The sequence below is a fragment of the Phyllobates terribilis genome, unplaced genomic scaffold (genome assembly GCF_046119375.1).
Source record: "Phyllobates terribilis strain yellow unplaced genomic scaffold, ASM4611937v1 Scaffold_12__6_contigs__length_324123572, whole genome shotgun sequence".
Taxonomy (NCBI): domain Eukaryota; kingdom Metazoa; phylum Chordata; class Amphibia; order Anura; family Dendrobatidae; genus Phyllobates; species Phyllobates terribilis.
This window is the reverse complement of record NW_027362772.1, coordinates 67085392-67229570: the sequence shown is the minus strand read 5'-3', so window position 1 is coordinate 67229570 and position 144179 is coordinate 67085392. Positions and strand designations below refer to the sequence as shown.

The following is a 144179-nucleotide window of genomic DNA, read 5'->3' as shown; positions in this document are numbered from 1 at the left end:
GAGGGTGGAGGTTATACACCATGGACAATGGGGCTGAATGAGAAACTTAATTTCAATGATTAAGACGTATATACAGTGTATAACATGTTATTACCATCAGAATACAGAAAAAAGTTGCACATTTTTGCAAAAAGTCAGATAGCTTAATAAATCTCCCCATTTTGTTTAATGCCAGATCAAAAGAAGACCAAAGTTTCTCCGAGAAGCAGCGCCACCCTTGTCCATGGGCCGAGTCTGGTATTGCAGCCTAGCTTCATTCAATTGACTATGACTGAGCTGCAATACCAGACGCATGTCTAGATTCAATGAGTTCATATTCTCATTTGATTCCCAAGAAGAACCAGTCAGATTTGCAGCAATCTGGGAATCTGACATATTGATGATACATCTCTATATAGCAATCAGGATTTTTTAACAGATGTATTTCGAGCAATGACATCTCATACCAAGTGCATGTGTAGTAGACGGGGTGATAGGCAGTGTTTCCTGTTCCCTGCTTCTCCGCATGCTGTTCTCTCGGCTCAGCAGGAGCTCCATCTGTGTCAGAGAATTGCAGTCTGCCTTGTCACCTTGGTTCTGCTAAATCTTACAGCCCCGAGGCAGAGTAAACCATAGATCTGACTCACACATACTGACAAAATGCATATTATTCTTCATGCTCTCTGCACAGTCTATGAGGTTTTCATATGAGCAGTGTGCAAGAAATGTGGTCTTTGTTGGTGGAAGAATTTGTATCATTACACATCTTAAAGACATTGTCCCATCTGGATCTTATTGATTGGCTATTTTCAGAGATCCACAGAAAAAAATGAAGAGAGCTGCACATATGTGATCACCACTCTGGGGCTGACCGCTCATGCCCGTCACTGTTTTCCAGATAGGTGCAAGCAGGTTCGGACTGGCCATCAGGAGAACAGGAGAATCCTCTGGTAGGCGCCCCTGTGAAGGAGTCCTAAGGAGTAGTGCTGTTACACCTAATTCGCAATTTGCAGGAAAAGGTATCATCTAATAATTCATTAAATAAGATAGCCAAATTAATATTATATAGAAGCAAAAATAAATTTGTGTACTAGGATCAGGTTATTTTTGCATGTGGCTGAATAGTGGGCCCCAAGTATCAATGTTACTGGTGGGCCTTTGCCAACCCAGTCCGTCGCTGGGTGCAGGTCCCACAATTGGGACTCACATCTATCCGACATTTATTGACTATTTTACTGATGAGCTATAAATATCCTAAATGGAATTACTCCTATAAATGTCAGCTAAATATATTGTTCTCTTCTCTGGTATTGATCCTTGTGTCCAATATGACTAGCAATGTACAGAAGTTTTGAAGGCACACATACAGAGTTGGTAAAGAGTAATGTCCCCTGAAAAAAAAAAGCTAAATCGCTCCCCTCCAGTAAAAAAAAATTGTCTCTCGAGAGCCAACTATAAGTCAATACCCAGAATGCCGGGAAAAAATTGGAGTACTCCATATGGGGAGAACATGCAAAAATATTCAAGATATTACTCTGTTGTGTTGACTTAAGTTGTCTGTTCTCAAAAAGCATAAAGCGGTGCTTGAAAATTTGAGAACCGTTCAGAATTTCTGCATAAATTTAACCTTAGGCAACATCAGTCCTAAAAAAAGATTAAAAGCCAAATAAAACAAATGGATGAAAAATATTAGACTTTGTCATTTTTTTTTCTGTATTGAGGAAAATGATCCAATATCATATGATTGAGTGGCAAAGGTATGTAAACCTAGAGTATCAGCAGATAATGTAAAGGAGAAATGAGAGTCTGGTATTTTCAATCAATAGGATGACAATCAGAGTGAGTGGATGACCTGTTTTATTTGAAGAAAGTCTCAGTGCAGAGTAACTGTTCAAAGCACAGGTGCGCAGTGCACCCGTATAGTGGCCAATCAGTTAAGTGCACCTTCCTACTTTTATGATAGAGTAGTAACTCACTCGGGAAAATAGGTATCAAACTAAAAACTGCAACTTATCCTGCCGGTTCCTGTACAGATTGGAGATCTTGACCCCACAGTCTCTAGTGGTTCCTACTTGAGCACAGATAGCCCTAAACACAGACTAGAAGATGGCAGCTCGGACCTATGCTGCTTGAAAGGCTGTAGAGCGCTTCATGTTCCTCCTAAAGAACCGGAGGGCAGAGCAGAATGCAAATTACCTACAAAAGGGAAAGTGTGCTGAAAAAAGGAAAGATCCCAGAGTGAGTAAAGTCGACCATGAAATACAAAATAAAGTATACTTCCAAAAAAGAAACAGAAGGTAGGTGCAGAGTAAAGAATAGAAACAGCAGGGAGATAAACCCTAGCTAGAATTTCACTGACTGGCTTTAAGCTTCAGCAAAATGGCTGAACATCCACAAGAAACTATCACCAGGAGGAAATGCCAGCAAGGGGACAGAATATAAAGCCACACCTGAAAGGTGATAAGGCAGACAAATGAAAAAAACTTTGTTTTGCTAAACAGACTGTAGCCAGAATAACAGAACCGAAACACCAAGAGAAAAGGTGTGTCTGCTGTGGCTCGGAGGACAGAGAAGCCGACCACAAAACACAGGTTTAAAAGAGTTCGAACTCCGGAGCATGACACCTGCCTACATGTTTTCCACCTATATCCAACTTTCTCCATCGCTGTAAAGCCAGAGCTGTCAATCAAAAAATGAGGAGGACGTGGAGACAGGGAGGTGAGAAGGTGCATGTAAATGTTTGGCCGCACCAAGGGTGCACTGAGCTCCTGTACTTGGTTTGAATGGTTTTTCAGACTTTCTTTGAAGAACAGGGATCTTTCAAAGTCTGATCTTAACAACACACTTGTTTATCATGGAATGAAACAAACAGATTTCTGAGGATCTCAGTACAAGAGTTGTTGCTGCTCTGCGATCCAACTTCATCTTCGAAATTTGCAGGTTAGGTTATAGGTTGGTCTCGATGGACTTGTGTCTTCTTTCGACCTCCAAAACTATGAGTAAATTAGTAAAGCCTGCAAAATAATTTCTTTAACAGTTGCTTACAAGACATTTTATTTTTGGTTGCCTGAAGCTTCATGACTTTGGGCGAGTGGAATAATTATTTCTATGGCAGTCGGCCAAATATGTGCGCGACAAGGTCTCATGTGGAAATTTTCCCTGTTATTACACTAAAGTCACAAGGAAGTGGCAACATGTAATTATGGAGACTCATTAAAAAAATCATAAATCTCTAACATGTAGCCTTAGGTTCCATAGTCTGTAACATGCAGCCTTGCAAATATTTTGTTCTGATATTTCATCCATATTTTAATTTTTTATCATCTGCATATCAAAGTTGCAGCACAAAACAACAAACACAAAAAAAGTATTACAATTTCTCCCCAATCCAACACATCACCCCTCGATTCCAAACCACCCAGACTTGTCTGTAGGTGAAGAAGACCCCAGATTTCCTCCCAAAAAAAGCAATATTTCTAGAACTAGTAAATTGAAAATAAAAATTCTGTTCTGCTACATTTATCCACCCTGAGCTCCAATCTATTGGTAAGGCAAACCAGCCTCTGTAACCCTCAATGCTACTATTCCTATAAAATGCAAAACCTCACACAGAAAAATAATTTATAAAAATATGGTGCCACAAACCAAAGTTTTATTTTTTTTAACTTTTTTATAAATTGTTCCCCTTTCTCTAACAATTATTGTTATATATAGGACACATTTTTTCCCAAATTTGGACGGGGCTAATAACAGCTATTTGGATTGACTATGGCTTTTTTTTATATTTTCCCTGAATTTTATTTATTTTATTTTTGAATATTTCACATACTGTGCTAAATATATCAATACTTTTTTTATCTGATTTCCCCTGTTACTGGGACTGGTATATTAGCCCAAGTTACAGTGGAAATGTAGCCTCCTTCCTGCATAGCAAAGCTGATTTGCTCTCCATCAGTATCAGATCGGTGGGGTCTGACATGTGGCATGTAAACCTTTAACTGAACTCAATGTTGCACTGCGTAGCTTTGGTCAATGTCCACTACCCCTTGTTAATTACTCCATGATGCTGCATGAATTAAAATAAAAATCTATAGTTACCTCCTAGACTAGCTCCACTCTCAGCACTGTGTCCCCCTCATCGGTCTAACAATGTCACATGATGGCCAATCAGTGGCCGCTGATCTGGTGCAACCTTCACAATTCTATCCGAGTGGAAAACCGGTGTTTCTTCTGCTCAAATGATGTTTCAAAGAATTTATTGGAAATCAGAAATGGGCTGAGGCTTAAAGATTGTCTGATCACTTTGCGGAACCCGGTCAGTGTTCTCTGGTTGTAGACAGGAGCTGTGCAAATTCCCTGATCTTCAGGGTTCCCCGGCACAGCATTTGATTTGACATCATCTGCGTGGCACATCAATGACATCTCACCAGCTTGGCTAACCATACGCTGAGCCGGAGTTTAAGGAACTGTGTGCTGCTCTTGTCCACGGCCAGAGAACACTCACCTGAACCATGGACCAGGGTTGCGAGAAGCAATCTGGTCATCTCTACTGAGTCTACACTCACACATCCGTGAGACACGTCCTAGTGCTGTCCTTTTTTTTCTCGGACATCATACACATCAATTTTAAAAACGAATCCATTGTCTCGGGTCAGTGAGACTCTGAGCAGGTCCTATTATTATCTGTCTTACAGATCAGACTCAATCATTAAAGTTTATGGGAATCCATGTAAAACGGATGAAACATTGAAAGCATATTTTGTCATTCAGAGTTCCATCAAATTTTTTTTACCTTTACACAGCCGGTCCGAATTCTGTCCGTGGAAAAACTGACAGCACTCGGACAAATGTTATTCAATAATGCTTTTCAGGTGACCATTTTTTTTTTTACTCGAACCAAATGTCAGACTGTAAAATGAAGATTATCGCAGCATGCGCTATTCTCCTCTGTAAGTCTATGGCTGTGCAAAAGGAAATTTGGGTTCCATACGGATCATCCATATATAGTCTAATTTTTACAGCTATATTGGCATTATTAACTTGGGAAACTGTTTTTCATTTTGAAAATGTAATTTACTGCTGGTTAGTGTTGATCGAGCACTGAAATGCTTGAGAGCTCAGTACCCTATTCAAGCGCGTCGGATGCTGGGACATGCTCGACTCGAGTAGCGAGCATAATGCAAGTGAAAGGCAAACTCAAGCATTTTTCCGGAGGATGGAAAAAATTCTCTCTCTCTCCCTCTCCCTCCAATTCTCCCTTTGGCTCCCCTTTTCCCTTTCTCTCTCTCTCTCTCTCCCTGTCCCTCCCCTTCTCCCCATCCCTCTCTCTCTCCCTATTTCTTCCTTTCTTCCTATCCCTCTCTCTTTCCCTCCCCTCCTCCCTATCCCTCTCTCTTCCCTATCCCACCCCTTCTCCATAGCCCTCTCTCCCTATTCCTCCCCTTCTCCCTATCCCTCTCTCTCTGTCTATCCTTCCCCTTCTCCCTATCCCTCTCTCCCTCCCCTTCTCCCTATCCCTCTCTCTCCCTCCCCTTCTCCCTATCCCTTCCCTTCTCTCTCTCCCTCTCTCTCCCTTTCTCCCTTTCTCTCCCTCTCTCTCCCGCCTTCTCCATATCCCTCTCTCCCTCCCCTTCTCCCTATCCCTCTCTCTCCCTCTCCCTCCCCTTCTCCCTATCCCTCTCTCCCTCCCCTTCTCTCTATCCCCTCTTTCCCTCCCCTTCTCCCTATCCCTCCCCTTCTCCCTATCCCTCTCTCTCCTTTCCTTTCTCCCTATCTTTCCCCTTCTCCCTATTCCTCTCTCCCTCTACCTCCCCTTCTCCCTATCTTTCTCCTTCTCCCTATCCTTCTCTCTCCTTATCCCTCCCCTTCTCCCTATCCCTCTTTCTCCCTCTCCCTTCCCTTCTCCCTAACTCTCTTCTTTTACCTCCCCTTCTCCCTCTCCCTTCCCTTCTCCCTATCTCTCTTCCTTTACCCCCCCATTCTCCCTCTCCCTTCCCTTCTCCCTATCCCTCTCCCTCTCTCTGTGGCTCAGGTAATTTACTTATGGGGATCTGAGCACTGCACGATACTCGGCACTGCTCATTACTCGGTTGAGTATCAAGCAGTGCCGAGCACACTCGCCTATCACTACTGCTGATGTATAAAAATGGTTGCAATATGGAAGGAATTTCCGATGGAAAATTGCTCTTTTTTATACGATCATGTGAACTTAGAATTTAATTGATACTTTGTTAACAGTCATTGGTTGAAAAAAGGGCAGATATTCTACCTGCTTAAGTGAAAAAAAACCCTAAAAATAACACAGAAGCAAGTAGTACAGCACCTCAGAAAAAAATTGGTCCATTTTTCTTGGATAGTAACACTCACATGGATGTGTGAACGTAGCCTTACAGAAATAAAATATAACACTTTAATGAAGTTGTCTACCGAAAGAGTGATCTTTATTCGTAAAAATTTCTATACTTCTTGAGCAGTAATTGTCAACGTTAGAGCTCTCGGTCGGTACTACAGATTTACAGGATATTTGCAAAACTGTTTGTATGCTTTGTAAGTTATTAAATTAAGTTTTGAACACATTCAAAGAAAATTTTTGTCATCTGCAAACAGTGACATCTTGCTATATGGCCTAAATACCTTTAAAATCCCTTCATCCTATCATCCTATTTAATTAGCCCAAAAAAGGGGTTCTACCATTAGGAGACAGCTGGCAACCTTGCGTTATGCCTCTTGTAAATTCTAAACCACTGGTTACAAACGTAGTTGATTATTTTGCCAAAGTAGTCCATATTCATGCAATCAATGATTAAAACCCCTTCACGCCGCGGCCAATTTTTCTTTTTTCGTTTCCCTTTTTTCCTCCCCTTCTTCTAAGAGCCAAAACTTTTTAATTTTTCCATCCACATAATCGTATTAAGGTTTTTTTTTTGCCAGACGAATTTTACTTTTGAATAACACCATTGATTTTATCGTGCGATGCACTCGAAAACGGGGAACAAAAAAATTTGAAATGTGTAAAAAAAGTGCAATTGTGTTTTTTGGATTTTTTTATTTACCATTTTAAATATATGGTAAAACTGACCTGGAAATATGATTCTCCAGGTCAGTACGAGTACAAAGATTCTAAACATGTATAATTTTTTCTTAATTTAAGTGGTGATAACATTTTTGTAAATTTGTAAAAAATTAAATTTTTCTATCGTCGCCATTTTTCGAGATCTGCAACGTTTTCATTTTTCGGGATCTGGGACTGGGTGAGGTTATTTTTTGCGCCCTGAGCTGAAGTCTTTACTGATAGCATTATGACCTCTTATGGCATTTTATTGCACTGTTGCAGTGGCCAAAAAAAACGTAATTCTGGTGTGTTTTTTTCGTTTTTTACTTTTGCGAACACAGTGACACTGAATATGTGTATTTTTTTAATTGTTTTATTTATAATGGGGATTTGAACTTTTGTATTTATTCATATATTTAAAAACTTATTTTCACTTTTAACTGTATCTGTTAGTCCCCTTAGGCGACTTCATTACCTCATAGACGGCGCGTTTCGATGCCAGACACTTGTAAAGGCATGTAAAATGTAACAGAATTTTATATAAATAATGACTACATAGGTGTCTACTTCCTGGGTTTATTGTGACTAAAGGTTTTCTGAGGTAGCCGTGTTGTAAGGCTGGAGAGTTCTTCTTCCTGCATGCTAAGAAAATGAATATAGAGGAAGCAAAGCTGAATCCAATATGTACATATCAATCTATATCTATCTGTAAACTCCCCCTCCATGTGTGTATGGAGTTTGTGCACTGGGCACAGTCATGGGGAACAGAAGAGGGTCTTCCCCAAACTGTTCCCACAAAGCTGGAAGCTACAAGTATTAAGATTTCCCTTCACTGGAACTAAGGTCCCACGGCCGACCCCTGATAACAGCCCATAGCATTGTACAATGGTCACAATGCAGTCAGGGAGTCAGGGAATAACGTCCTCCTGCAATCACCAAACCCAGACTCCTCCATCAGACGCAGATAGAGAAGTGTGATCCGTCACTGCACAGAACACGTCTCCTCCAGAGTCCAGTGGTGGCGGCGGCTTTACACCACTCCATTCGACACTCAGCATTGTGCTTGGTGATGTACGGCTGCATGCAGCTGCTCGGCCATGAAACTCTCAGCGGGGGCGCAGTGTTTGTGCTGATGTTATACAAGAGGACGTCTGGACTCTGCAGTTCTGGAGTTAGCAGAGCGGTGGTGACTTTTCTGCCCTCTGCTCCTCAGCACTCGCCCCCCCCCTGCTCTGTAACGTTACGGGGTCTCCACTTCGTGGCTGAGTTGCTGCTTTTCCTTCCACTTCTCAATAATATCACTCACAAGTGATGGCGGAAGATCCAGGAGGAAGAAATGTCATGGACGGACTTGTTACACTGGGGGCTCCTATTACAGGATCGCGTTGGTATCAGTGAGCACTGCATCACTGGCCGTTCTCTCTTGTTCTTTCTTTCTTTATTTCTTTCTTTCTTCCTCTCTTTAACTCCCTCTGTCTCTTTCGTTGTCTTTTTCTCTTTCTCTCTCTTTAACTCTCTTTCTTACTTTTTCTCTTTCTCTTTTCATCTTTCTCTCTCTTCCTTTTTTACTCTCTCATTCCCTCTATCTTTCTTTCATTCTTTATCTTTCTTTCTCTCTCTTTCTATCTGTCTCTTTCTCTGTCTTTTTCATTTTTTTTCATTCTTCCTTTCTCTTTCTTTTTGTCTTTCTCCCTCTTTTTGTCTCTCTTTCTCTCTATCGATTTAACTGAATGGTTAAACCTGCTGTTAACCACATAGGTTACGGTCACTTGTGTGACTACAGAACAGAACAGAACAGAACCGCTGTCTGGACCTTACATAACCAGCACAATTTAAACAGAGTTTTAAAAGCATCTTTGAGAATTGACGAAACATCATCACAATTTTTTCATTTTTTTACGCCCGTATGTCTATTAGCTTATACACATGTGTTTATACATTTTAATTGACATTGTTCCCATTTATTTTATTTCAAAAGAATGTTGCTTTTCGCTAACTTTAGAGAATTCATATCAGGGTTTTTCTGTGAAGTGAAAAGCATCAGGTAACATTTTTCGGACATAATCCTTACTCATTTCTATAGGACCTTTCGTGCTAGTCGTGTTGTAAGACTGGAGACTAGTGATGAGTGAGCATGCTCGCTACTGCTCGGTGCTCGCCCAAGCATCTCACTGCTCGAGATGCTCAGCCCTCGCCGAGTATTTCCTGGTTGCTCGGGCGGGAACTCGGGTCCCTTCCCTGCATATTTGGCGCTCTTTAGAGAGCAAATGAACATGCTGGGATTGCCTGCCATGCATTGTAATGCCGTAGCCATGTTGGTTGTGGCATTACAGTGATTGGCTGGCTGCACAGCGTCATCAGGTCTATATCAGACCTGGCGCCGCCATGCTCGTCACAGTCACTCCGGATCAGATAGGGAGAGGTGCTGCTGCTTTGTCAGGGAGAGATTTGATTGTGTATTAGGTAGTGTAGGGAGAAAAACCGTACATTACACATATCCATCTTAACAAACAGTCCTTCTGAGGACTAATCCATCTGTAGAGATATCAGGCTGGCAGGGTGTATAGGCAGGCGGGGTATATAGCACAAGAGGCTCCATTCCAATTCTGTCTGCTGCTGCTTTTAGATATTTCTTTACAAAGGCCCAGGTCTCAGGGGCCAGGAATGCTTTTCTTTGGATCTTAATCCTCATTATTTGCTTAAAAAGCAATCCAGAGAAAACCATTTTTTCTGCGCCATTTGCTTGTTGGCACTGCAGAATACTGCCAGGTCCTTTCCATATTACAGTGCTAAAAATCCAGCTATTTAAAACTGTGTTTTCTCCATCAAACGGATCACATATACGTTGTCAGAAAATACTGCCATTTCTGGCCTCCATTAAAAATTTCTTTCAGTGTGTCAGTGAAGCAATTCACAGCAGTTTGCTGTTCAAACTACTTACCTACAGGCCAGGTATTTAAAACTCTGGTTTCTCTATTACACGGATCACATATAAGTTCGCTCAAAACTCAGTCATTTGTAGTGAGCGTGGAAGATACTGTCCTCCATTTAAAATGGGCAAGGCACGTGGCAAGGGACGGGGAACTGGACGTGATGGTGATGGTGCATGCAGAGGCCGAGGACAAGGCCGTGGGCAAGCCGAAATTGTGCCACAACAAACACCCACATCTTCACACCTGACCTTCCTGTCCCAATTTCTAGGGGACCGCAGCACACCACTATTGAACCCAGAGCAGTGTCAAAAGGTTGTTGATTGGATAGCGGATAATGCTTCCAGTCACTTAGCCACAACCACCACCACCACCCTGTCTTCCACACGGTCAAGTCTCAGTAGCCGTGAGTCTGGACTGCATATTCCTCACCCTGATCCTCCTTCCTCCCACCATGCCGAGTACCCAGAGACAACTGATCCCACATTTGGACACTCTGAAGAGCTGTTCACTTTTCCATTTACCGTCCCTCGGTACTCGGTCCCCAGCCACCAGTATTTCTCCCGGTGTGCCGTCCCCGCATTACACAAGCACGTGTCCCAAAGCATTAGCCATGCTCTCAACAACGCAGTTACCGGTAAAGTCCAACTAACCACGGACACGTGGACAAGTGCTTGTGGGCAGGGACGGTACATCTCGCTGACGGCACAGTAACTTAACATAGTGGAAGCCGGGACCCAGTCGGACCTGGGGACGGAACACGTCCTCTCGATGCCAAGGATTGCGGGCCCTAGGTCAATCAGGGTTGCCCCCACGGTCTACAGCTCCTGAACCTCATCCTCCTCGGCCTCCTCCTCCTCTTCAGCTTCCATCTCCGAAATGACCACATCAGTCACAAGCTGGAAGCACTGCAGCACTGCCTCGGCCAAGCGGCAACAGGCTGTGCTGAAACTAATATGCTTAGGTGAAAAACCGCACAATGCTGAAGAGTTGTTGACAGCTCTGAAAGAGCAGGCAGATCTGTGGCTCACACCACTGAATCTACAGCCAGGCATGGTCGTGTGTGACAATGGCCGGAACCTGATGGTGGCTCTGAGGTGAGGCGACCTCACACAAGTACCATGCCTGGCCCATGTACTTAACCTCGTGGTTCAGCGGTTTCTCAAATCCTACCCAGAGCTGCCAGATCTGCTTGTTAAAGTGCGCCGCCTGTGTGCCCATTTTAGAAAGTCAGCTACAGCTTCCGCCGCCCTTGCCGTTCTTCAGCAGTGTTTGCAGCTTCCGGCTCACAGACTGGTGTGTGATGTCCCCACGCATTGAAACTCTACACTGCAGATGTTGGGGAAGGATTTGTGAGCAGAAGAGGGCAGTTGTTGAGTACCAGCATCAACAAGGCTGTCGGTATTCAGTTCAGACTCCACACATAAGACCTCAGGAGTGGACGTGGATGTCAGACATATGTACCATCCTCCAAAACTTTGAGGACTCCACCAAGATGGTGAGTGGCGATGACGCCATAATTAGCGTCACCATCCCGCTTCTCTGTCTTCTGAAATGCTCTCTGCTCACAATCAAAGAGGATGCATTGCAGGCGGAGCACGATGAGATGGAGCAAGGAACCATACAGGGTGATTACACACAGCCAAGCCTCATCTCATCCCAACGTGGATTGGGTGACAATGAGGAAGAGGAGGAGGAGGAGGAAGGACAGGAGCTAGTTTCATGCACTATAGACGGTACTACCTGCACAGCTGTCATACAGTCTGTTCAGCGTGGCTGGCCAGAGGACAGAGAGGAGGAGGAGGAGGAGAGCATGGTCAGTCATCCTCTTGGTGAGGACACGGAAGTCTTGCCTGTTAGTAGTCTGGCACACATGGCTGACTTTATGTTACGCTGCCTTTCCCATGACCCCGGCGTTCTCAAACTTTTGGGTGACAGTCATTACTGGTTGGTGACACTTCTAGACCCACGCTACAAGGAGAACTTTATATCTCTTATTCCTGAGGCGGACAGGTCTACAAAAATGGGGCTATACCAGAAGACCCGTGTTGCGGAACTATTAAAAAAATTCCCATCTGAAAACGCTGGCGGCAGAGTGCACACTTCCTTGGACAACCAAGGAGTACAGGCGAGAGAGACACAACTTCAATCCAGCAGAGGCAGGGGAACACTGTCAAAGTTCTGGGAGAGTTTTTTCAGACCCTCCCATCGCACAGGCCCTGAGTCACGGGGTACTCTCACAAGGAGTGCAAAGTTTGGGAAGATGCTGAGGGAGTACCTTGCCGACCGTACCAACGTCCTCCGTGATTCTGCTGTGCCTTATAATTATTGGGTATCCAAGCTGGATACGTGGAATGAACTGGCTCTCTATGCCTTGAAGGTCCTGGCCTGCCCTGCCGCCAGCATTTTATCAGAGCGGGTTTTTAGTGCCGCTGGTGGAATTATAACTGATAAGCGCATCCGCCTGTCACCTGAAAATGCTGACAGGCTGATTCTTATAAAAATGAACAAGGGCTGGATTGGGCCAGACTTCTCAACACCACTGAATAATAGCAGCGTAACATAAACTCAAATCCAGTGTCTTTTCCTGGGAGGGGTATTCCCATGCACCTTTTCACACCCACACATGGGTATACCCTTCCTGATTTTGTCTATTTGCTCTTGTGCTCTTTCTTCTCCTCATCCTCTACCACCATATCACCAGGGTTACCGTGGTCCGTGATGCAACACCCACATAATTTTTTTAAAGGGTGTTTATGATGCCGTAAAAAAAATTTTTTTTACACTATGTTCATGTATACCCCCAGGGGTAAATGTTTGTCAGCCAATACACTTAGTGCATGGGCATTACAAGTATAGGAGGCCTGCTCCTTTCTAATGGGAACATTTTTTTATGAGGCCCTCCTCCACGTCTCTTCCAAGGGGCATTGAAGTGCCTCCAAATTTTTGTCAGCCCTTGCATTCACTGCATAGGACAACACTATGGGAGACTCTCTCCTTTCTAATGGGAATTTGTCATTACTGTGGCCCTGCTCTTTGTGTCTTTAAATTCTTAGTGGGGTTTTTCCTAAAATTGGTCAGCCGTTGGACTCACTGCATACCCTATAACTGTATAGCAGACTTTCTAACGGGAACATGTACCTTGTTACTGTGGCCCTGCTCCGTGCGTCTTTAAATTCTTAGGGGGGTTTTCCTAAAATTGGTCAGCCGTTGGACTCACTGCATACCCTATAACTGTATAGCAGACTCTCTCCTTTCTAATGGGAACATGTCGTACCTTGTTACTGTGGCCCTGCTCCATGTGTCTTTAAATTCTTAGTGGGGTTTTTCCTAAAATTGGTCAGCCGTTGGACTCACTGCATACCCTATAACTGTATAGCAGACCCTCTCCTTTCTAATGGGAACATGTCGTACCTTGTTACTGTGGCCCTGCTTCATGTGTCTTTAAATTCTTAGTGGGGTTTTTCCTAAAATTGGTCAGCCGTTGGACTCACTGCATACTCTATAACTGTATAGCAGACCCTCTCCTTTCTAATGGGAACATGTCGTACCTTGTTACTGTGGCCCTGCTCCATGTGTCTTTAAATTCTTAAAGGGGTTTTTCCCAAATTTTGGCAGCCCTTGCAGTCACAGCATGGGCATTACAACTATAGGAGACCTGCTCCCTTTATGGGAACATTTTTTTTACTGAGATCCTCCTCTATGTCTCTTCAAAGGGGTATAGGGTTGCGTCCAAATTTTTGGCAGCCCTTGCAGTCACTGGATACGCAATAACAGTATAGGAGACCCACTTGTTAATAATGGGAACAACAAAGCATAGCTGGCTGATGGCTCTCTAACAATAGCAAGGACCAACTGCTGGCCTTTTAAGAATAGTAAGGGCCATCTGATGTCCCTATAAAAATAGGCTTTATGACTTTCAGAGTCCCTCCATCATAAATAAAAAAGGATGTGTCTGATGATGTGTCACACACCACATTGCCAAATATGGTTGTAAAATGTTAAAATGACATTTCCTGGTGAATGCATTTGTCTTAAAAAATAATGTAAAAAAAACAAAACAATAGGATCTTTCTTTAGTATAAAAAACAGCGTCACCAATTTAACCTCAATGTAATCACATTGTTCAGCTCATGCACCTCCTCCTCCATCTCCGAAATGACCACGTCAGTCACAAGCTGACTGCACTGTAGCACTGCCTTGGCAAAGCGGCAACAGGCTGTGCTGAAGACAACATGCTTAATGCTTAATTGATAAACCACCCAGCGCTGTAGAGTTGTTAACAGCTGTAACACAGCAGCCTGATTTGTGTCTCTCAGCGCTGAACACACAGCCAGGCATGGTCGTGTGTAACAATGGGTGGAACCTGGTGACGTAGAAATGACCGCAGGGGTAGATACGGTTTCCCTCTATGTCAGTCCTTTCACCGAGCAAATGAATATGGCTGTGGTGAAATACAACTCCCACTGAGAAGCTGTTTCAGATTGAAAAACATTGTGCCCACCAGAGGATTTGATTCTTAGGGCTAACCTTTCTCACCCACTCAAGAGCCCCATAGCAGCTGCAAAGTTAGCGCTATCATGAACTCTCCTGAGGTAGAAGCCAAGGCACACCAGAAGATTCTCTGGTGGGACAGTCCAACCCTGCCGAGAAGCAGTCCTGGCTAAGAAAAGTGTGTGGGAAGGTTCCCGGACACTCTATGGCTGCTTTTTTACTGAGGAGGAAACACACGCAAACACGGGGAGAACATACAAAGTCCTTGCAGATGTTGTTGTGGGCACCCCAGGGGTCTGGTTGCCACAGTGGCATTGCCTCCCTCACAAGAGGTGATTCCATGCCTGGAAGCAAGCAGGGGTCCCCTAGTCAGGTATACTAGCATGCAACACTTTCCTGGCTCCAGACCAGCAAGGGGAGCTCCTCCCCTTAGCAATTGGAATCTGGAGGCGGGGTTAGTGAGTTGTCAGTTGAGGGGAGTTGAAGTCAGGGCGTCGACGAGGAAAGACCTAGGGAGTGAAGCTTCACGGCAGTTCACCCCAAAGGAGAGAAGCGCAGAAGAACCGGACACCGGAGTCCGAGGTTGTGGGGCACTGAAGGCCCAGCAGCAGAAACTGGAGGGCAGGAGACTGCAGGTCTCCTTGCCCCATCAGACGCCCGGAGGCTCCACAGCACATAGGGCCCAACACCGCCACGTGGGAGCGACACTCCAGGAAGGTCCGAGCTGCCTGCTATACGGGTGAGCACAAAGACATTTTACTCAACGACGAGGGCCACAGCATAGCTACAAGAAGCAGGGCCAAAGAGATTAGCGCAAAGGGAAGGTCTACAACTTCACCTAGCGAGGTGGATTCCCAACTTGCTTCCAGGCCGCCCGGACCTCTACTACCAGCTAGTACCCATGTCCCGGTTTGCCTAACCACCGCAAGTAAAGATAAGAGCAAAGCGCCATTAAGTTGTGGACTGATTATTAACTGCGCCATCCTCTGCACTACACCGCACAGCAACATCTATAAAATCACTACTTCCTGCCCCGGAGCTAAGCTCTGCCTGTGGAAAGCTGAACCAACTCTGCTGCGTCATCATCAGCTCCAGAGGTTCTGCACCGCAGCGGCGGCTCCATATAGCCGCATACCACAGGTGGCGTCACGAACATTATATACAAACTATAATCCCCTTTCCCAAATTCCCCTTTTATTGACCGCCCTGGGTCACGGACCGGGTCACCGCCACTGTGACATCTCCCCTAGCAATGACCGGCCCGGCTACCGAGTACCCCACGGCCCAGGGGGCGCGTCATTGTCCGTGCTGGGATTTGAACCCAGAATCCCAGCGCTGCAAGGCTTCAGTGCTAACCACTGATCCAATGTGCTGCCGGTGATTGTTGCAAGTTTGCAACAACAGGTGCATGGCGGAGGCATCTTTGCATGCGCCAAGGATCACTTATGATGGGCACACTTTTAGGCAGTGACCTGGGAGTCAGACATGCTTCCAGAGGTCTTCCCCATGCTGTTCCCATGTCTTTTCAGCACTGTATGCATGTGTCTGATGATGTGTCACACACCACATGGCCAGATAAGGTTGTAAAATGTTAAAATGACATTTCCTGGTGAATGCATTTGTCTTGGTTGAAAGCAATGCAAAAGTGCAAAAACGCATCAAAAACGCTACGTGTGAACATAGCCCAAGGTGTGGGGGAGTATTTTTGTTTATTTATTTTGCCTTATATACAAGTCATTACCCTGGATAGGATGTTCCTTAACATATTTCCCAGGAAAATCCATTTTAATTTCGTTTTTGTATGTTTTATTGTGAGTCCGTAAAAGTGGCGTAATACCTCTGACCACGTTGTTGACAGGAGTGATCTGGGAGTCGGAGATGCTTCCAGGGGTCTTCCCCATGTTGTCCCCATGTCATTTGAGCACTGTTCCCATCGATTTTCAATTTGGGCAATTTTTAGGCCCTCTGCAGACTGCCGGGGGGAGCCGCCTGAAAAATGCTTGAGTTTCCCATAGACTTACATTGGGCTCGTTGCTCGGGTCGAGCACCCGAGTATTCCAATTTGCTCAACCCGAGCAACGAGTACCCGAGCATTTTAGTGCTTGCTCATCACTACTGGAGAGTTCTTCTTCCTGCATGCCAGGAAAATGAATATAGAGGAAGCAAAGCTGAATCCAACATGTACCTATCTATCTATATCTATCTGTAAACTACCCCTCCATGTCTGTATGGAGTTTGTGCACTGGGCACAGTCATGGGGAACAGAAGAGGGTCTTCTCCAAACTGTTCCCACAAAGCTGAAGCTGCAAGGATTAATATTTCCCTTCACTGGAACTAAGGGCCCAGTGCCGACCCCTGATAACAGCCCATAGCATTATCCTCCTTCACCATCTGTACAGCGGGCACAATGCAGACAAGCGGGTAATGTTCTCCTGGCATACACCACTTCATGTGAAGCTTGACATTGTGCTTAGTGATGTACAGCTGCATGTTGCTGCTCGGCCATGAAGATCTCGGCGGGAGCGCAGTGTTTGTGCTCTGTAACGTTACGGGGTCTCCACTTCTTGGCTGAGTTGCTGCGGCTCCTTCCACTTCTCAGTAATATCACTCACAGGCTGGGCCGGCATCAGCTATGGTGCTGGTGAGTCAGGAGAGCCCGGTGCCAGCACCTCTCCTTGATCCTCCTCATCTCCTGTGTCTTCCGCGTCTTCTAACTCTGTGACTTGTTAGGGCAGAGGGTGCGATGACATCACTACAGCACTGATTCTGTGCTGAGCAGTCACAGTGCAGATAGCGGGAAGTCGCTGAGGAGGAGTCCTGACCTGCCACAGCAAGAAGATGTGAGTATTTGATTTTTTTTATGTATGGAGAATTATATGGGGCCCATACTGTATGGAGAAATATCTGGGACCCATACTGTATGGAACAATATATGGGACCCATACAGAATAGAGGTATATCTGGGGCTCATACTATATGGAGCTATATATGGGGCCCATACTGTATGGAGCTATATGTGAGGCACATACTGTATGGAGCAATATATGGGGTCCATTATTCTGTATGGTGCATTATGTGGGGAACATTATTCTGTATGGAGTATTATATGGGGTCCATTATTCTTTAAGGAGCATTATATGGGGTTCATTATCCTGTATGGAGCATTATATAGGGCACATTATTCTTTATGGAGGACTATGTGGGGCCCATTATTCTGTATGGAAGACTATGTGGGGCCATTATACTGTATGAAGGACTTTGTGAGGCCCATTATACTGTATGAAGGACTATGTGAGGCCCCTTATTCTGTATGAAGGACTATGTGGTGCCCCATATTCTGTATGGAGAACTATACGAGGCCTATAATACTGTATGGAGGACTATGTGGGGCTCATAATACTGTATGGAGGACTGTGTGGTGCCCATAATACTGTATGGAGTACTGTGTGGAGCCCATAATACTGTATGGAGGACTATGTGGTGCCCATAATACTGTATGGAGAACAGTGTGGTGCCCATAATACTGTATGGAGGACTATGTGGTACCCATAATACTGTATGGAGGACTTGTTAGAACTCTCCTGTTAGGTTTTTTCTATCTTGCTGGTCACATGACCTTTTTTGCCTATTTAATCCTGCTCCACCCTCCTGGCCTTGCTGGACTTCATTGTAATTTCTACTCTTAAGTTAGCCTGATGCTTAGTTACCTTTCTCAGTCAGTTTAGCTAGGTCTTCGGACCTTTATGTTCTATGTTGTGTGTTTGTCTTTTACTGCTACAATTTCTGCTAGGAAGTGTCCAACTTTATCCCAGTCCCTAGTTCTTGTAGGGATCCCTCCCTTGCATCTATAGGTCTTCGTACAGACTAGCCGAGGACTTTAGCGGGTCTGATCGCAGGATCAGGTTCCCCTTACATCGTAGGGATCAAGCTTAGTTCTATTGTAGGGACAGATCTCCTTTCTTTCCTTAGTGCTTGTAGCAGATCATAACAGTAAGTCCAGCCCAAAAATACCTCTAAGGAAAGACTTCCAGTTTCCGTCATGGTGTCGGTTCAGGATTTGGCTCAACGCCTGCAGGGACTCTCTCTGGAGGTGGCCGAGCTCCAACAACACGTGAGTAGCTGTTCTGGAGCACATTTTGTGGAGCCAAAGGTACGTTTGCCTGATTTATTTTTTGGTGATCAAGAAGAATTTTTTTCCTTTAAAAATGCTTGTTTGTTGTATTTTCGTTTGAGACCCAGATCCTCTGGTGATGAATCACAGCGCATAGGGTTCATAATGTCACTTTTGCGCAAAGAACCTCAGGGATGGGCCTTTTCTCTCCAACCTAGTGATCCATGCTTTAGATCAGTGGATAGTTTTTTTTCTGCTTTGGGTTTGTTGTATGATGATCCTGATCGTGTCTCATCAGCTGAGACTGAATTGAGATGTTTGAGGCAGGGATCAGGTAATGTGGAAAAATATTGTTCTCACTTCCGTCGGTGGTCTGCCCAGGTGGGGTGGAACGATTCAGCTTTGAAAAGTTTGTTTCTTGCGGGGCTAGGTGAAAGGGTTAAGGATTTGCTGATTGCTTATCCCACACCTGGAAACTTGCAGGAGGCAATGCAATTAGCTATACGGGTGGACAGGAGACTGCGTGCAAGGGTTAATGAGAGTAAATCCTCTGCCATGTCAGCTCCGAGTCTTGAGAGGGTCTGTACTGACATTGGAGAGCCGATGGAGATTGGGGCAAAGGCACCCTGCTCTCAGGAAAAAGACTGCAGATCTTCTGAAGGTTTGTGCTTTTATTGCGGGAAATCTGACCATTTTATTAAGAACTGTGTGCTTCGTATGAACAAAGAAAAAAAAAGGTCAGTTACGCCCGTATTGCCTGTTTAAATACTAAGGGGGTATTTCTTTCTGCTACTACTGCTGCTCAGGAAGAATTAATTGAATTTCGGATATTTGTGGATTGTGGTTCTACTCTGAATGTGATTGATGGGGGATTCTTGGAAAAACTTAAATTAAAACCCAAACCTTTGTCATCCCCTATTGCCGTGGTTTCTGTCGATGGCTCCCCCTTGAAGAGTGTTACTCACAAGGTCTGTGAATTTCCCCTCACTATTAATGGTATTCACCAAGAAAATTAGGATTTGGTGGTATTAAATAATTTGCCTTCTCCAGTAATTTTGGGGTTACCCTGGTTAAAATTGCACAATCCTGTACTGGATTGGTCTACCAATGAAATTAAGTCCTGGAGCCCTAAGTGTTATGACAAGTGTTGTAACGGACTTATTGCTGCAGTGGAAAAAGGGGAATTACCTGTACCTATTCAGGATTTTTGGAGAGTTTTTTCTGAGGAGGAGTCACAAATTTTGCCTCCCCATAGAGACTATGATTGTACCATTGAATTTGTCCCTGGAGCGACTCTTCCTAAAAGTCGTTTATTTAATCTTACTATTCCTGAGAGAAAGGCTTTGGAGGAATACATACAGACAAGCTTGGCCCCCGGTCACATTAGGCCTTCCAAGTCTCCTGTGGCTGTTGGATTTTTTTTTGTTAAAAAAAAGGACGGCGGTTTACGTCCTTGTCTGGATTTTCGTGAGATTAATAAAATTACCGTACGCAATCCCTACCCACTGCCATTAATTCCTGACTTGTTCAACCAGTTAGTGGGGGCCAAGTGGTTCTCTAAAATTGATCTCCTCGGGGGCATACAATTTGTTGCACATGAAGGAGGGTGATGAATGGAAGACTGCTTTTAACACTCCTGTGGGTCATTTTGAGAACCTGGTTATGCCTTTTGGTCTTACCAATGCTCCAGCATTTTTTCAGAATCTTATTAATGACATCCTTAGACCTTTTATCGGCAAAAATGTGGTTGTGTTTGGATGACATTTTGATTTATTCACCGGATCTGGAGTCTCATTGGCGGAGCGTACGTGAGGTATTACAGTTATTAATTGACAATTCGCTTTTTGCTAAGCTGGAGAAATGTGAGTTCGCTGTACAGAGAATTCGTTTTTTGGGCTACATTATCTCCAGCGAGGGCTTTGAGATGGACCCTGTGAAGGTTCAGGCGGTTCAGGAATGGGCTAGGCCTATTGGTTTGAAATCGATACAGAGGTTTTTGGGTTTCGCCAATTATTACAGAAAATTCATTAAAAAATTTTCTATTATTGTCAAACCACTGACCGATCTCACCAGGAAAGGTGCTAATGCGGTTCAGTGGACTACTGAGGCCATTGAAGCTTTTGTGTTTCTAAAGGAGAGGTTCAGCTCTGCTCCCATCTTTATGCAGCCTGATGTGACTAAGCCGTTTTTGGTTGAGGTTGATGCTTCTTCGGTGGGGGTCAGTGCGGTGTTGTCTCAGAAAAACAAGGATGGAGTACATCCCTGTGCTTTTTTTTCAAAAAATTTTTCTGAGACTGAACTTAATTACGATATTGGTAATCGGGAATTGCTGGCTATTAAACTCGCATTTTAACACTGGCGTCATCTCTTGGAAGGTGCTGAATTTCCCATTCAGGTTTTCACTGATCATAAAAATCTGATCTATCTTGATGCTGCCAAGCGCTTGAATGCCCGTCAGGCTAGGTGGGCACTTTTTTTCTCGCGGTTTAATTTTTCCGTTACTTACATCCCGGGTACCAAGAATGTTAAAGCTGATGCTTTGTCTCGCAGCTTTTCTCCCATGGTCGGTGCTGAGGAGGAGGGGAGCATTTTACAAGAAGGTGTTGTGATTGCTGCATTGGACTCCGTTTTGGATGATGAGATTCTTAAAGCTCAGGAGAATGCCCCATCTAACACTCTTCATGGGAGGTTGTTTGTGCCTAGGACCTTTAGGAGAGATTTGTTTGTTGAGTGTCATGAGTCTCGGTTGGCAGGTCATCCAGGAATTTCTGAGACCAAGAGACTTGTGGGTCGCAGTTTTTGGTGGCCTGGATGGCAGAAGGAAGTCATTAAGTGGGTGCATCAATGTACGGTGTGTGCTAGATCTAAGTCTTCACATACTCCTGCAGCGGGGTTGCTTTGCCCTCTGGAGGTTCCTAGTGCACCTTGGACACATCTGGCTATGGACTTTATTACTGACCTTCCCCCCTCTGAGGGTTTCACAGTCATCTGGGTGGTCGTGGACCGTTTTAGCAAGATGTGTCACTTGGTTCCTTTCATCAAACTGCCCTGCGCTAAGACACTCGCTAAGGCTTTTGTCAAGGAAATTGTCAGACTACATGGCGTTCTTACTAACATTGTTTCGGATAGGGGACCTCAGTTTGTGGCTCGTTTTTGGCGTGCTTTTTGTGACAGGTTGGGAGTTCATTTGTCGTTTTCACCCGGATATCATCCTGAGTCTAATGGCCAGACAGAAAGGAAGAATCAGGATGTTGAGCAGTTCTTGCGTTGTTTTGTGGCAGACAATCAGGAGGGGTGGTCTGAGTTTCTGCCACTTGCTGAGTTTGCTTTTAACAACCATACATCCTCTTCTGCTGGTTGTTCACCTTTTTTTTGTTGTTCTGGGAGACATCCGTCTTTTGGGTCATTCTCCAAATTGGTATCGGCTGTGCCTGAGGAGGAGAGTTTTTCCGGTGATTTGGAGAGAGTTTGGACGGATGTGCGTGGTAATCTTCAGGAGGCTAACAAAAAATCTAAGAGGTACTTTGATAGGAAACGGCAAGAGGTTTTGTTTGCTATTGGTGACATGGTTTGGTTGTCCTCTAAGAATCTGCGGTTGAGGATTCCTTCTAAAAAATTGGGTCCCAAGTTTGTAGGGCCCTTTAAGGTGCTTCAGGTAGTTAACCAATCTGCTGTTAGGTTGGAGGTTCTTACCTCCTGGAAGATTAATCCGGTGTTTCATGTTTCTCTGTTGAAAAGAGCTTATGTGTCGGATGGAGACGCCTCTGCCACTGTTCCTCCGGTGGTGGAGGACGGGGAATACGAAATTTCCCGCATCCTAAATTCTAGACGGTATAGAGGGAGTTTGCAGTATCTCATCGCTTGGAAGGGTTTCGGACCCGAGGATAACTCATGGGTGAGGGCGGATGATGTTTCTGCTTCCAGACTTGTCAGAGCGTTTCACAAGAGGTTTCCTGATATGCCTGGGCCTAGGGGATCCGGAGGATCCTCATAGAAGATGGGGTACTGTTAGAACTCTCCTGTTAGGTTTTTTCTATCTTGCTGGTCACATGACCTTGTTTGCCTATTTAATCCAGCTCCGCCCTCCTGGCCTTGCTGGACTTCATTGTAATTTCTACTCTTAAGTTAGCCTGGTGCTTAGTTACCTTTCTCAGTCAGTTTAGCTAGGTCTTCGGACCTTTATGTTCTATGTTGTGTGTTTGTCTTTTACTGCTACAATTTCTGCTAGGAGGTATCCAACTTTATCCCAGTCCCTAGTTCTTGTAGGGATCCCTCCCTTGCATCTATAGGTCTTCGTACAGACTAGCCGAGGACTTTAGCGGGTCTGATCGCAGGATCAGGTTCCCCGTTACATCGTACGGATCTAGCTTAGTTCTATTGTAGGGACAGATCTCCTTTCTTTCCTTAGTGCTTGTAGCAGATCATAACAGGACTGTGTGATACCCATAATACTGTATGGAGCATTATACTGTATGGGGTCCATTATTCTGTATGGAGCAGTATATGGAGCCCATTATTCTGTATGGAGGATTATGTGGAGCCCATTATTCTGTATGGAGGACTATGTGGAGCCCATTATTCTGTATGGAGGGCTATATGGGGCCCATTATACTGTATGGGGGACTATGTGTGGCCATTATACTGTATGAAGAACTATGTGGTGCCCATAATACTGTATGAAGGACTATGTGGGGCCCATTATTCTGTATGGAGGATTATGTGAGGCCCATTATATTGTATGCAGGACTATGTGGGGCCCATTATTCTGTATGGAGGATTATGTGAGGCCCATTATACTATATGCAGGACTATGTGGGGCCCATTATTCTGTATGGAGGACTAAGTGGGGCCCATTATTCTGTATGGAGGACTATGTGGGGCCCATTATTCTGTATGGAGGACTATGTGGGGCCCATTATTCTGCATGGAGGACTATGTGGGGCCATTATTCTGTATGGAGGACTATTTGGTGCCCATAATACTGTCTGGAGGAATATGTGGGGCCCATAATACTGTATGAATGACTATGTGGGGCCCATTATTCTGTATGGAGAACTATGTGGGGCCCATTATTCTGTATGGAGAACTATGCGGTGCCCATAATACTGCATGCAGGACTATATGGGCCCATTATACTGTATGGAAGATTATGTGGGGCCCATTATACTGTATGGAGGACTAGGTGGTGCACATTAAACTGTATGGAGGACTACGTGGTACCCATAATACTGTATGGAGGACTATGTGGTGGCCAGTATACTGTGTGGAGGACTACGTGGGGCCCATTATTCTGTATGGAGGACTATGTGGTGGCCATTCTACTGTACGGAAGACTATGTGGGGCCCATTATTCTGCATGAGGGACTATGTGGTGGCCATTATACTGTATGGAGGACTATGTGGTGCCCGTAATACTGTATGGAGGACTATGTGGGCCCATTATACTGTATGGAGGACTATGTGGTGCCCATAGTACTGTATGGAGGACTATGTGGTGCCCATTATTCTGTATGGAGGACTATGTGGTGCACGTTATACTGCATGGAGGACTACGTGGGCCCATTATTCTGTATGGAGGACTATGAGAGGCCCATTATTCCGTATGGAGAACTATGTGGGCCCCATTATTCTGTATGGAGGACCATGTGGCGCCCATTATACTGTATGGAGGACTATGTAGGGCCCATTATTCTGTATGGAGGACTATGTGGGGCCCATTATTCTGTAAGGAGGACTATGTGGGGCCCATTATTCTGTATGGAGGATTATGTGAGGCCCATTGTATTGTATGCAGGACTATGTGGGGCCCATTATTCTGTATGGAGGATTATGTGAGGCCCATTATACTATATGAAGGACTATGTAGGGCCCATTATTCTGTATGGAGGACTATGTGGGCCCATTATTCTGAATGGAGGACTATGTGGGGCCCATTTTTCTATATGGAGGACTATGTGGGGCCATTATTCTGCATGGAGGACTATGTGGGGCCATTATTATGTATAGAGGACTATTTGGTGCCCATAATACTGTCTGGAGGAATATGTGGGGCCCATTATTCTGTATGGAGGACTATGTGGGGCCCATTATTCTGTATGGATAACTATGCGTTGCTCATAATACTGCATGCAGGACTATATGGGCCCATTATACTGTATGGAGGATTATGTGGGGCCCATTATACTGTATGGAGGACTAGGTGGTGCACATTAAACTGTATGGAGGACTATGTGGTACCCATAATACTGTATGGAGGACTATGTGGTGGCCAGTATACTGTGTGGAGGACTACGTGGGGCCCATTATTCTGTAGGGAGGACTATGTGGTAGCCATTATACTGTACGGAGGACTATGTGGGGCCCATTATTCTGTATGGGGGACTATGTGGTGGCCATTATACTGTATGGAGGACTATGTGGTGCCCATAATACTCTATGGAGGACTATGTGGGCCCATTATACTGTATGGAAGACTATGTGGTGTCCATAATACTGTATGGAGGACCATGTTGTGGCCATTATACTGTATGGAGGACTATGCGATGGCCATTATACTGTATGGAGGTACTATGTAGGGCCCATTATACTGCATGGAGGACTATGTGGTGGCCGTAATACTGTATGGAGGACTATGTGGGCCCATTATACTGTATGGAGGACTATGTGGTGCCCATAATACTGTAAGGAGGACTATGTGGTGCCCATTATTCTGTATGGAGGACTATGTGGTGGACGTTATACTGCATGGACGACTATGTGGGCCCATTATTCTGTATGGAGGACTATGAGGGGCCCATTATTCCGTATGGAGAACTATGTGGGGCCCATTATTCTGTATGGAGGACCATGTGGCGCCCATTATACTGTATGGAGGACTATGTAGGGCCCATTATTCTGTATGGAGGACTATGCGGGGCCCATTATTCTGTAAGGAGGACTATGTGGGGCCCATTATTCTGTATGGAGGATTATGTGAGACCCATTATATTGTATGCAGGACTATGTGGGGCCCATTATTCTGTATGGAGGATTATGTGAGGCCCATTATACTATATGCAGGACTATGTAGGGCCCATTATTCTGTATGGAGGACTAAGTGGGGCCCATTTTTCTATATGGAGGACTATGTGGGGCCATTATTCTGTATGGAGGACTATGTGAGGCCCATTATTCTGTATGGTGCATTATGTGGGGAACATTATTCTGTATGGAGTATTATATTGGATCCATTATTCTTTATGGAGCATTATATGGGGTTCATTATTCTGTATGGAGCATTATATAGGGCACATTATTCTTTATGGAGGACTATGTGGGGCCCATTATTCTGTATGGAAGACTATGTGGGGCCATTATACTGTATGAAGGACTATGTGAGGCCCATTATACTGTATGAAGGACTATGTGAGGCCCATTATTCTGTATGAAGGACTATGTGGTGCCCCATATTCTGTATGGAGGACTATGCGGGGCCTATAATACTGTATGGAGGACTATGTGGGGCTCATAATACTGTATGGAGGACTGTGTGGGGCCCATAATACTGTATGGAGTACTGTGTGGAGCCCATAATACTGTATGGAGGACTATGTGGTGCCCATAATACTGTATGGAGGACAGTATGGTGCCCATAATAATGTATGGAGGACTATGTGGTACCCATAATACTGTATGGAGGACTGTGTGATACCCATAATACTGTATGGAGCATTATATGGGGTCCATTATTCCGTATGGAGCAGTATATGGGGCCCATTATTCTTTATGGAGGATTATGTGGAGCCCATTATTCTGTATGGAGGACTTTATGGAGCCCATTATTCTGTATGGAGGGCTCTGTGGGGCCCATTATACTGTATGGGGGACTATGGGTGGCCATTATACTGTATTAAGGATTATGTAAGGCCCATTATACTGTATGAAGGACTATGTGAGGCCCATTATTCTGTATAAAGGACTATGTGGTGCCCAATATTCTGTATGTAGGACTTGTGGTGCAAATTATACTGTATGGAGGACTATATGGTGCCCATAATACTGTATGGAGGACAATGTGGGGCCCATAATACTATATGGAGGACTGTGTGGTGCCCATAATACTGTATGGAGGACTGTGTGGAGCCCATAATACTGTAAGGAGGATTATGTGGTGCCCATAATACTGTATGGAGGACTATGTGGGGCCCATTATACTGCATGGAGGACTATGTGGTGGCCATTATACTGTATGGAGGACTATGTGGGGCACATTATTCTGTATGGAGGACTATGTGGGGTCCATTATTCTGTACGGAGGACTATGTGGGGCCATTATTCTGTATGGAGTACTATGTGAGGCCATTATTTTGTATGAAGGACTTTGTGGAGCCCATTATTCTATATGGAGTAGTATGTAAGGCCATTACTCTGTATGGAGAACTATGTGGGGCCCTTTATTCTGTATGGAGGACTATGTGGGGCCCATTATTCTGTATGGAGGACTTTGTGGGGCCCATTATTCTGTATGGAGGACTATGTGGGGCACATTATTCTGTATGGAGGACTATGTGGGGCCCATAATACTGTATGAAGGACTATGTGGGGCCCATTATTCTGTATGGAGGATTATGTGAGGCCCATTATATTGTATGCAGGACTATGTGGGGCCCATTATTCTGTATGGAGGATTATGTGAGGCCCATTATACTATATGCAGGACTATGTGGGGCCCATTAATCTGCATGGAGGACTATGTGGGGCCATTATTCTGTATGGAGGACTATTTGGTGCCCATAATACTGTCTGGAGGAATATGTGGGGCCCATAACACTGTATGACGGACTATGTGGGGCCCATTATTCTGTATGGAGGACTATGTGGGGCCCATTATTCTGAATGGAGAACTATGCGGTGCCCATAATACTGCTTGCAGGACTATATGAGCCCATTATACTGTATGGAGGATTATGTGGGGCCCATTATACTGTATGGAGGACTAGGTGGTGCACATTAAACTGTATGGAGGACTACGTGGTACCCATAATACTGTATGGAGGACTATGTGGTGGCCAGTATACTGTGTGGAGGACTATGTGGGGCCCATTATTCTGTATGGGGGACTATGTGGTGGCCATTATACTGTATGGAGGACTATGTGGTGCCCATAATACTGTATGGAGGACTATGTGGGCCCATTATACTGTATGGAGGACTATGTGGTGTTCATAATACTGTATGGAGGACCATGTTGTGGCCATTATACTGTATGGAGGACTATGCGGTGGACATTATACTGTATGGAGGACTATGTAGGGCCCATTATACTGCATGGAGGACTATGTGGTGGCCATTATACTGTATGGAGGACTATGTGGTGCCCTTAATACTGTATGGAGTACTATGTGGGCCCATTATACTGTATGGAGGACTATGTGGTGCCCATAATACTGTATGGAGGACTATGTTGTGCCCAGTATTCTGTATGGAGGACTATGTGGTGCACGTTATACTGCATGGAGGACTATGTGGGCCCATTATTCTGTATGGAGGACTATGAGGGGCCCATTATTCCGTATGGAGAACTATGTGGGGCCCATTATTCTGTATGGAGGACCATGTGGCGCCCATTATACTGTATGGAGGACTATGTAGGGCCCATTATTCTGTATGGAGGACTAGGTGGGGCCCATTATTCTGTAAGGAGGACTATGTGGGGCCCATTATTCTGTATGGAGGATTATGTGAGGCCCATTATATTGTATGCAGGACTATGTGGGGCCCATTATTCTGTATGGAGGATTATGTGAGGCCCATTATACTATATGCAGGACTACGTAGGGCCCATTATTCTGTATGGAGTACTATGTGGGGCCCATTATTCTGAATGGAGGACTATGTGGGGCCCATTTTTCTATATGGAGGACTAAGTGGGGCCATTTTTCTGCATGGAGGACTATGTGGGGCCATTATTCTGTATGGAGGACTATTTGGTGCCCATAATACTGTCTGGAGGAATATGTGGGGCCCATTATTCTATATGGAGGACTATGTGGGGCCCATTATTCTGTATGGAGAACTATGCGGTGCCCATAATACTGCATGCAGGACTATATGGGCCCATTATACTGTATGGAGGGTTATGTGGTGCACATTAAACTGTATGGAGGACTACGTGGTACCCATAATACTGTATGGAGGACTATGTGATGGCCAGTATACTGTGTGGAGGACTGCGTGGGGCCCATTATTCTGTATGGAGGACTATGTGGTAGCCATTATACTGTACAGAGGACTACGTGGGGTCCATTATTCTGCATGGGGGACCATGTGGTGGCCATTATACTGTATGGAAGACTATGTGGTGCCCATAATACTGTATGGAGGACTATGTGGGCCCAATATACTGTATGGAGGACTATGTGGTGTCCATAATACTGTATGGAGGACCATGTTGTGGCCATTATACTGTATGGAGGACTATGCGATGGCCATTATACTGTATGGAGGACTATGTAGGGCCCATTATACTGCATGGAGGAGTATGTGTTGGCCGTAATACTGTATGGAGGACTATGTGGGCCCATTATACTGTATGGAGGACTATGTGGTGCCCATAATACTGTATGGAGGACTATGCTGTGCCCATTATTCTGTATGGAGGACTATGTGGTGCACGTTATACTGCATGGACGACTATGTGGGCCCATTTTTCTGTATGGAGGACTATGTGGGGCCCATTATTCTGTAAGGAGGACTATGTGGGGCCCATTATTCTGTATGGAGGATTATGTGAGGCCCATTGTATTGTATGCAGGACTATGTGGGGCCCATTATTCTGTATGGAGGACTATGTGGGGCCCATTATTCTGTATGGAGGACTATGTGGGGCCCATTATTCTGTATGGAGGATTATGTGAGACAAATTATATTGTATGCAGGGCTATGTGGGGCCCATTATTCTGTATGGAGGATTATGTGAGGCCCATTATACTATATGCAGGACTATGTAGGGCCCATTATTCTGTACAGAGGACTATGTGGGGCCCATTATTCTGAATGGAGGACTATGTGGGGCCCATTTTTCTATATGGAGGACTATGTGGGGCCATTATGCTGTATGGAGGACAATGTGAGGCCCATTATTCTGTATGGTGCATTATGTGGGGAACATTATTCTGTATGGAGTATTATATTGGGTCCATTATTCTTTATGGAGCATTATATGGGGTTCATTATTCTGTATGGAGCATTATATAGGGCACATTATTCTTTATGGAGGACTATGTGGTGCCCATTATTCTGTATGGAGGACTATGCGGGGCCTATAATACTGTATGGAGGACTATGTGGGGCTCATAATACTGTGTGGAGGACTGTGTGGGGCCCATAATACTGTATGGAGTACTGTGTGGAGCCCATAATACTGTATGGAGGACTATGTAGTGCCCATAATACTGTATGGAGGACAGTGTGGTGCCCATAATAATGTATGGAGGACTATGTGGTACCCATAATACTGTATGGAGGACTGTGTGATACCCATAATACTGTATGGAGCATTATATGGGGTCCATTATTCTGTATGGAGCAGTATATGGGGCCCATTATTCTTTATGGAGGATTATGTGGAGCCCATTATTCTGTATGGAGGACTTTGTGGAGCCCATTATACGCTATGGGGGACTATGTGTGGCCATTATACTGTATGAAGGACTATGTGAGGCCCATTATACTGTATTAAGGACTATGTGAGGCCCATTATTCTGTATAAAGGACTATGTGATGCCCAGTATCCTGTATGTAGGACTTGTGGTGCAAATTATACTGTATGGAGGACTATATGGTGCCCATAATACTGTATGGAGGACAATGTGGGGCCCAATATTCTGTATGGAGGACTATGTGGTGCCAATAATACTGTATGTAGGACTAAGTGGTGTCCATAATACTGTATGGAGGACTATATCGGTTTCATAATACTGTATGGAAGACTATGTGGTGCCCATAATACTGTATGGAGGACTATGTGCGTCCCATAATACTGTTCGGAGGACTGTGTGGTGCCCATAATACTGGATGGAGGACTGTGTGGAGCCCATTATACTGTATGGAGGGCTATGTGGTGGCCATTATACTGTATGGAGGACTATGTGGTCCCATTATACTGTATGGAAGACTATGTGGTAGCCATTATACTGTATGGAGTACTATGTGGTGCCCATAATACTGTATGGAGGACTATGTGGACCCATTATACTGTATGGAGGACTATGTGGGGCCCATAATACTATATGGAGGACTCTGTGGTGCCCATAATACTGTATGGAGGACTGTGTGAAGCCCATAATACTGTATGGAGGACTATGTGGTGCCGATAATGCTGTATGGAGGACTGTGTTGTGCCCATAATACTGTATGGAGGACTATGTGGGGCCCATTATACTGCATGGAGGACTATGTGGTGGCCATTATACTGTATGGAGGACTATGTGGGGCACATTATTCTGTATGGAGGACTATGTGGGGTCCATTATTCTGTACGGAGGACTATGTGGGGCCATTATTCTGTATGGAGTACTATGTGAGGCCATTATTTTGTATGGAGGACTTTGTGGAGCCCATTATTCTGTATGGAGTACTAGGTAAGGCCATTATTCTGTATGGAGAACTATGTGGTGCCCTTTATTCTATTTGGAGGACTATGTGGGGCCCATTATTCTGTATGGAGGACTTTGTGGGGCCCATTATTCTGTATGGAGGACTATGTGGGGCACATTATTCTGTATGGAGGACTATGTGGGGCCCATAATACTGTATGAAGGACTATGTGGGGCCCATTATTCTGTATGGAGGATTATGTGAGGCCCATTATATTGTATGCAGGACTAAGTGGGGCCCATTATTCTGTATGGAGGATTATGTGAGGCCCATTATACTATATGCAGGACTATGTGGGGCCCATTATTCTGTATGGAGGACTATGTGGGGCCCATTTTTCTGTATGGAGGACTATGTGGGGCCCATTATTCTGTATGGAGGACTATGTGGGGCCCATAATACTGTATGGAGGACTGTGTGGTGCCCATAATACTAGATGGAGGACTTTGTGGAGCCCATTATACTGTATGGAGGACTATGTGGTGGCCATTATACTGTATGGAGTACTATGTGGTCCCATTATACTGTATGGAAGACTACGTGGTAGCCATTATACTGTATGGAGGACTATGTGGTGCCCATAATACTGTATGGAGGACTATGTGGGCCCATTATACTGTATGGAGGACTATGTGGGTCCCATAATACTATATGGAGGACTGTGTGGTGCCCATAATACTGTATGGAGGACTGTGTGGAGCCCATAATACTGTATGGAGGACTATGTGGTGCCGATAATACTGTATGGAGTACTGTGTTGTGCCCATAATACTGTATGGAGGACTATGTGGGGCCCATTATACTGCATGGAGGACTATGTGGTGGCCATTATACTGTATGGAGGGCTATGTGGGGCACATTATTCTGTATGGAGGACTATGTGGGGTCCATTATTCTGTATGGAGGACTATGTGGGGCCATTATTCTGTATGGAGTACTATGTGAGGCCATTATTTTGGATGGAGGACTTTGTGGAGCCCATTATTCTGTATGGAGGACTATGTGGTGGCCATTATTCTGTATGGAGGGCTAAGTGGGGCACATTATTCTGTATGGAGAACTATGTGGGGCCCTTTATTCTGTATGGAGGTCTATGTGGGGCCCATTATTCTGTATGGAGGACTTTGTGGGGCCCATTATTCTGTATGGAGGACTATGTGGGGCACATTATTCTGTATGGAGGACTATGTGGGGCCCATAATACTGTATGAAGGACTATGTGGGGCCCATTATTCTGTATGGAGGATTATGTGAGGCCCATTATATTGTATGCAGGACTAAGTGGGGCCGATTATTCTGTATGGAGGATTATGTGAGGCCCATTATTCTGTATGGAGGACTATGTTGGGCCCATTAATCTGCATGGAGGACTATGTGGGGCCATTTTTCTGTATGGAGGACTATTTGGTGCCCATAATACTGCATGCAGGACTATATGGGCCCATTATACTGTATGGAGGATTATGTGGGGCCCATTATACTGTATGGAGGACTAGGTGGTGCACATTAAACTGTATGGAGGACTTACTTGTACCCAAAATACTGTAAGGAGGACTATGTGGTGGCCAGTATACTGTGTGGAGGACTACGTGGGGCCATTATTCTGTATGGAGGACTTTGTGGTGGCCATTATACTGTATGGAGGACTATGTGGGGCCCATTATTCTGTATGGGGGACTATGTGGTGGCCATTATACTGTATGGAGGACTATGTGGTGCCCATAATACAGTATGGAGGACTATGTGGGCACATTATACTGTATGGAGGACTATGTGGTGTCCATAATACTGTATGGAGGACCATGTTGTGGCCATTATACTGTATGGAGGACTATGCGGTGGCCATTATACTGTATGGAGGACTATGTGGGGCCCATTATACTGCATGGAGGACTATGTGGTGGCCATTATACTGTATGGAGGACTATGTGGGGCCCATTATACTGCATGGAGGACTATGTGGTGGCCATTATACTGTATGGAGGACTGTGTGGTGCCCATAATACTGTATGGAGGACTATGTGGGGCCCATTATACTGCATGGAGGACTATGTGGTGGCCATTATACTGTATGGAGGGCTATGTGGGGCACATTATTCTGTATGGAGGACTATGTGGGGTCTATTATTCCGTACGGAGGACTATGTGGGGCCATTATTCTGTATGGAGTACTATGTGAGGCCATTATTTTGGATGGAGGACTTTGTGGAGCCCATTATTCTGTATGGAGTACTATGTAAGGCCATTATTCTGTATGGAGAACTATGTGGGGCCCTTTATTCTGTATGGAGGACTTTGTGGGGCCCATTATTCTGTATGGAGGACTATGTGGGGCACATTATTCTGTATGGAGGACTATGTGGGGCCCATAATACTGTATGAAGGACTATATGGGGCCCATTATTCTATATGGAGGATTATGTGAGGCCCATTATATTGTATGCAGGACTAAGTGGGGCCCATTATTCTGTATGGAAGATTATGTGAGGCCCATTATACTATATCCAGGACTATGTGGGGCCCATTATTCTGTATGGAGGACTATGTGGGGCCCATTTTTCTGTATGGAGGACTATGTGGGGCCCATTATTCTGTATGGAGGACTATGTTGGGCCCATTAATCTGCATGGAGGACTATGTGGGGCAATTTTTCTGTATGGAGGACTATTTGGTGCCCATAATACTGTCTGGAGGAATATGTGGGGCCCATAATACTGTATGAAGGACTATGTGAGGCCCATTATTCTGTATGGAGGACTATGTGGGGCCCATTATTCTGTATGGAGAACTATGGGGTGCCCATAATACTGCATGCAGGACTATATGGGCCCATTATACTGTATGGAGGATTATGTGGGGCCCATTATACTGTATGGATGACTAGGTGGTGCACATTAAACTGTATGGAGGACTTACTGGTACCCAAAATACTGTAAGGAGGACTATGTGGAGACCAGTATACTGTGTGGAGGACTACGTGGGGCCATTATTCTGTATGGAGGACTATGTGGTGGCCATTAAACTGTATGGAGGACTACGTGGGGCCCATTATTCTGTATGGGGGACTGTGTGGTGGCCAGTATACTGTGTGGAGGACTATGTGGTGCCCATAATACTGTATGGAGGACTATGTGGGCACATTATACTGTATGGAGGACTATGTGGTGTCCATAATACTGTATGGAGGACCATGTTGTGGCCATTATACTGTATGGAGGACTATGCGGTGGCCATTATACTGTATGGAGGACTATGTGGGGCCCATTATACTGCATGGAGGACTATGTGGTGGCCATTATACTGTATGGAGGACTATGTGGTGCCCGTAATACTGTATGGAGGACTATGTGGGCCCATTATACTGTATGGAGGACTATGTGGTGCCCATAATACTGTATGGAGGACTATGTGGGCCCATTATTCTGTATGGAGGACTATGAGGGGCCTATTATTCTGTATGGAGAACTATGTGGGGCCCATTATTCTGTATGGAGGACCATGTGGCGCCCATTATACTGTATGGAGGACTATGCAGGGCCCATTATTCTGTATGGAGGACTATGTGGGGCCCATTATTCTGTAAGGAGGACTATGTGGGGCCCATTACTCTGTATGGAGGATTATGTTAGGCCCATTATATTGTATGCAGGACTATGTGGGGCCCATTATTCTGTATGGAGGATTATGTGAAGCCCATTATACTATATGCAGGACTATGTAGGGCCCATTATTCTGTATGGAGGACTATGTGGGGCCCATTATTCTGAATGGAGGACTATGTGGGGCCCATTTTTCTATATGGAGGACTATGTGGGGCCATTATTCTGCATGGAGGACTATGTGGGGCCATTATTCTGTATGGAGGACTACTTGGTGCCCATAATACTGTCTGGAGGAATATGTGGGGCCAATTATTCTGTATGGAGGACTATGTGAGGCCCATTATTCTGTATGGAGAACTATGCGGTGCCCATAATCCTGCATGCAGGACTCTATGGGCCCATTATACTGTATGGAGGATTATGTGGGGCCCATTATACTGTATGGAGGACTAGGTGGTGCACATTAAACTGTATGGAGGACTACGTGGTACCCATAATACTGTATGGAGGACTGTGTGGTGGCCAGTATACTGTGTGGAGGACTTCGTGGGGCCCATTATTCTGTATGGTGGACTATATGGGCCCATTATACTGTATGGAGGACTATGTGGTGTCCATAATACTGTATGGAGGACCATGTTGTGGCCATTATACTGTATGGAGGACTATGCGATGGCCATTATACTGTATGGAGGACTATGTAGGGCCCATTATACTGCATGGAGGAATATGTGGTTGCCGTAATACTGTATGGAGGACTATGTGGGCCCATTATACTGTATGGAGGACTATGCGGTGCCCATAATACTGTATGGAGTACTGTGTGGAGCCCATAATACTGTATGGAGGACTATGTGGGGCCCATTATTCTGTATGGAGGACTACGTGGTACCCATAATACTGTATGGAGGACTATGTGGTGGCCAGTATACTGTGTGGAGGACTACGTGGGGCCCATTATTCTGTATGGAGGACTATGTGGGCCCATTATACTGTATGGAGGACTATGTGGTGTCCATAATACTGTATGGAGGACCATGTTGTGGCCATTATACTGCATGGAGGACTATGCGATGGCCATTATACTGAATGGAGGACTATGTAGGGCCCATTATACTGCATGGAGGACTATGTGGTGGCTGTAATACTGTATGGAGGACTATGTGGGCCCATTATACTGTATGGAGGACTATGTGGTGCCCATAATACTGTATGGAGGACTATGTGGTGCCCATTATTCTGTATGGAGGACTATGTGGTGCACGTTATACTTCATGGACGACTATGTGGGCCCATTATTCTGTATGGAGGACTATGAGGGGCCCATTATTCCGTATGGAGAACTATGTGGGGCCCATTATTCTGTATGGAGGACCATGTGGCGCCCATTATACTGTATGGAGGACTATGTAGGGCCCATTATTCTGTATGGAGGACTATGTGGGGCCCATTATTCTGTATGGAGGATTATGTGAGACCCATTATATTGTATGCAGGACTATGTGGGGCCCATTCTATATGGAGGATTATGTGAGGCCCATTATACTATATGCAGGACTATGTAGGGCCCATTATTCTATATGGAGGACTATGTGGGGCCCATTATTCTGTATGGAGGACTATGTGGGGCCCATTTTTCTGTATGGAGGACTATGTGGGGCCCATTATTCTGTATGGAGGACTATGTGGGGCCCATAATACTGTATGGAGGACTGTGTGGTGCCCATAATACTGGATGGAGGACTTTGTGGAGCCCATTATACTGTATGGAGGACTATGTGGTGGCCATTATACTGTATGGAGTACTATGTGGTCCCATTATTCTGTATGGAAGACTATGTGGTAGCCATTATACTGTATGGAGGACTATGTGGTGCCCATAATACTGTATGGAGGACTATGTGGGCCCATTATACTGTATGGAGGACTATGTGGGGCCCATAATACTATATGGAGGACTGTGTGGTGCCCATAATACTGTATGGAGGACTGTGTGGAGCCCATAATACTGTATGGAGGACTATATGGTGCCGATAATACTGTATGGAGGACTGTGTTGTGCCCATAATACTGTATGGAGGACTATGTGGGGCCCGTTATACTGCATGGAGGACTATGTGGTGGCCATTATACTGTATGGAGGGCTATGTGGGGCACATTATTCTGTATGGAGGACTATGTGGGGTCCATTATTCTGTACGGAGGACTATGTGGGGCCATTATTCTGTATGGAGTACTATGTGAGGCCATTATTTTGGATGGAGGACTTTGTGGAGCCCATTATTCTGTATGGAGTACTATGTAAGGCCATTATTCTGTATGGAGAACTATGTGGGGCCCTTTATTCTGTATGGAGGTCTATGTGGGGCCCATTATTCTGTATGGAGGACTTTGTGGGGCCCATTAATCTGTATGGAGGACTATGTGGGGCACATTTTTCTGTATGGAGGACTATGTGGGGCCCATAATACTGTATGAAGGACTATGTGGGGCCCATTATTCTGTATGGAGGATTATGTGAGGACCATTATACTATATGCAGGACTATTTGGGGCCCATTATTCTGTATGGAGGACTATGTGTGGCCCATTTTTCTGTATGGAGGACTATGTGGGGCCCATTATTCTGTATGGAGGACTATGTGGGGCCCATTAATCTGCATGGAGGACTATGTGGGGCCATTTTTCTGTATGGAGGACTATTTGTTGCCCATAATACTGTCTGGAGGAATATGTGGGGCCCATAATACTGTACGAAGGACTATGTGGGGCCCATTATTCTGTATGGAGGACTATGTGGGGCCCATTATTCTGTATGGAGAACTATGGGGTGCCCATAATACTGCATGCAGGACTATATGGGCCCATTATACTGCATGGAGGATTATGTGTGGCCCATTATACTGTATGGAGGACTAGGTGGTGCACATTAAACTGTATGGAGGACTTACTGGTACCCAAAATACTGTAAGGAGGACTATGTGGTGGCCAGTATACTGTGTGGAGGACTACGTGGGGCCATTATTCTGTATGGAGGACTATGTGGTGGCCATTATACTGTACGGAGGACTATGTGGGGCCCATTATTCTGTATGGGGGACTATGTGGTGGCCATTATACTGTATGGAGGACTATGTGGTGCCCATAATACTGTATGGAAGACTATGTGGGCACATTATACTGTATGGAGGACTATGTGGTGTCCATAATACTGTATGTAGGACCATGTTGTGGCCATTATACTGTATGGAGGACTATGCGGTGGCCATTATACTGTATGGAGGACTATGTGGGGCCCATTATACTGCATGGAGGACTATGTGGTGGCCATTATACTGTATGGAGGACTATGTGGTGCCCGTAATACTGTATGGAGGACTATGTGGGCCCATTATACTGTATGGAGGACTATGTGGTGCCAATAATACTGTATGGAGGACTATGTGGTGCCCATTATTCTGTATGGAGGACTAGGAGGGACCCATTATTCTGTATGGAGAACTATTTGGTGCCCATTATTCTGTATGGAGTACCATGTGGCGCCCATTATACTGTATGGAGGACTAAGAAGGGCCCATTATTCTGTATGGAGGACTATGTGGGGCCCATTATTCTGTAAGGAGGACTATGTGGGGCCCATTATTCTGTATGGAGGATTATGTGAGGCCCATTATATTGTATGCAGGACTATGTGGGGCCCATTATTCTGTATGGAGGATTATGTGAAGCCCATTATACTATATGCAGGACTATGTAGGGCCCATTATTCTGTATGGAGGACTATGTTGGGCCCATTATTCTGAATGGAGGACTATGTGGGGCCATTATTCTGCATGGAGGACTATGTGGGGCCATTATTCTGTATGGAGGACTTTTTGGTGCCCATAATACTGTCTGGAGGAATATGTGGGGCCCATTATTCTGTATGGAGGACTATGTGAGGCCCATTATTCTGTATGGAGAACTATGCGGTGCCCATAATACTGCATGCAGGACTCTATGGGCCCATTATACTGTATGGAGGATTATGTGGGGCCCATTATACTGTATGGAGGACTAGGTGGTGCACATTAAACTGTATGGAGGACTACGTTGTACCCATAATACTGTATGGAGGACTGTGTGGTGGCCAGTATACTGTGTGGAGGACTACGTGGGGCCCATTATTCTGTATGGTGGACTATGTGGGCCCATTATACTGTATGGAGGACTATGTGGTGTCCATAATACTGTATGGAGGACCATGTTGTGGCCATTATACTGTATGGAGGACTATGCGATGGACATTATACTGTATGGAGGACTATGTAGGGCCCATTATACTGCATGGAGGAATATGTGTTTGCCGTAATACTGTATGGAGAACTATGTGGGCCCATTATACTCTATGGAGGACTATGTGGTGCCCATAATACTGTATGGAGGACTATGTGGTGCCCATTATTCTGTATGGAGGAGTACGTGGTGCACGTTATACTTCATGGACGACTATGTGGGCCCATTATTCTGTATGGAGGACTATGAGGGGCCCATTATTCCGTATGGAGGACTATGTGGGGCCATTATTCTGCATGGAGGACTACGTGGGGCCATTATTCTCTATGGAGGACTATTTGTTGCCCACAATACTGTATGGAGGAATATGTGGGGCCCATTATTCTGTATGGAGGACTATATGGGGCCCATTATTCTGTATGGAGAACTATGCGGTGCCCATAATACTGCATGCAGGACTATATGGGCCCATTATACTGTATGGAGGGTTATGTGGGGCCCATTATACTGTATGGAGGACTAGGTGGTGCACATTAAACTGTATGGAGGAGTACGTGGTACCCATAATACTGTATGGAGGACTATGTGGTGGCCAGTATACTGTGTGGAGGACTACGTGGGGCCCATTATTCTATATGGAGGACTATGTGGTAGCCATTATACTGTACGGAGGACTATGTGGGGCCCATTATTCTGTATGGGGGACTATGTGGTGGCCATCATACTGCATGGATGACTATGTGGTGCCCATAATACTGTATGGAGGACTATGTGGGCCCACAATACTGTATGGAGGACTATGTGGGCCCATTATACTGTATGGAGGACTATGTGGTGTCCATAATACTGTATGGAGGACCATGTTGTGGCCATTATACTGTATGGAGGACTATGCGATGGCCATTATACTGTATGGAGGACTATGTAGGGCCCATTATACTGCATGGAGGAATATGTGGTTGCCGTAATGCTGTATGGAGGACTATGTGGGCCCATTATACTGTATGGAGGACTATGTGGTGCCCATAATACTGTATGGAGGACTATGTGGTCCCCATTATTCTGTATGGAGGAGTATGTGGTGCACGTTATACTTCATGGACGACTATGTGGGCCCATTATTCTGTATGGAGGACTATGAGGGGCCCATTATTCCGTATGGAGGACTATGTGGGGCCATTATTCTGCATGGAGGACTATGTGGGGCCATTATTCTCTATGGAGGACTATTTGTTGCCCATAATACTGTCTGGAGGAATATGTGGGGCCCATTATTCTGTATGGAGGACTATGTGGGGCCCATTATTCTGTATGGAGAACTATGCGGTGCCCATAATACTGCATGCAGGACTATATGGGCCCATTATACTGTATGGAGGGTTATGTGGGGCCCATTATACTGTATGGAGGACTAGGTGGTGCACATTAAACTGTATGGAGGAGTACGTGGTACCCATAATACTGTATGGAGGACTATGTGGTGGCCAGTATACTGTGTGGAGGACTACGTGGGGCCCATTATTCTATATGGAGGACTATGTGGTAGCCATTATACTGTATGGAGGACTATGTGGGGCCCGTTATTCTGTATGGGGGACTATGTGGTGGCCATTATACTGCATGGATGACTATGTGGTGCCCATAATACTGTATGGAGGACTATGTGGGCCCACAATACTGTATGGAGGACTATGTGGGCCCATTATACTGTATGGAGGACTATGTGGTGTCCATAATACTGTATGCAGGACCATGTTGTGGCCATTATACTGTATGGAGGACTATGCGATGGCCATTATACTGTATGGAGGACTATGTAGGGCCCATTATACTGCATGGAGGACTATGTGGTGGCCGTAATACTGTATGGAGGACTATGTGGGCCCATTATACTGTCTGGAGGACTATGTGGTGCCCATAATACTGTATGGAGGACTATGTGGTGCCCATTATTCTGTATGGAGGACTATGTGGTGCACGTTATACTTCATGGACGACTATGTGGGCCCATTATTCTGTATGGAGGACTATGAGGGGCCCATTATTCCGTATGGAGAACTATGTGGGGCCCATTATTCTGTATGGAAGACCATGTGGCGCCCATTATACTGTATGGAGGACTATGTAGGGCCCATTATTCTGTATGGAGGACTATGTGGGGCCCATTATTCTGTAAGGAGGACTATGTGGGGCCCATTATTCTGTATGGAGGATTATGTGAGACCCATTATATTGTATGCAGGACTATGTGGGGCCCATTATTCTGTATGGAGGATTATGTGAGGCCCATTATACTATACGCAGGACTATGTAGGGCCCATTATTCTGTATGGATGACTATTTGGGGCCCATTATTCTGAATGGAGGACTATGTGGGGCCCATTTTTCTATATGGAGGGCTATGTGGGGCCATTATGCTGTATGGAGGACTATGTGATGCCCATTATTCTGTATGGTGCATTATGTGGGGAACATTATTCTGTATGGAGTATTATATTGGGTCCATTATTCTTTATGGAGCATTATATGGGGTTCATTATTCTGTATGGAGCATTATATAGGGCACATTATTCTTTATGGAGGACTATGTGGGGCCCATTATTCTGTATGGAAGACTATGTGGGGCCATTATACTGTATGAAGGACTATGTGAGGCCCATTATTCTGTATGGAGGACTATGTGGTGCACGTTATACTGCATGGAGGACTATGTGGGCCCATTATTCTATATGGAGGACTATGAGGGGCCCATTATTCTGTATGGAGAACTATGTGGGGCCCATTATTCTGTATGGAGGACCATGTGGCGCCCATTATACTGTATAGAGGATTATGTAGGGCCCATTATTCTGTATGGAGGACTATGTGGGGCCCATTATTCTGTAAGGAGGACTATGTGGGGCCCATTATTCTGTATGGAGGATTATGTGAGGCCCCTTATATTGTAAGCAGGACTATGTGGGGCCCATTATTCTGTATGGAGGATTATGTGAGGCCCATTATACTATATGCAGGACTATGTAGGGCCCATTATTCTGTATGGAGAACTATGTGGGGCCCATTATTCTGAATGGAGGACTATGTGGGGTCCATTTTTCTATATGGAAGACTATGTGGGGCCATTATTCTGCATGGAGGACTATGTGGGGCCATTATTCTGTATGGAGGACTATTTGGTGCCCATAATACTGTCTGGAGGAATATGTGGGGCCCATTATTCTGTATGGAGGACTATGTGGGGCCCATTATTCTGTATGGAGAACTATGCGGTGCCCATAATACTGCATGCAGGACTATATGGGCCCATTATACTGTATGGAGGATTATGTGGGGCCCATTATACTGTATGGAGGACTAGGTGGTGCACATTAAACTGTATGGAGGACTACGTGGTACCCATAATACTGTATGGAGGACTATGTGGTGGCCAGTATACTGTGTGGAGGACTACGTGGGGCCCATTATTCTGTATGGAGGACTATGTGGGCCCATTATACTGTATGGAGGACTATGTGGTGTCCATAATACTGTATGGAGGACCATATTGTGGCCATTATGCTGTATGGAGGACTATGCGATGGCCATTATACTGTATGGAGGACTATGTAGGGCCCATTATACTGCATGGAGGACTATGTGGTGGCCGTAATACTGTATGGAGGACTATGTTGGCCCATTATACTGTATGGAGGACTATGTGGTGCCCATAATACTGTATGGAGGACTATGTGGTGCCCATTATTCTGTATGGAGGACTATGTGGTGCACGTTATACGTCATGGACGACTATGTGGGCCCATTATTCTGTATGGAGGACTATGAGGGGCCCATTATTCCGTATGGAGAACTATGTGGGGCCCATTATTCTGTATGGAGGACCATGTGGCGCCCATTATACTGTATGGAGGACTATGTAGGGCCCATTATTCTGTATGGAGGACTATGTGGGGCCCATTATTCTGTAAGGAGGACTATGTGGGGCCCATTATTCTGTATGGAGGATTATGTGAGACCCATTATATTGTATGCAGGACTATGTGGGGCCCATTCTATATGGAGGATTATGTGAGGCCCATTATACTATATGCAGGACCATGTAGGGCCCATTATTCTATACGGAGGACTATGTGGGGCCCATTATTCTGAATGGAGGACTATGTGGGGCCCATTTTTCTATATGGAGGACTATGTGGGGCCATTATTCTGTATGGAGGACTATGTGAGGCCCATTATTCTGTATGGTGCATTCTGTGGGGAACATTATTCTGTATGGAGTGTTATATTGGGTCCATTATTCTTAATGGAGCATTATATGGGGTTCATTATTCTATATGGAGCATTATATAGGGCACATTATTCTTTATGGAGGACTATGTGGGGCCCATTATTCTGTATGGAAGACTATGTGGGGCCATTTTACTGTATTAAGGACTATGTGAGGCCCATTATACTGTATGAAGGACTATGTGAGGCCCATTATTCTGTATGAAGGACTATGTGGTGCCCCATATTCTGTATGGAGGACTATGCGGGGCCTATAATACTGTATGGAGGACTATGTGGGGCTCATAATACTGTATGGAGGACTGTGTGGGGCCCATAATACTGTATGGAGTACTGTGTGGAGCCCATAATACTGTGTGGAGGACTATGTGGTGCCCATAATACTGTATGGAGGACAGTGTGGTGCCCATAATAATGTATGGAGGACTATGTGGTACCCATAATACTATATGGAGGACTGTATATGGGGCCCATTATTCTTTATGGAGGATTATGTGGAGCCCATTATTCTGTATGGAGGACTTTGTGGAGCCCATTATTCTGTATGGAGGGCTCTGTGGGGCCCATTATACTGTATGGGGGACTATGTGTGGCCATTATACTGTACGAAGGACTATGTGAGGCCCATTATACTGTATGAAGGACTATGTGAGGCCCATTATTCTGTATAAAGGACTATGTGGTGCCCAATATTCTGTATGTAGGACTTGTGGTGCAAATTATACTGTATGGAGGACTATATGGTGCCCATAATACTGTATGGAGGACAATGTGGGGCTCAATATTCTGTATGGAGGACTCTGTGGTGCCAATAATACTGTATGTAGGACTATGTGGTGTCCATAATACTTTATGGAGGACTATATGGGTTTCATAATACTGTATGGAAGACTATGTGGTGCCCATAATACTGTATGGAGGACTATGTGGGTCCCATAATACTGTATGGAGGACTGTGGTGCCCATAATACTGGATGGAGGACTGTGTGGAGCCCATTATACTGTATGGAGGACTATGTGGTGGCCATTATACTGTATGGAGGACTATGTGGTCCCATTATACTGTATGGAAGACTATGTGGTAGCCATTATACTGTATGGAGGACTATGTGGTGCCCATAATACTGTATGGAGGACTATGTGGGCCCATTATACTGTATGGAGTACTATGTGGGGCCCATAATACTATATGGAGGACTGTATGGTGCCCATAATACTGTATGGAGGACTGTGTGGAGCCCATAATACTGTATGGAGGACTATGTGGTGCCCATAATACTGTATGGAGGACTGTGTGGTGCCCATAATACTGCATGGAGGACTATGTGGGCCCATTATACTGTATGGAGGACTATGTGGTGCCCATAATACTATATGGAGGACTATGTGGTGCCCATTTTTCTGTACGGAGGACTATGTGGTGCACGTTATACTGCATGTAGGAATATGTGTGTTAGAACTCTCCTGTTAGGTTTTTTCTATCTTGCTGGTCACATGACCTTGTTTGCCTATTTAATCCTGCTCCGCCCCCTGGCCTTGCTGGACTTCATTGTAATTTCTACTCTTAAGTTAGCCTGGTGCTTAGTTACCTTTCTCAGTCAGTTTAGCTTGGTCTTCGGACCTTTATGTTCTATGTTTTGTGTTTGTCTTTCACTGCTACAATTTCTGCTAGGAGGTGCCCAACTTTATCCCAGTCCCTAGTTCTTGTAGGGATCCCTCCCTTGCATCTATAGGTCTTCGTACAGACTAGCCGAGTACTTTAGCGGGTCTGATCGCAGGATCAGGTTCCCCGTTACATCGTAGGGATCTAGCTTAGTTCTATTGTAGGGACAGATCTCCTTTCTTTCCTTAGTGCTTGTAGCAGATCATAACAATGTGGGCCCATTATTCTGTATGGAGGGCTATGAGGGGCCCATTATTCCGTATTGAGAACTATGTGGGGCCCATTATTCTGTATGGAGGACCGTGTGGCGCCCATTATACTGTATGGAGGACTATGTAGGGCCCATTATTCTGTATGGAGGACTATGTGGGGCCCATTATTCTGTAAGGAGGACTATGTGGGGCCCATTATTCTGTATGGAGGATTATGTGAGGCTCATTATATTGTATGCAGGACTATGTGGGGCCCTTTATTCTGTATGGAGGATTATGTGAGGCCCATTATACTATATGCAGGACTATGTAGGGCCCATTATTCTGTATGGAGGACTATGTGGGGCCCATTATTCTGAATGGAGGACTATGTGGGGCCCATTTTTCTGTATGGAGGACTATGTAGGGCCATTATTCTGTATGGAGGACTATGTGAGGCCCATTATTCTGTATGGAGGACTATGCGAGGCCCACTGTTCTGTATGGAGGACTATGTGGTGCCCCTTATTCTGTATAGTGGACTATGTGGTGCACATTATATTGTATGGAGGAGTTTGTGGTGCCCATAATACTGTAAGCAGGACTTTGTGGGGCCCATTTTCCTATAAGGAGCACTATGTGGGACCCATTATTCTGTATGGAGGACTATGTGGGGCCCCTTATTCTGTATGGAGGGCTATGTGGTGCCCATTATACTGTATGGAGGACTGTATGGGCCCACAATACAGTATGGAGGATTATGTTGGGCCTATTATACTGTATGGATGACAATGTGGTGCACATTATACTGTATGGAGGACTGTGTGGTGTCCATAATACTGTATGGAGGACTACGTGGTGGCCATTATACTGTATGGAGGAATTATGTGTTGGCCATTATACTGTATGGAGGACTATGTGGTGGCCATTATTCTGTATGGAGGACTATGTCGGGCCCATAATACTGTATGGAGGACTATGTGGGGCCCATTATACTGTATGGAGGACTATGTGATACCCATAATACTGGATGGAGGACTATGTAGTGGCCATTTTACTGTATGGAGCACTATGTGGGGCCCATAATACTGTATGGAGAACAATATGGGGCCCATTAGACTGCATTGAGGACTATGTGGGACCCATTATACTGTATGGAGGACTATGTGATACCCATAATACTGGATGGAGGACTATGTAGTGGCCATTTTACTGTATGGAGCACTATGTGGGGCCCATAATACTGTATGGAGAACAATATGGGGCCCATTATACTGTATGGAGGACTATGTGGGACCCGTTATACTGTATGGAGGACTACGTGGGTCCATTATTTTGTATGGAGAACTATGTGGGCCCATTATTCTGTATGGAGGATTACGTAGAGCCCATTATTCTGTATGGAGGACTATGTGGAGCCCATTATTCTGTATGAAGGGCTATGTGGGGCCCATTATACTGTATGGGGGACTATGTGTGGCCATTATACTGTATGAAGGACTATGTGAGGCCCATTATACTGTATGAAGGACTATGTGAGGCCCATTATTCTGTATAAAGGACTATGTGGTGCCCAATATTCTGTATGTAGGACTTGTGGTGCCACTAATACTGTATGGAGGACTATGGGGTGCCCATAATATTGTATGGAGGACAATGTGGGGCCCAATATTCTGTATGGAGGACTATGTGGTGCCAATAATACTGTATGTAGGACTATGTGGTGTCCATAATACAGTATGGAGGAATATGTTGGGCCCATAATACTGTATGAAGGACTATGTGGTGCCCATAATGCTGTATGGAGGACTATATGGGTCCCATAATACTGTATGGAGGACTGTGTGGTGCCCATAATACTGGATGGAGGACTGTGTGGAGCCCATTATACTGTATGGAGTACTATGTGGGGCCCATAATACTATATGGAGGACTGTATGGTGCCCATAATACTGTATGTAGGACTGTGTGGAGCCCATAATACTGTATGGAGGACTATGTGGTGCCCATAATACTGTATGGAGGACTGTGTGGTGCCCATAATACTGCATGGAGGACTATGTGGGCCCATTATACTGTATGGAGGACTATGTGGTGCCCATAATACTATATGGAGGACTATGTGGTGCCCATTTTTCTGTATGGAGGACTATGTGGTGCACGTTATACTGCATGTAGGAATATGTGTGTTAGAACTCTCCTGTTAGGTTTTTTCTATCTTGCTTTTCACATGACCTTGTTTGCCTATTTAATCCTGCTCCGCCCCCTGGCCTTGCTGGACTTCATTGTAATTTCTACTCTTAAGTTAGCCTGGTGCTTAGTTACCTTTCTCAGTCAGTTTAGCTTGGTCTTCGGACCTTTATGTTCTATGTTTTGTGTTTGTCTTTCACTGCTACAATTTCTGCTAGGAGGTGCCCAACTTTATCCCAGTCCCTAGTTCTTGTAGGGATCCCTCCCTTGCATCTATAGGTCTTCGTACAGACTAGCCGAGTACTTTAGCGGGTCTGATCGCAGGATCAGGTTCCCCGTTACATCGTAGGGATCTAGCTTAGTTCTATTGTAGGGACAGATCTCCTTTCTTTCCTTAGTGCTTGTAGCAGATCATAACAATGTGGGCCCATTATTCTGTATGGAGGGCTATGAGGGGCCCATTATTCCGTATTGAGAACTATGTGGGGCCCATTATTCTGTATGGAGGACCGTGTGGCGCCCATTATACTGTATGGAGGACTATGTAGGGCCCATTATTCTGTATGGAGGACTATGTGGGGCCCATTATTCTGTAAGGAGGACTATGTGGGGCCCATTATTCTGTATGGAGGATTATGTGAGGCTCATTATATTGTATGCAGGACTATGTGGGGCCCTTTATTCTGTATGGAGGATTATGTGAGGCCCATTATACTATATGCAGGACTATGTAGGGCCCATTATTCTGTATGGAGGACTATGTGGGGCCCATTATTCTGAATGGAGGACTATGTGGGGCCCATTTTTCTGTATGGAGGACTATGTAGGGCCATTATTCTGTATGGAGGACTATGTGAGGCCCATTATTCTGTATGGAGGACTATGCGAGGCCCACTGTTCTGTATGGAGGACTATGTGGTGCCCCTTATTCTGTATAGTGGACTATGTGGTGCACATTATATTGTATGGAGGAGTTTGTGGTGCCCATAATACTGTAAGCAGGACTTTATGGGGCCCATTTTCCTATAAGGAGCACTATGTGGGACCCATTATTCTGTATGGAGGACTATGTGGGGCCCCTTATTCTGTATGGAGGGCTATGTGGTGCCCATTATACTGTATGGAGGACTGTATGGGCCCACAATACAGTATGGAGGATTATGTGGGGCCTATTATACTGTATGGATGACAATGTGGTGCACATTATACTGTATGGAGGACTGTGTGGTGTCCATAATACTGTATGGAGGACTACGTGGTGGCCATTATACTGTATGGAGGAATTATGTGTTGGCCATTATACTGTATGGAGGACTATGTGGTGGCCATTATTCTGTATGGAGGACTATGTCGGGCCCATAATACTGTATGGAGGACTATGTGGGGCCCATTATACTGTATGGAGGACTATGTGATACCCATAATACTGGATGGAGGACTATGTAGTGGCCATTTTACTGTATGGAGCACTATGTGGGGCCCATAATACTGTATGGAGAACAATATGGGGCCCATTAGACTGTATTGAGGACTATGTGGGACCCATTATACTGTATGGAGGACTATGTGATACCCATAATACTGGATGGAGGACTATGTAGTGGCCATTTTACTGTATGGAGCACTATGTGGGGCCCATAATACTGTATGGAGAACAATATGGGGCCCATTATACTGTATGGAGGACTATGTGGGACCCGTTATACTGTATGGAGGACTACGTGGGTCCATTATTTTGTATGGAGAACTATGTGGGCCCATTATTCTGTATGGAGGATTACGTAGAGCCCATTATTCTGTATGGAGGACTATGTGGAGCCCATTATTCTGTATGAAGGGCTATGTGGGGCCCATTATACTGTATGGGGGACTATGTGTGGCCATTATACTGTATGAAGGACTATGTGAGGCCCATTATACTGTATGAAGGACTATGTGAGGCCCATTATTCTGTATAAAGGACTATGTGGTGCCCAATATTCTGTATGTAGGACTTGTGGTGCCACTAATACTGTATGGAGGACTATGGGGTGCCCATAATATTGTATGGAGGACAATGTGGGGCCCAATATTCTGTATGGAGGACTATGTGGTGCCAATAATACTGTATGTAGGACTATGTGGTGTCCATAATACAGTATGGAGGAATATGTTGGGCCCATAATACTGTATGAAGGACTATGTGGTGCCCATAATGCTGTATGGAGGACTATATGGGTCCCATAATACTGTATGGAGGACTGTGTGGTGCCCATAATACTGGATGGAGGACTGTGTGGAGCCCATTATACTGTATGGAGTACTATGTGGGGCCCATAATACTATATGGAGGACTGTATGGTGCCCATAATACTGTATGGAGGACTGTGTGGAGCCCATAATACTGTATAGAGGACTATGTGGTGCCCATAATACTGTATGGAGGACTGTGTGGTGCCCATAATACTGCATGGAGGACTATGTGGGCCCATTATACTGTATGGAGGACTATGTGGTGCCCATAATACTATATGGAGGACTATGTGGTGCCCATTTTTCTGTATGGAGGACTATTTGGTGCACGTTATACTGCATGTAGGAATATGTGTGTTAGAACTCTCCTGTTAGGTTTTTTCTATCTTGCTGGTCACATGACCTTGTTTGCCTATTTAATCCTGCTCCGCCCCCTGGCCTTGCTGGACTTCATTGTAATTTCTACTCTTAAGTTAGCCTGGTGCTTAGTTACCTTTCTCAGTCAGTTTAGCTTGGTCTTCGGACCTTTATGTTCTATGTTTTGTGTTTGTCTTTCACTGCTACAATTTCTGCTAGGAGGTGCCCAACTTTATCCCAGTCCCTAGTTCTTGTAGGGATCCCTCCCTTGCATCTATAGGTCTTCGTACAGACTAGCCGAGTACTTTAGCAGGTCTGATCGCAGGATCAGGTTCCCCGTTACATCGTAGGGATCTAGCTTAGTTCTATTGTAGGGACAGATCTCCTTTCTTTCCTTAGTGCTTGTAGCAGATCATAACAATGTGGGCCCATTATTCTGTATGGAGGGCTATGAGGGGCCCATTATTCCGTATTGAGAACTATGTGGGGCCCATTATTCTGTATGGAGGACCGTGTGGCGCCCATTATACTGTATGGAGGACTATGTAGGGCCCATTATTCTGTATGGAGGACTATGTGGGGCCCATTATTCTGTAAGGAGGACTATGTGGGGCCCATTATTCTGTATGGAGGATTATGTGAGGCTCATTATATTGTATGCAGGACTATGTGGGGCCCTTTATTCTGTATGGAGGATTATGTGAGGCCCATTATACTATATGCAGGACTATGTAGGGCCCATTATTCTGTATGGAGGACTATGTGGGGCCCATTATTCTGAATGGAGGACTATGTGGGGCCCATTTTTCTGTATGGAGGACTATGTAGGGCCATTATTCTGTATGGAGGACTATGTGAGGCCCATTATTCTGTATGGAGGACTATGCGAGGCCCACTGTTCTGTATGGAGGACTATGTGGTGCCCCTTATTCTGTATAGTGGACTATGTGGTGCACATTATATTGTATGGAGGAGTTTGTGGTGCCCATAATACTGTAAGCAGGACTTTATGGGGCCCATTTTCCTATAAGGAGCACTATGTGGGACCCATTATTCTGTATGGAGGACTATGTGGGGCCCCTTATTCTGTATGGAGGGCTATGTGGTGCCCATTATACTGTATGGAGGACTGTATGGGCCCACAATACAGTATGGAGGATTATGTGGGGCCTATTATACTGTATGGATGACAATGTGGTGCACATTATACTGTATGGAGGACTGTGTGGTGTCCATAATACTGTATGGAGGACTACGTGGTGGCCATTATACTGTATGGAGGAATTATGTGCTGGCCATTATACTGTATGGAGGACTATGTGGTGGCCATTATTCTGTATGGAGGACTATGTCGGGCCCATAATACTGTATGGAGGACTATGTGGGGCCCATTATACTGTATGGAGGACTATGTGATACCCATAATACTGGATGGAGGACTATGTAGTGGCCATTTTACTGTATGGAGCACTATGTGGGGCCCATAATACTGTATGGAGAACAATATGGGGCCCATTAGACTGTATTGAGGACTATGTGGGGCCCATTATACTGTATGGAGGACTATGTGATACCCATAATACTGGATGGAGGACTATGTAGTGGCCATTTTACTGTATGGAGCACTATGTGGGGCCCATAATACTGTATGGAGAACAATATGGGGCCCATTATACTGTATGGAGGACTATGTGGGACCCGTTATACTGTATGTAGGACTACGTGGGTCCATTATTTTGTATGGAGAACTATGTGGGCCCATTATTCTGTATGGAGGATTACGTAGAGCCCATTATTCTGTATGGAGGACTATGTGGAGCCCATTATTCTGTATGAAGGGCTATGTGGGGCCCATTATACTGTATGGGGGACTATGTGTGGCCATTATACTGTATGAAGGACTATGTGAGGCCCATTATACTGTATGAAGGACTATGTGAGGCCCATTATTCTGTATAAAGGACTATGTGGTGCCCAATATTCTGTATGTAGGACTTGTGGTGCCACTAATACTGTATGGAGGACTATGGGGTGCCCATAATATTGTATGGAGGACAATGTGGGGCCCAATATTCTGTATGGAGGACTATGTGGTGCCAATAATACTGTATGTAGGACTATGTGGTGTCCATAATACAGTATGGAGGAATATGTTGGGCCCATAATACTGTATGAAGGACTATGTGGTGCCCATAATGCTGTATGGAGGACTATATGGGTCCCATAATACTGTATGGAGGACTGTGTGGTGCCTATAATACTGGATGGAGGACTGTGTGGAGCCCATTATACTGTATGGAGTACTATGTGGGGCCCATAATACTATATGGAGGACTGTATGGTGCCCATAATACTGTATGGAGGACTGTGTGGAGCCCATAATACTGTATGGAGGACTATGTGGTGCCCATAATACTGTATGGAGGACTGTGTGGTGCCCATAATACTGCATGGAGGACTATGTGGGCCCATTATACTGTATGGAGGACTATGTGGTGCCCATAATACTATATGGAGGACTATGTGGTGCCCATTTTTCTGTATGGAGGACTATGTGGTGCACGTTATACTGCATGTAGGAATATGTGTGTTAGAACTCTCCTGTTAGGTTTTTTCTATCTTGCTGGTCACATGACCTTGTTTGCCTATTTAATCCTGCTCCGCCCCCTGGCCTTGCTGGACTTCATTGTAATTTCTACTCTTAAGTTAGCCTGGTGCTTAGTTACCTTTCTCAGTCAGTTTAGCTTGGTCTTCGGACCTTTATGTTCTATGTTTTGTGTTTGTCTTTCACTGCTACAATTTCTGCTAGGAGGTGCCCAACTTTATCCCAGTCCCTAGTTCTTGTAGGGATCCCTCCCTTGCATCTATAGGTCTTCGTACAGACTAGCCGAGTACTTTAGCAGGTCTGATCGCAGGATCAGGTTCCCCGTTACATCGTAGGGATCTAGCTTAGTTCTATTGTAGGGACAGATCTCCTTTCTTTCCTTAGTGCTTGTAGCAGATCATAACAATGTGGGCCCATTATTCTGTATGGAGGGCTATGAGGGGCCCATTATTCCGTATTGAGAACTATGTGGGGCCCATTATTCTGTATGGAGGACCGTGTGGCGCCCATTATACTGTATGGAGGACTATGTAGGGCCCATTATTCTGTATGGAGGACTATGTGGGGCCCATTATTCTGTAAGGAGGACTATGTGGGGCCCATTATTCTGTATGGAGGATTATGTGAGGCTCATTATATTGTATGCAGGACTATGTGGGGCCCTTTATTCTGTATGGAGGATTATGTGAGGCCCATTATACTATATGCAGGACTATGTAGGGCCCATTATTCTGTATGGAGGACTATGTGGGGCCCATTATTCTGAATGGAGGACTATGTGGGGCCCATTTTTCTGTATGGAGGACTATGTAGGGCCATTATTCTGTATGGAGGACTATGTGAGGCCCATTATTCTGTATGGAGGACTATGCGAGGCCCACTGTTCTGTATGGAGGACTATGTGGTGCCCCTTATTCTGTATAGTGGACTATGTGGTGCACATTATATTGTATGGAGGAGTTTGTGGTGCCCATAATACTGTATGCAGGACTTTGTGGGGCCCATTTTCCTATAAGGAGCACTATGTGGGACCCATTATTCTGTATGGAGGACTATGTGGGGCCCCTTATTCTGTATGGAGGGCTATGTGGTGCCCATTATACTGTATGGAGGACTGTATGGGCCCACAATACAGTATGGAGGATTATGTGGGGCCTATTATACTGTATGGATGACAATGTGGTGCACATTATACTGTATGGAGGACTGTGTGGTGTCCATAATACTGTATGGAGGACTATGTGGTGGCCATTATACTGTATGGAGGAATTATGTGTTGGCCATTATACTGTATGGAGGACTATGTGGTGGCCATTATTCTGTATGGAGGACTATGTCGGGCCCATAATACTGTATGGAGGACTATGTGGGGCCCATTATACTGTATGGAGGACTATGTGATACCCATAATACTGGATGGAGGACTATGTAGTGGCCATTTTACTGTATGGAGCACTATGTGGGGCCCATAATACTGTATGGAGAACAATATGGGGCCCATTAGACTGTATTGAGGACTATGTGGGACCCATTATACTGTATGGAGGACTATGTGATACCCATAATACTGGATGGAGGACTATGTAGTGGCCATTTTACTGTATGGAGCACTATGTGGGGCCCATAATACTGTATGGAGAACAATATGGGGCCCATTATACTGTATGGAGGACTATGTGGGACCCGTTATACTGTATGGAGGACTACGTGGGTCCATTATTTTGTATGGAGAACTATGTGGGCCCATTATTCTGTATGGAGGATTACGTAGAGCCCATTATTCTGTATGGAGGACTATGTGGAGCCCATTATTCTGTATGAAGGGCTATGTGGGGCCCATTATACTGTATGGGGGACTATGTGTGGCCATTATACTGTATGAAGGACTATGTGAGGCCCATTATACTGTATGAAGGACTATGTGAGGCCCATTATTCTGTATAAAGGACTATGTGGTGCCCAATATTCTGTATGTAGGACTTGTGGTGCCACTAATACTGTATGGAGGACTATGGGGTGCCCATAATATTGTATGGAGGACAATGTGGGGCCCAATATTCTGTATGGAGGACTATGTGGTGCCAATAATACTGTATGTAGGACTATGTGGTGTCCATAATACAGTATGGAGGAATATGTTGGGCCCATAATACTGTATGAAGGACTATGTGGTGCCCATAATGCTGTATGGAGGACTATATGGGTCCCATAATACTGTATGGAGGACTGTGTGGTGCCCATAATACTGGATGGAGGACTGTGTGGAGCCCATTATACTGTATGGAGGACTATGTGGTGGCCATTATACTGTATGGAGCACTATGTGGTCCCATTATACTGTATGGAGGACTATATGGTGCCCATAATACTGTATGGAGGACTATGTGGGCCCATTATACTGTATGGAGGACTATGTGGGGCCCATAATACTATATGTCGGACTGTGTGGTGCCCATAATACTGTATGGAGGACTGTGTGGTGCCCATAATACTGTATGGAGGACTATGTGGGGCCCATTATACTGCATGGAGGACTATGTGGTGGCCATTATACTGTATGGAGGACTATGTGGGGCACATTATTCTGTATGGAGGACTATGTGGGGTCCATTATTCTGTACGGAGGACTATGTGGGGCCATTATTCTGTATGCAGTACTATGTGAGGCCATTATTTTGTATGGAGGACTTTGTGGGGCTCATTATTCTGTATGGAGTACTATGTAAGGCCATTATTCTGTATGGAGAACTATGTGGGGCCCTTTATTCTGTATGGAGGACTATGTGGGGCCCATTATTCTGTATGGAGGACTTTGCGGGGCCCATTATTCTGTATGGAGGACTTTGTGGGGCTCATTATTCTGTATCAAGTACTAAGTGAGGCAATTATTCTGTATGGAGAACTATGTGGGGCCCATAATACTGTATGGAGGAATATGTGGGACCCATAATACTGTATGAAGGACTATGTGGTGCCCATTATTCTGTATGGAGGATTATGTGAGGCCCATTATTCTGTATGGAGGATTATGTGAGGCCCATTATATTGTATGCAGGACTATGTGGGGCCCATTATTCTGTATGGAGGATTATGTGAGGCCCATTATACTATATGCAGCACTATGTGGGGCCCATTGTTCTGTATGGAGGACTATGTGGGGCCCATTATTCTGTATGGAGATCTATGTGGGGCCCATTATTCTGTATGGAAAACTATGTGGGGCCCATTATTTTGCATGGAGGACTATGTGCGGCCATTATTCTGTATGGAGGACTATTTGGTGCCCATATGTCACGGGTGTGTCGCCACGAAGATCGTCACGATTACACAGCCTGACTTCTCGCAGCTGAGTTTTTGGTGTTTTGTGTTTTTCGGCAGTGAGGGAGTTAACTCTCTCTCTCTGTGCTAGACGAGGTCCAGCCTCGCCCAACTGCAATCAATGCTGCAGTAGTGGGACTCCTTCAAATGCCTGCCGGTCTGTTAGGGAAGTGTCGGTGAAAGCATTTCATACAGACAAACAGAGCGGATCGTGGTATTTTGGAGTTCTGAGCTAAGTGTATTTGGTGTGGTTTTTCCCTTCCTCGCTTTTTCATTTATCTCCTTTCCCGTTGGTGTTCCCTCTGTAGTTGTGGTGTAGTTTTTGTATGCAAGGTGGTTTTTGGTTTGACCCTTGTACTGTCTCATTCGTCTAAGTACTGTGTGTTGGCATATTATTTCCTGTCCCCTATTGTTGTGATCGAGGTCCTTCTCAGGACTAGATTACTGAGGTGCAGGGATCCTCAGGAGGTAGGGGTTACGCTGGCGGCCTGGACCTCTGTACCTTTAGCAGTACCTCCAGGTAGAGGGATTAGTCAGGGCCCCAGCTTAGGGTCAGCTTAGGCCCCTGACCTCCTGTACGCAGTGTCAGTGTGACACCATAATACTGTCTGGAGGAATATGTGGGGCCCATAATACTGTATGAAGGACTATGTGGGGCCCATTATTCTGTATGAAGGGCTATGTTGGGCACATTATTCTGTATGGAGGACTATGTGTGGTCCATTATTCTGTATGGAGGACTATGTGGGGCCCATAATACTATATGTCGGACTGTGTGGTGCCCATAATACTGTATGGAGGTCTGTGTGGTGCCCATAATACTGTATGGAGGACTATGTGGTGGCCATTATTCTGTATGGAGGACTATGTGGGGTCCATTATTCTGTACGGAGGACTATGTGGGGCCATTATTCTGTATGCAGTACTATGTGAGGCCATTATTTTGTATGGAGGACTTTGTGGGGCTCATTATTCTGTATGGAGTACTATGTAAGGCCATTATTCTGTATGGAGAACTGTGTGGGGCCCTTTATTCTGTATGGAGGACTATGTGGGGCCCTTTATTCTGTATGGAGGACTATGTGGGGCCCATTATTCTGTATGGAGGACTTTGTGGGGCCCATTATTCTGTATGGAGGACTTTGTGGGGCCCATAATACTGTATGGAGGAATACGTGGGGCTCATAATACTGTATGAAGGACTATGTGGTGCCCATTATTCTGTATGGAGGATTATGTGAGGCCCATTATTATGTATGGAAGATTATGTGAGGCCCATTATATTGTATGCAGGACTATGTGGGGCCCATTATTCTGTATGGAGGATTATGTGAGGCCCATTATAGTATATGCAGGACTATGTGCGGCCCATTATTCTGTATGGAGGACTATGTGGGGCCCATTATTCTGTATGGAGAACTATGTGGGGCCCATTATTCTGTATGGAGAACTATGTGGGGCCCATTATTCTGCATGGAGGACTATGTGGGGCCATTATTCTGTATGGAGGACTATTTGGTGCTCATAATACTGTCTGGAGGACTATGTGGTGCCCATAATACTGTATGAAGGACTATGTGGGGCCCATTATTCTGTATGAAGGACTATGTGGGGCCCATTATTCTGTATGGAGAACTATGCGGTGCCCATAATACTGCATGCAGGACTATATGGGCCCATTATAGTGTATGGAGGATTATGTGGGGCCCATTATACTGTATGGAGGACTAGGTGGTGCACATTAAACTGTATGGAGGACTACGTGGTACCCATAATACTGTATGGAGAACTATGTGGTGGCCAGTACACTGTGTGGAGGACTACGTGGGTCCCATTATTCTGTATGGAGGACTATGTGGTGGCCATTATACTGTACGGAGGACTATGTGGGGCCCATTATTCTGTATGGGGGACTGTGTGGTGGCCATTATACTGTATGGAGGACTATGTGGGCCCATTATACTGTATGGAGGACTATGTGGTGTCCATAATACTGTATGGAGGACCATGTTGTGGCCATTATACTGTATGGAGGACTATGCGGTGGCCATTATACTGTATGGAGGACTATGTGGTGCCCATAATACTGTACGGAGGACTATGTGGGCCCATTATACTGTATGGAGGACTATGTGGGCCCATTATTCTGTATGGAGGACCATGTGGCGCCCATTATACTGTATGGAGGAGTTTGTAGGGACCATTTTTTTCTATGGAGGACTATGTGGGGCCCATTATTTTGTATGGAGGATTATGTGAGGCCCCTTATACTATATGCAGGACTAGGTAGGGCCCATTATTCTGTATGGAGGACTATGTGGGGCCCATTATTCTGAATGGAGGACTATGTGAGGCCCATTATTCTGTATGGAGGACTATGCGAGGCCCACTGTTCTGTATGGAGGACTATGTGGTGCCCCTTATTCTGTATAGAGGACTATGTGGTGCACATTATATTGTATGCAGGACTTTGTGGGACCCATTGTTTCTGTATGGAGGACTATTTGGGGCCCCTTATTCTGTATGGAGGGCTATGTGGTACCCATAATACTGTATGGAGGACTATATGGTCCCACAATACTGTATGGAGGACTATTTGGGGCCCCTTATTCTGTATGGAGGACTGTGTGGTGTCCATAATACTGTATGCAGGACTATGTGGTGGCCATTATACTGTATGCAGGACTATGTGGTGGCCATTATACTGTATGGAGGACTATGTGGGGCCCATAATAATGTATGGAGGACTATGTGGGGCCCATAATAATGTATGGAGGACTATGTGGGCCCATTATACTGTATGGAGGACTATGTGGTGGCCATTTTACTGTATGGGGCACTATGTGGGACCCATAATACTGTATGGAGGACAATATGGGGCCCATTATACTGCATGGAGGACTATGTGGGGCCCATTATACTGTATGGAGGACTTTGTGGGGCCCATTATTTTGTATGGAGAACCATTTGAGCCAATAATACTGTATGGAGGACTATGTGGGTCCATTATTTTGTATGGAGAACTATGTGGGCCCATAATACTGTATGGAGGATTATGTGGGGCCCATAATACTGTATGGCGGACTATACTGTTTGGTCTATACTGTGCGCTGCGAGGATTCGCAGGTTTCTGAGCTATTGTAGAATTTACAAAAGATATCACTCAAGTAGAGTAATAATATTTCTTATCTTTGCATCATGAATGGTGGTATGTGTTAAAAGGGCTACTGAAACTCTTTCACCCGGGCCCCATGAAAACCTGGAGCCGGCCCTGCACACAAGTGATGGGGGAAGATTGAGGAGGAAGAAATGTCATGAACGGACTTGTTACCCCGGTGGCTCCTATTACAGGACCATGCTGGTATCAGTGAGCTCTGCACCACCGGCCAATCTTTCTCTCTCTTTCTTTGTTTCTTTCTTTAACTCTCTCTTTTTGTCTTTCTCTCTCTCTCTTCCTTTCTCTTTTTTTCTCTCTCTTCCTTTCTCTCTCTGTCTCTTTCTGTCTTTCTCTCTCATATTCCCCTTCTTTCTCTCTCTTTAACTCTCTCTCTTTCTCTGTCTTTTTATCTTTCTCTCTCTATAACTCTTTATTTCTCTTTCTCTCTTTCTCTGTCTTTTTCTCTTTCTTTTTTATTGTTTTCTTTCTTTCGTTCTTTTTTCTTTTTCTCTCTTTTTCTCTTTCTGTCTTTCTCTCTCTTTAACTCTCTCTTCCTTTCTTTTTATCTTTCTCTCTCTTCCTTTCTCTCCCTCTCTCTTTCCCTCTTTCTTTCTTTCTTTCTTTCTTTCTTTCTTTCTTTCTTTCTGTCTCTTTCTTCCTTTTTCTCTCTTGTTCTCCCTCTTTTAGTCTCTCTCAATAGATGGTTAAACCTGCTGTTAACCACATAGGTTACAGTCACTTGTGAGATTCCAGAACAGAACAGAACAGAACCGCTGTCTGGACCTTACATAACCAGCACAATTTAAAAAGAGTTTTAAAAGCAGCATTGAGAATTGACGAAACATCATCACATTTTTTTATTTTTTTACACCCGTACGTCTATTAGCTTATAATTGTTCCGATTTATTTAATGGAAAAAGTTTCAGGTAACATTTTTCGGACATAATCCTTACTCATTTCTATAGGACACAACCTTTGGGCTCATTCACACATCTCCTATGTGACAGAATGTGAAAACAGGATCACACTTGGAGTGTTCCGATTTTTTTTTGGACCCATTGACTTTATTGCTGATATTGATCCGACCCGTCTCCATGATTTTCCGCTGACATCTCAGTCAATGAAAAAACACGGACATGTGAATGGCCCCATAAAATTTTACAGGTGCGCACTCAGGCCCCCTCTCTTTAACATCACGGGGTCTCCATTTTGTGGCTGAGTTGCTCCGGTTTCTTCCGTTTCTCAATAATATCACAGGCGATGGGGGAAGATTCAGGAGGAAAAAATGTCCTGAAAGGAGTTGTTATCCCGGTGGCTCCTATTACAGGACGACGCTGTTATCAGTGAGCTCTGCACCACCGGCCGATCTCTCTCTTTCTCTCTCTTATTCCCTCCCTCTCTTTCTTTCTTTTCTTCTTTCTTTCTCTCTCTCTTTCTCTCGCTTTTTAACTCTTTCTTTCTTTCTCTCTTTCTCTCTGTCTTTTTCTCTTTCTTTTTTTCTTGTTTTCTCTCTTTTGTTTTTTTTTCTCTCTGTCTCTTTGTGTCTTTCTCTCTTCCTTTCTCTCTCTTTGTCTCTTTCATTCCATTTATTTCTTTTTCTCATTCTTTCTCTCTTTAACTCTTTCTTAATTTGTTTCTTTTCTTTCTTATCTTCTTTATTCCTTTTTCTTGCTCTCTTTAAATCTCTTTCTCTCTGTCCCTTTCTCTTTTTTCCTTTTTTTCTTTCTTTCTTTCTTTCTTTCTTTCTTTCTTTCTTTCTTTCTTTCTTTCTTTCTTTCTTTCTATTTCTCTCTCTCTGTCTCTCTCTTTAGCTCTCTTTCTCTTCCTTTCTCTCTTTTTGTCTTTCTTTCTCTCTCTTTCTTTTTTCTTTCTTTCATTCTTTCTCTTTCTCTGTCTCTTTCTCTGTCCTTTTCTCTTTCTCTCTCTTTAACCCATTTTCTTTCTCTCTCTTTCCATCTGTCTCTTTCTCTGTCTTTTTCTTTTCTTTCCTTCTGTCTCTCTTTTTCTCTCGATCCTTTATCGTTTATCCGCGTTTGTGCACAATTGATGCCATATTGTTACGTTTTTGCCTCTTCTTGCTTCCCGCGACACCTGCTCTTGCAAAATCCTTCCCGAAAATCTCCTTCCAAGCATTTTAATCCCTACTTAGTAGCTCCTGCTGATCCTTTAGTTTTCTTGGTCTCCTCCCATCCTCCCATACTCCATCCCTCCCTCTCGCTCTGATGCATTTCTGTCCAAGCCACGGCAGCTGGTGCTAGGCTCTCGAAAGCACAGCTGCAAGGAAGAGACAGGTACTGTGCACGCAGTGAGTATGGGGGGATATCTGCACCCTGCTATTCTGTATGACATCTCTGCCGTCTGGTTACCGGAACCTCCTGAGATCTTTTCAGATTTATGCCCATCGCTTGGTCTACCACATAGAGAATCTTTGGGTAAAAACGACGCTGAATTTGACATTTTGCTCTTCTTTTATCCTAAGATATTGCAGTCCTATGCAAAACCTGAGATAATCGTAGCTTCGATGCAGCTGTCGAAATGAGCTCTGTTGTTTTTTTGTTTTTTTGCGCAGAACTGGCAAATAGGATGGATAATACTTTACAGGGAAAAAATGAATATTAGGATGTTGGGATGTGTTTTTCTGTATGTACTGAATATTAGTATGTGACCGGTGCTGTGCAGACTGGTTTATAGCCGAGACGTGTTATATTAATAGACACTGTGCCATGCAGGGACTGAGCTGCCCGGGATTTGTCTCTTACGTACAGTAAGCTGCCACCCTCCTCCTTTTTCTTCTTCCTTTCCTCTTGGTGAAAATGGTGCAATCTGATTGATATCGGGGGGCAGTGGATAACCTTGGATGTCGCCGTCTGAAGACACGATTATGGAATGACTGTGTTGGGTTTTCACTAATGATCCTATTGTTGATATTGAAATTAGCAATGGAGGAGATATGTAAAAACACTTGGTTATCACGCATTTCGCATCGCCGCAATAACTGATAGTATTGAGATGCGCACAGTACAGTCCACCGTGTTGATTAAGGACATGATGACAGCAGGTTGTAGGATGACATAGAGCTTCATTACTCCATAGACGGGGCGTTTCGATGACAGACACTTATAAAGGCATGTAAAATCTAATATAATTTTATACAAGTAATGGCTATGTAGGTGTGAACCTCCCGGGTTTATTATGACTAAAGGGTTGCTAAGATAGTCGTGTTGCAAGGCTGGAGAGTTCTTCTTCCTGCATCCCAGGAAAATGAATATAGAGGAAGCAAATCTGAATCCAACTTGTACATATCTATCTATATCTATCTGTAAACTCCCCCTCCATGTGTGTATGGAGTTTGTGCACTGGGCACAGTCATGGGGAACAGAAGAGGGTCTTACCCAAACTGTTCCCACAATCCCGGAAGCTACAATTGTCCACAATGTCTTGTGCTGAAGTTTTAAGATTTCCCTTCTCTGGAACTAAAGGGCGAATGCCGACCCCTGATAACAGCCCATAGCATTATCCTCCTCTGTACAGCAGGCACAATGCAGTCGGGGGTTAACGTTCTCCTGAAATCACCAAACCCAGATTCCTCCATCAGACGCAGATAGAGAAGTGCGATCCGTCACTGCACAGAACGCGTCTCCTCCAGAGTCCAGTGGTGGCAGCTTTACACCACTCCATCCAACGCTCGGCATTGTGCTTGGTGATGTACGGCTGCATGCAGCTGCTCCGCCATGAAGCTCCCGGTGGGGGGGCAGTGTCTGTGCTGATGTTATATCAGAGGAGGTCTGCTATGGAATCAGCAGAGCGATGGTGACTTTCCTGCCCTCTGCTCCACAACACTTGGCCTCCCGCTCTGTAACGTTATGGGGTCTGAGTTGCTGCGGTTTCTTCCCCGTCTCAATAATATCACTCACAGGTGATGGGGGAAGATTTAGGAGGAAGAAATGTCATGGACGGACTTGTTACCCCGCTGGCTCCTATTACAGGACCGCGCTGGTGTCAGTGAGCTCAGCACCACCAGAAAGGTGGGGTCAGATATTATACACCGGGGGGCAATAGGACTGGATGGAAAATATCAAATAACTGATTAAGTCATTCGGCCCAACACATTTCTCCGTATTGTCTGTCTAGCTATCTAGCCCATCATGTATCTATGCATTTCATAATGTTTATCCATACAAATACTCCATTGACTCTGGTACTGTGATCTCCTGAATGAAGTCATGTGGCAGTGAGTGTCGTGCTTTACAGTCTCTCATTCTCTCCCTTTATGAAAGGCTCGTTTATATATACGTACAGTATGGAGTCTTTTGTCGTACTGACATCTCTGCCGCAGTTTTCTTCTTCTGAATCTCTGCAGTCACGTTTTTATCATAATTGGTACTAGTGTCGGCTCTGCTCACATTGCGGTTGCTATCAGGAGTTGATGATTATGCTGGGATTTTACTGATTTTTTGCTTCAAAAGTCTAAGAAGATATACAGTGGTGGCCAAAAGTATTGGCACCCCTGCAATTCTGTCAGATAATACTCAGTTTCTTCCTGAAAATGATTGCAATCACAAATTCTTTGGTATTATTATCTTCATTTAATTTGTCTTCAATGAAAAAACACAAAAAGAATTGTCCTAAAGCCAAATTTCCAAGTAAAAAAAGACCTTTATTGATTAAACAGATACGAAAAAACACACAATGACTAAGAACCGTACATATTTCTAGGTTCGAAACACGTTGGAATTTTTCTCCGGAACTTCTGTTTTTAAACTTATGTGTTTTTCGTGTCTTCTTGATAAAATTACCATTTTTTAATGCGTTCTATTATCTTTCCAACTGGGATTCAGTGTCCGTGCACATGTTGAGAATTCAAAGCTTTTTTCATCAGTTGCGCTCAACATTTCTTTTTTGTGAAAAGTTTTATTTCACAGAGGTATAGTATGTCAAGACTTTTAGCTCCAATGGCCCCAAAGAAATGTGGATTGGGCTGGATAACATATAAGGCCTGTCACTTTAACAAGGCCACTAGCCGAAGAACCTTGGGTAATGGTTGCACTTTGCAACCACGTAGGCGTTGTGCCGCGATGTTGATTGGAGGTGGTGGAGTGGACAGTATATATTGAAGATGGCAGCAAAAGGGGCTAAGGTCATGTGCTCAACTAATGGGCCTATTTGTGCCTAGCATGAATTCTAGGCTAACACAATTTCAAGAGAGGTCTAGACTGACCAGAGGGATGAGCAGTGGTCACACAGATTTGGAAACTAGGGCGGAGAACTGAAGGTAGATGCTTGTAAGTGATTATGTGGTGGGGACATGTCATTGAGAGCCTTGTTCCGAAAAGAGGAACACATTGTCTGAACCAGACCCAGAGAGGATTGATAGTGTCTTTTTTGGATTTCGAGGAGCTGCCAGGCTGAGAACCCTACAGATAGGCACAACCAGGCCCCTCATGGGTGATCCCCAAGCTTACAGAACCTAAACCACTACTGGAATATAGGAGAACGTTGAGAACCAAGATTCATTTTATGGTGTGGTCTTTACCTTCATAAGCCGTTAAAAAGACCCGAGTATGACCGTCAAGCTAGGTGAACAAGTAAAGAGCACAACAAACCTGTCGCCTACCACCTGCTCATATTACTTTACAGGTGTGGCCTTTCTTGCTTTTAGTGTGACTAATAGATTGTTGTAAATCTGGAAGATTTTTTTCTAGAAATGCAAATTAGCTTTGCTTCTACAAGCAAAAGATATGTCTATTTATCTATTGTACACTGTTCATTCTATGTAAGATAGATAGGCGTCTAAGAATCTAAGTATGTGATACCTGTTCTATCCATCCTTTCAACTTCAATAGGACATCTATCTTTCTAGGTTGAATGGATGGATATGAACATAGGCGGATTATAATGAGGACGATCTGGGCTACCGCTCGGGGCTCCGAACCTCCAGGGGGCCCGGGGCTCCGGGGTGTCTATGGCCAGATTGTCCTCATTATTGTCCGGTAGACAGTGGCGGGGGGGGGCCCCCGGACCGCTCCCCCAACAGCGGCGCACGGCCGCTGCTTCTTCTTCGGCCGGGCCAGCACTGCAGCAGTTAACTTCCCTGTGCTGGCCCGGCCGTGTCACTGCTAGGAGACACGGCCCTGTGCGCGGCCGTGTCTCCTAGCTGTGACGTCACGCAGTGCGCACCCGGCCTGCAGTGCTGCACCAGAAAGGAGCAGGACCACTGGAGCCGAGCCAGGGGATGGTGAGTGTGTGTGTGTGTGTGTGTGTGTGTGTGTGTGCAGGCAGATATCATTGTGTGATGTCTGTTTATATGTATTTTTGTGTTTCAAATGTGTTTATGCGTGTATATATATGTCTGTATATGTTTGTGGGCGTGCGGCCTCCTGCTGAGTATAGATGGCGCCGTGCGGCCTCCTGCTGTGTATAGATGGCTATGTGTGCTCAATATTGAGTCATACAATTAATGTAAGGCTATGTGCCCACGATGCAGAAATGCGCCGGATTTTTTTTGAGCGTTTCTGCATCTCCCTGGCAGAAAAAACGCATGCGGATTGTACATGTGGATTGTACATGTGGATTGTACATGCGGATTGTACATGCGGATTGTACATGCGTTTTTCCTGCCAGGGACATGCGGATGTGAAGCGTTCTTCACATGCATTTCCGCATGCGGGTTGACAAGCGCTTTCCAAGCGATTTTAGCATCACTTGGAAAGTGCTTGACAACTTGGTCACACTATATAAATCCATGCAACAGGCATGGAATTATATAGTGTGACCGTAAAAGAATGGTAAAAAATAAATATATAATTACTTTCTGATGGCCTGCCGACGTCAACGGTCGCGTGACCCGTCACATGACTAAATGACGTCACGGCAGGTCCTTTTCAGACCATCGCGAGCTGCCGGCAAGCCAGAACACATCGGATAAAGACACCGGGGGCCATCAGAAGGTACTGTAAGTATAATATTTATTTTTTTATTTTATTCTTTTTTTACAGGTTCTATGGTACCCGGGTCCGGAGGAGAGTCTCCTCTTCTCCAAACCCGGGTACCATCCGCACATTGAAACGCATGGATTCTGCATGTACAGATGCAGTGATGCGGATTCCATGTGTTCCAATGCAAGTCAATGGCAGCGAAAGCGCCGCGCTTCCGCAAAATAATTGGTAGTGCTGCGGATTTTTCCGCAATGATAACCCGCAGCGGAAATTTCCGCAGTATGTGCACAGCACATGCGGATTATCACTGGGGAACATGGCAGACCTTCTACCAAGCGTTTTTAAGCGTTTCTGCAGCAGAATTGCCGCTGCGGAAACGCTTAAAAAGCGCATAGTGGGCACACAGCCTAAAAAAATTATTATAATTAATATTGTGCCAAATTAATTTCACGAGAAATATTACATGATCTCTCACAGGGGATCATGTGACATGTCATGTGATACATCAGGTGTGTGTGTGTGTGGGGGGGGGCGCACCTTCTAAACTGCCCGGGGCCCTTGCTACTCTTAATCCACCCCTGGATATGAAGGATAAGACATACTTACATTTTGAGACATTAATCTATCTACAGTAGCGTACAAAAGTTTTAGGTAGGTGTGGAAAAATGATGCAAAACAATGCTTTCGAAAATAGAAATGTTACCGATTTATATTCAATAATCAAAATGCAAAGTAAGTGAACAAAAAAGAAATCTAAAATAAGTCAATATTTGTTGGCCGCCCTTTGCCTTCATCACTTGCACACGGTTTTCGAAGGAACTTAGCAGAGATGTTGTTCCAAACATCTTGGAGAACTAACCACAGATCTTATGAGGATGTCGCTTGCGCAAATCCTTCTGACCATCTCGATGATGTTGAGATCAGGGCTCTGTGCTGTTGTATCATCACTTCCAAGACTTCTTATTCTTATTTACACTGAAGATCGTTCTTAATGACATTGACTGGATGTTTGGGGTTGTTGTCGGGCAGCAGAATACATTTGGAGTCAATCAGACGCCCCCCTGATGGTATTACATGGATAAGAATCAGCCTGTACTTCTCAGCATTGACGACACCCTTAAAGGGAATTTGTTATGTCCCCAAAGGGAGGAAAAGGTTAATTTTTTCCCCGGTAGTCGTAATTTCAGTAATGCGCCCGGACAGCATTGTAATGCTATTAACCTGCTGATTAACCCCATACCTTATGTTAATAGTGTTTGGGGACAAGACAGGTTCCCTCTAATACTGACCAAATTCTCAGCTTCATTTGCTGAAATGTAGCCCCAAACTTTTAGGACCCTCCACCTAGCGTCATTGCTCCTACAGACCCTCATTATTGTGCCACTCTCCAGGCCTTCGACAAACAATCTGCCTTGTGTTACATCAGTCCATAGCACCAAGTGCCATTTTTCCTGAACCACAGTTGCTATATTTTCATGCAAAGCAGAGTCTCTTGGCCTTCTTTTCATGTTGAAGATATGGCTTTTTTGCTACAATTCTTCCATAAAGACCACTTCTTGGTGGTTCTTCAGAAGAGCTTGAACAGCACATCTGGAAATTCCAAATTTTAGCCTGGGAGACACCTGGCTGATGCACTATAACTACCTTGTGTCTTGTTGCTGTGCTCACAGCAACAGTCTTGCCATGGCCTGTGAGCTTTCTTCTTTAACCTCACCACTGTAACAGAGTTTGGCTGTTCCTCACCCTGTCTTAAGCCTCCTACACATCTGTTTCTTTCTAAGTTAATGATTGTGTTTTAACTACATATGAAAATGATCATTATCACCTGTGCAAGTTGCTGTTGCTTTGTGCAAAGCAAAGGGCGGTCACCAAATATTATTCTGTTCATTCACTTTTCACTTTTTTTTATTGATAAAATAAAATATTAACACTTTTATTTTTGAAATCGTTCTTACTTTGCAGCAGTAATTCAACACCTGCCTAAAACTTTTGCACCAAACTGTGTCTATTCTGTATTGTTGTTGCCATTTTTTAGAAGGTAGAAACTAGCTCGAAATGGTTTGTATAAATGCGTCACTTGTTTCCTTAACTCGTACAGTATGAGAGCCCAGGGTTATTGGAGTAACATGACTCCTCTTGAGTGGTAGACCCCCCCCTTTTGTGTTTCTTGTCCAGTAGGGGTCCCTTACATGAGGCCTGGAGGAAGTTTAGATGAAGGTTAAAATGTTGAGGAATGTGAATTGAAGAGCAGAAGTATTTTGTATTTTTCGTAGAGTATCTCCAGTTTCTGCAGTTCCTTTAATACACTTAGTGTCAAAAAATTTTGCTATGTATCTATTGGTGTCGGAGGAAATTTGGGATATAAGGGGTAATACATTTGTCACATAATAATAATAATAATAATAATAATAATAATAATAAAGATGGATGAATGGCTCAACTGTTAGCAGTTGGGGAAAATAGAGCAAGGAGAACTATGAGACGGAACCCTTTTATGAAAATTTGGTTCTTAGAGGGTTATTCCTATGTGATAAAGCGATGGCAGCTGAATATTGGGTGCCGGAGTGACATAGGCTACCTGGCATCATAGAGAGAAGACAGTTGTGATTTTCAGACATGTCAGCTTACCTGATTTCACCTGGGGTCAACCTATTTTTATCTTTGCTCTTCCGATGAACGCAGTGATACATAATTGCCTGCAGGGGATATAGCTGCCAATACGTAGACGACTACATTTCCTGCCAGGTTCAGCTTAGCTATATACTCTTAGTAATGCCGGGGCAGGACAAGATGTCATCTTCCAGGAGTTATGCATAATCAGCGCAGGAGCCATGCCTGATCTGTCCGGACATATTGTAGCATCTCTGCCCTGGCATACAGCTATAGGGAGAGAGTGAAATAGGTGGCTCTGTAAGGTTATGTTCACATATGTTGGGTTTTTCAGCGTCACAAATCTGCAGCAAAACCTAATCTCTGGCAGGAAATCAGTTGCTTCAAAAATGCAGGTTTTGCTGCGTTTTTTGATGCGTTTTTGTGCGTTTTTTCAGCCTTTTTTTCACTGTCCTTCTGTCTCTATTTATGCATGTACTTAAAGTTCTGTGAAAGAAAAAGAACCCCATTGTATTTTGCCATCATAAACGCTGAAAAAGAAAAAACGCTGATGCAAATGTTGCTGCGTTTTTGATGCTTTTTTTCACCACCCATTACTTCCTATGGGTGAAAAAACGCTGAAAGAAGTGACATGCTCTATTAAAAACCCAACCAAGGCACAAAATACGCAACAAGAAAAACTATGATGTGTGAACAGAGAATTCTGGTTTTTCATGGACTTTGCGGGAACTTCAAAACGCAGCTGAAAATTTGGATAAAATCTGCAGCAAAAATGCTGAAAAATCCAACATGTGTGAACATAGCCTAAGGAAGCTCCATGCCCTCGTAAATGCTCTTCCTGTACTGTGTATGTAATATGGTTGACAGGGCACAGTGGTAAGCACTCTAGGGATTCATGCTCTCAGATAAGCATTAGGTGGTGTTCACACAGGCAATGTAGTCTGGTCCAAACAGTTGCAGTTATATTGGGATTCAAAACCAAAAACAGCTTCTTACGGTCACAAAGGTATCACAACGAATAAACATCATTTAGCAGGCACATATGTTAGTGTGGGCTTACCCAAACAAATTACAGTCCTTTTTCCAGGAGAAAACTTCATATACAGAAGAGGCTCGATCCCACCAGTCTCGGTATCCCCTTTAGCCAGAGCCCCAACAGCTCCCAGTGCCAAACAGAAGTGTTCAACTCCAGGCACAGTTCACACTAAACAGGCTGCAGCTTCCACACAGTTCTTTGCACTTCCAACACACAGACTGCTCAGTGTTCCTAGCTGACTATGCAGTGTCCATTCAAAGAGAGACCATGGCACGTCTCTCTCTCAACTACAGCTCACATTTTGGCTGGTCACTCACCAGCAGAACACTCAACTCTGCTCCATCCAGCAGACTGACACACCTAGTGAACACAGGCCCCAGTTCTAGTAAAAAGCTATCCAGGTGAATCTAATCAAATCCTGCAGAGCTAGGACTTAACCATGACCTACCTGGCTCTGCTACAGCACATATACTGTATGTGACGCTGATGGACGCTCATGGACAAGATGTGAGACAGGATAGTCAGGAGGTCTGACCTCAGATACCAGGAGCGTTTGTAGTACAGAGGGGCAACACAAAGGCATGGTCAAGTAACGGTCCGGGGTCAAATGCCTTGAGGGTATGTCAAGATAAGGGGATACGAGAAATGGATAGTCAGAGGCCAAGTCCAGGGTTAGGTACCTGAGGTCAGAGAGCGACAAGAAGAAAAGAAATAGCACATACGAGTAGCAAAAACAAATGGTGGGTCCAGCAACAAGATTAGGAAATCAGACACAGAGCAAAGTACGCACATCACTGAGCAAAGCTATAGTTGACAATGGTCTGGTCATAGCTAGCCGACTAAATAGCTAGCAAATTAACCAGAATGTGAAACACCTGGAAGAAAGTCCGCATGCTAGACCAGATTGAGGAGCAGGGCTGTCAATCAAAATGCTGACAGCTCAGCATGCCACAGTCTCAGATTGGATGACTTAGCTTTCACTCACATCACTGACAGTCCAGCACACTACAGATCCTATTGGGTGGCTGAGCTGTCACTCATAGCATCACTAGACCACAGTGAGCAATGAAATTGTGACAATATAGACATGTATGTGAAAAGGAGGAAAACATGATAGAGCTGACTCTGGAGACCCCCTATAATTAAAAATGTTGTCCATCTTTGGGGGAATTTTTTTTTTTACAAAAAGGGAAGCTGTGATCAGGTTTTTATACTCCAAACTAATTCCATCTGTGTTGAGGTAACGGGGAATGACGGCGCTTGCACTAGATCTTGGAAAGAAGAGGTGGGTCACTGAAGAAGAGTGACTGGTCAAGCACTGACAAGACAATAGGGAAAAGAGACAGCAGAGCATTAGTGCACTGCCCACCTTGCTGCACTTTTGGCTCATGTGCTTAACAGTTCAACAATAAATTTCTCTTAAATGTAAATCCAGATTTCTAATATGAAGGTATGGATGTAATCAGCGTTACAGCACCTTTACATTGAGTACAGAGGAGCTCTCGGCAGAGCAAGAACTCCTGTGAATCGAAGAGCTGCGAGAGAAACCAGTCGTCCAAATGCTCTTTTGGCCAACTATCTACTGTATCTAGGGTCCTTAAAATTGACTTATACCCTGCTTTTACGCCACAGCTGTGCAAAGCTGTAAACTATTACTGATGACTTCATCCTGTGAGTCAATTTGCACCTAACCATTCAGCACTGATCTGTTTGATTAGGCTTCAAATTAAGTCTTCTACCTTGACAAACAGATCAATTATCCTTTAGCAGATCCTTTGTTTTTGCCAAGACTTATCTTCATACCAACTGTACCAACCGCAAGTCTCATGTGACATCAACCTAACTAGTAACTTATAAAAAAAAGTTTGAATAACTGTGGTCCATCTGTTCTGATCTATGCTATGTCTGATCTCTATCTTTGAAAGATGGATGGACGATAGGTGAAAAGATGAAAGTAGACTTTATGTGGTTGTCGAAGATGGAAAATTATTTTTTGTTAGAAGAGTCCCACAGAAATATAAGTTGTCATGGGATATCCCACTGCCGAAGTCTCTAGTAATTAGTAGTAATATACAGTGTGTACAGAAAGTATTCAGACCCCTTTACATTTTTCACTCTTTGTTTCATTGCATCCATTTGGTAAATTCTAAAAAGTTAATTTTTTTTCTCATTAAAGTACACTCTGCACCCCATCTTGACTGGAAAAAAAAGAAATGTAGAAATTTTTGCAAATTTATTAAAAAAGAAAAACTGAAATATCACATGGTCATAAGTATTCAGACCCTTTGCTCAGTATTGTGTAGACGCACACTTTTGAGCTAGTACAGCCATGAGTCTTCTTGGGAATGATGCAAAAAGTTTTTCACACCTGGATTTGGGGATACTCTGCCATTCTTCCTTGCAGATCCTCTCCATTTCCGTCAGGTTGAATGGTGAATGTTGGGGGACAGCCATTTTCAGGTCTCTCCAGAAATGCTCAATTGTGTTTAGGTCAGGGCTCTGGCTGGGTCAGTCAAGAATGGTCACAGAGTTGTTCTGAAGCCACTCCTTTGTTATTTTAGCTGTGTGCATAGGGTCATTCTCTTGTTGGAAGGTGAACCTTTGGCCAAGTCTGAGGTCCAAAGTACTCTGGAAGAGGTTTTCATCCAGGATATCTCTGTACTTGGCCGCATTCATGTTTACTTCAATTGAAACCAGTCGTCCTGACCCTGCAGCTGAAAAACACCCCCATAGCATAATGCTGCCACCACCATGTTTCACTGTTGGGATTGTATTGGGCAGTTGATGAGCAGTGCCTGGTTTTCTCCACACATACCGCTTAGAATTATCCCCAAAAAGTTCTATCTTCGTCTCCTCACACCAGAGAATCATTTTTCTCATATTCTGGGAGTCCTTCATGTATTTTTAGCAAACTCTATGCAGGCTTTCATATGTCTTGAACTGAAGAGAGGCTTCCGTCGGGACACTCTGCCATAAAGGCCCGACTGGTGGAGGGCTGTAGTGATAGTTGACTTTGTGGAACTTTCTCCTATCTCTCTACTGCATCTCTGGAGCTCAGCCACAGTGATCTTGGGGTTCTTCTATACCTCTCTCACCAAGGCTCTTCTCCCATGATTGCTCAGTTTGGCTGGATGGCCAGGTCTAGGAAGACTTTTGGTGGTCCCAAACTTCTTCCATTTAAGGATTATGGAGGCCACTGTGCTCTTAGGAACTTACTCAATACTGAGCAAAGGGTCTGAATACTTATGACCATGTGATATTTCAGTTTTTCTTTTTTAATAAATTTACAAAAATTTCTACATTTCTGTTTTTTTCAGTCAAGATGGGGTGCAGAGTGTACTTTAATGAGAAAAAAATGAAATTTTTAGAATTTGCCAAATGGCTACAATGAAACAAAGAGTAGCCAAGTGTTCTGTTCCCCAGCAGTTACCACAACAGGGAAAATGAGGCATTACATGGTGCCATCACTGGACTTTGCATGCATTGGGAAATCCTCCATAGATACTAAGTGGCTGCTAGAAAAGCTGACCCTTTTCTTGAAGTGTAATTCCCCAAAAAATCCAGTTACCCACCACCCTTAGAATAGGGGATAACTTGCTAATCATGGGGTCTCAATGGTTGGACCTCCCAGCAATCCTGAGATCAGGACCCTGGAACCCCCAAAATGGGGCTCAGCAGTCTCGACATAAATGGAGTAGAGGTACGCACGCATGGCCTCGGCTCTTTGTCTATGGGATTGATGAGTACAGCGCTCTGTTATTATTTTAATGCGCACGTATGCTCCATTTAGAACAGGGCTGCAAAGCCCTATTCTCGGGGTTTCAGTGCCCTGATCTGAGGATCTCTGGAGGTCCCAATGTTTGGATCCCCAGTGACTAGTAAATTATTTCCTGTCCTCTGGATAAGGAATAGCTTGATTTTTTTAGGAATAACCCTTCAAAAAATGCTCTAGTAGGGTATTTTAAAATGGATTTTTTGAAACCAGACTATAGAAAAATGAATGTGAAATATCAGAGTCAAATATCAAGGTACTCTAGTATGTAATAAAATTGAATGTGCTGCATTATATAGGGAATTTAGCTTCCTGTTCTACCTCTATTGTCTGAATCATTCCTTTTATGACCGAGGTCTGATAAGGGCAGTGTTGACAGTCTGCAAGGCAACAAAATGAGATTTCTTCATCATAGCCTTGATCTACTATCACATAACAACCTTATTAGACAACTCTGGTCTTTGAACCTTAGAATGACCTTATATTTACTGAGCTTAACCCAAAATATAAAGGGGCTTCCCATCATGATATCATTTACAACGTTGGCTATTCTGATATTCATGCATATGTTGCGCTAATCTTCCGTTTCCTTGGAACTGAAAAGAACACCAACATCTACAGGATTGCACAAATTCTAAAAGATTGTGCATAGCAGTGAATGTGAAAGTCCTATTCCACTATACGGCTGGGAACTTGAAGGAAAATTCAACAATTGTGACTTTCCTGAAAAAGAGTATTGAAAATCATGGGTGTTTGGATCAACACGTTAGGCTATGGGTTGAACTAGATGGACTTAGTCTTCCTTCAACCTTAAAAACTATGTTACTATGTAGAGAAGGAACTACACAAGTTTTCTAAACCCGACAGGGTATGGGACTATCCATGGCTTGGCCTTCATTTTTAAGACCTATAGACCCCACATTTTCCAACAACAACATATGATATACAAGGACCTTGCTCCAAAATAATCTATACCATATTTTTCGGACTATAAAACGCACCCCAAATTTTAGGGAGTAAAATAGTAAAAAAATTTTTTTCATAAGATGCTGTCCGTCTTATAGTCCAAATTTAAGGTATCTTACCTGGGGGGCGGCAGTGGAGCGGACTCTTAGGAGGTATGGTACCTTCCTCAACAAGCTGACTTTGGCCGGAGTGGGGCGATGCTGTGGGCCCTGAGTGGGAGAAGGGGATGTCCCAGCATTGCGATGCTGTGGGCCCGGTGTCGGCGGTGATGCAAAGTGGAATGCAATGCTTTCCCGGTGGCCATTTTCCTGAAGCTTTTGGCCACCAGAGGCGGCGCATGTGCAGACTAGTATCGACTGGGCCGAGATCCCAGTATGTGCATGCTGGTTATGGGAAGTTTCGCCCCCAGCAGTTCGCCCCCAGCAATTTGCCCCCAGCAGTTCACCCCCATGTGTTCGCCCCCAGGTACATTTCGCCCCCGCACATTTCGCCCCTCTCATTTCGCCCCCAGGAAGATTCGCCCCCGCACATTTCATCCCTGCATTTTTCGAACTGGGGGCGATATGTACGGGGGTGAAATGTGCGGGGGCAAAACATCCTGGGGGCCAAATGCTGGGGACGAAATATGCGGGGGTGAAATGTACCCGGGGGCAAATTGCTGGGGGCAAAATGCTGGGGGCGAACTGCTGGGGGCGAAACATCCAATTCCCGTGCATGCTTCACCTCCAGCGGTCCACAGCTTCAGGGAGATGGCCGCCTCCGATGGCGCATGCACAGATTGAGATCTTGGCTGGGCCAAGATCCCAGTCTGCTCATGCGTCGCCCACGGCGACCCACAGCTTTAGGAAAGTAGCCGCCGGGAAAGCAATGCACTCCGCTCTGTCTCACCGCCGACATCGGGCCCACAGCATCGCACAGCTTCTGCTGCTGCTGGCCTCCTGAGGAAGGGACCCTGCCTCCAGAGATCCCGGTCCACCACTGCCGCAACCCCCAATAAGCTACATTCAGACTATAAGACACAACCCCCATTTTCCTCCCAAATTTGGGGGGAAAAAGGGGGTCTTATAGTCTGAAAAATATGGTAATTGATGGAAAGTGTCAGTATTCTTAAAAACTAGAAGGACCATTGACAAAAAGAAAGACAGGTGAGGTTGAGCATGAGCACCTCTGCTTTATTGAAGATGGTGCTTCACGGCCTCGTTCTCAGGGTTTCAGAACCCAAATCTCAGTATCATTAGAAGTCTCAGCGATTGGACCCTCAGTGATCAGAAAATCATCACTCAACCCTTTAAATCATGAAATTGTGCCAATTAGGTGTGTTATCTCATACCGGTGTTTTATTACATATAGTTTTTGTTATTTTCTATTTTGTGTAGACTAGGTGTGGCTTTTGACCAGTAAGTGGAATATCAAGAGTTACGAAATATTTTAAAGTTTACTTAGATTAAACATATTTATTTGCCTTTTTCTTTCTTCATATTAGACTATTTACACAAGTGTAGCAGTCAATTGAATAAGTTTTCCTAGAGGGAGATAAGAAGACTTGAAAACTAATATGGATCAAGTGTTTGGAATGACTTACATTCCAGGAATGAAAATATAAAGGTTCGGTCAACTCTATGCCCCGTAGACTCACCCACCAACCAGAGACTTCTGGCCATTGGCAAAGGCTTAAAGATGTCTCAAAAATATTCCCCATTTCAGCACTTATGATAACATTGTTTACATAAAAAGTAATGACCTGATTAGCAATTACATTTTATTGAGGTAAAATATGCAAAAAAACACCCCGTGAACTTATTGGGCACACATCGTCATGCCCCATCTTGCCCCCAGCCCTGCTCACTTTTCTGAACTTTGTGTTGCGTAAAATTTTTACGACATTTCAAGGTGTTTTACGCCAGATTTCTGGCACAAACATTTTGAAAAATCAGACGCTTAATGTTTAATATTAACTTTTTCATGGCGGTGGTAATTTAGTAAGCATCTCTTTTGAACCTGGTAAATGGAATAACAAGAGTTATCATATGTCTTGAATTGACCGTAGATGAAAGCATATTTGCCTTTCATTTTCATACCTATCTAAACAAGTGTTAACACTCAACTGAATAATCCAAGGGGGCGATAAGATGACTTAAAACTAAACCAGGTCACAGATAAGACTAAAGAACAGAGTTCATGGGCATGTCACCTGAGAAGATCCACACCTTCTTTCCACCCACACATAGGTTGGACTGGAGCTCCTTGGGCCCACCAGAAGAATGATTATGAAAACCATCTCTCCATCTATACAGAACATCTGCATGCCGTCTTTGTCCAGGACATGTCCATAAGATCCAATATGTCAGGGTTCCCCAACTCCAGTCCTCAAGGCCCACCAACAGGTCATGTTTTCAGGATTTCCTTAGTATTGCACAGGTGATAATTCCATCATCAGCACAGGCAATAGTTACATCTCCTGTGCAATACTAAGGAAATCCTGAAAACATGACCTGTTGGTGGGCCTTGAGGACTGGAGTTGGGGAACCCTGCAATATGTTATCTGTGAATTAACCTCTAGGTATTAGCCCTGATGACAAGTGATTGGCTCCAAATGGGCTTTCTACTGAATTTCTGTACCTCACTGTTGTGTTAGAGCACAATCTAACAAAGAATCCTATGGTTCTTTGGTGGGCCAGTCCAATTTTGTCCAGCAGAACATGTACGCACCATAAATCCCTCCACATAAGTTCAGAATTCAGGCCGGACATTAAAGAGGTCAAAATAATCATTTCAACAATCATCTTATTTCTAAGGACATCTTTAAGACCTCTCTTTTCTAGACTCTATTACAATACAACCCTTTATTCAAACAAGAATGTGTCAAAGTGACACAAATCCAGATCATATTACAAATAATATTGGCTTGTGATTATTTTTATTCATATCTATGATCAGTGTCTGATTCATCTTAATGAGAGTGCTTCGCTTCGAGATCTTTGGAGAGATGTGAGATTTCTGTGCTAAAGGCTGGAAAGCCAGAGTCAACATTTCTGTTTAGTCCCTTGTCTCCTATTACACTCCTACTACACCCAAAACAGCTGGAAAAACTCAGCAAACACCATTTCACCCTTGAAAATCTGTGTTCAGTCGCGTGTGTAAAGAATAGAAGTGGCGATATTATGTCACAGTGACATTACACAGTTTGATCCCACAGGTTTTGTCTTCTTGAGAACTATGGCTGATACTAAGTTAGTTTCAAGGTTTCTAAGCTTCCTCATGCTCTTATCTCCAGATATGGTGTATTGTAATGCTTCATGTATCATTCAATAGGAATGCTGTTGTTTTACAAACACATTTTTATAGTTTTCTTCATCTTTACGAGAGAGAAACCCAGATATTGGCATCCAAATGGGAGTCCCATTACCTGCCATTGAACTTCAAGCCTGCTGACATAAAAACAATTGTAATCTACAGTTTGTTTATGGATCTAAGAATATAGTTCATGGAATGGTTAAGATTGTAACTGCTTTTGTTGCTTCTGATCCACCAACCCCATGTCCACAATTAATTTTTAGACTGGAACTTCATTCTGGTAGCGCATCGAGACCCCAGTATTCTCTGAACCTCTGATGCCACTGATTCCTACAGCCACAGACTGTTTGGATACTCCCAGGAGAACACAATAAATTCTCCCTACCTACTCAATCAATAGATTTGTGACTACAATTGCACAACCAAAACAGGTGAGCAAGCAAATGGCACACCTTAATAAATAAAAGGACACAACCAAGACGTCAACATAGTTAAGGAAGGGCCTTCTACTCCATATACAAATTTATGCCAAAAAATAATAAGTACATAATGGCCCAAATAAGAACACCAAGAATGTCCATGCTAGTGCTCAAAATGCAATTCCGTTTATTAATCGGTTACATTGTGGACAGCTTATACAAATCTTGGAGACAATAACGGGATAAACAAAGGACTGAGCAGAGAGGCAAGGTAGGGGAAAAGAGTAACACGAAGGCAACTGAGGGAAGATAAAGTGCATCTGGTACAGTTAAGGGTCCTTGTGCAAAGTAGCAAAATTGGGTCCCAGTATTATGACAAGGGATATGACAACGGTAGAAGAATCCGTCCCTATATCCCTCTTTAAAGTGCTAACAGGTCCCCAAATGTAAATTATTGCTCACCCATACTGTATCCAGGAGTCGTGCGTCCCTCCGTGTCAAAGTGCAGCCCTTTGCTACTTTGCACAAGGACCCTTAACTGTACCAGATGCACTTTATTTTCCCTCTGTTGCCTTCGTGTTATTCTTTTCCCCTACCTTGCCTCTCTGCTCAGTCCTTTGTTTATCCCATTATTGTCTCCAAGATTTGTATAAGCTGTCCACAATGTAACCGATTAATAAACAGAATTGCATTTTGAGCACTAGTATGGACATTCTTGGTGTTCTTATTTGGGCCATTATGTACTCATTATTTTTTGGTACAAATGGCACACCTTGTGCATAATACCTATACCAAATATTATCAGCCCATTTGTATATGTACATACATTCTTCAACACCATAATCCTGGGAGTAGGACTGGTGGGATGTTCCCCCGTGACTCTTCACTGACTTCACGCTATTGCTCTCAAAGGCTATCATCGTGCAGACCAAAACAGCAATGGAGGATGGAATGGAGGTCCATCCGCTTTAACCATGAGTTCTGCTCTTGTCTTGGACGCAATGGCCAGAGAGTGGTCAGGAAACCACATGGACAACTCCATGAAAAGGCCTTCACAAGGAAACGTCACACTGGTCCTACTCTCAGAATCATGATCTGGGGTGGCGTAATAAATGGTAACCAGACATCTCATTCCAGGTGAACAACTTGGAGTTATATTGATTTGGTGGTGGAACCAGTGGTGCGGCCATTTCTCCAAAGTGTCACAGGATCCACTTTTCAACACAATTCCAGGCACCATGTTGCTCGTGCTATTGTGAGCAGGTTGCGTGGCCTAGACGTTCTCCCATGGCTGCTGCATCTCTGAACTTGTCTCCCATCAAGCACATCTGGGATGTCATTGGTCGGTGATTACACAGGAGCTGCCAGCAGTGGATCTTGATGATTTGCAGAACATTCCTCAGGCGACCATTAATAATCTCATTGATAGCAGCCAAGGCTGTAAGTCCTGGGATTTCTGCACGTGGCGCTGAATAAATCTAGATGTTTTGAAAGTTTTTCCATTTTTTCATCATTTGCATATCAGTCACACATCGATCCATCTTGTGATTTTCCTCATTCCAGAACTTTTCCTTCTTCGTGTTGCAATGTCAATGTTGAGGAGTGTCCATAGGGCTATAGAGGTTAATATAGGACCGATGACATATAAGATGTAGGATTAAGGTTCTTTTTGGGTAATGAGACCTACACCCTTTTTGATAAAGGTCCTGGCACTGGTGAACATAGACAGATGAGGGCCCCTGTGCAAAAGCAATACATGGGCCCTTTGCAGTCCAATAGCTCATCATAATGGACAATTTCACCTTCTTTGGAGTTGAGAATGGGCCTCCTTACCTCTTGGGCCCCTGTTGTACCAATTAAATTTCCGCCCCTGGGTTCTGGAGAATGTGATCGAGCGTCAAATATCATTGTCTGCTATTGACCTCATACACTCTGATGAGTCTGGAACATGTTATGTGTAAATAATACAAAACCTTTCTACGACACAATCAATAACTGTAGATATTCATATCACTCACTGTCTGTCTTCGTTCTCCAGCTGCAATCACGTGCTCAACACCATCTTAGCTGCGGCAATCTGTTTCCAGTTACTTGCACCTCTGGGACATTCCCTCTACCACCAATTAATTTCAGGCTGCCAGTTTCACAATGCATACCGTATGTAGACTCATGTTACATAACACACACAGAGCCTGCGCTCTTCTCTGCCCAGTCATCTCCTGCTGTGTTCTTCTTACGATCCTTTACTCATTTGCAATGGCATCCAGAAACCATAGTATCATTGTGCTCGAATAAACAGCTGCTCTCTACTTGCCCTCTAGTTAAGAGACTCCCATTGTTCTTGCTGAATATTCCTCTGAGGTTTTCTTCTATTATTTTGTATTAGTACTGCACATTTGTATATTACAATCTGCGATATGACAATGAGTTAGAGCTTTTTTTCAGAAATTTTCATTAGAGCAGAAGCTTTCTAATACCCTTTCTACTGACATGTGGTCCCTGAGTTGAGATCTTGAGGTTCATGCCTCATGCATGTTGCATAATTGCCTGTACAGTTCAGTTTGTATCCCCGAAAAAAGGGATTCAGATAGATCCATAGACTCATTCATTGTATCCCTGAAAAAAGGGATTCAGATGGATCCATAGACTCATTCATTGTATCCCCAAAAAAGGGATTCAGATAGATCCATAGACTCATTCATTGTAGCCCTGAAAAAAGCGATTCAGATAGATCCATAGACTCATCCATTGTATCCCCGAAAAAAAGCGATTCAGATAGATCCATAGACTCGTCCATTGCATCCTCAAAAGAAGGGATTCAGATAGATCCATAAACTCATCCATTGCATCCCCAAAAGAAGGGATTCAGATAGATCCATAGACTCATTCATTGTATCCCCGAAAAAAGGAATTCAGATAGATCTATAGACTCATTCACTGTATCCCCGAAAAAAAGAGATTCAGGAAGATCCATAGACTCATTCATTGTATCCCTGAAAAAAGGGATTTAGATAGATCCATAGACTCATCCATTGTATCCCCAAAAAAAAGGAATTCAGGTAGATCCATAGACTCATTCATTGCATCCCCAAAAGAAGGGATTCAGATAGATCCATAGACTCATTCATTGCATTCCCAAAAGAAGGGATTCAGATAGATGCATAGACTCATCCATTGCATCCCAGAAAGAAGGGATTCAGATAGGTCCATAGACTCATTCATTGTATCCCCGAAAAAAGGGATTCAGATAAATCCATAGACTTATTCATTGTATCCCCCAAAAAAAGGGTTCAGATAGATCCAGTGACTCATTAATTGAAATTCAAATGTACTCCATTTGTGCCTTTTTTTTCCCAAAAGTGTCTGCTTGTTTAGACAGGCACAAGAAAAGGAGCAAAATTGTGGCTTGCTGATCAATAATGGAGATCCAGATTGTGAGATGATGGTGGTGCGTTTTTTTTATTAATGGTTCTTAGTCAACGCGTTTCTAAATTATGCCATGTGACATGGTTATTCTGAAGAAGAAGTATGGAACAACTTCGAAATGCGTTGATTAGTAACCATTAATAAAAAATCACAGCGCCATCATCTCACAATCAGGACTCCATTATTGATCAGCAGGGCGGAAAATCCACAACTTTTCTCCTTTTCTCCTGCATTACTAGTTGGAAGACCTCTGGATCTGCAGCAGCTGACTGTCTATGCTTTTATATGGTTGTGTGCTCACAACCTTATCAGGTTAGCATAATCTTAATTATTAACTATAATTTTTTCCTTGGATAAGACCCTAATTTCTCTACAATAGCATGCAATGAAACGTGACACAAATATACTTTGGAGGGAATGGACAAAATATTATCGCAGAAATTGGGCACCGCATTACTAACCCCAATACTTTCGGCTACGAGACATTAGTGACATACTATAGTCTGTGTATGCGCAAACACGTCATACTGTCATGTCCAAAGTTTTGATCATAGGTCAGCTTACCTATCAAGAGGTTCAGTGCACGGAAGCTCAAAGAGCCACGGATCCAGAAGCTAAATTGCAGTGTGATAATAGGCAATGACTCAGGACTTTGCCTGAAACGCATTGGCTATTTTATTTGGTGATGGCTACTGTATCATTTTATAGTCATTCATAAAGAAGTGTTTTTAGAACAGGATTCCACTGCTGGATACTTATTTCTTTATGATAGCATACAATGAAACGTGGCACAAGTATACTTTGGTGGGAAAGGACCTACGGCAGTAAATGGGTACCGCATTACTGACCCCCTATACTTTCAACTACGAGACATTAGTGACATATCTTAGGCTGTGTATACGCGAACTCGTCAAAAGTTTTAACTGGTGGAGATCCCGGTTTTGAAACTCCAACTAGTGTATGGATTCTTAGAGAGTCCTTAGACCAGAGTCGAGCAGAAGTTGATGACACAGCGCTTCTCCCTAGGCATTTTAGCAACTGAGGACCTCAACACCCAGATTCCCAATTATCAAAAGTATTGTCACGGTTTCTACATTGACTGTGGCCAAGGAACGCTGGGAGTGACAGCTCAGCCGCCCTATGAAATCTGCAGTCTGCTGGACTGTCAGTTTTGTGAGTGACAGTCCAGTTATCCAATCTGATCCTGGGGCGTGCTAGGTTGTCAACATTTTGATTCACAGTCCTGCTGCTCAGTCTGGCGAGGTATTTAGCTGGCTAGCTGCTAATAATCTGTGTCAGTTGTAGAATTGCTTTAGATAGGTGTGTTTGCTGGCTCTGTGTCTGACTACTGATCTTGCTGATGACCCTGGATTTTGTTGTGACTACTCTCTTGGATTAACCCTTCTGATTTTGACTTCAGGTATATGACTCTAGACTTGGCCTCTGACTATTCCTTTGTTGTACTCCCTAGTTTTAAAATACCCTCTTGGTATTTGACCTCGGACTGTTACCTTACCATGCCTTTGTCTCGCCCCTCTGTACTATGAGCCCTCCTGGTATCTGACCTCGGACCTCCTGACTACCCTGTCTCACGGCTTGTCCATGAATAGTGATTCAGCCTCACAAGTACTTTAAAATATTTTAAAGACAAATATGCAATTAGAATTAATTGGAATAGCTCCCAACCTTTTATGCTTCATTTCCAATATTGGTGGCAGAGCAGCCTTTGTCCCTCCTTCAGACACCAGAACCGCTGTGCTCTGGCACCTCGGCGCCCCCTTTGGCTACATTTTTGTTTTTTTTGCTAAATTTCACACTCCAGATTTCAGACAATTATCATTCATTCTAATTCTAATCTATCTCTAAGATTATTATTTGTATAGGAAAAAATTGAAATGGTTGCCTGAAAACCTGGTGGATTTTAGATGTTCTTTTGTGCAGCAGTGTTTCTGCAACATGTGTTTTTGTTGCAATGCAGCCAGTCAGCACAGAAAATTCTATTCTCCATCAGGTTTCTATGGAAACAGGGCGGAATGAATAGAAGGAGTGAATGACTAGGGGACGGGATAGCTGTACTATGTCGTGCTCCAGTTTAATGTACAGGATATACCAGGAGCTCAGCTTCTATGTAGATTATCAGTAGATCAATCATTTCGGATTAATATTCCCAAGGACAAGGACTCTCAGTGATCTGCATGGAAATAAGAGGTAGGATATAAAGTGATTCTAATAATTACCCCCAATTTTTTTTTGGTATTAATATAGTTAACAGTTATTTTTACGCTTAGTTTGTGCATATCAATCGAGTGGCGATTTTGTTTCTTTCTTTTTCCATAGCACATTTGAAAGGTTTGGGGTATTGTATCAAATTTTTGTATGATATATTGTTTTATATTAGTCGTTAACTCATCAATAATCATTACAAACAATGACATGCATAGAAAGAGGGAGATCAAACTAATCCTCCATTTTAGTGCTGGGTTTTTCCACCAGGGACTGAGCAGCCTGGTGCTTATTTTTCCGACCCACGTCTTTTCCATCTTCTTTGTTTTCTATTTTTGGAATTTTTGGTTAAGTTTTGTTCTTCCAACAGGAAAGATCTGGGTGGCATGGACTGTCTGCTTGGGATGTACATTGATGACTGCAAGCAGTGCATGAAAGTATTTCTGTGTTTTATTTGCAATGTTCAGGAACAATTTATAATAGATGATCAAGTGTCATTACGCTCGATATGCCCTCTCTTGACGATGACCTACGGTGAGCAGGACAGGGAACAGATGGAAGAAAGTACAGTAAAACATAACTGCAGGATCAAATTGTAGAAGGCAGAAAGACATCCAGCAACTGCAATGAAAAAGGACTATAAAAAACATTATTTATTAGTAACTATTAAAATATCAAAAATGAAAATTAAAAAAAGAAAACTCACTGGGCCTACGTTCAAGCACTAGAGCTCTTAAACCTTAGTCCTCGTAACGTGTAGGCCTAGTGTGTTTTTTTTATTTTCAGAAGCCAAAGATATTTTAAACCATAAAATCCCCATTAGGGGAACATGACAGGTAACCTAAACCTTGGGAAGCATGGTGGGACCTGACAGGTTCTCTTTAGTGAAGACAATGGGGGAACCTTGGGTAGCTTGGGGGGACCTGACAGATTTCCTGTAGTGAAGACTATGGGGAAATCTTGGGTAGCTTGGGGACCTGACAGATTCCCTTTAGTGAAGAGTATGGAGGAACCTAGGGTAGCTTGGAGGGACCTGACAGGTTCCCTTTAGAGAAAACTAAGGGGGAATGTAGGGGAGCTTTGGGGGACCTGACAGGTTCCCTTTAGTGAAGACTATGGGGGAAACTTGGGTAGCTTGGAGGGACCTGACAGGTTCCTTTTAGTGAAGACTATGGGGGGAACATTGGGTAGCTTGGATGGACCTAACTGGTTCCCTTTAGAGAAGCTATGGGGCAATCTTGGGTAGCTTGGAAGGACCTGACAGGTTCCCTTTAATGAAGACTATGGAGGAAGTATTCACACCCTTGTCCCCACATAATTAATAATGGAGCTAATGTGAATTGATTTGCAAAACCCGCGTAATCTGTGGCCACTGGACTGGAACCTTGAAAACTATCTCCTACCTCCCGGCAGCTGCAGCTCCTCTTTTGATTAGCCAGCCTTGCGTGATGTCATCCTTGTGTGACATCACGCCAGGCCGGCTAATAAAAAGTAGAGCCCCGATGCCAGGAGGTAGGAGTTATTTCTCTGGTCTCCTGTCCAACAGCCACCAATTACTGACTCGGCAGCTGGACCAGGGTCCTGCGAATCGATTCAGACCAATTCTAGCTACTAGACAGTGCCCTGGGCGTTGACATCCTCCATTCCCAGAACATTTAATGAATCAGTTCAGAATAACATGTGTTGAAATGGCAGCACGATAAAACATTTAATAGTCTCTTGGCCAGGCTCAGTAATGCAGAATCTGAGAGTGCTACATTCTTCTTTATCTAGATGGACACAATCTCTTCTTGTACAGATATGCAAGGAAGAATTTTGCTAAATTGATGATTGCAAAATTTTCAAGTGCCCTCTTAAAAAAAAAAGTGCTCCTCTAATATATGAATGTGAATTTCAGCATACCACTTGACTCATGACGCGATGAGACTGTTGTCTCAGCTTCACTTGTACAAAGGAATTCAATGTTCTCCAAGAAACAGCTTGACTAAGTGCTTAGTCCTGCTTTCACGTGGAGAAATGTTTCACTTGAAAATATTTAAAGCATTTGTATTAGATAAGAAAATCATGGATAGTTATTTGTACTGTAGGAATAGCGCCATTCTTTTTATGGTCATTGTCTGGTACTGCATCTTAGGCTTATTTATTTTGATAGGGTTGAGTTGCACTAGCAGGTTCAGTTCTTGGAGAAGTCCTCCATGTTTTTAATTTTTATAGAAACCCTTGTAAACCCTTAAGAACCCAGCCAATTTTCATATTTTTTTTTTCACTTTCAATTTTTTACTCCTTTTTTTCAAATATTTTTCACCCACTATAGTGGTATGAAGACTTTTTGTTTTTGCAGTGCTAGTTTTAGTTTTGAATGACACTATTACTTTTACTATGAATTGTAAGGGAAAATGGCAACATTTTTTTTTTAACATATTTAATTTCCCAGAAGAAAGTCTCCTCACCCTGTCATGTCAGGCATGTCACTCTCCACAAGGAGAAACATTACTCCTTAGATCCCCAGCCAGAGGCCTCTCATACAGCCAGTTCAGATCTCATGCTTTGCACTAAAAAGGGGCAAATACACCGAAACACGTGCCTTCAAATTGAGATTCTGTTTGGCTTTTGTAGTTAGTCATGTGGCAAGGCTCATTAAAGGGTCAATATTGACTTTTAGCCTTGCTACCTCACAATAGATGGTGCTAGAGTTCACATCCTCTTCCACTCTGGAGAGACAATTTGCATATTTAATTTCCAAGAGGATCATTGCATGGCTTATATGTCTCCTCACCCTCAGTCATGTCATTCTTCAAAATGAGAGACGTTTGCTCTTAGATTCCAGCCCAGACACAAACACAATCCATTTTCTGCAAAACGGAAACTCATTAAATGTTGCAATACATAAAAAACATACATATAGATCGACTTCCATCATGTTTCTTGATAATGCAGAGTCCATACCACACCTCGGCTAACTGACAGATTCCTCTATATTCTCATCTGGTGATACAGCAATGACATCAATATCACATCCTCCATTGTGAAAACATTATTCAAATTAACAGAACTCACACGTAAAGGAGATTGTCTAATATTTCCTATTACACTCCAAAGCAAAAATAAACCTCATTAGCCAAAATCTCACTTACGTTCTCTAGCGTCTCGTTCAGTCCATTTAACACTAAACTATTTAATGGAGAAAGCAAATCCCTTCAACAAACTTTTTAGATCTCAGTCACAATTTCTGTGGTTTCTGACCACAGTTGGAGCAGACCTCTATTATAGACCGACCTGACTATAGCCAGTGGGCATTAATCTATTTAAAGGGGTTATCTGGGACATTGATTATTTTTTTAAGGTGGGAGCTAAGAACTTACCGGTAGGTAGTTGCTAACTCAGCTCTTAATCATAGCAATTAGCCTGGCACAGGTGAGGGGTTAAAATACACTCAAGATCTTGTTAAAATGACATCATCAATGCCGCCCACAATTCACAATAATACAATATATGTAGCAGGATCACATTTGCATGACATATTATTAAGTAGAAAAATCAATGGTGAGTATAAGTAGCGGTATAAAATTTGACATTTTTAAATTCAAGCCAAATGGTACAATAGTGTTTAAAAGTAACATCCAGAAGGCTTCAGGGCTCAATCAGACACCGAACATTGACTGCTAAAGCACGGACTGGCAGCAGCTCTCCCGACTCAAGCGTGACAGCTTTATAAATTACTAAGAAAGCTATCACACATTGGTTTGGAGAGCTGTGGGTAGTCTTTGCTTTAGCGGTCCATGCTTGGACCCATTGGTTTGGATGTTTGAATGAACCCTCATGGTTAAGTAATGTTCTCCTGGAATCCCGGTCCCGAACATCGCTATGACATATGTATGGAAGCCTTTGGTATTACATTGAAGTGTATCTATTCAATGTTTCGCAGCACCAGAAACTTTCATTTTCTTTCCACCATTAGCAATATCATTAAGGTGCTCTCATTTTCTCCCTTTCAGTGGTCCGCTAGTGCAACACACATATAAAAGTTTACCTAGTACACATTCAATAATGTATTCTACAGTTACAGATAGTTTACTTAAGTACGGCAGGTACATAGATGACATTTTCTTAATTTGGTCTGAGATGTACAGTACAGACCAAAAGTTTGGACACACCTTCTCATTTAAAGTTTTTTCTGTATTTTCATGACTATGAAAATTGTACATTCACACTGAAGGCATCAAAACTATGAATTAACACATGTGGAATTATATACTTAACAAAAAAGTGTGAAACAATTGAAAATATGTCTTATATTCTAGGTTCTTCAAAGTAGCCACCTTTTGCTTTGATGACTGCTTTGCACACTCTTGGCATTCTCTTGATGAGCTTCAAGAGGTAGTCACCGGAAATAATCTTCCAACAATCTTGAAGGAGTTCCCAGAGATGCTTAGCACTTGTTGGCCCTTTTGCCTTCACTCTGCGGTCCAGCTCACCCCAAACCATCTCGATTGGGTTCAGGTCTGGTGACTGTGGAGGCCGGGTCATCTGGCCTAGCACCCCATCACTCTCTTTTTTGGTAAAATAGCCCTTACACAGCCTGGAGGTGTGTTTGGGGTCATTGTCCTGTTGAAAAATAAATGATGGTCCAACTAAACGCAAACCGGATGGAATAGCACGCTGCTGCAAGATGCTGTGGTAGCCATGCTGGTTCAATATGCCTTCAATTTTGAATAAATCCCCCACAGTATCACCAGCAAAGCACCCCCACACCATCACACCTCCTCCTCCATGATTCACGGTGGGAACCAGGCATGTAGAGTCCATCCGTTTACCTTTTCTGTGTCGCACAAAGACACGGTGGTTGGAACCAAAGATCTCAAATTTGGACTCATCAGACCAAAGCACAGATTTCCACTGGTCTAATGTCCATTCCTTGTGTTCTTTAGCCCAAACAAGTCTCTTCTGCTTGTTGCCTGTCCTTAGCAGTGGTTTCCTAGCAGCTATTTTACCATGAAGGCCTGCTGCACAAAGTCTCCTCTTAACAGTTGCTGTAGAGACGTGTCTGCTGCTAGAACTCTGTGTGGCATTGACCTGGTCTCTAATCTGAGCTGCTGTTAACCTGCAATATCTGAAGCTGGTGACTCGGATAAACTTATCCTCAGAAGCAGAGGTGACTCTTGGTCTTCCTTTCCTGGGGTGGTCCTCATGAGAGCCGGTTTCTTTGTAGCGCTTGATGGTTTTTGCAACTGCACTTGGGGACACTTTCAAAGTTTTCCCAATTTTTCGGATTGACTGACCTTCATTTCTTAAAGTAATGATGGCAACTCGTTTTTCTTTACTTAGCTACTTTTTTCTTGCCATAATACAAATCCTAACAGCCTATTCAGTAGGACTATCAGCTGTGTATCCACCTGACTTCTGCACAACACAACTGATGGTCCTAACCCCATAAGGCAAGAAATCCCACTTATTAAACCTGACAGGGCACACCTGTGAAGTGAAAACCATTTCCGGTGACTACCTCTTGAAGCTCATCAAGAGAATGCCAAGAGTGTGCAAAGCAGTCATCAAAGCAATAGGTGGCTACTTTGAAGAACCTAGAATATAAGACATATTTTCAGTTGTTTCACACTTTTTTGTTAAGTATATAATTCTACATGTGTTAATTCATAGTTTTGATGCCTTCAGTGTGAATGTACAATTTTCAAAGTCATGAAAATACAGAAAAATCTTTAAATGAGAAGGTGTGTCCAAACTTTTGGTCTGTACTGTATATCCCTAACGGGCTCCCTCTGCTGGTCTGAGGTGGTAGGGTGGAGGTGTGTGAATGTGTGAGGGCCTCTTGTGGAGATGTCCATCCATGCACCCTTCTGGGTTCAGTAGCACCAGTGCGTAGCAGGGCACCACAATTTTTTTTTACAAATCAGACAATGTGATTTTCTTGATTTGTTTTCTCATTTTGTCTCTCATAGTTGAGGTCTACCTATGATGTCAATTACGGCCTCTCTCACCTTTTTAAGTGGGAGAACTTGAACAATTGGTGGCTGACTAAATACTTTTTATCTCCACTGTATATGCTATTAAATACAAACTGTGGAAACTTTTATATGTTATATTTGGATTGAATATGAGAAAATGAGGACACCTTAAAGAGGTTATCCAGGACTATTTTATTTTTTTTTACTATGGGCCTAAGAACTAACATGAAGGTACAGTAGTTGCTCAACCAGTCTGTTCTACCTGAGCCGGCTCAATACGGTTAGAGAACACTACTGTCAGCAATTCAGTTGCTTCACGACACCAGTACAGATCTTCCTCTTCCAAGCTGCTCTGTTGTGCTGATTGACAGTTGGCTCCCCACAATTAGGCAGCGGAGAGCCGACTGTCAATCAGCATGACATCAATAGTCACACTCCATCAGCAGAGAAGAGAAGAAGCGGCTCTGTCAACGTGATATCATCAGAAGCCGCAGAATCGCTGGCAGGAAGTGTTATACTGCTACTAACTCTTGAATTTTCCAATTAATAATAATAGGTCATGCAAATGTAATCCTGTTAGATATATTATATGCGTCCAAGGTCATCCACACAGTGGGCACAGCAAAGCATTGTAGTGCTCATGCGCCAGGAAAAGCCGAAGAGCGCCGATGACCTGGAAGTAAAGCCGGCTTATGTGCATTACAGTATTTTGCTCTGCCCTCAGCAAGGCAGAGAAAAGTGCACCTGCAAAGGAGCGCGATTGAGGACACTGTATTGATGACGTAGGACGCATCATTCACACGAAAGTGAAGAAGAAGGACAATCGCAAGAAGAGAGGAGCCAGATCAAGACCAAAGATGCCCATTGGACCGGACCGCCCCATCTGTAAGTATAATATTTTTGGGGATCTGCCGACTGGATTGGGAACTTTTTACAACATTCCAGTATGCTGTAAAAAAGGTCCCAATGGTGGTGACCATACTTTATACGGGAAAAACCTCTTGACGGGTTCCCTTTAATTTAAAAAAAATGTCACCAAAAGTGGACAACTCCTTTAGTCCTTTCTGTGGTTAATAAAGGGGCACTACCAAACCTAGGTGGAGAACAGTTGTTTAAAAGTCCTAGTAATGTGCAAAAAATGATCCCTAGCAGTCCAATATTTTCAACATATGGTGCTTTGATGTTTCTCTCAAGCTCTGGAAGCGCGAGCTGTCGTGGAAATTATGTAGATGGTTACTAAAATTCTTGACAGCCATCAAGGGGAAAGATAAGGAGATTTGATATCTTCTCTGACGGAGTATAACCGAGGGGGACGACAAGACCGCCGCTTACACATCTTGAGGATGACGTGGCGCTGATCGGTTTGATTGCAGAGGGGGACGAGATATCTTATCAGTCTGGGATTCAGTGGTTGGGGAGACGGTCTTAAGAGAATAAGCTGGTTTTGAATGTGGAAAAGATAAAGGTAAATGATCATTGATTTCAGGAAACAGGAGCTAAAATGTTTCCATATTAATATGCTAGGGAATGAATTTGGAGATAGTAAAAGTTTCTGGAGTCTCACATGATTTGATATGATCTGGAAAAATTTATCTGTCAAGACATAGCTCACGTATCAGTGAAGAAAGCCCAATGGCACATTTATTTTTAAAAGTTTTTAAAAAGTATTATTTTTTTAGCGCTGAGGTTTTGCAGAAGTTTTAGAGTTGCATAAAGTCAATTATTAAGGCTTGTTCACACTTATTATTTGTAGTGTTTTTTTCTCTTGTGTTTTCATATATTTTGCAGTCCCATCAGTCATCCACATGCTGCATTTTTTTTTCTTAACATTTTCAAATCCCCAGCATCTCAATTCTTTCAGCATTTTTGCAGCAGTTTTCACCCAATCAAATGGATGACAAAAAAACGCAACTAAAAATGCATAATAAAAGCATAAAAAATCTGTTTAATGTATGAACGTTTTTCCTGCGGAAAAAATGCACTGTGGATCATACCCTTAAGAGTATTGTCACAGGGATACCGAGACAGAGAGGGGCCAGATGATTGCGGGGTCTGGTTTCACGAACTCCTGCACTGCTTAGAAGTACTTCACCATCTTATTAAACAGTGCAGTTTTTTTCCTTGCTAGCAGTGCAAGGGTTAATCTGTTCACTTGAAGCTCCTGGAGCTTTCATATCTGGATTGTCTCAGATGTTCAGTGTTGGCCCCTCCCCTCTGATATATGCTCGCTTCTGGCACTGCCAGTGTTAGTTCTTACTGTCTTGTTTGGAGTTAGAAGTGTAGTTTGTGGTTGGAGGAGCGTTTGGTGATTTGTTCAGGAGATTGTTGCTTGGAGTTTTGTTTCCATGCACATCCTCATCCTCTCCTATTTGTTTTCTCCTTCCTTTTACTCCCCTGTGTTCCACTTTGTTGTTTAGTGAGTGCATTTTATATGATTGTTATTTTCATTTATCCCTGTCCATCATCCCTTATTTGTCAAGTAAGTGTATTCCTATACACTTCAACATCCCTGGGGGGACGACGACATATAAGAGTTAATAGAGGAGCTTAGTAAGGCCCGTGAACCCGGCGTCTCCACCTTCAGGAGTAATTGGGGGGGCAAGGATAGACCAAGGCACCCGTAGTTTAAGTGACCTGGTTAGCACCCACAGTCCCAAGGTACTGCGTGACAAGTATTTTGACTTATGATAGTGACGCACCCCCTGGGCCATATTCTTTAGGGGAATACCCGGAACCGGATCAGATGGGGGTTGTAGTCTCCGAGTGGCTGTGACCCGGTCCGTGCCCAGGGTGTCAAGCTCAGAGTATGTGGCAGTCCTACAGATGTTATAAAGTTCTTTATGTCGACTACGCCACCCGTTGTATTGCGGTCACTACGGCCGCCGCTGCAGCAGGGTCCGCTGAGGCTGATGGTGTTGGTGCAGCTTTTGATAGTATAACCCCCAACGGGTGGGGTATAGCCTCAGGGGGTCAGGTGCAGAGGATGGGGGTTGTGGTGGTGCAGCATAGATGGTAATTAAAGACAGAGTCGGGTTGTGCAGTTTAGGGTATTTACTTACTGCTGATGTTCCGGTCACTCCAGCTTCAAGTGACCACCCGAGCCGTGCTGCGTCCACCAGGTCCTGGATTCAGCCAACCCCCAAACAAGTCCGGAGCGTGACCCTGAGCCCTCCTTCCTGTCCTGTCTTCTGGCCGTCCCCACCAGGGATCCACCTAGGTCCAGCTCCCTCGGGCCTTCTGTTGGGAAACCCTTGGCCTTGGGTTCCCTGACCCTACATGTGGTTTGCCTTCAGGGTGGATGTGGTGGGTGGCCGTGGCAGATCCTGCCCACGGCCTCCGGTCTCTGGCTAGGGTGTGCTTTAGCCCCCACCAGTTTGGGATCCGGTACCCAGTTGCCAACTCTTCACCCGGTGATGGACTTTGGGTTCTCAGAGTCCTTTTCTTTCACCCCCTCTGGGTCTTTCTTCCTTTCTCCTCTCTCTCTCTCTGGGGCTGCTCTGCTCCTCTTCCTCTGGCTTCTCACAGACTGACTGACTGTGGCAGACTGACTGACTGTGGCAGACTGACCCTGATCTTAGATGGTGCCCACCTTAAATACTCCCTCTATGTGTGAGCTCAGGTGACCAGCACCCAATGAGCTCCTATCTTTACCCAGGCTGCTCCCCCTATCTGCCCCTACACTACTGGGATGTACCACCCCCCTCCCACTCCAGCCAGGAACAGACTCGGTCGTACCTGCACATTTCTAAGTGGGAGTACCGTTGGTCTGTTCCTCGGAAATGGGATGTGTGTAGTGCATGCAGCTTTCTGGGCTCAGTTTCACACTCCATCCCTACCCGGGAGTGGAATATCACACCTCTGGGTTGAGGTGCAATACCCCTGTAGCAGCCGAATCCTCAGGGTGCTACAATAGCACATTATAACTATCAGGAAAAGTACTTGTTATACAGGGCGGCTAAAACTGCTGGATCTATAATTGACTGTCAGGGTGTGATCAAAAGATATTCTTCAGAATTTTCGTTTGGAATGCTTAGCAGAAAATTCACAGCAGAATATTACCCTGTCAAAGTGGTTGAGAATTTTTATAATTTCATCCACACACTGCTTTTATTTTCAGGCCAGATATTGACCATTTTGTCACTTTGTTTTACTGTGGAGTTTGTTTCATGGATTTGCGGCAGAATTCACAAGTGAAAATGGAAAAAAGAAAAACAGAAGATACCTCTTCTGGTGATTCCTCTGGTCCAAACAAGGCTTCTATAATGTTCTTGGTGCATCGCGGACTCCTGTGCTGATGTTCCCTTTCATGTGACAGGTATAGACAATCCGAATCTGTAGCTATCAAATGGAAAAAGGTCAACACAGGAGTCAGAAAAGCTCTGCTAAGACTGGAGAGATCACAGAAATATATATATATATATATATATATATATATATATATATATATATATACAGTACAGACCAAAAGTTTGGACACACCTTCTCATTTAAAGATTTTTCTGTATTTTCATGACTTTGAAAATTGTACATTCACACTGAAGGCATCAAAACTATGAATTAACACATGTGGAAATATATACTTAACAAAAAAGTGTGAAACAACTGAAAATATGTCTTATATTCTAGGTTCTTCAAAGTAGCCACCTTTTGCTTTGATGACTGCTTTGCACACTCTTGGCATTCTCTTGATGAGCTTCAAGAGGTAGTCACCGGAAATGGTCTTCCAACAATCTTGAAGGAGTTCCCAGAGATGCTTAGCACTTGTTGGCCCTTTTTCCTTCACTCTGCGGTCCAGCTCACCCCAAACCATCTCGATTGGGTTCAGGTCTGGTGACTGTGGAGGCCAGGTCATCTGGCGTAGCAGCCCATCACTCTCCTTCTTGGGCAAATAGCCCTTACACAGCCTGGAGGTGTGTTTGGGGTCATTGTCCTGTTGAAAAATAAATGATGGTCCAACTAAACGCAAACTGGATGGAATAGCATGCCGCTGCAAGATGCTGTGGTAGCCATGCTGGTTCAGTATGCCTTCAATTTTGAATAAATCCCCAACAGTGTCACCAGCAAAGCACCCCCCACACCATCACACCTCCTCCTCCATGCTTCATGGTGGGAACCAGGCATGTAGAGTCCATCCGTTCACCTTTTCTGTGTCGCACAAAGACATGGTGGTTGGAACCAAAGATCTCAAATTTGGACTCATCAGACCAAAGCACAGATTTCCATTGGTCTAATGTCCATTCCTTGTGTTCTTTAGCCCAAACAAGTCTCTTCTGCTTGTTGCCTGTCCTTAATAGTGGTTTCCTAGTGGCTATTTTACCGTGAAGACCTGCTGCACAAAGTCTCCTCTTAACAGCTGTTGTAGAGATGTGTCTGCTGCTAGAACTCTGTGTGGCATTGACCTGGTCTCTAATCTGAGCTGCTGTTAACCTGTGATTTCTGATGCTGGTGACTCGGATAAACTTATCCTCAGAAGCAGAGGTGACTCTTGGTCTTCCTTTCCTGGGGCGGTCCTCATGTGAGCCAGTTTCCTTGTAGCGCTTGATGGCTTTTGCAACTGCACTTGGGGACACTTTCAAAGTTTGACCAATTTTTCGGACTGACTGACCTTAATTTCTTAAAGTAATGATGGCCACTCGTTTTTCTTTACTTAGCTGCTTTTTTCTTGCCATAATACAAATTCTAACAGTCTATTCAGTAGGACTATCAGCTGTGTATCCATCAGACTTCTGCACAACACAACTGATGGTCCCAACCCCATTTATAAGGCAAGAAATCCCACTTATTAAACCTGACAGGGCACACCTGTGAAGTGAAAACCATTTCCGGTGACTACCTCTTGAAGCTCATCAAGAGAATGCCAAGAGTGTGCAAAGCAGTCATCAAAGCAAAAGGTGGCTACTTTGAAGAACCAAGAATATAAGACATATTTTCAGTTGTTTCACACCTTTTTGATAAGTATATAATTCCACATGTGTTAATTCATAGTTTTGATGCCTTCAGTGTGAATGTACAGTTTTCAAAGTCATGAAAATACAGAAAAATCTTTAAATGAGAAGGTGTGTCCAAACTTTTGGTCTGTACTGTATATATATATATATATAGATTTTTTTAAGAAAGAAATCTGGACAAGATCCGGAGAATTTTATGAGGATCTTCCACTTCCTAGCGAATATTGCAGACTTGTTACAGAAATGTGTCTGCAGTAAACATTTTAATAAATCTTTCGACTTTTTGCTCTAAAAAAACACAAAAAAGTAAAGAAAAAAAGCATTACTTATTTTGAGCAGATATCGTGAACCAGAGTGTGCCAGTTTGAAAGTTTTGGCACTATAAAAAGGCAACGAATTCCACAAAACAAAAAAAAGAACAATTACGGTACTTAACAAATATAAATGATGAATAGAGGCTAGTGTACTTTTCTTGCATGCGTTAAGCCACTATTACGCAAGGTGTGGGAAAGACTAAGTACAACACAAATGGAAGAGGGGGAGGGAGCCCAAACACTAGGGAAAGGGGGAGTGGACACCTCATAGGCTGATCTGATATCACCCTGTCTCCCCTATCGTCCCTATATTGGTGCCTCACCAATTGCCGCACAGGAACCTAAACCCTGTATTTCCCTAGAGCATGGCCCTGGATAGGAAAGGGGGATGAGCACTAGTCAGTACCCACTAACAACTAAAGACAACAAGGGAGACAAACACAGGGGAAAGTAACTTAGCTTGAGCCGACTTCAGAGAGATTACATCACACGTCCTCGTAACACCAGAGAGGAAGTAAGCAGACTGCAATAGCGCCAAGCCTTCACAAGGGAACATGTGAATATCATCGGCAACTCCCTGTAGCAAACAGAAAGTATTTAAACACCCAGACCTGGGTGTCAATTAGCAGGAGGGAGAAAGCCGCTGGGTCCTAGACTCAGACAAATCTAAGAAGGTGTCTGTAATGCCAAACGAAGAGATCTTCTGCAACCAACTGTAGGGCGACTGCATGGGTGGATTAAGAGTAGTAAGGCCCCGGGCAGTTTAGAAGGCGCGGGCCCCCCCCGCACACCTGATTTATCACGTGACATGTCACATGATCCCCTGTGATAGATCATGTGATAGTTCACGTGAAATTAATTTGGCACAATATTAATTATAATATTTTTTTTTAGGCTGTGTGCCCACTATGCGTTTTTTAAGCGTTTCCGCAGCAGCAATTCCGCTGCAGAAACGCTTAAAAAACGCTTGGTGAAAGGTCTGCCAAGTTCCCCAATGATAATCCGCATGTGCTGTGTACATGCTGCGGAAATTTCCGCTGCGGAAAAATCCGCAGCATTACCAATTATTTTGCGGAAGCGCAGCGTTTTCGCCGCCATTGACTTGCATTAGAACGCATGGAATCCGTATCCCTGCATCTGTAGATGCGGAATCCATGCGTTTCAATGTGCGGATGGTACCCAGGTCTAGAGAAGAGGAGACTCTCCTCCGGACCCGGGTACCATAGAACCTGTAAAAAAAGAATAAAATAAAAAATATACATTATACTTACCTTCTGATGGCCCCCGGTGTCTTTATCTGATGCGTCCTGGCTTGCCGGCAGCTCGCAATGGTCTGAAAAGGACCTGCCGTGACGTCATTTAGTCATGTGACGGGTCACGCGACCGCTGACGTCGGCAGGCCATCAGAAGGTAAGTATATATTTTTTATTTTTTACCATTCTTTTACGGTCACACTATATAAATCCATGCCGGTTGCATGAATTTATATAGTGTAACCAAGTTGTCAAGCACTTTCCAAGTGATGCTAAAATCGCTTGGAAAGCGCTTGTCAACCCGCATGCGGAAATGCAAGTGAAGAACGCTTCACATCCGCATGTCCCTGGCAGGAAAACGCATGTACAATCCGCATGTAAAATCCGCATGTAAAATCCACATGCGTTTTTTCTGCCAGGGAGATGCAGAAACGCTCAAAAAAAATCCGGAACATTTCAGTATCGTGGACACATAGCCTTACATTAATTGTATGACTCAATTAATTGTATTGTATTAATTGTATGACTCAATATTGAGCACACGTAGCCATCTATACACAGCGGGAGGCTGCACGGTGCCATCTATACACAGCGGGAGGCTGCACGTAGCCATCTATACACAGCGGGAGGCCGCACGTAGCCATCTATACACAACGGGAGGCCGCACGTAGCCATCTATACACAGCGGGAGGCCGCACGGCGCCATCTATTCACAGCAGGAGGCAGCACGGCGCCATCTATACACAGCGGTAGGCCGCAGGGCGCCCCCCCCCAGAGTCAGCAGGAGGCCGCACTGTGCCATCTATACTCAGCAGGAGGCCGCAAGTAGCCATCTATACACAGCAGGAGGCCACACGGCGCCATCTATACACAGCGGGAGGCCGCACGGCGCCCCCCCCAGAGACAGCAGGAGGCCGCACGGCGCCATCTATACACAGCAGGAGGCGGGGCGTAGCCATCTATACACAGCAGGAGGCCGCAAGGCGCCATCTATACACAGCAGGGGGCCGCACGGCACCATCTATACACAGCTGGGGGCCGCACGGCACCATCTATACATAGTGGGAGGCCGCATGGCGCCATCTATACATAGTGGGAGGCCGCACGGCGCCCCCCCCAGAGACAACAGGAGGCCGCACGGCGCCAACTATACTCAGCAGGAGGCCGCATGCAGTCACGCATGCAGTCACGCACACACACAAAGATATACAGACATATACATACACGCATAAACACATTTGAAACACAAAAATACATATAAACAGACATCACACAATGATATCTGCCTGTACACACACACACACACACACACACACACACACACACACATACATACATACATACATACATACATACATACATACATACATACATACACATACACACAGACTCACCATCCCCCGGCTCCGTTCTTCCTGCCCGCTCTGACTTCTCCGTTGCAGCAGTGCAGGCCGGGCGCGCACTGCGTGACGTCACAGCTAGGAGACACGGCCGCGCACAGGGCCATGTCTCCTAGCAGTGACGCGGCCGGGCCAGCACAGGGAAGTTAACTGCTGCAGTGCTGGCCCGGCCGATGAAGAAGTAGCGGCGGCCGCTGCTTGGGGAGCGGTCCGGGGTCCCCCCTCCCGCCACTGCTACCGGTATGTGCCACAGCGGCCCGCACATATAATGAGGGCAATCCGGCATTAGACATCCCACCCGGAGCTGCGGGCCCCCTGCAGGCTCGGGGCCCCGGGCGGTAGCCCGGATTGCCCTCATTATAATCCGCCTATGGGCGACTGTCTGTCACATCTGACACACCCATGACACCCACCAGGCCTGAAAAATTGCAGCTATTTTTCCTATATCTATATCAAGGTTGCTCTTGACCAAAAAAACATATATTTTTTAAAAAATGTAACACTGCATAACAAAAAGAAAAAAATGTAACATTGTGAAACATGTCACATAAATACAATCCAATGCTTGTTTTCTTTTATTCCTTAGGTTTTTACTTAAAGAGGTCTTAGACATGTCTGGAAGTCATTCTGCAATTCTTGGAGGCTTTGTTCTGTCAGGTAATAATAAAGATAAAAAATGTCAAATCCACATATTTTGTTCATTTAAATGAACAGAAAGAACAGAAAAAAAGAATGTAAAGTATCAAACATTTCACAAAAGAGCAAAAAAGTGAAAAGTATATCATGCAGTATAAATGCTCAGGGAAATAGGGTTACTATGTAAATTTACATTTATGCTGATGTGGGAACTCCTGGCAGGTCGCAGTTTCCAGAGCAAAATCATCTGTTTCCAAGAGAGTCAGAGTTTGTCCCAGAATAATCGATGGGTCAATGTTGCAGTTACTTTAAAATTAAAATATTTTAAGATTTTAATATACACTACCGTTCAAAAGTTTGGGGTCATTTAGAAATTTCATTATTTTTCAAAGTAAAGCACTTTTTATTTCAATGAAGCTAACATTAAATTAATCAGAAATACACTCTATACATTGTTAATGTGGTAAATGACTATTCTAGCTGCAAACGTCTTGTTTTTATTGTAATATCTACATAGGTATATAGAGGCCCATTTCCAACAACCACCACTCCAGTGTTTTAATGGTACACTGTGTTTGCTAACTTTGTAAGAAGGCTAATGGATGTTTGGAAAACCCTAGAAAACCCTTGCACAAGTATATTAGCCCATCTGAAAACGGTTTGGCTGATTTGAGAAGCTATATAATTGACCTTCCTTTGAGCTAGTTGAGAATCTGGAGCATTACATTTGTTTGTTCTATGAAACTCTCAAAATGGCCAGAAAAAGAGAACTTTCATGTGAAACTCGACAGTGTATTCTTGTTCTTAGAAATGAAGGCTATTCCATGCGAGAGATTGCCAAGAAACTGAAGATTTCCTACAACGGTGTGTACTACTCCCTTCGGAGGAGAGCACAAACAGGCTCTAACCAGAGTAGAAAGAGAAATGGGAGGCCCCGCTGCACAACTGAGCAACAAGACAAGGACACTAGAGTCTCTATTTTGAGAAATCGACGCCTCACAGCATTTCAACTGGCAGATTCATTAAATAGTACACGCAAAACGCCAGTGTCAACATCTACAGTGTAGCATCAGCGTCTCTGCCTTCTTCCAGGCAGAGACGCCGTCCCTCTCACCTCCTCGCTCCCCGCTCTCCTTCCTAGCCTGCTGTCGGCGCGCGCGGCCCTGTAGCTTCGGCGTCTCTGCCTCCTGCCGGGCAGAGACGCCGTCCCTCTCACCACGCTCCCTGCTCTCCTTCTCAGCCTGCTGTCTGCGCGCGCAGTCCCCCGGGCACTGTGCTTAGGACACGCGCGCGCGCGCTGCCCCCCTCTTAAAGGGGCAGCGTGCGCCGTCCTAAGGAGTCCCCGGCCAATAGCCGAGGGTCCTCCCATATATAGGGCACCTCCTCCAAAATGGAGGTGCCCGAGCAAAGTTGTTGCACAGTTTCTGATCTCTGCGTCAGCCCTCAGGTCCCGCTGCTAGCCTGACTCCTCGTCCTGCATGCCAGCCTGTTATCTGCCCGTTACCTGCCGAGCCTGCCAGCCAGCTCACCTGGAGCGCTCACCTGTTACCTGCCTGTTACCTGCCTGTTACCTGCCCTGTCTGCCAGTCCACTCACCTGGGAGCATCCGCCTGTTACCTGCCCTGTCTGTCTGTCCGCTCACCTGGGAGCATCCGTCTGTTACCAGCAGAGTCCGTCTGCCCGCTCAACTGGGAGCGCTCACCTGTTACCTGCTGTGTCTGTCATACCGCTCACCTGGGAGCACCCACCTGTTACCTGCTGTGTCTGTCATACTGCTCACCTGGGAGCACCCGCCTGTTACCTGCTGTGTCCGTCAGCCCGCTCACCTGGGAGCGCCCACCTGTTACCTGCCTGTTACCTGCCTTGTCGGTCTGCCCGCTCACCTGGGAGCGCCCGCCTGTTTCCTGCCAGCCTGCCTGGAGGCTCTGCCGTTACTTGCTGTGACCACCCGCCTGGTAAACCTAGAGACTACTTCCTGCTCTGCTGTCACGTACCGTGACCACCTGTCAGCTACCAGAGACTTCTGCCTGCTTGCCGTGTCCACCTGTCATACCGGTCAGTCCCAGCCATCTGACCCGTGGGAGCCACCTGCTCTCTTACAAGGTCGTCCCCAGAGTAGCACCTGGTCCCTCAGCCCGGATCCTCCCTGGTCACGGTGTCGTTTGCTGCCGTTCGACCAGGGTCGGTTGGGGTTGATACTTAGACATGCCCCTCTGGGTCCCTCCTTGCACCTCGGCACAGAGGTTCCACCATCCGGACCCGTAACATACAGTGAAGAGACAACCCCGGGATGCTGGCCTTCAGGGCAAAGTGGCAAAGAAAAAGCCATATCTGACACTGGCTAATAAAAGGAAAAGATTAATATGGGCAAAAGAACACAGACATTAGACAGGGGAAGATTGGAAAAAAGTTTTATGGACAGACGAATCAAAGTTTGAGGTGTTTGGATCACACAGAAGAGCATTTGTGAGACGCAGAACAACTGAAAAGATGCTGGAAGAGTGCCTGACGCCATCTTTCAAGCATGGTGGAGGTAATGTGATGGTCTGGGGTTGCTTTGGTGCTGGTAAAGTGGGAGATTTGTACAAGGTAAATGTGATTTTGAATACGGAAGGCTATCACTCCATTTTGCAACGCCATGCCATACCCTGTGGACAGCGCTTGATTGGAGCCTATTTCACCCTACAACAGGACAATGACCCAAAGCACACCTCCAAATTATGCATGAACTATTTAGGGAAGAAGCAGGCAGCTGGTATTCTATCTGTAATAGAGTGGCCAGCACAGTCACCAGATCTCAACCCCATTGAGCTGTTGTGGGAGCAGCTTGACTGTATGGTACGCAAAAAGTGCCCATCAAGCCAATCCAACTTGTGGGAGGGGCTTCAGGAAGCATGGGGGGAAATTTCTCAAGATTACCTCAGCAAATTAACAGCTAGAATGCCAAAGGTCTGGAATGCTGTACATGCTGCAAAGGGAGCATTCTGTGACGAAAGCAAAGTTTGAAGGAGAAAATTATTCTTTCTAATAAAAATCATTATTATTACCTTGTCAATGTCTGGACTAGATTTTCTAATCATTTTGCAACTCATTTGATTAATAAAAGTATGAGTTTTCATGGAAAACACAGAATTGTCTGGGTGACCCCAAACTTTTGAACGGTAGTGTATATATTTTATATTCTAGCGGAAAGCATTTGTACATAGATCCTACCATTCTTAGTTGTCTGCGAGAAGAATTAGATTGTCCATGTTGGGTTTTCTAGTGCATTTTCTTATTTTTTACCCCCAGAGAGGCATAGAAACCATGTGTCTGAGCAGACTTGCCAATAAAAGATGGTCATGAACCAGTGTATTGTAACGTGGGTCTGTAAGAGATATAAAATGGCTGCCACAGACTTGACGCAAGCTACTCTGTTTACCAAATCTCAAGGGTTGCTCTGGTTTTCACCCTTTAACCCCTATACAGGGATTTGGACTTAAACAGGCGCCACTGGGTTGGAGCCACAGAGTCAACTGCTGGCTGGTGGTGCAGACTGGCAGAAAGAATGGTTCGGTAGTTAGGTCAGAATCAGGAGGTCATGCAGGGATAAAAATATAAGGCAGGAGAGCAGTCAAAAACAAACTGAGGTCAAAATTAGGAAAGTCCACTAAGAATACAAGCAAGAGACTCAGAAGTTCACTGAAGCTAGTCAAGTTATAACTGGCGATAAACATCAGGATTTCAGGAGCTTAAATAGCTTGCAGCCCCATCCAGGCCTCACAGCAGAGAGAAAAACACTGGCAAAAGTTAACTCTCAATATCCCAGCCTGGACGGAGCTACAAGTACCAGAGGACACAGAAATAGAGTTGTGGCCTGCAATGAGAGTGTTGCACAGCCCGGCGACAGAAGCAGTGACAGGAAGGGCAGGAACCAATACAGATTTCACATGTGTGAGCTTTAATATCAACCACATTGACTGTATATAGTCAATAATGAAATGAAGTACAGTGCGAAAATATTTGTCCTCTAGAGCAGAGTTCCCCAACTCCAGTCCTCAAGAGCCACCAAAAGGCCATGTTTTGAGGATTTCCTTAGTATTGTTCAGGTGATAATTGAATCACTTGTACAGGCAATGATTCCATCACCTGTGCAATACTAAGGAAATCTTGAAAACATGACCTGTTGGTGGCTTTTGAGGACTGGAGTTGGGGAACACTGTTCTAGAGGAACGGTCTTCCCATAGGAGAGCCAATATTCATAGGTTATTAAGTTATTGAAAATCCATCACGGTAAAAACTGGTCTAGATCAGAAATGGTCTTCAAGTGGTGGTCTTCTGGCAATGTTTCTCTTAAAAATTGTTATCTGCCATATATTATACAGTTCTGTATTTATTGGTATTTTACTTCACTTTACGCTCCACTCTATTTTTTTCCCTCTACTTCTCTTCCAGTTCTCCTCCATGCCTGTCTAGGTGCAAGCACTAAACTCAAAATTGATGTTATTCCTTCGAATCCTAAAGCTGGAAATACCGTCACACTGAATGTAATTGGAGTCGAGGGGACAATTCTTTTTACGTCTTGGTATAGAGGACTGAGCACCAGTGCGACGGATCAGATATTAACTCACGTCAATGGTAAAGACATAAAAGGAGAAAAATTCTTTTCAGACGCTAGTTGCAGCCAAAATGGCTCATTGGTGATCCAAAATTTTCAGAAGTCATTTAATGGTGAATATACGGTTCAGATACAGACAAACATAAATCTACAAGATGGACAAGTGACAGTAAATGGTGAGTAAACATAAAATATTCAGCGTTTTTTTTTCAAAATCTTGGGAGACGGAATGACCACTCACAGCCATGACTAGATTTCCCATTTGGCCTATGATGATTGGTGGCCCCAAGGACTAGAGCTGGTGCAAATCGAATGACAAGACCTGAGCCATTGACTATTTCAGAATAATGGGACCACTGGATGGGAGCCTTCAGAACCACCTCTTACCTGATGGCATCCTCGGCTCTTTTGATTAGCTGGCCTGGCGCGATGCCACACCAGGCTGACTAATCAAAAAAGGAGCCAACAATACTGGGAGGTAAAAAGCTTGAGGCTTTTCTCAGGGTTCCTGTCCAGCGGCCAAACATTAATGACGTTGCTGATGGGCGGGGTCCTGCAAGTCGCTTCAAAGCAACCCTACCAAGGACCATAGGGAGTATAATCCATTGCTACTAAAGCTAGTGCCATTAATGGCCTAGCTTCCATAAAGGAATTTTTTCAGCATAATTTCAACTGATAACCTTAGTGGATTAGTATTATTTTGGCACTGTATGGAGCAGGGGAGACATATCATTGGTGCAACCTGTTCAGCCGAACAGGGGCCCAAGAGGGAAGTGGCCCATTGCCACCTCCAAAGAAGGTGGAATTGTGCATTATGATGAGCTATCAGATTGCAAAGGGCCCATATATTGTTCTTGCATAGAGGCCCTTTTCTGTCTCTGTCCGCTAGTGGTATGGTGGTATTGTTTGTTCATACATTATTTGGGTAAATTTAGCAACTGAAGATCTTGAAAACAGGAAAATTCTACAAATTTGGAATATCAATTGAACTAATTTAATAATATTTTTTATTTTTGTTTGGTAGGTGTTGCATCTGTGGCGCTCTCTCCTTTGACTATTCTATTAGGGTTACTATTATACTCTTCTGTCAGTTGTCTATGATAAGAAGTTAATTAAAGGTAAGCAATTATCTATTATCTATTTTTATAAAGAAACCATTTTTTTAGGAAAAGTTTAGGATAGTTTCCGGTTTACAATTATAAGGACGTCGATGAGCTGTAGAAGCAGTGTCCTCTCATAACCTGGGTGTCTTGATCTTGGCATTTTAATGATTCATATACTAATTCTCTTCTTTATTAGTTCCATGGAATTAGGAAATGAATGATTTATTCATTCATAAATTCAGATTGTGCCAAATGCGTCATGGCATGAATACATTATGGAAATATTCTTCCTAATTTCTGGAATTAATGCAGACTAGAAAAATGTTAGGTGAAACTTTTAAGGTTTGCGTATGTAACTTTTAAGGTTTGCGTACGTAACTTTTAAGGTTTGCGTAAGGATTCATGCAGATGTCCATGCAACACGGTCTGAGCATGGACTGGCCGTGGATTACCTGATCTAAGCTAAAGCTTGGACAGGGGAAATCCTCCGGTGGGCCGTCACTCTTTTATATGAGCAGTACTTTTTTTAATATTATTTTCGTTTCTCTACCCTGTTGTGGAGATATAGGGCGCCGAAATTACTGCCGTCAATTTTCTTATTGGTCAACTGGGCATTTTATTCCTTTCAGATCTGTGGGCGCATATCCACTATAAGGTTGTTGTGGAGACACAGGGGTCAGTGGGTGCTCTCGTACGCTTGCCCGAGACCGCAGGGCTCATCCCACTGAATGCCCGATCTCCTTTCCCGTGGGCATAATACTACTCAGACAACACAGGATGAGGGTAAAACAGTGTAGCAATACTTTATTGAACCATCAACAGACAATAACATATAACAGGCCCAGCAAATACCTAAGATGGTGCAAAATTACACAGTCTCACTGACGCGCCCCCTGGGCCTGTGCTGGGGAACCCGGAACCGGGCCTTCTGTAAGATGCTGGGGGTTGTAGTCTCCGTGGCGCTGACCCGGTCCGTGCCCAGGGTGGTCAAACCAGTGGCAGTCTATTGGTGTTATAATAAGTGTCCGACTACGCCACCCGTGGATTGCGGTCAGTGGGGACCGCCGCTGCGCTGCAGACCGCTGAGGCTGGTGTTGTATGCGCAGCCAAGTATGGGATAACTCCCCACGGGAGAAGTATTGCCTCAGGGCAGCTAATGTGGATGATGGTGGTAATGGTGTGAGCGTCCCAGTACTAATGGTGCTGGTGCGGCGATGAAACACAGAGACGTGTGGTTGCAGTTTCCAATGCTTTATTCACAGTTCTTTACTGGTCCTAGTCACCTCGGTACCGGCGGTGACTGCCCAAGCCGTGCTGCGTCCACCAGGCAAGGGGCTCGACCAACTCCCAGGCAATTCCAGAGCGTGGCACAGGACTCCCTTCCTTTCCTTTCTCTGGCCGTCCCCACCAGTGACCCACCTTTGTCCAGCTTCCTCGGGCCTTCTGTTGGCAAAACCTCTCTCCGGTTTCCCTGACCCTATGTGGTATGCTTTCCTGGTGGATGTAGTGAGGGGTCGCACCAAGATGTGGTCACAACCTCCGGTTTTGGCTGAGGATTAGTCGCCTCCACCAATTTGGGTTCCGGTACCCTGCTCTGCCAACCCTTCACCCTGTATCTCCTGGGCATATGGGGTTCCTTCTGTCCTCGTGTCTCTGGGCCTTTCTCTGTGTTCCTGTTCCTTGCTTCCTTTCTTACTGTCCTTTCTGTTCCTTCTCCTTTCTCTCTTTCTCAGGCTCCAGCCTCCTGACAAGGCCTGCCTGCGGAGCAGAGCCCATGCAGGGGCTCTGCTTCCTGTCTTCTCCTCTCACTCTTAGCTTCTTCTCTGCACTGCACTGACTACTGTTCTAAGATGGTGCCCACCTTATATACCTCCTTCTCACACCCGAGCCCAGGTGACTAGCAACCAATGGGCTCCTACCTATGCCCAGAGACCCACCCCTATCTGCTCCTACACCACTGGGTTTTCCTCCCCCTCCCACTGCAGCCAGGAACAGATGCTGTCATGCCTGCACTTCTGTCTAGTGGGAGCACCATTGAGCTGTCCCTCGGAAATGGGGTGTGTGTGGTGCATGCAGCTTACTGAGTCCTGGTCCACACTCCATCCTTACCCGGGAGTGGAATATCACACCTCTGGTTTGAGGTGCAATACCCCTGTAGCAGCCGAGCTCTCGGGGTGCTACATCACCATTCCGCTGACTCGCCGGGATTAGAGCAGCTGCAACTTCGGGGCTTCCAGGGTCAACTACCCCCATCAGTGGCACCCCACTTTTGGCGGGCACCCACATAGAGGAGGTAACGACAATCTTAGGAAGCTGACAGTCCAGTGAGGTACATGGCTAGGTGACCGAAGGGCCCAAACCTGGATTCTCCAACCGTGATGGTCGATGGAGCACATCTGTATTCCTCCAGCCTGGTCCATGGTCCCTTAGGCTGCCATCCTGTAGAATGCCAAATCTGTAGAGTCTCCACATAAGGGTATAGATCTCGTTTTATACCCACATTTGTGGTTTAGGTCATCATCCACAGGTCAGGGGGAAGGTGGGATGAGATTAATATTATTATTTAATCAATCTACATAGTTTGGCCTTCACTGTTTTGCATATCAACAAGATACATGGACATATACAAGGGGGAATTAACATATTAGCAAACATTGATTGTTCAGTGACCCTGCGTCCCTGTCCTCCAAAGATAGCAACACAATTACCTGTAGGAGCTGATAAAATAGGTAAACAGCAACCATTCATCAACTCACAAACATCAATTCAAGAGTCTACGTTCAGATAATATGAACAATAGTCTATGTTTCTTGACCTACTGCCAATATACGTCTAGCATAATTAAGATTAAATGCTGTGTCGTCACAGTTGTCCAATCATTAAAAGACAGCATCAGAGAGAGAAAAAAGTAGATTTGTCTAGTGTCACACAACCATCTTTCTCTCATCCAAGAAAATCGGTCCAAGTTTGCTAATCATACTCTGATCAGAGTTAGATCACAGGGTAATCCGATTTTCTCGGATTTGGAGAATAAAAAAAATGTCTTCATCTTCTCCATTCTGTCAGTGCATGAAAATCTGACTGCATTCGGATGTCATTCGAGTGCGGTCCGATTTTTCCGACAGTCCGATAGACATGAATGGGCGAGTGCAATCCGATAATCGGATGCAACTCGTCTAAGCTGCGATTTTTTTCCCTTGGTCTAAGGATAAAGGATAAAATTGGACATGTGCATGGCCCCATAGAATAACATGGGGGTGAGTGCTATCTGTCAAAACAACAGATTACACTCTCTGATTTTTACGGTTGTGTGCACGAGCCCTTAGAGTAGGGAAGGAGTTAAAGTCTTCAGGCCTGCCAAAATCTCGTAGGGTGTGGTAATTCCCATGAGAGTGAAATAAAGAACTGCTGAAGGGCGTGACTATGTTGCATGGATGCAGGGAGTAATAATTATGTAGCTCTGTATTCTGCTATTTGTTTCTATTTTCGAAACGCCTAAATTTATGCATGTGATGCCTGTATTCATGAAGCTAAAGATAAACGTTTTCTCACTTTAAGTGGAGATGGTTGGAAATCACATGCCGCACTGATAGAATCCCAGAAACCTCTAAGTTAGGCCTCATTCAGACGTTAGATTTTCGAGGACGAATGCTATCAGTTTTTTTCACAGCTAGCACTCGTACCTGTGATAGTCTATGGGGCCATTCACATGTCTGTGTTTTTTCGCGGACCAAGAGGACCGTGGAAAATCATGGTGACATGTCCGATTTTGATTCGAGGGTTGGATCAAAATTTGCAATGCAAATCAATGGGTCCATGAAAAAAATTGGACTGCACTTGGGTGACATTCGAAGTGTGGTCTGAATTTCATGGACCCTCTGAATAGAGAAGGTAGAGAAACCTTTTTTAAAAAAATTTCCACATACGAGGAAAATCACACTCTGATCTAATAATTGGACCATTTTTCTCGTACTTAGAAAATACTGAGATCTAAATGAGGCCTTAGAGTTGAAGCTGCTTTTGAATGCCCAAAGTTCTGACCCGAAATAAAATGCCCTTAGAGAAGGTAAGGGTTGTGCCAGCATAGTCACATGAGACTTTATTTGTCGCTGCCTCTCTCCTGGCACTTACAGTAATACTTACTTGTAGTAGATCTGCCATCCTCATCTGCTCCTGTGATACTCCTCACTCTGCTGCTGCTGTTTGCCTCCTCGTCTAAGGCTTTAATAAAAGGAGGTGCCAGAGGGGAGGCGCTGTCCGCACTGTCACACTTGCACAATTCTGACCTTCTGTATTTGCGTTTCATTTCAGAACTGTGGGAGTGTACTTTTTCCTCCCTATGACGTTGCTTCTTATGATTGGACAGCATCATAGTAGGTTAAAAGTACACGCCCACAGAGCTGAAAGAAATTAAACGCCAACTTGAACACTAGGAAAAATTGGTTGCAGTAACTCCAGCGCCCTGGATCTGCACAATGGAATGGAATCTTGTGCCATTGATTACACTGGTTGCTATAGGGTCCAATATAAACTCATCGCTCTTACCCACAAACTTCTTCACAGTTCTGCACCGCCTTATATCTCCTCTCACATCTCTGTTTGTTGCCCTACACGTGCCCTCTATTCTACAAATACCCTAAGACTAACATCCCCATAATCCGAACCTCGCACCTCCGTCTCCAAGACTTCTCTCGTGCTGCGCCAGTTCTCTGGAATGCACTACCCCAGACAATCCGACTGATGCCTAGCCGCCATGTCTTCAAGCATACTTTAAAAACCCATCTCTATAAACAAGCCTACCACCTCAACTACTCAGCAAACTAACTTTCCCTTGTTTCCTCCTTCTAAATATTATTCAGAATCTTCACCCTACTATTCGTCTGTCTCCACACCCTCCATGTACACGATAACTGCACTCGATACTTGATTATTGCACTTAAACAAACATACTGGTTGATGACCGGATCATGCAACTTTATATGAAAATCCCTACCTGTTATAATTGCCAGAGCTGAAATAACAAGCACTTTTCACCTATTGTGTCCCCCCATTTCCTTGTAGAATGTAAGCTTGCGAGCAGCCGGACCCTCACTCCTAATGTAGCTGTTTAAACTGTCTCACCTTGTATTGAATTTATTGTCTGTACATGTTCCCGCTTAATTGTAAAGTGCTGCGGAATATGTTGGCGCTATATAAATAAAAATTATTATTATTATAAAAGAATGGTGGAAAAATAGCATTTTTACCTACAGTCCTGCTACTACATGCAGGGATGTATAGTTTATTAAGCCAAAAGTTGTGAAAAGTCCTTTTTAAAGGGTACCTTTCACTAGGTTTTCCCAATATAAAGTAGGACCAGCACCTTTAAGCCATCTTTTACAGTACTCAAGGATGCTGCATGTATGTCCCCAATTCTCTATTCAAGGCACAAAAAAGACCTTTTATTATACTCCCAAATGGTTCGGTCCGGTCCGATGGGTGTCTCTGGTCTTGACCCGTCGCCTCTTCTCTTCTTACAAGCACCCTCATCCTTTCCTTCTTCATGTTAATGATGCCTCCTATGTCATCCATAAAGGAGTCCTCCATCATGCTCCTGCACAGGCGCACTTCTCTCTACCATGCCGAGGACAGAGCGAAGCACTGTAGTGGCCACGCGCCAACTTTACTTCCGGGTTGTCAGCGCACTTTGGCCTGTCCTGGCACATGCTCATTACAATACTTTGCTCTGCCCTCGGCAGGGCAGAGAGAAGTGCCCCTGAGCAGGAGCACGATGGGGGACACTGTGTGGATGATGTAGGACGCGTCATCCACATGAAGCAGGGAATAAGGACGGCGATCGCAAGAAGAAAAGAGGTTCCGGATCAAGACCAACAACGCCCATTAGAGTAGACTGCGCCATCTGTGAGTATACTAAAAGGTCTTTTTTGTTTCTTGCATAGGGAATTGGGGACATACTAAAATGCTGTAAGTGGGGGCTTACTTATGTTGGCTGTACTTTATATTGGGAAAACCTGGTGACAGGTTCCTTTTAATGTGCATTAGCAGATCAAGGCTAATGGAAACGGCCAATTTCGACTGTAATGGACAATCGTCACCTGGACTAATGAAGTGAACGATTGTTTGTTTCAACCAATGAACATTCGTAATAATGCAAAACACCGGTTGGGCATGTCGAATTTTTTTTTGCCTGATGATCTGCACCAGGATAGCCAACTTGGAAAACCATAACAAACCATTTTGATAAGTGATCCATGTCTACAGACCATAATTCAGATCTGAAGACTAGTGTTGAGCGAATTTGTTCGGCATTTCAAATTCGTATTCGGAGTTCCGGCTTGTTCGCGCCAAAAAATCGGCTCTGCCCACGCGTGAGAGTGTGGCAAATCAGAGATGTTCATGGGCGGAGCCGATTTTTTGGCGCGAGCAAGCCGGAACCCCGAAAACGAACCCAAATTTGAAATACCGAACAAATTCGCTCAACGCTAATGGAGACATGAGCTGCATTCACTGTAAACTGTAAAACGATGATCATTACAGTCAAAATAATTTGTATAAGTTTCTTCAGCTTCATAAAAATCACGGACACCTTCAATTTTTTTACGGAGAGGGCAAAGTTAGTGACCAATTTTTACGGATTGTCCTTCTAGGTCTATAAGAGACGAAGCATGTATGATGGCAGGTTAGGGAGAACCAGTCAGCAGATATCTGTGGTCAGGTTTTGGAGTTGATTATCCCGGTTTTAAACCTTTATGATCTAAATTATCTCATCCCTATAATCTGCGGTTGCCAAGTATCAGAATCTGCATGAAGAGGGTGACATCATTAGATCAGCTAATTGCGGTGCAACTGCAATTGACACCTTACCATCTGCAGTAGCAGTGGAGGAGAATATTGATGACTTGCCACCAACGCATAGCAGCTGTGCTACATATATGCATAACTAAGGAAAAGGACAAAGGAAAATATTCTGAGCAAAATAAAAAAGCAAAAAAAATGTTTTTGCCAGGTTCCAAGGTAGCGTCTTTGCCAATGTCTTCATGTTTATACTGGTCTACATGGGATATTCTGCTTCTGGTGCTCAAGGTTGGATTTATGGAATAGAGTCATTCTCCACCTACTCTATGTTACACACAATACTAGACGGCTGTATAAATCAGACTGAGATCGGAACGCAATGCTCGGACTGGCTGGCGGCTCTCCCCACCCGAATACATGAAGCTGTCACGCTTGGGTGGAGAGAGCCGCCGGCCAGTCCGAGCAATGCATTTCAATCTTGGTCCTATTTATGCGTCTGTCTGAAGGCACCCTAAACGTGAGGGAGTGGTCCGTGAGAAGCACTTCAAGAAACCATTTAGGGACCCATATAAAATAGAGGCAGACAACTTCTTGCCAGCATAGATGATGGATAATAGAAGGCTTCTTGTAAGCTGTAATATAAGAAGCACAAAAATAACAGCACTTATACAGCTACAACTGAACTCTTCAAAGTGGCCATGTGACCAGATATCACAGTATAAACTGCATACATTATTAAATAAATCTTTAAGACCTGATGAGGTTGGTGTAGTTACTTTGAAAATTTAGGTAAGTGTAGCTGTAGAATAACACCTAATATTTTATGAGTCCTGTCGTAGCTGGACTCTTAAAATGCTTATTTTTAGAATTTCACAGTCATTCTGACATGGAGTCTCAAAGTAAGTACATCAGCGTCATCAGGTCTAATATTTCTATTTATTAATGTATGCAGTCTGTATTACAAAATCTGGTGATAGTTCTAATGTAAAGGGAATCTGCAACTAGATTCTTACTATGAGCAGCATGAATCAGCGCATGGCTGCGCGTTGTAGCTTGGTACGGTAAGACACAACTAGACTGGTGCGGCTCCCAGCCGGCTCTTCCCAGCACTGCTCCACTTGGTTGACAGGTCTCTCCCTGAGCACACATATGGGAAAGACCTATCAATCAACTGGAGTTGGGTGGGGAGAGGCTGGTCAGGGACCTCACCAGACTAGTCAGGGCTCCCCGTATTGTCCCTGCTGACTTTTCAAACTATATTTCCCCTGAAACACAATGGCGTTTCAAAATGAAACATATCTGGCTGCGTTTGTGCAGCCAAGCTTTAATTTATGGTGCCCATATTTTGAGCAGCACAAATCTAATATCAGGTATCCTTTCAGAACTATAAGGCTATGCTCGCACTAGGCGTTTTTTATGCAAATTTTCAGTTGTGTTTTACAGTACCAGCAAAGTCTTTGAGACTATCAGAAATCACCTGCACATACATTGGTTTATTTGTCCTCAGTATTTTGTGCTTTGCATGTTTTTTTGCACAAAAGAGCATGTCTCCTCTTTCAGTGTTTTTTTCAGCATTTTTTCAGCATCTTTCGGTGGTGCAAAAAATGCTGAAGAAATGCCTACTGTGAACGTTTTTCTGCGTTTTTAGTGAAAAAAAAGCAAGTACAGCAGTATGTGAAACCCATTTATTTTTGTGATTTTCCCAAGTTTACCATTTTATCTTGGTCACCCGAGATGACAGTTAGGATTAGTACAGTTTAATTACATTAGTGATGCGTACAACGTAAACTGACTAAGGTGTGATATTGAACAATACCTGTGGCCAACTAAGATGTGAAATTGAACAATGCCTGAGCAACTTAATGGCAGACCAAAGTGTGAAAGTAAATTGTGTAATAGTGAGTCCTACAAACTCAGTGTCTTAGGTAAACTATTCCAGACCAATTCACCTCTCCGCGCTTACATTTATAATGTCTATTTTTTCATGAACATATGTCTTGCATTGGTGATCTGTGTTCATTCTTCTGTGATGGAAGCAAAGCTGAACTTTGGGATCCTGAAAAATGCAGCAAAAACCGCCGTAAAAAAAGGCACCAAAACCTGCATTTTTTACGCTGCTTCTTTCCTGCCAAGAGAGCAGGTTTTGCTACAGAAAAAAAGCATAAAAAACACCCTGTGTGAACATAGCCTACAAACTGAATGCTTTTAGCTCTACTACATATTTTCAGAAACAGTTCAGTGCCAGGTTACCCAGGTCTCCATAACATTCTATTTGTCTTCCTTTTCAGAAGCTATGCCGCTATAATCGTAGATGGAACCTAAGATGAAAACAAAATGACTAATTACCCTGTAGTAAGTAAAGGAATAGTAAATTTAAATATAATAAGGGACTTAGTTAATGCTATTTTGATCAAAAAAGCATAAAAGCCATCCCACCATGACAAGGTGTACCCAATCGGCACAGTACCTAACTCTTGTAGTTCACCTCTGGCTCATTTTTTGGTTTTGTTTCAGTTTATTGTACTTTGGAAAAACAAGGGCATGGCTCCCCCTTTTTAGACTGTCCATTTTGTTTATATAGCTCTCCATAGACAAGTGGCTGCACAGTTGGGACCCAGTCCTGCTCTGCCCTTTTGTATTAAGACGTCTTCTGACACATAGTGAGGTGAACTACAAGAGTTAGGTGCTGTCCCTTTTGGGTGCACCTTGTCGTGGTGGGATGGCTTTTATGCTTTTTGATCGAAATAGTGTTAACTAAGTACCCTGTGTTATTGACATGTATTACTTCTATTTGTATAGTATTATAGGGTATTTGCTCATTTTGCTTTTATTTTTGTTTCTGTCTGTTAAATTGCCACAGTGTGAACGTGCACCTATGCATTGCAGTTTTACCAACATGTGCTCTGGCTCATTTTTTTGGTCAAGATCGTAGATGGCTTCATAACACAGAATCAGTGACTTCCCAGAATTATTTCCATATAGGAATTCTGATAACATTTTGCAATGTTCTACTTTTCGTCCAAAAGCCAAAACTGCTTTTGTGTGATTGGAAGTAATACAAATGTTTTTTTTTTTTTTTTTTTTTCAACAGATGTTTAAGAGATTTTCTTCTTAAGTTCCCAAGATCATATGCCCATGAACAGATCAAAAAAAAAAAAAAAAAAGGCAAAATGACAGATGTGGAGAGATAGCCTGTGATTTACAATATTAAGCCGCCACTGGAATCTACCAAGCGGAAAAGGAAAAGAAAAAGAGGCATAAGGAAAAAAAGACGAAATTCCAATTGGTTACATATCTCCAGATTCCTAAACATATATTATTTACCCAACTATTCCATTAACCTCTTCCTCACCACAGCGATGCGATCTTTCCATAATACGCCTTTGTTTTGTTTTTTTCTTCTCGTACTTGACACATTTAGGCTGCTACTCTTTTATCGATAGCTCTGACGTTTTTAAAGATGAATTTATTTAATACTGACGACTATTAAAAGGTACTGCACGATCAACATTAATACATTGTATCAAGAGGAATATGATTATATACCTTCGGTACTTTACAAATCTTTGACTTATTTTTTTCCATTGACCCGTGAACTTGTTTGTTATCGTAGCACAATGTTCTCCAACCTGCGGCTGTCCAACTGTTAAAATACTGCAACTCAAGCATGCCCTAAGAGCCGCAGGCTACCGTCGTAGCACCTTTAGTAACCAGTTCAGTTCTGTCTGCTCTAAACTTGTCAACTCTAGTAGCAACATTACGCTATTAAAAAACTACAGGATGAACCTTTGCTTTGTCTCATGTTGGAGCAAACTCTTGAGGTCTGGTTTTTGCCGGGGAAGTTGCGGCAACTCAAGCATTTTCCCTGCAGCCAATAAAGAATGAAGGAGAGAAGTAAAGACCTTAGTAATCACAAACTGTCCATTTCCTGAATTATCTTGATCATGATCTATTGGATCCCCATTCCGAGCTTTGCTATGGAGTCCCATGGATGCGTATTACGTCCCCGATGTGATACAATGAGGTGGACTCACAAACGAAGATGAAGTATTTCACACCATGCAACAACTTGTAAATATATGGGTAGTGAACCTCCCGCTTTATCTATTGCTGTTATCTAGTTGTATTGTTTGATTTATCATTGACCCCCATATCTCATCAGTACTGTATAAAAAATTCACTAAACATCATTTTACTGTGCAGCGTATCTACTGACAAATGGTTCTTATTTATTACATCCTTTCGCCTTAACCACCCATCCTCGTTCATTTTGTTTTTTTGTGTTGTTGCGCGTTTTATGCATAATTTAATAATATGTTCCTTAATGTACACTGCTGAAAAAGAATGAATTATATATTTGAAAATAAAATAAAAATGAAACAAGGGAAGATGTGTTTCTAAATCAAGGTTAAGTAGAATGAGAGGAACATTCATAACTATCAAGTTTGTCCCGAAACGCGTTTGTGTCTTAATTCGTCTGAGCCATATAAGAGAGGCACTAAATCTGTCAATTGTCCGAAGGAAAGGGTCAAAACGTGGACCTCTTCATGAATCATGAGTGTCTGACTATACCACGAGAAAATCGCCAGTCTTGATGATTTGGGGCCAATTTGTTTCCAACAAAGTAGGTTTTTCCTCAAAGATAATCTGTCTTTAAGTTTGTGGATGGAGCTCGCCCATCAAATATATGTATGTTGTTCAATATGGTTCGTGCTCAATTGACTCCACTGTGCATGGAAAAAGCTTGTATCAAGTAGCTTTGTTCGAAAATGTTTTTTCAATCCAGCAAAGCGAATTAAAGGCAAAAATTCTTTATTGTGACTTCATTAAAACAATAGCATGGACATAAAAAATTACTGACTGGATGATTCTTAATTGTAGATATAATTCTACAATTAGGAATCAGTCAGACTCGAAACGTATCAGATATTTTTTATGCCCATGCTACTATTTTAATGAAGTTACAATAAATAACTTTTGCTTTTAATTCACTTTGCTGGATTAAAAAACCTTTTTACATCAATTGAAATAATCTGTCTGTCTATGACATCATGAGCCTATCATCTACAGCTCTGTTGAGACGTGGGCCCGGTACAGCAGAGATGTCCTCATTTACTGGATCGCCTTGACTTATTTTATTACTCTCTTATATAGCGCCATCATATTCCGCACTGGTTTGCAGACATCATCACTGTCTACATTGGGGCTCACTATCTAAATTCCCTATCAGTATGTCTTTGCAGAGTGGGAGGAAACCCCGGGAAACCGAAGAAAACTCATGCAAACACGGGGGAGAACATCAAACTCCTTACATATGTTGTCCCCATGGGACCACTGAGTCACCACTGTGCTGACCCACTACTTCTAGATCCGATTCTTTAGCCTTTATCAGTATTGGATCCTCAAAGCTAAACAACCAAACATGCTCCAGTGAGTAGTTCTTTTAATCTATGGGATTCTTGAGTATTTCCATCCACTCAATGTTATAAATATTTCTCCTAATCATTTCTGGTCATCTTGGTTGGCCCAAGCCGGCCATACACATTATATGGCGGAACGAGGCTTCAGCCAATTGTTTGGTCGTCAACCATCTCGACAAACACTCCAATCCACAGGAACACTCATTTAGCCGAATGCTCCTGTGTTGCCTTTGAGAAAGCCACCAACAAACCCAATGGCCGGCGGCTTATCTCAGGTAGAACAAGGCTATCAGCAGTCTGCAATCGGACATGCATGATAGACATCTCTCCTGATCATCAGTTCGCCGGCGCCCCCACGCACATTAGAGTGTTGGCCAAACCTGTCGATATCGATATTAGTCTAATGTGTATGGGGGCATTTAGTTTGATGTTCTGTGGCGATTTTAACTTATAGAATTAAAGGGTGAAGATACAGAAAGAGGATACAATATGTGTGGGTATTTTTTTCTCTCTTGCTTGTAATTATTATGGCTGAGCTTTAGGATATTACCTTGGAATATCCATAGAATTAATAATAGACTACAGTGTGTAGCTTTATTTGATTTTGTTGGATGACACCTTCCAGCCGTGGTCTACCTTCAGCAAACTCATTTGACTCAAGATAAAAATCAGCGTTTGGATAAAATGTGGATAGGAATCCAGTTTTATTAATTTCGCACTAAGCATTCAGGGTGTATCTCAATCCTTACTCATAGGCCAGGATCAGTTGACCAAACGGAGACTCGGGACAGTCATGGTGGTGACTGGTCCCTTGTGATCGTACGCATATTAAACAAGTGCAGGAGCTGCCTGCCTTTTACATGAACTAGTCTGGTCTGTAAATGGGATCAAAGTAATTGTGGCACCCCAGGGGTCTGGTTTCCACAGTAACGGCAATGTTATGTCTGAGAGCAGGTGGGAGGTCTCTTGGTCAGGAATCCTATGCATGCCACACCTCCTGCCCAGTCCTGGGAGGGGAAGGACTTCCCCTATGTAAACCTGGGGCTGAGGCAGGGTTAGGGAGTTCAGAGGGAGAGTTCAGCCAGGAGGGCTGACAGGGAGCTGTGGCTCCGGCTGGGCCCAGCTCCTGGGCCATGCCAGAAGTAGAGACAGAGAAGAGAAGCAGCTATGGGAAGAAACAACAGGAGCTCTGTGGGAGCAGTGTTACAAGGAGTCAGGGGCTGGCAGCTGCAGAGCTCGCCCTGACTGAGAAGATTTCTTACCGGACCCGGAGTCCGAGGCTGTGGGGACTAACTCCTACCCAGCAGCAGAATCCGTCAGGCAGGGGATTTCAGGTCCTCTGGCCAAGAAACCCGAAGGCACGGTCACACGCATGGGACCAGCACCGCCGTCGTGGAGCGGAAGCTACTAGAAGGCCCCGAGTCACCGGCCATACGGGTGAGCACCACACGGTACACTCAGGGACGTGGGCTACTTATACCCGCCTCTAGCAAGGTAGCCAGAAGAGTATCGTTAGTTTGGGAGGCCTACAACTCCGCCTGGCCAGGGGAGATCCCATCTGCTCAAGGACTGACCAGGCCCCAATCGCTAGCCAGTACTCCGGGAGGGTCTATCTTTGTCACCAGTAAAGACCCTGAACTACACCGTACCGTCTCCGAGTGGTTCCTGCTACCCCCATCATCCACGTCGGCTGCCCTGAGGCCATACCCCTCCCGTTGGGGGTTATACTATCACGCTGCACAATCCTACCACCGGCCTCAGCGGTCTGCCCTGCAGCAGCAGCTCCTTAGCTGTACTCAACGGGTGGCGTAGTCGTGCAACATCTACCGCTGATACAGCGCCACTTAGTCTGACTCCCTGGGCACGGACCGGATCACCGCCACGAGACTACAACCCTCAACAGATCCGGCTCCGGGTAAGCTCCCGCGTGCGCAACGCTGCGCGACACAGGCCCAGGGGCGCGTCAACTTTTGGCGTAGTCGGCAGGATTTCGTGCCCGCAACCACCGGGTACTGCGTGCCTGAAAAAGACTGTTCAAACTTACCAGTGGTGAAGATTCCCGCCATCCGTGGAGGATTCCCGCCATCCGGCGCCATCTTCTACCTTCTTCCCGCCATCCGCGAAGTTTTCCCGCCATCCGGCGCCATCTTCTGCCTTCTTCCCGCCTTCCGTGGAGTTTTCCCGCCGTTGGACGCCATCTTGAAGACGCCGCGCGGGAAGAAGAGGGGCGTGGACTCCGAAAGCGCGCGAGAACTGAAGCCCCGCCTCATGTCCAGACGTCGCGTAAGGTCCTGGAAGGAGCCCAGCAGACGCTGACGTCACAGGAGCGCGACGGAAGGTCCTCAACCCTGACGATCCACTGCGGAGCCGCGGCCTACGGAAGAGGATCATCGCAAGGTAGGCCACGGTCCACTAGGGGGGAGAAGGATGCCGGATACGGAGGAGAGCTTCACCGCTTCAACCCCCGCCAGCGCCACCGCTGTTGCGGTCATGCCTTTCGCCATGCCCTATATCCCGGGGGCAGCCTGGCTACCCCAGTACTCAGGGGAGTCACATACCCTGCATGACTTTAGAGAAAAGCTGGATAGCCTCTTCCAGGTGTACCCCCTCACAGAGGAGCAAAAAGTGAGCATCCTGGTGGCCCAATTAACCGGGGCAGCCCAAAGGGAGGTAAAGTCCTGGCCACCTGGGAGGAGGACTGTCGCAGAGATACTAACCCAGCTAACCGAGGAGGAGCTGCAGTACTACCAATACGAGGAAAGCCAAGAGGACCCGGACGGGTCTGAGGACTACCCTCAGGAGGGAGCACAAAGAGGACATAGCTACTGAAGGGAAGTAGCGTGAATAAAGAGCTGTAAATAGTTACCCGTAAGGGTACAAGGACTGCTGCTAATTAAAATATGGTCCCCGTTGGGATTAGTGAATTGTTCCCCATGTGCCCCTATCTTAAACCAGGCTGAGGACTGTGAGCAGCCATTCCTTATCCCCACTGGCCGAGGACTGAGAGCGGCCATATCCTGTAAATAATTATGTGTTTCTAGTAATTTATGGGAGTCTTTGGTGGATTTACCGGGAATCCTTTGTACATGGTTGGAGCGTAACCTAGGAATGGACTAAAGACTGTTAAGGACTCGGGGCAGGACAGACCCCTACCTGGTTACGTCTCCCTGTTTTGGTGAAATGAACACCTTGCTTTTCTTCAAAGACTGCACCCGGTTGCGGACACGCCGTAATCATCTTTATGTGTTTTTCTTATTGTATTATTATTGTTTATACCTTGTTATGTTTTTCTAAAAATATGTTTAGTCCCGGAGTACTTAATTTCACTAGGGGGGAATGTGGCACCCCAGGGGTCTGGTTTCCACAGTAACGGCAATGTTATGTCTGAGAGCAGGTGGGAGGTCTCTTGGTCAGGAATCCTATGCATGCCACACCTCCTGCCCAGTCCTGGGAGGGGAAGGACTTCCCCTATGTAAACCTGGGGCTGAGGCAGGGTTAGGGAGTTCAGAGGGAGAGTTCAGCCAGGAGGGCTGACAGGGAGCTGTGGCTCCGGCTGGGCCCAGCTCCTGGGCCATGCCAGAAGTAGAGACAGAGAAGAGAAGCAGCTATGGGAAGAAACAACAGGAGCTCTGTGGGAGCAGTGTTACAAGGAGTCAGGGGCTGGCAGCTGCAGAGCTCGCCCTGACTGAGAAGATTTCTTACCGGACCCGGAGTCCGAGGCTGTGGGGACTAACTCCTACCCAGCAGCAGAATCCGTCAGGCAGGGGATTTCAGGTCCTCTGGCCAAGAAACCCGAAGGCACGGTCACACGCATGGGACCAGCACCGCCGTCGTGGAGCGGAAGCTACTAGAAGGCCCCGAGTCACCGGCCATACGGGTGAGCACCACACGGTACACTCAGGGACGTGGGCTACTTATACCCGCCTCTAGCAAGGTAGCCAGAAGAGTATCGTTAGTTTGGGAGGCCTACAACTCCGCCTGGCCAGGGGAGATCCCATCTGCTCAAGGACTGACCAGGCCCCAATCGCTAGCCAGTACTCCGGGAGGGTCTATCTTTGTCACCAGTAAAGACCCTGAACTACACCGTACCGTCTCCGAGTGGTTCCTGCTACCCCCATCATCCACGTCGGCTGCCCTGAGGCCATACCCCTCCCGTTGGGGGTTATACTATCACGCTGCACAATCCTACCACCGGCCTCAGCGGTCTGCCCTGCAGCAGCAGCTCCTTAGCTGTACTCAACGGGTGGCGTAGTCGTGCAACATCTACCGCTGATACAGCGCCACTTAGTCTGACTCCCTGGGCACGGACCGGATCACCGCCACGAGACTACAACCCTCAACAGATCCGGCTCCGGGTAAGCTCCCGCGTGCGCAACGCTGCGCGACACAGGCCCAGGGGCGCGTCATAATGCATGCTGCGATTTCATTTTTTCACATACAGATCATTGGATTGTGTGGAAAATTGACCATGTGAACTGGCAAATTGGCTACAATAGGTCCATGTGCTCTCTATGTGCAATCCATGGGGCACAAAGGAGAACACATGTTTGCATATCGAGCTCCCCTGAATGAGACCTTAAGGATATAAGATGTGAAGTCTTTTACTCGAGCATAGGTAGGAAAGGATGATGTCCACCAGTTTATAAACACTGGTGTTTCATGAGCAAGTCGTAACGAGGGCCATGCAAAAATAAGATGGGCCAAATTCATTAAGATGCCCAAGCCACTTAATGAATTTGATGCATCTTATCAGTAGTGTGTGCTTCCGTGCGTCTTGCAATTGATAGCCCATGCTTTAACCTCATTATGTTAGTGATATTTGTAAGATTTTGGATCGAACATTTGCCAACCTGTTGAGAGTAACAATGATATATCTTTGACGCGCCCCCTGGGCCGTGTGTGTGTGGTGATACCCGGAACCGGACCCGTTGTGGATGCTGGGGGTTGTAGTCCTTGCGTGGCGGGGACCCGGTCCGTGCCCAGGGCGGTCAAACCAAATGGCAGTCTATATGCTGAATGTCCGACTACGCCACCCGTGGATTGCGGTCAGAGTGAACCGCCGCTGCAGGGCAGACCGCTGAGGCTGGTGTTGTGAGTGCAGCTGAGGGTAGTACAACTCCCCACGGGAGTATAGTCTCAGGGCAGAAAATAGGGATGTTGGTGGTGATGGTGCGCGGGAGCAGCAGTAACCACACGCAGTCTGTCATGCGATTCAGGGTCTTTACTGTTGGTGGTATTAAGGGACCCGTCCGAAATACAGGTTAACAATGGAGGCCTGGTCAGTCTGAGATCAACTGGGAAATCCCGCTGGTCAGGGGGAGTTTGTAGGCCTACCGTGCTGACTTCACTCTTTCTTGGCTATCCCGCTGTATTGTAGTGGTAGCCCACGTCTCTGAGTGTACAGTGTTGTTCTCACCTGTATGACTGGTGACTCGGGCCTTCCGTACCTCTCATCCCTCTGGGGCAGTAGTGGTCCCTCTTGTGTGGCTGAGCCTCCGGGATTCCTTGGGCCAGAGGACTTGAAGTCCCCTGCGTGGTGGTTTTCTGCTGCTGGGCTTATAACCCTCACAGCCTCGGACTCCAGTGTCCGGCTTTGTAAGTCTCTAGCCAGGATGAGCTCGGCTAGCTCCCCTTCTGGCCTCGTGTTCCTTCTCTGCCTACAGGGACTCCTCAGCCTGCTGCTGACCTGTCCCTATCTGCAACTTGTCGGGAACTTCTCTCAAACTGGTCTCCCTAACCCCGCCCCAGATCCAGTTTATAAAGGGCAGGTTTCTCCCCTCCCTGGACTGAGGCAGGAGGTGCTGCATGCTAATTGTCCCCAACCAGGGGACCTCCCACCTGCTCTCAGACATGATATTGCTGCCACTGTGGTCGACCAGACCTGGGGTGCCACATCTTTACGTAACATTGTTTGTCCTCTTTTCTCCATGTTAAAGTATGGGAGGAAGCAAAGCAGATTCTGTTGTTGGTAAATTCTGCTTCTATGTATCCCCATTTGAACAGCTGCTTACTTCCACGCACCATGCAGCTTCCCTGGGCTAAATTTTGGCAAATAAAAAGGGCAAAGGAAGAGTATGTGAACAACACGTGTAGACATCGAATGAGAAGGCACAGTCTATTCAAATGTGTATATTAGGATAAAAACTGTCTGGAATGTTATCATAGAATCATAGAATCCTAGAATGTTCGAGTTGGAAGGGACCTCCAGGGTCATCTGGTCCAACCCCCTGCCCAATGCAGGATTCACTAAACCATCTCAGACAGATGTCTGTCCAGCCTATGTTTGGAGACTTCCATTGAAGGAGAACTCACCACTGCTCGTGACAGCCTGCATATAAGAAGCGCAATTCCAGGGCCCTGAATTTTATTCTGATAGCATAATTCTGACTATACAACTCTTCTATCTGCTATTGAACACATAAGAAATAATTATCTTTTATTCTAGGAAATAGTAAATTTGCATTAATGGAGCCAGATTTTGCTAATATTTGTTGTCATTTTGTATTTTGACTTCACAGCGAAGGTGCTTGTGCTGCATCCATGGAATAGTTGCTGCCCAGTGGAGCTAGTTGGCAGTGGTATGCTGAACAAGCTTGGTCAAAAACAAAGAGATTGAACCAGTGACAAAATTAGCAGGCAATAGAAGGTTTATTCAGTCCAGTGTCAAAACTTACTAATTGTTACCAAACTGAGTTGGTTATCACAATAACTATCAGGGTTAATTACACTAGAATGAAATAATTGGCACGGTTAGAATGTCACTTGGGAAATTAATAGAGCGTCATACACCCACACTTGCTGCCAAACCCGCCTTGCCAGTGATCTGCTGATCAGCCCCAACTCTTGGCCAGGCAGCACGCCCATTTTTCAATCAACAAACTTCAATTGCTGGTGTAATAATTTGTGGGAGAAAAAAAAAATAAGGGCATAGGTGGAAGAGAGAGGAGTTGTCCTGGAAAGCATAGCACCAGACCCTATCTCTGTGGCATCAGTCATCAGTGGATCAGAATAAAAATTCTCTTTGAGAGTTGCAAATGATGTTAATTGCACAGGGCCCTGAGCTCATATGCAAGGCCTTCAAAAAAATGAATTCCTGGACAACCCCTTTAAGCATTAATTAGTAGAAACAGAAGAGGTGTTAACAGAAACAGACTGACCATCAATTTCAGATCAGTGAGGGTACCACATCTAGCACCTCCTTGGCAGCGACTTGACATAATGAGGGTACGGAGCAGAACACCACTTCTTTGTTAATATCTTTACCTCCCATGTACTGCAAACCATCTCCAATTCATTGGAAGGCTTATGTCTAGATTCTGGAGCAATGTGGGGAGCTGCAACAGCTATTTGGGCCTGAATGGATTCTTAATGTTGTAGTTATTCTGCAATGTCCTAAATAAACTGTGACAGTCCTTGCAATTGGTTACCCATCCATAGAGACAGTTCATCAGTCCATAATATGCACCAAGGTATTCTGTTTGGTACTGTGCGTCGGATCCGTCAACTCCTAACAGACAATTTCCAGTAGCTACTCTAGCCAGTCTTATTTTGGTGTTCACTCTTTCGCTCCTGTGCAGGGATGTAGTGTTTACTGTAAGAGTCCTTGGGTTGCGGCTACGGAGTAGCCGCTGTCCTCGTGGTAAGATCTGGCAATGCTAACGGTGGACAAACTATAGATCAAAACCAGAGGGATGAACCCAATGGGAAAATCAACAGGCACTACAAGGGTTATAAGTGTAGGGTGAGGTTCTCAATCCAAGGGTAAAACAGCAGCGTGGTGGTTAACGATCAGGGTCAGGCACAGCTATCATTGCACTGGGTGCGGTAAAAAAACACAAAACTGGATAAGGATGTCTTTGGAGAACTTAAATTAGTTGTTGTGACCCATCAATGACTGCCAAACTTACCCTACCATTGGTCTGCTGACCGGTCTCGGCCATTGGCTGGTTGGCAAGACCTCATAGACAAATATTAAAATAGAAATAGCTGGGCATCAAGAAGAGCTGGAGATTTGACTTTGCCACCCGGCAGAAGAAGAGAACACTCTTCTTAAGCAATGACGCCAGCTCTGGATCAGAGTGATGGCACCTAACCGAGGAGGCAGTCAACACAGAAGCGAGATTTGGTGACATGATCTTAAAATAACCGGAATTATCATGTAAGTACTAACTCCACCCAGCAATTTTATCATAGCTCCAGCTAGTGTTCATTAGTATTACTGCATGGTTTTAGCACCATCTAGTGTTTTAGTACTAATATTAGACAATCATTAGAAATTATACTACATTCTAATAATCAAATTCTAGTTTTTTCTGTCCGATTAGGATTGGTAGGAGGTTATAGGAGGACTAAGCTAACTCCCAACTGCAAATCTGACTCCAATGTTTTCCAAGTTTTTTATCTTGAGGGCACTTTATAGTCTTCTGTGAAACTGGACAGTACAAGTACATCGCCTACTTCACTGTCCAATGAATCATTGTAATATAACACATTGCCTTACGGCTTGCCGGCTACTTTTGCCATCAGCTCTGATTGAAAAATAATCCTTAGATTTATGTGGCAGCAGCTATCATTTTTACATCTATTATATTACTCTAAAATGTTACGTTATGGGTCTTGGAAAATGGCGACTCAAGCAAAAAAAATTTTCTTTGCAAATTTCCAAAAATATGCAAGATAGATTAGATGTAATCATACTGATCTGGACAATCATATTTCCAAGTCATTTTTACTGCTGAATGAATGCCATAAAAAAGTCCAAAAAGAATTGTGGAGCTGCATTTTTTTTCAGTTTCACCTCACTTGGAATTTTTTCCCTTTTTTCCAGTATATCGTATATCGTATTATAAAATGAATGATGTCATTCAAATGTACACCTAGTCCAACAAAAAAAAAACAAGCTCTTACATGGCTATTTCGGTGGAAAAGTAAAAGAAAAGTTATGTTTCTTGGAAGAAGGGGAGGGAAAAATGAAATTGCAAAAACGAAAAATTGCTAGGTCTTTAAGGGGTTGAATGGGTCTATATGGCCATCATTGGGGTTTAATATGGGTGACCTATAAGCGGATTACCATAATGATTACAGAATTAGAAATCAGACATCTCTTTCGAGAATGGAATAGATTTGCATGTGTCAATTGACAGGGCAAAATTTTGGCAAACAAAAAATTAAAGGCTCACATGGAAATGGACAACATGTGACTTAAATATGAGTGTCTGAGCAAATGCCTGAATACTTATGACCATGTGATATTTCAGTTTTTCTTTTTTAATAAATTTGCAAAACATTCACAAAAATTCAGTGTGATGTTCCTTCATGAAGGCCTCTTCATGACGTTGTTCAGGTGGTCTCCAGACCAATCTCCAGCTGTCATTGTGTCCAAAGCAAAAGTGGGATTCATTGCTGTAGAGGATAAACCTCCATTCCAGCCTCCATTGCTGTCTTTCTCTGCAACATGACAGCCTTTGAGAACAGTGGTGTGAGGTCAATGAATAGTAAAAAATACTTTGGCACATCAGCAATGAGAATAGGTTGAGGCTTGGTCAGAGACATAACTAGGTGTTCAACTCACGGGTGGGGGGGTGAAACATATGAGTGGGCCCCTAACCAGGTAACTCTGATTACAACTATGGTGGCGCACCCTAATAGTGGGTATAGGAGAACCTCAGCAGTTGACAGAGCTGTTGCTAAAAATAAATCACTAAACAAAGGCTAACACTGATATCAACGTCATATGGTGACCATATAGTGGTAGATACCAGTGCTGCAGAACATGTAAGAGATCACAGTACAGTTACAGATAGTAACTTACAGCTGACGTTCTTTCTGATGAAGTCGTTCACCTTTCCCATCTTATCCATCTGGCCCAGACCGACATGACAACTTCTCCAGCCAGAACTCGTCTGCAGAGATTACAACGAAAACACATTTAACTTCTCACATTTCCAGCCCCGTCCCCATCTATCCCCAACCTGCACAAACTCCTCATCCTGCTGATACCCCAATACTGAGCCGCTGCTGCCGTATGTGTCCCTATTACTGCACCTGCTGTGTTGTACAATAACAGCTCCTCGTACTGCCCCACATAGTAATGCCATCGCTGTGCACCTTACATAGTAATATGCCCTCTAGATGGTAAAATTCCCCAGTCCATGAGTGACACCTCAGTCATAGCATCGTCCTGCCATGGGTGAGAACAGCATTGCAGGGATATCGTCACTCCCTGCTCTTTCGCAGAGCTTTGCTGTATCGGCGTGGTGTGTACGCCGATACAGTTAAGTGTACCGTAGCTCCAGGTGGCCCCCGCTGAGCGTGGGGTCCAGGGCCACCACACCCTCTGCCACCCGGTAGCTATACTACTGATATTGGTGTAAAATTTTATTATAATTCGGCTCGCGCAGAACAGAAAAAAAACAACGTTTCAGCCATATAAATCCTTTGTCAAGGTATTTCTGTATGTGGGTTGGCCAGAAGATCTGAGTGATGGGGAACTAGTACTGCCATGAGGTCAATGGACATCGTAGCTAGACATCTGGCTTGTAGTCTAATGTCGTGCGAATGCCTTCTGATGGTTTGTAGACATCAGTAGACATGGATGATGCCTTAGACTTGGTAAGTAACATCCAATTTCACAGTATTGAGTGGCTCAATTGTGGAACCGGTGGTACGACCAATGTTTCCTACGAGACGTTTTCAAACACGACAACTCCAGGTCGCATGTTGCTCATGCTACTGTGAGCAGCCTTTGTGGCCTAACCGTGCTCCCATGTCCTGGAGCTTCCTCCTTACTTATCTCCCATCGAGCACTTCTGGGAACTTCATTGGTCGGTGATTACACAGGAGCTGGCAGCAGCGGATCTTGATGATTCAGCGGCAGAACCTTTCTCAGACGACCATTAATAACGTCACTGAAAGCAGCCGAGGCTATAATTCCCGGGATTTCTGCACGTGGCGCTCTTACACCAAATAAATCAAGATATTTTGAAAATTTTGCTTCCATTTTTTCATCATTTGCAGATCAGTAATATGTCTATCGATCGGAGTTTCGTTTTTTTTTTTTTTTTTTCCTTTATGGCAACAAAAAAAAAAGAACAAAAACTGACAAAAATGATGGCAGTCGCACCTCATTGACTATATTGTTTTTTTTTCTGTTAGGTTATCCAACATTTCAAGGGAAAAAATCTCCCATCATGCTCCATTTTTTTCTTACGGTGAAAATGATAAAACTTCTGACTAACAAGTGTTAACCTTGCCTTACTTGTGCTTGTACTCCCTAAAGAAAAGCAATAAATTGACCCAAGAAACTAATACCAATCTTGGTATATTTCAAATTATGGACAGTATCAGTAAATGACACTAGATGGTACTAAAAGCTTAAAAGCTTGCTGTATTACTAATGAACACACGGTGGCGCTATGATTGAATCCCTGGTTGCAGTAAATACTTCGACATGACAATTCCAGCCCTTCGAAGAACAAGTAAATGTTCAGATTTCACAACAGTTCATGGAGAAATGAAAGAAGGATGCTGGGAACATTTAACCTGAGATACTAAGAAAGATATTCTCAAGTTGACATTTTTAAAAAAACGCACCAAGGCCGCAACGTGTCTTAAGGTTGTCTTCTGGTTTCGGAAAACCCCCTCTCCTTTTATAAAAAACAAACTGTTGTGCTGTCGTTTCTTGTACTTTTTTCACTCCTCCTCCCCAGGTCCAGTGATGAGTCTCCGCCGCTGCTTCCAGTGTCATTCATTGTCTGCAGCGCTGACATCACCTAGACAGCACTGCAACTAATTTTTTTCTCACTTGTCATCCGTGTGAAATCCGTTTTTTCACTCATCAGCTATTAATAATTTACAAGACCATTTATAGTTTCCTGTGTTACAGAATTGCAATGTATCTGAAAAACGGATGCTGTACCGCGTCTCCGTGTGGCATCCTATTCTTTTTGCTCACCTACAGTCATATGAAAAAGTTTGGGCACCCCTATTAATCTTAAGCTTAATGTTTTATAAAAATTGGTGTTTTTGCAACAGCTATTTCAGTTTGATATATGTAATAACTGTTGGACACAGTAATGTTTCTGCCTTGAAATGAGGTTTATTGTGCTAACAGAAAATGTGCAATCTGCATTCAAACAAAATTTGACCGGTGCATAAGTATGGGCACCCTTATCATTTTCTTGTTTTAAATACTCCTGCCTACTTTTTACTGACTTACTAAAGCACTTTTTTTGGTTTTGTAACCTCATTGTGCTTTGAACTTTATAGCCAGGTGTATGCAATCATGAGAAAAGCTACTTAAAGTGGCCACTTGCAAGTTGTTCTCCTGTTTGAATCTCCTCTGAAGAGTGGCATCATGGGCTCCTCAAAACAACTGTCAAATGATCTGAAAACAAAGATTATTCAACATAGTTGTTCAGGGGAAGGATACAAAAAGCTGTCTCAGAGATTTAACCTGTCAGTTTCCACTGTGAGGAACATAGTAAGGAAATGGAAGAACATAGGGACAGTTCTTGTTAAGGCCAGAAGTGTCAGGACAAGAAAAACATCAGAAAGGCAGAGAAGAAGAATGGTGAGATCAGTCAAGGACAATCCTCAGACCACCTCCAGAGAGCTGCAGCATCAACTTGCTGCAGATGGTGTCACTGTGCATCGGTCAACTATACAACGCACTTTGCACAAGGAGAAGCTGTATGGGAGAGTGATGCGAAAGAAGCCGTTTCTGCAAGCACGCCACAAACAGAGTCGGCTCAGGTATGCAAAAGCACATTTGAAGAAGCCTATTTCTTTTTGGAAGAAGGTCCTGTGGACTGATGAAACCAAGATTGAGTTGTTTGGTCATACAAAAAGGCGTTATGCATGGTGGCAAAAAAACACAGCATTCCAAGAAAAACACTTGCTACCCACAGTAAAATTTGGTGGAGGTTCCATCATGCTTTGGGGCTGTGTGGTCAATGCCGGCACTGGGAATCTTGTTAAAGTTGAGGGACGCATGGATTCCACTCAGTATCAGCAGATTCTTGGCAATAGTGTTCAAGAATCAGTGATAAAGTTGAAGTTACGCAGTGGATGGATCTTTCAGCAAGACAATGATCCAAAACACCGCTCCAAATCTACTCAGGCATTCATGCAGAGGAACAATTATAATGTTCTGGAATGGCCATCCCAGTCCCCAGACCTGAATATCATTGAACATCTGTGGGATCATTTGAAGAGGCTGTCCATGCTCGGCGACCATCAAACTTAACTGAACTGGAATTGTTTTGTAAAGAGGAATGGTCAAAAATACCTTCATCCAGGATCCAGGAACTCATTAAAAGCTACAGGAAGCGACTAGAGGCTGTTATTTTTGCAAAAGGAGGATCTACTAAATATTAATGTCACTTTTCTAGTGAGGTGCCCATACTTATGCACCTGTCAAATTTTGTTTGAATGCAGATTGCACATTTTCTGTTAGTACAATAAACCTCATTTCAAGGCAGAAACATTACTGTATCCAACAGTTATTACATATATCAAACTGAAATAGCTGTTGCAAAAACACCAATTTTTATAAAACATTAAGCTTAAGATTAATAGGGGTGCCCAAACTTTTTCATATGACTGTATAGAGCTGAATAAGCAAGTCTCATCAGATTTATGGAAGAACTTAGTGCATTCTGCGATTTTTTTTGACACGCAGATTCGGTCGGTGAAAAAAATTGTTCATTAAATAACATTCCTCCGAGTGCCGTCCATTTTTTTCACAAATAATACTCGGATCAAAAATACAGTCGTGTGAACAAGCCCGGAGGGTGAGGAAAGAATTGTTGTGTTTTTTAAACAAATTGCAGTCGGAGCACGGGAAATTTCCAAAAAGAACAAACCCTTTGTAAGAGGGTGTGCTGTAGAAGATGAGATTCCCCAGCACTGTGCAGCATTTGTGTCCGGAGACTGCCACCTACTGCCCATGCAGAACGCTGTGGAACCAACAGGAAGGGTTTCAGGAAGGATGAGTCTAGACGGAGCACCGGGTCAGGTGACTTTCCTGACGCAGCTCCGCAATGTAAGTTACCAGAGTGGCAAGGTGGGAGGAGATTTGGCGCCAACCAGTGAGACCAGCAGGACGCTGGTCTCACTGGTTGGCGCCAAATCTCCTCCCACCTTGCCACTCTGGTCACTTACATCGCGGGACTGTGTCACGAAAGTCACCTGACCTGTGTGTTGAGAGGGGCACTGAGGCTAAGACAACGGGACATTCGAGGAAGTCCGGACCAGTTGTTTGTTGTATGCCTGTGAGCGGGATCCAAACGACGCCAGTTAAGATCCGTGGACCAGACCACGCCGGTCAAGACCCGAGGCCCAGCCCTCATTCCACCGGGCCTGATAGACAACCGTCGCAGGTCAAGCAACGAAGACCTGATGAGCACCCCCATCCAGAAGTGGATGTCCGCAGCAGTGAACAAGAGGCGCGAGTGAGCAAGATAGTTACTTCCAGCACTGACGTACGGTACAGGGTACAGTCTGAGGTGGTACAGCAGACGGGACGAGGGCCGGCCAGTTCAAGAAAAGCCCAGAGAGCACTGCTTGACTTTGTCAGAAGAACTTGTGGCCTAGCGGGAAGAACCAGAGTATATATTGTATATTGTGTACTGTAAATACTCTGCCCTCATAAGATTTCCTGCCAACACTACCCCTTTTTTACATCTGTGTTAGGAAAATAAACAGTTCAGTCGGTTACTTCAGCCTTGTCCTTGTCTGCGTGTTGCATCCAGTAACCTGTTTACACCTTGAAGGATAAAACATATCCTATTGTATGTGTGCTAGGGAGTAGATAAAAGGTGGAATTTGCTGTTTTGAGGGCAATGTACATTGCCAGAAAACAGACGCTTCATAAATGGAAAAGGAAAAAGGGAAGACCTCCCAAGAGTTGAAGAATGGCTGAATGCCTTGATGAAATATGTATTACATGAAAAAGCAGTTTGTACATTGGAGACACCAGGGACATAAAGCAATGGAGAAAAAAGATACAAACTGTTCGTCAGGACTTCTGAAATATTTTACATATGATAGAATAAATTTTATTTTCATATTAGTAACTATTATATTATAGCCTGAAAGTGTCCTGATTATGTTCATATACAAATTGTCTCTAAGGAGAGGAAGAGGACTAGAACTCTAGCTCCACTTATAGGAAGTAGCAATCCTAAAAGTCAATATCGACCCTTTAACGAGCCTTGCAAGAATCAATACTGACTTTTAGGATCGCTGCTTCCAATAGGTGGCGCTATAGTTCTAGTCCTCTCCCTCGCTGAAAAGACAATTTGCATATTTAATTTCCCAGAGGAGCATGCATGGCCTATAAGTCTCCTCACTTTGACATGCCAAGCTTAGCTTGTCACTGTCCACAAGGAGAAATGTTACCCTGATTATGTGCAGAATGACGATATCCCTTGCTGTATATTTTCCCTTTTATCATTTTGTGCAAAAATCACAGGACATGTTTACAAATACGGGTATGGACTAGTGCTGTAGTGTATGCCGAATTACCAGTGCGATGATGAAGGAACAGAACTGCTACAAAAGTAAATTTTGTCTGTGAAATGGCCACAGTGTGAACGTGCTCTTACACATGGCAGGTATATCAACTTATGCTCCGGCTCATTTCTTTTGGTTTTGCTGTAGTTTCTTGTACTTTGTACAAACAGAGGTGTGGCTCCCTTTCTGAGCTAGTAATTTATATATATGTAGTTTCCCATGGACGGGTATCTGAACAGTCAAGGCCTCTGTCCTGCTCTGCCCTTATTCACATTGAAGTCGGCTGACACAAAGTAAGCTTTTAATACTAGAGACAGGATAGGACTGCCCCGATTGGGTACACCTTGTCGTGGTGGGATGGCTTTTACGCTTTTTTGATCAAAATGGTGTTTACTAAGTACCCTATGTTATTGACATGCACTATTACTATTTATATATTCACTTACTATAAGGTATATGCTCATTTAGTTTTTTTCTTTGTCTGTAAAATGTCCACAATGTTAACATGCTTTTACATTACAAGTATACCAACTTATGCTCTGGCTCATTTCTTTTAGTTTTGCTGTAGTTTCTTGTACTTTGTACAAACACGGGTGTGGCCTCCCTTTTTGAACTTGGAATTTATATATATGTAGTTTCCCATGGACGGGTGTCTGAACAGTCAGGGGCCCTGTCCTGCTCTACCCTTATTCACATTGATGTCGACTGACACAAGGTAAGCTTTTAATATTAGAGAAAGGATAGGACCGCCCCGATTGGGTACACCTTGTCGTGGTGGGTTGGCTTTTACGCTTTTTTGATCAAAATGGTGTTTACTATGTACCCTATGTTATTTACATGCACTATTACTATTTATTTATTCACTTACTATAAGGTATATGCTCATTTTGTTTTTTCTTTGTCTGTAAAATGTTCACAGTGTGAATGTGCTCTTACATTGCACGTATACCAAATTATGCTCCGGCTCATTTCTTTGGTTTTACAAGAGTAAATTAAATTGATTGTTTTATTATGGACAAATTCCTTAACTCCTTAAGGACCAAGCAATTTTTCAGTTTTGCGCCTTCGTTTTTTACTCCCCTTCTTCCAATAGCCATAACCTTTTTATTTTTCCATCAACATTCTGTCTCATGCTTTTTTTTTTTTTGAAAAACAACTTGAGGTTTTGAATGACACCATTCATTTTATAATGTCATTTATCGAAAAAGCGGAATAAAAAATTCCAAGTGTGCTTATATGACGAAAAAAAAGGAAATTCTTAGATTTTTGGCTTTTGTTTACTTTTGAATAAAAATTGCAAAGCAACACGATTCTTCAGGTCAGTGCCATTACGGCGATACTCAACCTTATAAGGATTTGTTTTTTGCATTTTATTGGTTAAAAAAAAATTTTCAGCTTTGTAAAAAAAAAAAAAAATGAATTGGTATTTTCTGAGAACTGTATTTTTATATAGATTTTTTTACCTATCTCTGGACATTGTTGATGTTTTTTATTCCTACCACTTTGGGATACATGTGAGATTCTGATGTAATTTTTTTGCATTTTTTTTGGAATAAATGCAGCGACTGAAAAATGCCAATTCTTGCATTCCATCTTTATTTTTCCATTTTCAACGCACTCCATATAGGATAAATATTTTTATATTTTAATAGTTATTAGTTTGGGCAATGCCCAATGTGTGATTTGTTTTATTATTTAACATTTAACCATTTACGTTTATGAAAAAGATGGTGAATTAAACTGCATTTATCACCCACTCCTGGTTTTGGCTCCCACTCCTGAGTAAAAATACTGACCGAATTACTGACCAAATACTTATAGTTGACCATCTATGAAGCTCAGCCCATGGATTGGCTTCATAGGAGATTTTTCATGGCAGACGTAGAGGCCTACAGAAGATCTTTGGCTTTCATTGGGTTGAACAACTTTGTTCACGTTGTGTGGGATACCGATTCCTGTCAAAACTGATAGATACCATGTTGAAGCCTGTTAAGTGTTGCTGTCATGCTTGGAAACAACATTTAAGAGTTTGTGATCAGAGCCAGCTGCCAGAAGCATGGAGTGCACGTTCTGCGCGGCATGTATGGCGGCTGTCAACACAGTCTTACTGTAGCGTCTGCGTCCCTGCCTCCTGCCAGACAGGGACGCCGTTCCCCTCACCTCTCCGCTCTGTGCCCGGCGGCTTCCTCCCGCTCTGCTGGCAGCGCGCGCTGCTTCCCGGCCTCTGTGCTTAGGGCGCGCGCGCGCTCGCTCCCCCTCTCTTAAAGGGGCCGTCCTAAGGAGTCCCCGGCCAATGGCCGGAGGACCTCACCATATATAAGGCACCTCCTTCAAAATGGAGGTGCCCGAGCAATGTTGTTGCAAAGCCTTTCAACTCTGCTTCAGCCCTCAGGTCCCGTTACCAGTTACCTGCCAGTCACCTGCCAGATTCCTGCTTGATACCTGCCTGATATCTGCTTACCTGCTGGCTATCCTGTGGTCCGACAGTCTGCCTACCAGCACCTGCCAGTCTGTCTATGGATCAGTCCGCCTGCGGACCAGGAAGTACCTGCCAGATACCTGCCTGATACCTGCCTGCCTGTCCAGAGACTCTTGCCCGCTCACCTGGGAGCGCTCACCTGCTACCTGCCCGCTAGCCTACCTGGAGGCCCTGCCGTCACTTGCCGTGACCACCTGCCTGTCCAGAGACTCTTGACCGCTCACCTGGGAGCGCTCACCTGCTACCTGCCGGCTAGCCTATCTAGAGACTCTTCCCTGCTGTCACTTGCCGTGACCATCCGCCTGTCTAGAGACTGTCCCCGTCACTTGCCGTGACTTCCTGCCCCTTCTACCCAGAGACTGTCCCTGTCACTTGCCGTGACTACCTGCCCGCCTTCCCTGGGAGCCACCCGCTTCCTTACAAGGACTGCCCCTTTGTATAGTGGCTCAGAGGTTCCACCTCCCAGACCCGTTACAGTTTGCTCGAGCCATGGAACCCGGTGGCACCCAAGCTCCCTCGCTCTCGGACCTATGCCATGAACTGTCCCGTCAGAGGTCCCAACAGTATTCCTTCCTGAGCCACCTGAGTAGTGTTAACTCCCGCCTGGACACACTGACTACATCATTGGGACCGGCTTCCAGTCGCACGACTCCTACCCCGGCAGCGCCGCTGCCCATCAATTCCATGGCATCTCTTCCCGGTCCCCGCCTCACCGCCCCGCCTCGTTTTGGCGGAGATCCCGGTCAGGCACGGGGCTTCATTAACCTGTGCACTCTGCACTTCGAACTGTTGGCACACCAGTTTTCCACCGACCGAGCCAAAGTAGCCTTCATCATGTCCCATCTCACGGGGGAGGCTCTGGCTTGGCTAAATCCTCTATGGGAGAGAGGAGACCCCCTGGTGTCCCATCTGCCAGCCTTTCTCTCGGCTTTCCGGAAGGTCTTCGACGAACCAGGACGGAGGACCTCATCTGCCTCATCTCTGCTACGCCTCCGCCAAGGAAGTCTCACCGTGGGCCAATATGCCATACGGTTCCGTACCCTTGCTTCGGAGCTTGCCTGGGATAACGACGCCCTGGTGTCCGTCTTCTGGGAGGGTCTGTCCGGCCGTATTAAAGATGAACTCGCCGGTCAGGACATTCCTACCACCCTCGAAGACTTAATTACACTTGCCACCCGGATTGACATCCGGTTCCAGGAGCGCACCAAAGAGGTCACCCGTGAGAGGAGGTTTCCACGCCTTGCCCCTACCTTCCAGAGATCCGTCACTTCCTCCGTTACTCCTCCGGCGCACTCACCCGAGCCTATGCAGGTCGACCAGACCAAGATGGTCAAGACCCGTCAGGAATTACGCCGTGCCGAGGGGAGCTGCTTCTACTGTGGCAGTAAGGAGCACCGGATCCGTTCCTGCCCGGAGAGGTCGGGAAACACCTGTGTCTAGGATCGCTCAGAGAGGTCACCCTAGACAGAAATAAACCCTCTCCATCTCTAATGCTGTCGGTCTCTATCATCTGCGGGGAGAACCGTTATTTTGAACTGGCTCAACTTGACTCTGGAGCTGCCGGAAATCTCATTTCTCAGTCCCTGGTAGAGAAATACCGCATTCCCACCAAACCTCTGGCTGTACCCTTATCTGTCACCGCCATGGATGGGGGCCTCCTACCACATCTCATCCAACTCATCACCGAATCCATAACTCTGCAGGTGGGAATGCTGCACTCTGAGAGCATCTGCTTCCATGTTCTGCCTGGGCTCTCTCATGCCCTCTTGCTAGGCCTACCTTGGCTCCAGAAACACGCACCCGTGCTTGATTGGCAGACCGGAGAAGTTCTTCGCTGGGGACAGGACTGCCATAAGACTTGTTTAGTTCCCATTCATCCTGCTCGTCCTTTTCCTACCCCAGCCAATCTACCCGGCCTACCGGCTCCCTATTGGTCTTTTGCGGACGTCTTTAATAAAAGAGAAGCAGAGAAATTACCCCCTCATAGACCATACGACTGCCTAATTGACCTGATGCCCGGCGCTACTCCTCCCGTGGGCGTATTTACCCTTTGTTCGCTGCTGAGACCCGGTCCATGTCTGAATATATTGAGGAGAATCTGGCCTGAGGATTTATCCGGAAATCTACCTCCCCGGCGGGAGCAGGCTTTTTCCTCGTCAAAAAGAAGGACAGCTCACTCCGTCCCTGTATAGACTATAGAGGCCTTAACCTGATCACAGTGAAGAATAAATACCCCCTTCCGCTCATTCCTGAATTATTTGACCGTCTGAGGGGGGCTAGAATCTTCACCAAGCTGGACCTCCGTGGGGCGTATAATCTGGTCCGTATCCGTCAGGGGGATGAATGGAAGACGGCATTCAACACCCGGGACGGCCACTATGAATATCTTGTAATGCCCTTCGGTCTCTGTAATGCTCCCGCCGTCTTTCAAGAGTTGGTCAATGACATCTTCCGTGACCTTCTCTACTCCTGCGTGGTGGTGTACCTGGACGACATTTTGGTCTTCTCTCCGGATCTTCACACTCACCGGAGGGACGTTCGTCAGGTCCTGCTCAGGCTCAGGCAGAACCACCTCTACGCTAAATATGAGAAGTGCCTCTTTGAGCAGACCTCGCTTCCGTTTCTGGGCTACATAATCTCTCAGACCGGCCTACAAATGGACCCTGAGAAACTGTCTGCCATCGAAAAGTGGCCCCGACCAGAGGGGTTGAAGGCTATTCAGCAGTTCCTGGGCTTCGCCAACTACTACCGCCTCTTCATTCCGCACTTCTCTTCCCGGACTGCCCCTATCTCGGCGCTCACCCGTACGGGCACTAATCCTAGAGAATGGCCGCCCGAAGCAGAGGAGGCCTTCCTTTCTTTAAAACGAGCTTTTTCCTCCGCCCCTGTGCTGCATCGTCCGGACGGCAACAAACAATTCTTTCTAGAAGTCGACGCTTCCTCCTCCGGAGCCGGAGCAGTACTTACCCAAAAGTCGTCTTCCGGAAGAATGGTAACCTGCGGCTTCTTCTCCAAACTCTTCTCCTCATCTGAGCGCAACTATTCTATAGGAGACCGAGAATTGTTGGCCATTAAGCTGGCACTGGAGGAGTGGCGTTACCTGCTCGAGGGGGCTCTTCACCCGGTAATAATTTACACGGACCACAAGAACTTGGCTTACCTCCAGAGTGCCCAGAGACTTAACCCGCGCCAAGGCCGGTGTTCCTTGTTCTTCGCCCGCTTTAATTTCATTCTACATTTTCGCCCGGCTGACAAAAACATCAAAGCTGATGCCTTATCCCGATCCTTTTTGGTCTCTGATCTTGAGGAGGAGCCTAAACACATCATTGACCCTGCCAAAGTAATGCAGGTGGCCCCCGTGAATCTAAATCGTCTTCCACCCGGTAAGACATTCGTAACTGTTCCTGATCGTGACAAGGTTCTACACTGGGGACACTCGTCCAAGCTAGCTGGCCACGCTGGTCAGAAAAAGACCCTCCAGCTTATTTCCCGGCATTACTGGTGGCCTACCCTGCACAAGGACGTAATAGACTTTGTTTCAGCCTGTGTGTCCTGCGCCCGCAACAAGGTTCCGAGACATCTGCCAGCCGGCCGTCTCCTTCCTCTTTCTGTACCTGCTGCCCCATGGCAGCATATAGCTATGGACTTTATAACGGACCTCCCTGTCTCTGCCGGTTGTACGGTCATATGGGTGGTCGCTGACCGCTTTTCCAAAATGGCTCACTTTATTCCCCTCCCGGGTCTCCCGTCTGCATCAGAGTTAGCTAAAGACTTTATCCATCATGTCTTCCGTCTACACGGTCTTCCTCTCCACATCGTATACGACCGAGGGGTTCAGTTCACCTCTCGTTTTTGGCGAGCCATGTGTAAACTGCTGGGGGTCACCTTGGACTTTTCTTCTGCTTATCACCCACAGTCCAATGGCCAAGTAGAGCGGATCAACCAAATTTTAACCAGTTACCTCCGGCACTTTGTTAATGCTCACCATTCCGACTGGGTGGATCTTTTACCGTGGGCCGAATTTTCTTACAATAATCACGAGAGCGAATCTTCCTCCAAATCCCCGTTTTTTGTAGTCTTCGGTCAGCATCATCGGATCCCGTTTCCCGTCTCCACCTCGGTGGACAATCCGGCTGCGGAATCTCTCGTTAACAAATTTTCCTCCATTTGGGAAAGTACCAGATCCGCACTTCTTCAGTCATCCGAGCGGATGAAAAAACAGGCTGACAAAAGACGTCTGGATCCACCACAATTCCGTCCTGGAGATAAGGTCTGGCTCTCGTCCAAGTATGTCCGGCTCAAGATTCCTTCCTACAAGTTAGGGCCTCGGTTCATCGGCCCACTGGAAGTTATCAAACAAATCAACCCGGTGGCCTATAAATTGAAACTCCCAGCCAACTTGCGGATTCCTAACTCCTTCCATGTATCTCTACTCAAACCCGTGGTACTTAACTCTTTTTCCAAGTCTACAGGTACTCCTCCTGCTCCGGTTTCCGCTGAAAACGAGTTTGAGGTAGAGAACATTCTGGCCACCAAAAGGGTAAGAGGAAAGTCCTTTTTTCTAGTGGATTGGAAGGGGTTTGGTCCTGAGGAGAGAACGTGGGAGCCCCGGGAGAACATCCATGCCCCGCTCATCCTTGATAAATTTCTCTCTGGCCTAAAAAAGGGGGGGCCTAAAAGGGGGGGTACTGTAGCGTCGGCGTCCCTGCCTCCTGCCAGATAGGGACGCCGTTCCCCTCACCTCTCCGCTCCATGCCCGGCGGCTTCCTCCCGCTCTGCTGGCAGCGCGCGCTGCTTCCCGGCCTCTGTGCTTAGGGCGCGTGCGCGCGCGCTCCCCCTCTCTTAAAGGGGCCGTACGCGCCGTCCTAAGGAGTCCCCGGCCAATGGCCGGAGGACCTCACCATATATAAGGCACCTCCTCCAAAATGGAGGTGCCCGAGCAATGTAGTTGCAAAGCCTTTCAACTCTGCTTCAGCCCTCAGGTCCCGTTACTAGTTACCTGCCAGTCACCTGACAGATTCCTGCTTGATACCTGCCTGATACCTGCCTGATATCTGCTTACCTGCTTGCTATCCTGTGGTCTGACAGTCTGCCTACCAGCACCTGCCAGTCTGTCTATGGATCAGTCCGCCTGCAGACCAGGAAGTACCTGCCAGATACCTGCCTGATACCTGCCTGCCTGTCCAGAGACTCTTGCCCGCTCACCTGGGAGCGCTCACCTGCTACCTGCCCGCTTGCCTACCTGGAGGCCCTGCCGTCACTTGCCGTGACCACCTGCCTGTTCAGAGACTCTTGCCCGCTCACCTGGGAGCGCTCACCTGCTACCTGCCGGCTAGCCTATCTAGAGACTCTTCCCTGCTGTCACTTGCCGTGACCACCTGCCCGTCTAGAGACTCTTTCCCTGCTGTCACTTGCCGTGACCACCTGCCCGTCTAGAGACTCTTACCCTGCTGTCACTTGCCGTGACCATCCGCCGGTCTAGAGACTGTCCCCGTCACTTGCCGTGACTTCCTGCCCCTTCTACCTAGAGACTGTCCCCGTCACTTGCCGTGACTTCCTGCCCCTTTTACCCAGAGACTGTCTCTGTCACTTGCCGTGACTACCTGCCCGCCTTCCCTGGGAGCCACCCGCTTCCTTACAAGGACTGCCCCTTTGTATAGTTGCTCAGAGGTTCCACCTCCCAGACCCGTTACACTTACTATGGGAGCCTCTGAAGTTATGAGCCAATGATCTTAAATTTTCTGCTTTTTAGGTTTACAGTAGTTCTTTTTCTTTTCTGTTTCATTATATCATAAGAACAGAAAAACAGAATTCCTGAAGGAAACAGATCAGTTCCATGTAGGACACAGATGGAACCAGGTGGACCACATGGACTATAATGGTGGCCGTTTGGTTTCCATTATAGCGGCTGTAAAAAAAAAATAGCACAACATGCTAAATGACAGAACTTGCCTTCTAACAGGAACTTAGACTTTGTGTATAACCCGCTCAAATAAGGTAAAATAGACTCAGTCTCGTGTCTAAACCCCCCGTTGAAGTTATAGATAAGGCAAAACATGTCAGAGGGACGCAAGAGGAGGGTTTGTGGCCAATTTTGCAGAAGTTAGATGGTTGAACTTTGTTTTCTGCCCACCAAATTGTTCAATTGGATACCAAAGCTCAGTCTGCGGGCAAAACATCTCACAAGAAGCTTCCAAAAACCTTCAGCAACTCGTAAGAGATTTCCTTACTTGCCTTAGAGGTCTCAACTTTTTTCAGGAGACACCCGAATGATCTAGAAGAGCTTGGATGTGTTAGATTCCTGGAATGAGAAGAAGACTAAGGAGGAGCAATCATCGGCGATGAGACAGGTATGTAGAAGGTCGAGGAGAGGTGAGTATAATAATCATTTTTTAACCCCTTTCCAGCCATCACAATCCAACAGAATGGTGTATAACTATTTGACATTTTGCTGCAATCGCGCAAATTGAATTCGAAAAATTTAGTCCAAATTTTGCCGAAAATTCATAGCGAACTTGATTTGTTTAGAATTGATATGTTCAGCTCTAGTTTTTTTTATTTATTTTTTTTGTTTGCTCCTCTTTGTTTTAGCTCATAGAGGTAAATCTCCAGATTCATTCATGTAAATGTGTGACAGGGAAATGCATATTGCAGTAGTAGAAAGCAGTCAGACTATTTTACATGCGCCTGGCCTACATATAGGCGAATGAGAACTATAGATGAGCTTTACTGTACATAAGGCTGATTCATCATTAATGCTCATGGAATCCTTAATTGTAGCTGAAAGGGAAATAATGTCAGGTTCAATAAATCAAATAAGGCAGATAGGACGAGAACAGATCTGGCGCATGGTTGACAGGAAGTCCATAACATCATGGTATTAAGGGGAGGGAGGGAAATCACTTCTAAGAGGATTTGTTAATGAAATTAAATAATTTCTGAGTCTGAAAGGGGAAGCAAGATGTTCTGAAAAATATCTAAATGGCTCAGATGTGCAAAGTTCAAAAAATAGTTAAAAGTATATATACAGTACAGACCAAAAGTTTGGACACACCTCATTTAATGATTTTTCTGTATTTTCATGACTTTGAAAATTTTACATTCACACTGAAGGAATCAAAACTATGAATTAACACATGTGGAATTATACACTTAACAAAAAAGTGTGAAACAACTGAAAATATGTCTTATATTCCAGGTTCTTCAAAGTAGCCACCTTTTGCTTTGATGACTGTTTTGCACACTCTTGGCATGAATGTTAGAAATTAAAAGATATTAAAAAATTGGGTAATAGAAACATTTGATATCTCAGCATTGGAGACGAATACTAAAAGAAAATCAGAGAGCCCAGAAAAATCAATGGAAAGAGGCAAGAGCAGTAAAAAAGAGAAGGGGTCACACATAATTAAGTACATGCATAGTGGTGTTAGAAAAAAATTACCAATAAAAATGGACCTGACGCATGTTTCGCATCAAGCTTCATCAGGGGATATATAGGATGAAAGGCCTCTCCTTTAATGAGAGGTTGGAAAAGTTGGGCTTGTGTAGGTTAGATAAAAGAAAGACACCTCAGAGGGAATCTCATTTACTGTATATGTATAAATACAAGTGTGGGCAATATAAAAGGCTGCACGGTGGCTCAGTGGTTAGCACTGCACTGGGGTCCTGGGTTCAAATCCCACCAAAGACAACATCTGCAAGGAGTATGTATGTTCTCCCCGTGTTTGCGTGTGTTTCCTCCTGATAGGGAATCTAGATTGTGAGACCCAATGGGGACAGTGTCCATAATGTCTGTAAAGTGCTGCTGAATATGTTGGCGCTATATAAGTGAGTAAAATAAATAAATAAATAAAAAGGCTGGCACATGATTTATTCCATGATATGCGTCACTCAAAGCCAACTTGGCACATGAAGCAACAGGGAAGAGTGAAGGAAGACATGAAAGAGGACTTCACCAGACGAGGCCACAACAAGAGCGAACCAATGGAAGACCGACTGGGGAAGCTGCGACGGTGGAAGGTGAGCAGCTCGGTGATTATACAATGTTAGCATTTTTTTGGAACTTCTTTCTCTGTCCTCTACAATTTAGAAAAATGCTGGCCTTTTTCTGCATTCACATGAAGCAAATTACAAAATAATTAGGATTTTTTTTTAATTCAAAGTGAATTTGTCTCACTTTTATATATATAAATATGTGTTTTTTTATGTGTTTTATATATATATGAATATATGTGTGTCTTCGTGTATGTATATATATATATATATATATATATATATATATATACACATACATACACAGTATGTGTTTGTGTTATATATATATATATATATATATATATATATCTGTTTATGTGTGTTTGTCTGTGTATATATCTATACAGTATTTGTGTAAGGCTATGTGCCCACGATGCAGAAATGCTCAGGATTTTTCCTGAGCGTTTCTGCATCTCCCTGGCAGAAAAAACGCATGCGGATTGTACATGCGGATTGTACATGCGGATTGTACATGCGGATTGTACATGCGGATTGTACATGCAGATTGTACATGCGGATTGTACATGCGTTTTCCTGCCAGGGACATGCGGAAATGGAGCGGTTACCCACTGACATTTCCGCATGTGGATTGACAAGCGCTTTCCAAGCGATTAGCATCACCTGGAAAGTGCTTGACAACTAGGTCACACTATATAAATCCATGCAAACAGCATGGATTTATATAGTGTGACCCGAGAGAGTGGTAAAAATAAATATATACTTACCCTCCGATGGCCCCCGGTGTCCCGCTCACTCCATTCTCCCTAGCCGGCAACAGTCAATTGAAAGACCCATCACATGACTCTGACGTCAGCGCAGGTCCTTCAACTCACTGCAAAGTGCCGGGAAGCAAGGAGGAGCGCAGCGCGGGCCGACAGAAGGTAAGTATACATTTATTTTTTATTTTATTCTTTTTTTACACCCGGGTACCATTAGAACGCTTGGATTACGCATCTACATATACAGTGA

The 144179-nt window shown here is 44.5% G+C and overlaps 1 long non-coding RNA gene across 3 annotated transcripts; it reads left to right on the top strand.

The window, feature by feature from the left end:
* Positions 1-61230: 61230 nt before the first annotated feature.
* Positions 61231-116149, top strand: LOC141172084 (uncharacterized). 3 transcript variants are annotated; one of them, XR_012252412.1, is made up of 5 exons: positions 61231-61365; positions 99217-99287; positions 103701-104039; positions 104888-104981; positions 114853-116149. It is a non-coding gene; the product is annotated as an uncharacterized lncRNA (long non-coding RNA). The 3 variants fall into 3 exon arrangements; XR_012252413.1 differs by having other exon boundaries at positions 61246-61379; XR_012252414.1 differs by lacking the exon at positions 61231-61365 and adding an exon at positions 83559-83740.
* Positions 116150-144179: the final 28030 nt, after the last annotated feature.